The sequence below is a fragment of the Perna viridis genome, chromosome 3 (assembly GCF_037379345.1).
Source record: "Perna viridis isolate PV_CMFRI_1.1 ecotype Kerala chromosome 3, ASM3737934v1, whole genome shotgun sequence".
In the NCBI taxonomy this organism is placed as follows: Eukaryota; Metazoa; Mollusca; class Bivalvia; order Mytilida; family Mytilidae; genus Perna; species Perna viridis.
In genome coordinates, this window is record NC_142447.1 from 50,524,124 (window position 1) to 50,663,883 (window position 139,760).

The 139,760-nt window shown below is 31.9% G+C and overlaps 6 protein-coding genes across 16 annotated transcripts; 3 read left to right on the forward strand and 3 right to left on the reverse strand.

Annotated features, from left to right (window-relative positions):
- Positions 1 to 4,448: 4,448 nt before the first annotated feature.
- LOC148622768 (uncharacterized) lies at positions 4,449 to 8,411 on the forward strand. Of its 3 annotated transcripts, none has more exons than XM_088572946.1 (3): positions 4,449 to 4,497; positions 5,901 to 5,973; positions 7,162 to 8,411. In XM_088572946.1, the coding sequence occupies exons 1-3, from the start codon at positions 4,453 to 4,455 to the stop codon at positions 8,265 to 8,267; spliced, it is 1,224 nt and encodes a 407-aa protein (XP_088429072.1). In that variant the 5' UTR covers positions 4,449 to 4,452; the 3' UTR covers positions 8,268 to 8,411. The 3 variants fall into 3 exon arrangements, with proteins under 3 accessions (XP_088429072.1, XP_088429073.1, XP_088429074.1); XM_088572947.1 differs by lacking the exon at positions 4,449 to 4,497 and adding an exon at positions 5,664 to 5,776; XM_088572948.1 differs by lacking the exons at positions 4,449 to 4,497; positions 5,901 to 5,973 and adding an exon at positions 6,001 to 6,203.
- Positions 8,412 to 9,858: 1,447 nt separating this feature from the next.
- LOC148622769 (transmembrane anterior posterior transformation protein 1 homolog) lies at positions 9,859 to 31,663 on the reverse strand. The gene is made up of 11 exons (XM_088572962.1): positions 31,491 to 31,663; positions 28,087 to 28,217; positions 24,840 to 24,964; positions 23,792 to 23,954; positions 22,917 to 23,052; positions 22,005 to 22,102; positions 16,024 to 16,174; positions 14,663 to 14,772; positions 13,662 to 13,721; positions 13,214 to 13,359; positions 9,859 to 12,434 (listed from the first exon to the last, which is right to left on the reverse strand). Exons 1-11 carry the CDS (start codon positions 31,519 to 31,521, stop codon positions 11,867 to 11,869), a joined length of 1,719 nt encoding a protein of 572 aa, XP_088429088.1. The 5' UTR covers positions 31,522 to 31,663; the 3' UTR covers positions 9,859 to 11,866.
- A 47-nt stretch (positions 31,664 to 31,710) lies between these two features.
- LOC148622770 (triacylglycerol hydrolase DDHD2-like) lies at positions 31,711 to 60,417 on the forward strand. Of its 3 annotated transcripts, XM_088572952.1 has the most exons (22): positions 31,714 to 31,915; positions 37,178 to 37,207; positions 37,771 to 38,043; positions 38,442 to 38,873; positions 39,176 to 39,360; positions 40,035 to 40,178; positions 40,830 to 40,847; positions 41,428 to 41,491; positions 42,126 to 42,215; positions 42,972 to 43,113; positions 44,427 to 44,529; positions 44,710 to 44,815; positions 45,472 to 45,605; positions 46,310 to 46,426; positions 46,631 to 46,726; positions 50,554 to 50,663; positions 51,340 to 51,559; positions 51,879 to 51,890; positions 52,224 to 52,317; positions 53,164 to 53,358; positions 56,091 to 56,229; positions 58,337 to 60,417. In XM_088572952.1, exons 1-22 carry the CDS (start codon positions 31,774 to 31,776, stop codon positions 58,641 to 58,643), a joined length of 3,153 nt encoding a protein of 1,050 aa, XP_088429078.1. In that variant the 5' UTR covers positions 31,714 to 31,773; the 3' UTR covers positions 58,644 to 60,417. The 3 variants fall into 3 exon arrangements, with proteins under 3 accessions (XP_088429077.1, XP_088429075.1, XP_088429078.1); XM_088572949.1 differs by lacking the exons at positions 40,830 to 40,847; positions 52,224 to 52,317; positions 53,164 to 53,358; positions 56,091 to 56,229; positions 58,337 to 60,417 and having other exon boundaries at positions 31,713 to 31,915; positions 51,879 to 52,097; XM_088572951.1 differs by lacking the exons at positions 37,178 to 37,207; positions 40,830 to 40,847; positions 52,224 to 52,317; ... (1 more) ...; positions 56,091 to 56,229; positions 58,337 to 60,417 and having other exon boundaries at positions 31,711 to 31,915; positions 51,879 to 52,097.
- Positions 60,418 to 64,902: 4,485 nt separating this feature from the next.
- On the reverse strand, positions 64,903 to 72,220 carry LOC148622771 (E3 ubiquitin-protein ligase RNF103-like). Its single transcript, XM_088572961.1, has 3 exons — positions 71,752 to 72,220; positions 68,339 to 68,588; positions 64,903 to 66,491 (listed from the first exon to the last, which is right to left on the reverse strand). Exons 1-3 carry the CDS (start codon positions 71,975 to 71,977, stop codon positions 64,922 to 64,924), a joined length of 2,046 nt encoding a protein of 681 aa, XP_088429087.1. The 5' UTR covers positions 71,978 to 72,220; the 3' UTR covers positions 64,903 to 64,921.
- LOC148622772 (uncharacterized) lies at positions 70,692 to 88,815 on the forward strand. 7 transcript variants are annotated; one of them, XM_088572957.1, is made up of 13 exons: positions 70,692 to 70,824; positions 74,390 to 74,527; positions 74,718 to 74,861; positions 76,925 to 77,025; positions 77,918 to 78,115; positions 78,513 to 80,281; positions 80,542 to 80,663; positions 81,168 to 81,258; positions 81,704 to 81,785; positions 82,305 to 82,375; positions 84,005 to 84,100; positions 85,806 to 85,955; positions 86,999 to 88,815. In XM_088572957.1, exons 5-13 carry the CDS (start codon positions 77,943 to 77,945, stop codon positions 87,076 to 87,078), a joined length of 2,634 nt encoding a protein of 877 aa, XP_088429083.1. In that variant the 5' UTR covers positions 70,692 to 70,824; positions 74,390 to 74,527; positions 74,718 to 74,861; positions 76,925 to 77,025; positions 77,918 to 77,942; the 3' UTR covers positions 87,079 to 88,815. The 7 variants fall into 7 exon arrangements, with proteins under 7 accessions (XP_088429083.1, XP_088429084.1, XP_088429079.1 ...); XM_088572953.1 differs by lacking the exon at positions 70,692 to 70,824 and adding an exon at positions 72,235 to 72,383; XM_088572955.1 differs by lacking the exon at positions 70,692 to 70,824 and adding an exon at positions 72,235 to 72,383 and having other exon boundaries at positions 76,925 to 77,003.
- Positions 88,816 to 115,307: 26,492 nt separating this feature from the next.
- On the reverse strand, positions 115,308 to 122,423 carry LOC148622773 (homeobox protein HMX3-B-like). The gene is made up of 2 exons (XM_088574062.1): positions 121,959 to 122,423; positions 115,308 to 116,228 (listed from the first exon to the last, which is right to left on the reverse strand). Exons 1-2 carry the CDS (start codon positions 122,206 to 122,208, stop codon positions 115,576 to 115,578), a joined length of 903 nt encoding a protein of 300 aa, XP_088430188.1. The 5' UTR covers positions 122,209 to 122,423; the 3' UTR covers positions 115,308 to 115,575.
- Between the last annotated feature and the right edge of the window lie 17,337 nt (positions 122,424 to 139,760).

A 139,760-nucleotide genomic window follows, 5' to 3' on the forward strand; every position in this document is an offset into this window, starting at 1 on the left:
TTGCATTAATCCTTTAAGAATATGTATGAGTAGTTGGGTCACAAAAAACTGCCGTCCAACCCTCCCATACATTTATTGATGAAATATCCCTTAGAGAGAACCAACTTGAAGATGGGGAATTTATTATAGAGAAACATTATACCATGAACACTGAAACATGTTGTAACAATTTTTCAATCTCTATTTTATCTACTTTCTGTTTTATGGAACTGAAATTTTCCATTTTATGTCCTTATAAGTTCGTAGCCTTGGCATGCCCATGACATTTTCTCTCGAAGTAATTTGTGTAAATATAAAATCAGTTTTGTGCAGCTGTTTTGGAAAGTCAAAATAGCAAATTAATTTCCCTCTTGTCTTTCTGTTCAGATCTGCTGGTTTTTATTATCGGAGCACCTAACATAGCCATCCATTTAACAGTTTCATAACCAATTCCTATAAAGGAAAGAAATTACATGTATCCATCAATTTTACTGAAGAATGGGCCGCAATGTTTTACAATGATTTTATTTTGCCGTAACTATAATGGTATCTATACTATGATGTGTGCAAGATAAAAATATGTATGGAATACAAAAAAAAAAAAAAAAACACACAAAAAAAAGGTACTATCTTAAAAAAAATTGCAACGCAGTAAAAAAATCTGTTCCTTTCATTTTCTACATTTCATATAAGAAAATAACACATAGCACGCTATTTCAATTCTCTATACGGATTTTTCGAACGTTATCAGTATTTGGTCAATCGGGAAACAGAATTGCGATCAGGTGACTTGCGTTTCCATAGCAGAGCGTCTTTAAGGTCAAAGGGTAAAAAGCAAAACTATACTGGCTGCGTCGGAAAAATAAAAAATGGAATAAAACTTAAAATTTCGAACGTTTTATACGTAACCCGTTTGACTTTTATACTATAGTGCTTACGACTACTTACTAATATATGGTGTACACCGAACTGGAAAATTTATTTTGCTTTTCTGAATTCAACGTCTGTAACAATTCGACAGTACTGTTCAAGGTCTGGATACGTCTGCCTCGTTCCGGCTGACTGGTTTTTGGCGGGATTCCCCAAAGCAGCATCCTATTGGGGCAACCTAAACCCCGGACCACTACAATACGACCGTAAAAAAATATGCAGTCGTCGTCCGTAGACACTTCAGCTTCGTGCAATATCATAAAAAAATGTTGGATATTATTAATAAGAAAAGCTTTTGAAACAATATTACCTACCACAAAAGCAGGGTTGCGATTAATTTTGGGGTTTTTGTCCGAACTGATAGAGAGTTATCAAGGAAACCAAGATAGGAGCGGATATCAAAATAATACATTGCAAGTATAAAGACTTAGTCTAGACAGTGAAAATAGACATACACAACAAATAACATGAAATAACCAAAATACCACGTACAAAGAAACAAAAGTAACTAGCGACCCGCACTCCTCTAAAATCTGTAACTATGGAACAGATGCCGCCGTAGGGTAAGCGCCCTAGGCTTTTCTAGAAACACCCGCCGAGTTGCTCAGAAAATATCAAGTCCGGGGTAGATGAAAGAGGAAAGGAAAACTGAAACGGTGAACAAAATCCGGTCTCACGGTGCAGATGGATACACCATGACGACGTCTGATTTTTGTATTGATAACTTTAACCTTGTATCAACAGAAGCCTAATTGTAAGAAGTCTAGCTTCGTACAGACAGTCCGCGTAGTTAAGGCAACTTTTGGCATAACGTATGATATGAAAACTCCAAACGCAGGAGCTTAAGGGATGTTGACGTAGATGAAAGAGTAAGGAACCAAAACAAATATTTTATGAAAATTTAAGTACATGTATTTATATAATTTCAGTTTATAATGTTGTTTAAGTCAAATTGCTAAGTTATTGTGTTGAGAAACATCACAATTCAAGAACCTGTCCATTTCTACAGGACTCTAACAACAAGTCAGATCAGTTTCAAAAACTGCATATGTCCGAGATTTTCATTGAAAAATCCTTATTTTTTACAATTTACACTGCTTATCAGTGATGAAACGGAATGGGGAAAAGTGAGCAACAAAAGTAATTAAAAACGCATTTTCGTCTGTTTTGCCCCAAATGTATCCATTTCCAAAACAACACAATTTAAAACATTTCCACGTTTTGTGATATATGAAAAAAAACGCACCATTTATAAACATGTGCAAGACGGTTGATAAGGAATGCAACTACAACATATAGGCGACAGACCTTAACTATCTCGTCAAATGAGTCACACAAATACCGACATAAAGCAGGAAGGTAACAAGTTTCCCGGAGTTTTTAATCCTTTTCCTTGCCCAAAATATGTATGCAAATTATAATATAAACACTTCATGAAGATTCTGTTATAAGCTAATATATTTGGGTAGAATATTGGAGTATGATAATGAAGTGAAAAGTATCAACGATTAAGTTAGTATGACATTAAATGTGTTTGTGTTTGCTCAAACGTTAGACCATCTGATCCATAATAGAAAAGTGTTCAAAGTTATCGTCAAGTCGAAGTTCATACAAAATTTTTGTTTCATATGTAACTCTTTGCGACCAGTTTTACGTGTAGTGCCCGTTGCCCAACTGACTTCACAATTTTACAAAGTATCTGTAGTAAGAAAATGTTTTTGTTTAGAGACTTACTTCGGCACATTTTTTGTTTAGTTTTGGGTTGGAATTTTATTATTCAAACGTCCTTTCATATCTTCTATTACCGTTTTCGTCATCATTTCAAAGGACAGATGGTATTTCAAAATTTTATGTTGTGATTATACAATAGTTCAATGGACTGTACAATTGACAGTGATATTGCCTGAAACATTGATGATGCCTTGAGTCGCAGGCGAGGGGAATTATCGATGTTAGAGGCAATATCACTTCCTCAATATATCGAAAGTGCCCTCTAAATATGCAACTACTGTGTTTACTTGAAGAATAAAGCTGGCATACCGTGTGATAATATCCCGGGCGCCATTCTTTTCTAATGTGTAATAACACTTACTTATCCGTAATTAAATGATTTCAAGATTTCTATAGTAGGAAAGTTGGTCTTAGCTCTGTTATATCCGGCTTCAATTTTGTGTCTATAACTGTTCTTGGTCGATTTTGGTGGATTTTTCGCAGTATGAATGTCTCCGATCTGGACAAATGATCATATTAGAAATGATCTATTCCTCCATCATTCAGAAGTCACCCCAATTTGTAAGAAGGATATGGGAAATGTCCCTTAACAATAAAATAATATCGAAGCATTCAAGAAACGTCGGACTTGTCTACATTCAGATCTAATCATCATTGTTAAAACAAACCTTATATTGCTGTTTCCATCTTGTTTTCAGGACATGTCAACACACTTTTTGGAATAGAGAATGGGGTTAATTATACATATTTAAAGTGTTTGTGTAAAGTTCAGCTTAATAATGTTTTGAGATCACGTACCCGTGTTTCCTCCGGTAATAACGACAACCATTTCTTTAATTAGTGGAATCCTCGGGAACGAAACTTTTCCGCCCATGTCTTCCTCAATCCGTTTTGTACGCACATATTTACAGTCAGCTTTATCGAGATATAATATTGTTATCCGGTATCAGTGTTCTTATAGGGTTCATTATACCTTTCATTTTTACTTGAAAGTTGTCATTTTCCTTCGGCAAAATTTTATGCTATTGCTTAAGGTGCACAATCTATTATGGGTTTCGTGTGTTTTATTTTGAACCACTTTAAGCGACCGTGGAACCGCATTGAAGACTGGAAATAATGATAAAGTGTTATCTATGTTAATCTAAATTTCATCGTGGAAAATTTTTCGATAAAAATTTCGATGGGAAAATAGTGACCGGTCTTTTGAGTAATAATCAATTTATCGACTAGTTGTTATAAGCAACATTGTTTATAAATGCCCATTCCCATCTAGACCATTAATTGGAAAATAAAATTGTACTCCTTTCTTCTTCTTCTAGTTTGGTAGACACGCAGTGAGTAGGCACAGCTTCTTCTGGGCTTAATATTCTTTTAAATTTCGCATATGTTCTTGATTTTCACACCCTCCTCCCCTCCCAATTTCAAAGTGGATTATTGAGTATTAATTCTCGAATATTTCACGCCTTTACCAATTGAAAAATTACATCTTAAAATCAGTTTGTGGCCCCCGTATCACATTACTAAAATACAATACCTATAATTATCTTAATCTTGTGTCGTACACAATTTACCACACCTTTTATTCATTTTTTTCAAATAATAAATAGGGGTGACTTCACACGATACTGAGCGAGTCCGGACAAATGACAAAAAGTGGACACTTTCACCACATAATCTGGTAAAGCTTTAATGAAAATATTTATTGAAAGCGTGGTGTGTTTGTTGATGCCATTTATGTAAATTACATGACAAATAATTGAACTTAATATTAGAATAATGCCACAACCCATTCAAATTTAAACGAAACATTACATGTCAAAGGGTAAAGGTGGAGACTGGATTACTATAGCTCACGGGGTAAGTTAGATGGACTTTTCTTATAGAATAAAATTACTAGTTGTTTGGATATAAGACATTTACAACGCTGTAGTATTTGTCATTCTAACGACGACCAAGACATGAGAATGTTTAGTCTTCGTTGAGTACTGCTTTATGTTGATGTATGAAGTAACAAGTATGAGTAATTGCTTCTCCGCAAGTAACCATTTTAGACGTTATCTTGGTTTTAGGAAGGTAGAAACGGGAACACTGGTTGGATATTCAGTGGCAGTAATTGCACCCAATGTTCATTTTGACTTGATCTCTTGACGAATTGCTTTGACGATTATAAAATGTGTGCGTTGTCAAACCCCGTCACGTGTATGAATAAATAATGGACCGAGGCCTTTTAGTCATAACACAACGCAGTTTTATTCCTCTCTTCCGTCAATATTTGTCCTTGGCTACAGGTATCAGCATCAAACTCACCAGACGTCTAAAACGTATATACAAATTTGAATTTCAGAACTCATTTTTTTTAATTTAAAACACTGTTTAAATTACATGTGTATTTACAATTAAAATAACTAACTCCAAGAGTGAGAACTGTCAGTTTTCAACCCGGATAGAGGAGGTGGGAAGCAACTGATTTGTTGAGTTTTTATTAAATATTGTCAGTATAAATTCATATATATATATTATTCTATATTCTTTAAACAGGCATAACGATGGCGATGCCGCTTTTTTTTACAACCAATACGTTGTAATTTATAAATTTGTATTCAGACTTGGATTTTAACCTCGAGTTTTACTGTAGATGACTGGAGATTCCTAAATTTCACCTTAAGAGGCCGGGGCAATAAAATGCACATTTACAGTGGATTTAATTCTGTAAATCATGTATGCCGAAAAGTTTTGTTTTAAAGCATTTTATGAAGTAAAGTATGGTATTAATGACTCATTTTCTTTAGAGTACAAAAAAAAACTATTTAAAGAGTAAAGTTTTCTTTGATAGTACATGGCATTTACATACTAAAGATATATGATCGTATGTTTGCAACCCGAGTTGAGCTCCCTACAGTAAATTATGGCTATAATGCCTACTTTTACTTTAGGTCACCTCGGTGACAACCTATCTAAGGAACAAACAATTTTATTTCAATGATCAAGTAGGGTTTCTTTTATTAACCGCAACGATTCGCACTGTGATTTGCATACAAAATAAATACATTAATAGTTGGTTCCCTCATATTTATAATTTGAGTTGGGACCCCTCAAGTAAAGTTTGTCATGAAGAAGGTGAACGTGACTGGGTGATGTGACTATGCATATTTCTTAAGTATCGATACTTTAGGTATGTAATATGATGATACGTGTATTATGGTGTGACTAGCTTTTGTTAAAATCACATTATTTTTATTTCTCTTTTTATCTTTCTGTAGTATTTAAAAATGAACAAAAGCGGCCGAAACTCGATCTCTACCATGACGGTATTCAGCACAAATGTCCTTTACAGTAAGTAATATGTTGTTATATTTAATATAAATCTGGTTCAAGACCAGATATATGATGCAGTCGATCAGAATTTGATAGTTAAAACCCTAAGACACACAGTTTTATTGTACTTGAATGTTTTATATGTTTATTCGTTAAAAAAAAAACCCAGTGCTTCTTGCTATCTGTAAAGGACTACATACGTGTGCATGTTAAAACTATGGATAAAGGAAATCTCACAGAACATGGAGGTAAGGTATACGAACCGGTATTTTATTGTAACAATGTTTGCCTATAAAAACCAAAAATTTTATCTAGAAAAAAACAAGGAAGTGAAGTCTAAAGATTAAAAAATACACATAGTTTATACCAACAAATGAATATTCAAGAGTCTTGAACACATATGATATCTGCAATAGAAATATGTATATATTGAAACGGACCATACACTGATTGACCTCCTGCATTCTAGTGTTATGACTTTTACTTGCACGCAATGTCATGCGGTTGTTTCGATGGATTTTTGTCTGCAGGATGTAGCCCTCCCCTATGTCATATGTACTTCTATCAAAGATTGACTACCATAACTTGTAATAGGTTGTATTTATTTATAGTCGTTTACTATACGAATTCACAAGAAGCGCTCTTACCGACTATGTTACTAAGAGCCCACCCCTTACTACTGACGTTAATTCCCGTTAGTTATTCTTTATTAACAATGAGTTGTACTCTATATCCTCATTCACCAGGCGCAATGTTAAAGATTCATTGAAGATACATGTTTTTACATTAAGATCCTTTTAACCTGCTATGAAAGTTTGGTCTATCATTACATTTTAAGAATAATATAAACAGGTTTATATAACTAGAAAATAACCTTCCGGTGATTACAAAGGCATATGACCAGGTCATTTGATCTCTGACAGCCGATTAATCTAAACCCCGATTTAACTTGGAATCCTTTGATTTACAGTAGTAATAAAGTTATTTAAATCAATCTAGTTATTTTCAATATTCTGCTTTTTCTTCAATTGAACAAAAAAAAAAAACTTACTAAATTATCAATAATCCTAGCTGCTGAAAATGAACATCTGATTCATCTAATGTACAGAGTGAATTGATATTATATAAAAAAAAATATTAAAGAATTCAACTCGATAGTAATTTGGTTCTCGAATACACCTGTATTTTAAAATGTCGTTTTTGTAGATCCTAAACCAACAGAAACAAAGAAGAGAAAGTCAATTTCTTTCAACTTATTTCCCATTAAATCTAAAGAAAACTTGAAGGAAGCTAGGTCGAGTTCAGCTGAAGAGACTGATTGGATGGACGAAACATGTAACGGAATAAGCGACGACAAAATTATGCTAGAACATGACTTCACGAGTTCAAGCGAAGACGAAGACTGTGCTCGGGGACTAACGAATATTTCATTCGAAAGCGAGGTCAATAGTCACGCAGTTCTCTACAAAACTTTCGGTAGTAATGGGACGCGAGGTGGAAACCTAAAGGATGGACCTGACATCCAAGTGATGGAGAAAGGAAAATGTGTGGTGTCAGATCTTTTGAACGGTCGGCTAATCATGTTCTCTAAGTCCGGTAAAAATACGTTGTCGCTACATAATGAAGAAACAATAGAGCCTTGGGGTGTAGCCGTACACCAAGACATTATTCTGGTAACTTCAAGAAGAAAGAAACTTGTGGTCAAACTCTCACAAACCGGAGATTGTGACGAGTCATCTTTCGGTGAGTCATTTTTCCAAGATCCATGTGGACTAGCTGTAAGTAAGGACCATAGAATCATTGTTTCTGATACGATATCACGGAGAGTTTCTGTGCACGAATGGAATGGAAAGTGGTCGAAGGATTTATCTCTTCCTGATAACAGATCACGTAGTTTTAAAACACCAAGATATGTTACAGTATCACCGTTAGGAGATACAATTGTCTCTGATTCTGGAAATCATTGCATTTATTTGTTCTCAGAAAGTGGACAGTTTAAAAAGACGTTTGGTTCTTACGGCTCGAACGATGGTCAACTGAAATCTCCATATGGCGTAAGCTGTGATCAGTTCGGGAACATTTTTGTTGCTGATCACTATAATGATCGGGTGTCCTTCTTTACAAAGGACGGAGAGTTCATTCGACAAATGATAACGAAATCTGATGGTATATATCATCCACAGGGCATTTCTATATCTTCAGAAATGAAGCTTTATGTTACACATGGATCTCTAAAAGCATGTGAAATCAAAGTTTATTCTCTAATTAGCAATTCGAGTCGGACGGACGGGTCACCAGTATTTCGTGTCTAGTTCCAAAATCAAATCAACTTTAATAAAAACTACAATATTACTTGATAAAGCAATATCTGCAGTGAGTTCAGTTGAAAACAGACAAGCATTGCAAAACAGCCATAATGTAAATCTTATTTTATCAGCAAATAAATTTTACTGGAATACTGATGGTTTTCATTTAAACAGAAGATAGAACATAGAACTCAGATACATGTATATTATTAACAAATTAGGGAAAAAAACGAACAAGGCTCTGTACTAGTCTCCGTTCAAGACCAATATTTACTTACGTTTGTACCTGTTGTATTTAAACGAATGATTTACAGTGACTCTTTGAAAAATACTGACGTTTACTTTATTCATCATAAATTAGAGGGAAACTTCTTTATTGTCTAAAAACATGGAGATAAAGAAGCAGTTTTGTATAAATATAATACTTATATAGTACGTTGAATACAGTGCACGTGGCATTATTCTGCATGTAACTAGTCCTAAGCAGAATATCTCGCACAAAGAAAATTATATTAAAATTATGCCATGCTGAAATCAAGTCGACCAGTTCAATAACTGGAAAATTCTAACTCGATCGCTTTTAAACCGGATAACTTTGTAGATCGGTCAACCCTGTGATCATTAACATACAAAATATCCAGGGGCGTAGCTGCCTATAAGCAAATACGCAGTTGCGTACTTTCGGAAAAAAGTAACAAAAATAAAAACACACATTCTAAAGATGAAATAAAGGTTATTTATCACATATGCATACCATGAATGTAGTATAGGCTGTGAAAAACTGGCTCTAAAATCGTTAAAATTCAGGAGTTTCCCTCAGGGCTTTGCCTTGTCGGAATCACTGGGGGCCTTGAGCGACCCCCCCCTCCCACAAGACCCCTCGCCGTAATTTTACCTACAACTTAAACAAGCCTAGCTACGCCCCTGATATCAATATGTTATTTCTAAGCCACTACTTCTCTTCCGATGAAGGCAAAATTGACCTGTCGATTATTTTTGGGCATGTTATTCCCATTCATTTGATAATTATTTAAGTCATAGGGATACACAAATCCCCCAAAATATAGCACCTTCACGTATTTTTAATAGTTTATTTTCACATTATCACGAAAACTGACACGGATAGAGATGTCTTATGACAACCTCCTTGAACACAGGACGTGAACACGTAAACTGTGGTTATAATCGGACTTTGGTGAGAAAAAAAATGACAATCCCGACCTCCTTGCAAATAATTTATCCAAAATGTGTTAAGAACTTGTAGGACCACAGACACCAATTAAATTACTGGTATACGGTAGGAGAAAGCTACCAAAGTAAGATATGAGTGTTTCAGTACAAGGGTACATATCAGTTATGTGGAAACAACTTTAACTTATTATATTTTATATATATTGGATTTATTGCTTACAAGTTCTTTATATGAGTGTCTCTTTGTGTAAGCCCCTTTCTAGATGATGCTCAGCATTTGATCAAATTTCATAACAATATATTGAGTTGGGCTTAGAATGGAATATGAATGGACATACATTGTGATTCTTTGTTATTGAGAGACAAATGTCCTGCCTGTATACTTCATGATAATATTGACAATAGATCCATATTCACATATTTTATTTTCCAAAGTATAGCAGACAGGCTTTCAGTATAACAGTAAATTCCTCCACAATTTACAAAATGAAAAATACTGGTACTTTAATTAAAAAATTGCATCAATACAGAATTCAAGGGAGACATTAAGATGTAATGCTGTTCTTCTTTTACACAATTCAAAACCGTGTAAAAGAACAGTGTTTCCACAACAAAAAATCACCCTTTCTTTGAGAAACTGAAAAGCATATGAATTGACATTGTATTAGTGAAAGATAACAGGACACTGATTTTAATCTCAAATCAATGTACTGGTAGGTCAGTACTTGATAATATTAAAGTCTGTCATATCATAATACTCAGTGGAATGAGCATAACAATGAAAAAAAAAAGATTTTCTGTAAACATTCATACATTCACAATAACAACACATGTAGCAGAGAAAGTGGAAACAAAATGTTTCAAACCTCATACACTAAAAAGTCAGCCCTGCAATGCATAAAGCTAATTAAATAGGAACATTGTGAAGTTCACATCCCCTCCCACATACAAATTTGACCCTGTGACAGAAGACCTTTAACATTGAAAGGGTTCTACATTTATTTTAAGATTAAGTGTATGTACCAACTTTAAAGGATGTCTAGTCTATAATCTTCACAAGGATCCAAGGACAGAGAAAAGAAAAGATAGAAGCATTAATATATCCTCATTGCATTCTGTAAATCATAAATATGCACCTGCATACCTAAAATAGCCAGGAAAACTGGTCATGACACTAATTTTTTTTTAAGTAAAAAGGGCACACCTCCATCAAAAATCAACACACCAGAACAAAACTAAAACTCAATCTGTAACTGACCAATATACATCTGCATACACAAAACCAGTTCAATATCTCAAGGCGTTTAGAACAAAAATGTCCAGAAAACTGGTTGACACGGAATGACAACTTGATGGACAAGGGTAAAACTATATGACTAGACCATTTTGTGGCTGGGGCATGTAAATACTGTCTAGCCTTCAACACAGAATACTACACTAAACGGTAAGCTCTATCAAAGATTAAACAACTTCATACACAACTTTTTAAAATTTTAAATTTTTGAGAAATGGCACAAATGTGATGAAACCATCTGTAGAATTAGTAGACATAATAATCACAATAATGATTCAGGACTTAACTGGATTTATCAAATTTTATATGGATACTCAAACTTTCCTCTTGTCCAATAAAAAATTTACTCTGCATCATACAAGATCTTGTTACATGCATGAACTCATAAATAACAGCAAGTCACATGGGATTACCAAAGACAAAAATACCAATCACATAATAATTGAAAATTACAGTATGCTGTACAAATGTTCCAAGGAGTAACCTCTCATCAAAGCATTAGAACCAAATACTTAGAAAGTTTAAGATCCAAAAATAAAGTATATACAAGAAGTACTCAAAACAATATCCTCCATCGAAAAAATTTGCAGTATCAAACTTAACAAGCTACAAAATAGATTACTTATAATAAATTCATCCTAATTCATATCAAGAAAGCTTTAAATGGAATGCTTACAATAACAAGACAATTAAATAAAAGAAAAACAACAAATGAACAACAATGGCACGAATAAAGCACTCAAAATTGTAACAAACCATTCACATTTTTCACTCTGATAAACCCCTTAGTTAAAGGCCATTGAGATGATTCACAAATAAGAATGATAAAAAGCAAATGGCTGAGTTTTGCAAAACTTACAACACAAGTATGACTCAGTGAAAAAGGACAAGTGACAGGGATAAATACAAAAGTATTATTTGCCTGGCTGTTCAAAGTTCCACTAAATATTCTCATCTATTCAGAAAAAAATGTGAAAGTGCATTTCATTTTGAATAGTGAAGCATTATGCTTGTCTGTGCTATACAAAGATATTTTTTTCAGTAAAAAACTTCAATGAGACGTATAAACATACAATTAAATTACAAGCTGCACAAGTCACAACATTAAGATTGAAGTGTGCTACAAATTATTGAGATTGTTATCTTCATTTTCAATGGGAGTTTTTCTATGCCTTAATTCCTCTGACTGATGATAACTATTTGAATCCAATTTATCTTGTAGAATGAATGAGCTATGAACATCTCCACTACTGTCTTGTGCAGTACATTGTAACCCTGACTTTTCATTGTCCTGTATCTCTATGAGATTACTCTCTTCATGTTTTATTACAGATTCAGTGTCAGCTGATGCCAAATTGTCAGTATCATATTGTCCAATTACTGATGAAATATCTGAACTTACTGACATCTCTGGCTTTGAACTATTTCCAAAATCAAAGTTTTGCTGTTGTATAGAGCTATTAACGCTACCCTTTGACTGACTGTCAGGCCCTATGGTATCTATAAAGCTAGACTGTTGTAAAACAATATGAGAAGAATCTGGTGTCACATCTGTAGTGTTCATTGTGTCTTCAGCTTTGTCAGTAAACTTGGATGATGAATTATCAGATTCTTTAGGCTTGTTTGCAATAAGACTGTAGGCTTTTCCAAGTACAACAATACTAATCAACACTTTAAATGTCATCAAACTAAAATAAGAGAAAACAAACAGAAAGAAAAAATTTAATTTTCAAAATACTGGTAATATGCAATAGAGGGCATGCAATGGTTGGAAGTAAAATTTAATACATTTAATTTGTTACATTTTACATGAAAAAGTCACTGTAAAATACAGAAAAAAGACATACTTGTACTCTAAAATACAGAAAAAAGACATACTTGTACTCTAAAATCTTTACAATCTAATTAAAGCTAGATCTTCTAATTTGTACACGGCGTTCCCGCATTCAATGATCTAACAAATTACAAGATCAAGTTTTAATTAGATTGAAATCTTTAAATTAAAAAAATAAAAATGATATTTAATTGTTGATAAAATCAAACAGTATTAAAATACTTTGCAGGGCAGAGAATTTAAACTTGAACAGTTGGGTAAAATATGAACATAACACCCAAGCTTGATACACTGCTGAACTTGGATTGTGATTAAAATGTTTGACACAGCATAAGATTCTAACACGGATTAAGGTAGTCAAAGAATCTGAAAAAAATTGTTATTTGACATTTACCTACTATAGCCCAATTTTTAAACTCCCAACATTTCTTCTGATCTTAAGTGACCAAACTAGAAAAAATGTTTGCTTTTTTACCATTAAGATTGAGGCTGTATAATGTGGTATTAAACCTTGTGGTACAGTTTTCTTATTCAATTTATTGTGCAGAAACCAAAGGTTTATGGATGATGACAATGACATTATACAGCCTCAATCTTTTTGTGGTCATATTAAAAAATGAAGTAATTATTTACCAAAAGTACAATACAATCAAGATGCAAAGACCAGTAACGCCAGAAATCTTAAATGATCTGGTACATATCCTGACTAACAGACATGCCAATGGTAGCGGAGTAAACCCCATCCTTCTAGCCAGCAGGTCAGAGTAGTCTATATATGCCTAAAATTAGAAAAGTACATCAAAAGTACTATAAACATATTAAATTTAACCTTTAACTCCTGGACAACAGGTAATTATAGTCAACATTAGGTTTAAGGTGCAAAAAATTGAATGTAGATTTACTTGCCGAAATAGGCTTATGTTATGTTATGTTATTCTTGAGAGCTATGAGTTGTTCTTTGCTTTTTGTACCAAACATCAATTTTGTGTGTCCAGTGTAACCCTTATCTTAGCTTACTGTTAGTTGCTCAAATCAGTTATAAATAATTGATTACATAATTAGATGAACTACCAGTACATACTCTGTTTTGTCTGTTAGCAACAAAATCATCAGCCAACTTGATAGAAAATGAATGATAAACCTAAAACAAAGAAAACAGAAATACAGACAATTCAATTGATAAAATCTTATAATTATTACTAAGCTCAGCCTGCCCAGTGGTGTGAGGATTTCATTGAAGACCCATGGGTGGCTTTGAGCTTACATTTTTCATCCTGTTGGTGTTGTTGTCTCTTTGACATATTCACCATATTTATTCTCCTTATATTCTAGTTAAGATCACCCATGTGATATACATAGAAACAAGTCCTACATTGCACATGAACTGTAAAATGGAGAAATTTTGGAAAGAAGGAAGATACTTCCATAATACTACATTACTTAGAAACTTGGATTTATACCCTTCAAGAGGGAAAAACAAAATTGTATTGTTTAATCATGAAAAAAGACAGAATCTCCTACATATATGTATGTGTAAGAAATCCCAGCTCTTCAATAGTAATACCAGAAATCTTAAATGATAAGAACCTATTAATCTCAAAATAACATGCTCAATTAGAACCATGACACTTTATATTTGACATAAGTTTATAACGATAGAGTCTAAGGTTTTAATCAAAAATAAATTGTTTGATTATGATTTAATGTCAAATTACAGCGAATATTTCATTCATTTCCGGACCGGAATGGTTGGCTAGACCCTGGTTTGTAGTAGTCTGACATGCTGAGCAAGATTTTATTGTGCTAGATCACAGAAGCAACAGCCGGCACGAAGGCATGCTACCCCTATTGGACACAACATTATGACTCCTAACCAACCAGTCATCACTCTATTCCCTTAAATACTGTGTGTTTGGTAGAGAAACAATGACTATCAATTTTAAAGTCTGGTATGATTCGACCGAGATCAAACCCATGACATCATGCAATCAAGGCAAGCATACTACCTTAAAACAACTTAGGTGGTTAGTGGAAGATATGCTACAGAATGAAATATAAATAGACTACTAGTATATCACTTACATCTGCTGGAATTTCATTAAATTTGACAATAAAGGCATGCTTTATCCAATCTACAAATAATTCAGCAACAAGTACTAATACAGCATCAGGAATTATTACCCATATGTGATCTGTAGGAATAAAAATAAGTTTAACAGGCTGAATACACATCAGCTATGGTTTCTAAATATAACAGAAAAATCTTTTTTTAAATAAATACTGCAAAAATAATAAAGAGCTTTGCAATGTGCAGCATGATATGACCACAGCATGATAAACTCTGTTCACTTGGGGCAAGTGTGGACATAATGCTAGTTTTTAACACTTAAGAATAGGGACACAACAACTGGTCAGGACACTACATGTATATAGCACAAAACCAATATATAGAAAAAATTTTGAAATAAGACCCAAAATAAATAGTTGATTTTTTGGAGTGTGTCCACTCTAAACCTTTATAACTTGAAAACCATAAGACATATCTAGAATATGATTGAATCATACTCGCAGGGATTTTCATAAAAATCGTTAACCTAAAATAAAGTTCAAAATCTGAACAAAAATTAAAAAAAAAATTATTTTTTGAGGTATGGTCCAATTTTGTACCTATTTAACTTCAAAACAGTTAAAGATATGCCAACCTGTAAACAATTTCAAAATTTATAACAGAATTTAAAAAAGAACAGATTAACATATGAATCATAAAAATAGGATCAATAATAAAAATTTCCTTTGAATTCTAATGATAACACTCATTTTCTCCCTTTCAGCTCCTTATTTCCAAAAGGGGTGGGCAAAAACTATAGGGCACTCTAAATTGTCCCTAGGAATATTTTTTTCTTAATTTCAAAAAGATGAAATAGGTTTTTGCTTCAGTTATTGTTAATAAAGTAAAGTTAATGGACACCTATGACAATGATGATTACAACAGGCGATACCATTATACGAACCCCCCAAAAAAATGTTTGGGGTTGTATGAAAACTAGAAGAAATGATTCACAATGTGGCTTCCAATACAACTTCAGATGTGATTACAGTTGAGAAGTTGTTGTGTGAAGAGATGAAAGTCAATCACAACCTACCATGCTCAAGTTGTAGCCTGAACTAATTCAAATCAGTCTCATAAAAGGTTCCTCACTTTTAACCTACAAAAGCTTAGTAGTAAAATTCACACTTTAAGGCCAGGGCAATAACAACAAAAAAACGTGGAACTTCAACACTGTTAATTGATTTATAACAATCCAAGTGAGTAAAAAGCTAATCATCGGGTTTTATAATGACACCAACTATTTCTTATAGTAAACTTACTTTCCAAAAGGTTTATAACAAAATACGATGCCTTTACATGATATTCATACAGTACTTTCTAATTAATAATATACCTGGGTTCCATGAGAACTCTGTCATATTTCTGATGAATACAACACTTAACAGAATAACATAATTGAATCTCTCTTTAACATCACTGCATGCTATATGGTATAGAAAACCTTTGTCGATTTTCTTGAACATGTTGGATTTTATCTCTACAAACTAAAAATGAAACATATTCTAGAATAAACACTGACAATAGGACATCCAATGAAGAATTAACATTGCAAAACAATAATAAGGGGTGAAGGCAAAAGGTTGAAAATAGCAAAAATTTATTTTGCACTATACATTACATGATGTATGTACTCATGTACACCCATTATGTATACTTGGCCCTGGATAAAGAAAAAGATTGATTCATAAATAAGTATCAAATAAGAAGTTCACTTCTGTTACATTATTGTTAATATTCATACGCTAGTAAAATAAGTATTCTGCTACTATTGTAATGAATACAGACACTACTGTGGTTTGTTGTGGTTCTTAATGTAAGCAGTAGTATTTAAGTACATGTGGTATTCCTATAAATTTAACTATGATATCTGAGTATAAACTGTTTCAAAACAATAGCTATTACATGTTCACATGTCATAAGCCAAAAGAATTTTATTTTCCATTAAAGCGCCATTATGTGTAACGATCAGCCAATGGGTGGCACATCATTTTTTTAAAATTTGGTAATTTTTTGCATCAAATTTATTCAATACATCTAGAAAACAACTGAAAAACTATCTAGAATTATCCTGCAGTATTTGAAGTAGACATTTTGTGACTACTTTTACAAGGGAAAAGTGCAAAAAATTTTTCCCACCATTTTCCACAGTGCATTTCAACTGACCTATCAATATCTTAGAAAGTCAAATTTGACAAACACTTTGATGGATTATTACTGGAGGTTATCAAGTATAAATACTTGAATATTGTAATAAAATCTCTGTATCTTTTTTTTTATCTATATGCCACACCTTATACACATGTGATTCTTAGACAGGAAAAAATTTAAGTGTTTAAAATTGCTATATGACATTTCTATTGTTTAAAAAAATTTGTGACTAATTTTGTTCATATTTTTGACATGATAATGAATGGGGTGGGGAGGGGGTGGTACTTCCATTATAAATAGTAGTACATACGTGCTACAGAACAGGTTAATTTTTTTTTCACAAATTAACGGTCATCAGGGTTGCAATTTTTACCTTTGTCAATAACAGGATTACTTTTTCATAATTTTATCATTGTGGAATGTATAAATCACTAATATTGACATGCCAGGGTCTGTTATAAATAACGCTCTGTTTTAAATGTCAAAGACAGGGTGTGGTTTTCCAAATTGTCACCAAGTCATTAACTGTGTTACCTTCGAACATTGAATATGATTTTCCAAAATTTCAGGGTCATGAACAGGTTCCAATTTGACCACCATAATGGGCACATATATACCCTCCAGGGGTACCATTATATCATCATATGGACTTATTTGGACTCCTGTTTTTATGACAGATGCATAACAAGCCATTACGAACTGTTTTTAAAATTGTTTACCATAATATGCTTTGGTAAACAACTAGTTGATGCATTGTAACCATAAAAAAATATCAGTTTAATATGCAAAAGTACTTGACTGCTTTGTTTTCATCTGCTAAACACTTAATGGATTTGGATCAAATTCCAACTACATGAAATTAAATTTGAGCCCCTGAAAAACAGACAAGCAGTTTTGTTGCATTTAAAGCAAATTATTTTGAATTATTTTCAAGTATTTTTTTGTGTACAGAACCTTGTCATTGCACAGATCTCCATTTCAGTTTCAATGGTTAAATAAAAGTAATTCACAAATACTAAAGTCCTGTCAATTATATATTTTTGTTAATTTATATTTCAACTTGAGTAGCAATATAATTGTTAACTCTATTAAGGCACCAACCATTTTCATACTGAAAGAGGGGGGCTGGGATTCTAAAATAAATGAAAATATGAAATTATTCCAAATTTGAGCAAAAAGATTTTTTTACTCTCCCATAAACAGAAAAAAAATTATGATTCAATATTTCCCATTACTTCACTATTTCCATTTTCAAATAATTTTCTTTAACTGTGGTTGCTGCTGAAAAAAAAAATTTCCATCTTGAAATCCCAACCCCCCTTCAAGAGAAGAAAATGCCTAACCATCACTTTTTATCATATCAATCCAGTGACAGAGAATAACATGAATGACAATTACAATTGCTTTTATTTTCTACTTAGATACCATGAGTGGACAGAATACAGATACAAAACTAAAAAATGACTAGTTTGTTAAACAATTGAAAGGTTTTTCCCTTGAAAACTTCCTCTTTGTAAAACACGTTAAAATATTTCATTTGATACATAAAATCCTAACCTTCAAAAACTGTTTCTTTTTTGCACTTGGTGACTTGAGGTTTTCATCATGATTTTTGTAATGTACACTTGATGACCTTTTATTTGATATACAATAACCTAACATTTATAATAATTGCAAATTGAAACATGATTATCAACATACACCATTTACATTTCAATATAATTAATTTATGTGTCCACTTGAACTGAAGGAGAGAGGTAGAAACTCTCATTTCTATCTGCCTATTAAATCTGATCTTTTCTTGTACGAGTTATTCACCATTTGATAAAGTATGTAGACAATATCTTTAATTTCATTACTCGTAATAAAGTAATTATCTCAACAGATTTATAATACATTGTATCATTATTTATTTACTTTTATGCAACTTCTTATTTGTAAAACTGGCCCATACCTCTGATCTATGCAAAAATATTAGAGATATCCTATGATCAATTAAAGGAAACATTGTACCAATGTTTTGTTTTTTTGTCAATGACTTTTCTCAATTCAAACATTGCCTTCATCCAATTTTGTTTTATCACTGTTGATAATTAGTATAGAACCGATATAATTTGAAACTAGTGGAAAACAGATTACCTCCCTTTAAACACATCGATTAAAAGAAATTCAATAAAATTCCCCATTACATAACCTTCGGAAGTTCTTGGTAGCAAAAAATCTTTTGATTATTTCTTTTATATCCAGCAAACAAGATTTCTACTATTCAATATTATTTTTCTACAATGTTTGATGAAATATAATGCAAGTTGTAACCTTTCCTTCACAAAACTAGAATATTTATTAATAATCTTAACATTAACTACCTTTCATATAGGGGCAACTATTTATTGAGTAATACTTAAAAAATTTTTAAAGACAGCTTCCACAAAGGAAGTAATAAACACCAAGCAAAATCTACTTGGAAAGAGTAGATAACCAAAACAAGAACACAAATGCCAAAAAACACCAATAATTTAATGGCTGTGAAAAACTTAACCATCACTGTAGGCTCTATGGTATAGAAAATCTCAAAAAGAAAACTGTACTTGTTAATAGGACCAATATTTGATAATGTTTAAGATAACTTGTCAGATAAGAGGGTTAACTTCCTATTACCCCCTTTACTGCCAATTCTGCAGATTTTGGGCTTACTCCCAAAGAAAATTTGCCATACTTAGTATATACTTTTTCAATTGGTAGTATTTCTTGCATGTTATTTAGATATTTTTTTTGGGGGGGGGGGATTTGAATGCAGCTTTTTATTTGAAAAACTGGCCCATACTTATGATCCATACAAAACTATTGGAGATATCATATGGTAAAATAAACACAACAGTGTAATAATGTTCATTTTTTCTTCAAGGGCTTTTCTCAATTTAAACATACCTTTCATTCAAGTTAATGAAAATGTTCCTAATGCAGCAAAAGTTTAATATTCCAAAATATGTATATTTTTGTTTACATTTATTCCATTATTATTATAATAGAACTTTTCCTGTACTTTTCTTCAAATACCCAAATTTTGCTTTATCTGGGTTGATGGACATTTGAAACTGAAGGCAAACCAGATTACCTCCCTTTAAATACATCATTTTAAAGAAATTCAATAAGATTCCCCATTACATAACCTCTGAAAGTTCTTGGTAGCAAAAAATCTTTTGATTATTTCTTTTATATCCATCAAACAAGATTTCTACTATTCAATATCACTTTTCTACAAAGTTTGATGAAATATAATGCAAGATATAACCTTTCCTAAACAAAGCTTACAATGTCTTTATAAAATCTTAACCACTTTTGACAATTATATAGGGGCAACTATTAATTGTGTAATATTTTTTAAAATTTGTGAAGATGACTTCCCCAAAGGAAGTTATTAAAAAACCTTCTAACAGCACTACAACTTTCATACTGAAGATGGAAATAGTGTAAAACCAAAATATCAACACAATTGCCAAAGAACACCAAGGAATGGTTCCTCTGGACATGCACCAGTAGTGTATTAGACTTACATTCTTGGTAGCCAATACACACACACAAATATGTATACAAATGATCACAATTATGTACGTAAGTATATACATGTATATAAATGTTGAATTTTCTTATTGCAAATAACACCAAGGGACTCAAGGAAATGTGGCATATTTAACTCTAGGTAGCCTACATTCTACCTCTTGCCAAGTGAAGAACCATTCTGTGTAAGAATTAGGCAATGGGTGGCACATCATTTTCTTTTGCTTCAAATATATTCAATACATCTTGAAATCAACTGAAAAGCTATCCAAATATATCCTGCAGCATCTGTGATGTATATATTTTTTGACTGTTTAAATAGAAAATAAAGAACTTCGTTGAGATGATAAGCATGATAAGACTGCAGCATGTCAAATACAGAAAATTTGGGGTAAGTGTGGACACAACATTAGTTTTTGACACACTCAAGCATAGGGAAGTATAGTTCATTATTGACACAACAACTGCTTTGGACGCAATAGCACAAACTTTGAAATTCAATTAAAAATTTTCGAAATCTGACTAAGTCTGATTTTTTAGGGGTGTGGCCCCTTTGACCCCTTATAACTCAAAAACCATATGAGATATCAGAAATATGACTGAAAAATGCAGGCAGGGCATAAGGAATTAATTCAATTAAAAAAAAATTGAAATCAGACCAAAACTAAAAACATTGGTTTTTTTGGGGGGGGGCATGGTCCAATTCTGTACCCATTTCACTTCAAAATAATTAACAATAGGCCTGCCTTTAAAAAAATCAAAAGAGAACTTAAAAGAAACAGTTTGAAAATCGGATCACTGGTAAAAAAAAAAAAAAAGATTATCTCCCTTTAGGTACATCAATTTGATGAAAATCAATAAGATTCCCCACTACATAACCTCTGAAAGTTCTTAGTAACAAAGAATCTCTGACAATTTTTTTTATATCCAACAAAGTATCATTTCTGCCATTCAATGTTCACTTTCTATAAAGTTCAATGAATTATAATGCAAGATATAACCTTTCCTAAACAAAACTAGCAAAGTGGATAGAATTAAATTTTAATCTAATTCAGTTGTGCACAACTAACAATTGTGTAAAGTTTGAATAATTTATGAAGAAAACTTCCACTCTGGAGGTTGTTGAAAACATATAATATAGATGACATATGAAGGTTACTGAAAGCATACAAATAAGATGCAACTATCACTAGTGCCGCAATGCTCAATAGGCCAACCAGTTGATAGTTTGTAATTCTAAGAAATCACATCAATAAGAAACAATACATGTTTATCTCTGTCTACTGGATATATAACCATAATGTTGAAATTTGTTAAATATATTTATATCCTCCACATGGAGAGTAAATAAGTAAACAATTGTACATCAAAAAAGGAAATTAAATATAAAATAGAAGTAGAAAAAAGTTCAAAGTTCAAATCTTCATTCATGGAATAATTATAACCAGGTACTAAAATAAATGAATAAATAAATAAGGAAAGGAAGCTAACTGTCATATTCATTGCAAAGTTAGACTTTACGAAATGTAAGGTTTAGAAAGATTTCAGATATATATCATATGACTGAATATGACTACAAACACAATTTGTTAGGCTACATGTACTTACATTATTTGACATCATAATTGTTAACAGTGCCTTGTTGTGGGAATTGAAGGCTACATTTAAAACAGTTGCTTGGAATAAAATCAATAATGTATGAATAACTGTAGACAGTTAAGGGATATTTATTTAAATAACCATTCTCACAAAAAAAAATACAAGTCCTACTTGGAGCCTAAAAAAGTTGATGGATCACTTTAAGATAGAAAAGAGAAATGAAGTAGATTGGTAGTAAAAGTATCATAATAGAATAAGTTGTACTATTTAAGGTGTGAGATGGGGTCCTAATATAAACCTCATAACTTTCAACCTTTTCAGTGATTTCAACTGTAACATATCAAGTGTTTACTTTTGGTTGTAAATGTTAAAATGAAATGAACAGTGTTGTTAAAGCATGTGATATGCCTCCCCTAAATTATATTACTTAAATTTTAGCATATTAAGTTTCATCAGTCTAAAACATGAAAGAAAGCATTCTTCTTATACTACACACAGTATGAGTTTTAAGCTATAGCATGACAAATTTAAAATACCCACAATTTTGGCAGTGGAAGTCCCAAAATTTGAATACATGCACCAATTCTTAAAAAACAAATATTCTACCTTAAAATTTATGACAATTTTGGATTTTTTTGAATTTGCAAAGTAATCTCAATTAAGAAGAACCCTAATTTTACCCAAATATTTATATGAAATTGTAAAAGCATGGAGTAATTACAAGTGTGGACAGATAAATAAATTGATGGACATTGGTTAGAAATTATTTTTACAATGTCATAAAAATATAAAAAACCTGACATTACAAAATATTAAAAAATAAAAAATAGAGCAGTAAAACCTCATTAGAAACCACCTTACTCAAACCTTAGAAAATTAGGTCTGACAATAAATATGTACCATTAGTTGTATAAAGGATACTGACATAAATAATGGCTAACAATAGATGTGGTATAACTCCCACATGTTCTCTTTTCCTTCCCTTTGGTTCGGTAGCTGTCCAAAAAAGAGCATCTAATATATCCTGTCCAAAGCTTGTAAACAGCCTATCTGCCATCTTAAAGAAAAACATTTATATGTATAAACATAACTGAACATAACAATAGTGGACTTCACTGTGAATGTCTTATTGTTGAACAGATCCCTAAAAACATCACCTGTCAAACTTATTTACCTCATTTTTTTATTGGTACATAAATCATTATTCTATGAGAACTGAAAGTTCAGTTTTGTGGAACAAAACAATTAGCAAATGTCCTTTGTTGTCAAAAAGTATTGTTCTTTAAATTAATTTTGAATTATTTGTATTAACTGCTCCTTCAGTCTCTTATCTAAGCTTTTTGTTTGTTCTATATGCACTCAAATTAGTCCAACTTATGATAATTTAACATTTTTATGTCATTTTCCATGTGGACAGAACAATTGTTTCAGACACATATTATTCAAAATTTGAAATGCAATCCCCCTCCCCCCAAAAAAAAATGAAAGTGGGAGGATATCTACAGTGTGTTCAAATTTACTGAGGAAAGTTTAAGACATGCCAGGTCTTCAGCATCTAAATTTCAAAGCAGACCAACTAGGTACTGTTGAATGTGATAGCTGGACACATCAAATTCTAAGCATGCGTTACAATACATCTTACAAAACTGCAGTAAGTTAAATCAACATAGCTCCCGCCCTACACATTTGGTAGTATTGAGGTCATTATATGGAACCACTTTAACATCATAATAATAAACTACATAGTTTTAAGGGAGAACAATCTTATATTCTATCTACTGTTTATCTGTACTCACTTCAAGCATGTTGTAGAATACATAGAGTTTGATGACAGCCTGACCTCGTACAAGATGGTACATCATAGATGTATCTATGTAGTTAACAATAATACAACACAGAATCAGAATCACACCTTTCAGAATATCACAGGCTTGGGCTGGTTCCAATATATTTCTGGTCCTGAAGAGAATCCAATGAATAACAACAAATAAACTCATATGACCATATATTTAATCTTGATATGTTCATTTTTACATATTTGATAATACTGGGTGTAAAAGTAAGTTGTCAGTCCAGGGCAGTAGCTTTGTCAGTCTAGGACAATAAGTGGTTATTAGCCCTGGGATGAAAACATTTTTTTAGTTCCAGTTACATGTATTAAATAAGCATGCACATTATCATACTGTTGTGGATTTGGCAGGTAATTATACAGTAACATGTAAAGAACTTGGTACATTTATCAGTACACATAATGAAATAAAAAAAAAAAACTACAAATAATATTATAAATATAAATGGTTCAAAATGTGTCTTGGATCTAAATTTTCAATTCTGATGATAAAATACAGAACATCTTTTCATATTTACTTGAGCAAAGCTATAATTCTTTCTTCATTTGTTGATATTTATTTCGTTAATTAAGTTGTTGATTATTATGCACTTTTTTTAAACACATAAATTTGGGATAAATACAGGTAAGTTATCACATGGCATTATCCATATTGCCAAGGTACATGGCCTCGACCCATAACAGCCCATAACTACGTCTCAGGCATGATATGGGAGTCACATGGCTTTATGGAAAATGCCATGTAATAACCTAAAATTATCATACACTTTTACTATTGGTTATAAATACATGTATCAACCTACACCATTCATGGTCTGTGTAGAGAAAAAGAAAAAAAAACAAATTGGAGTCAATTGATCTAAAAGCTAGTAGTATTGGTTATAATATATGCAACTAAAGAAATGAATTAAAATCTGAATAAGATGAATAATTAAAACATACTTTAATTTAAATAAATGATTTAAAACATGCAATTAATGATACAATATAATTACCGTGATGTAAGTAAACCACAAGGATGGGTTAATATCTTTAGGAATGCTACAACTATCCTGAGTGGCAAAAAAGTAAATATAAACAGAAATGCATCCATGCAGTGGAAGTATCCATACAGCAAAAACTGAAAATAGAAAAAAAAGATGGGAAAACACAGGTGTCTTAAAATTGTGAATGTAAGTTACCATGATCTGAATATTGTGAAGGTAGAATTAATTAAGATCAACTTCTGTTTATTTCTCTATTGTAAAAAAGTTGTTGTCTGGGAAGGTGTCATTCTCCTAAGCCCATAGACTTATATAAAACAAATCATTGTGGCAAAACCAAAAGTAAACTTATAATCTGTCCTAACACACACCCATACAAAAACTCATACTAATATGCAAATGTATAGGAAAAGTCTGATAGATAGAGTACAAACATACTATTATTAAGAAATAATTCCTGGGGGGGGGGGTAGATTTGTACTCATTTTAACATGGGTATGGCATTTATATTCGACTATTTAACACAGAGTGACAGCAAGGTTCTGAACGAGAATATAAATGCCAAACCCATGTTAATGAGTACAAATCTACTCCCGGAAGGAATTATTTCTTTTCTAATATGACAAATACAGTAATTTTTGTTACAAAAATCTCCCTAGGCGTAGCCAAAATAATGGCTGTTCTGTTTAACCTCCCACGTATGGAAGTTGATTAAATTTGTATATTAATGTCATTGTATGTGTTAAAAGTGTGTATTTATATAATTTATTTCAATTAGATAACCTCTCAGCCGTTAAATCATTGAGTAAACATTTTTAAATGAGAGTTTTGTCTCGTAGTGACAGCGAAAGAAAAGAGACAGTGCACAGGTGCTAAAGGTGGGGTTGTACCGACATACACTGTTTGACAATATGAAGATGTCATATTAAAAAACCTGGTTATATCCACCATTTCCTTTGGAAATACCTGTACCAAGTCAGGACCATTGCATTTGTTTCCAACTTTCTGGTTTTTGCCTTGATACTGTCAGTTCGATAAATTTGTTAATACTCATCATTCCCTTCCACTGCATTTGTAGGGAATTGAAAAACATTTAATATCAAAAACAAACACATACAACAAAATCATACCATGGATCTGGTGGCCAAGTTATTCTTAACATCAACACGTTTGCAATTGAGAATCAGAAAAAAGATTCTTAACAATTTCTACCTCTGCCAAAATGAAATAGTCTTTATTGCAGCTACCATGGTAATTTAACACATAAGAAACAGTAAAATATTCAGCTTCAATGAGGTGAAAAGCAACTCATAGCCATAAGTTTAAGTGCAAAAGTTTGATAGCTCCTGTAAAATTTGCTGAATCAAAATGATGGTGCAATATGATCTACTACAAATGGGGACCTACAATTCTCCATAATTTGAACAAAATCCATCAAGCGGTTTTACAATCCTACAAAATTTGAAAAAAATCTGTCAAGCTGTTTCAGAGGAGTTGTTTCTACAAGTGTGACCAGACAGATGGACACCAGTATTTCGATGTTTCCTTCCGCTTTGTGGCGGGGGGCAAAAAAAAATATTTGTCATTAATATGAAAACTTTTTCAGCTACAAGATTGAAGTCATCACTACAGAAGTTTTATGGTCATCATCATTAACTCATGGATCATTATGGTGTATCCATCTGCACCATGAAAACTGATTTGTTCAATGTGTCATAGTTTTCCTTTCCTCGTTTATCTACCCCGGACTTGACTTTTTATGAGCAACTCGGCAGGTGTTTCTAGAAAAGCAGAGGACGCTTACCCTACCGTGCACCTGGTCCATGCTCCCAGTTTTAAATGGAGTCCGAGTTGCTCATTTGCTTTTGTTACTTTGTATGTATGATTTTATGTTCTTTGTTGTGTATGTCTGTTTTCCATGTCTGGTCTTTGTCACTGGATTACATTCTTTTGATTACCGCTATAAACTTGGTTCCCTTGATTACTCTTAAATACTATTTTTATATATGCGGTTCTTGATATGTATTGAGAACCTACTTTTGAATCCTAATATTTTGTGTTTAATCAGTTTTTAGCTAAGAACACATAATGCCAAAATATATGTGATATAAGCATATCCTATAGTTATTTATTTGAGCTATGAGAAATGAAAAATAAAAATTCCTGAACTATAAAGCAAACTATACTAGTATACTATCAGGAAAGAAGCTCATGGACTGTTATAGTTGTTTAGATATATCGAGTTGTTCCTCTTTTGTAGTAATATTTAATTATCACTCCAAAATCATCACTGTAACTTTATTACAGTTCCCCTACTGATATTCACAATTTCTTGCCTGATTGCTAATAGATTGATAACCTATGACCAGTGACTGATCTGTGGTTTTGTGATGTATATATGGGATGTTGGATTCATGTAAATTTCAAAATTTCATAGGAATGATTGCAATATAATACTAAAATACTGTAAGCAAAGTTCACTTGGTGATCCCCCCACCCCCACTTCCCTCCCAGAAATCATATAGGATACTGATAAGAGATTAAATCGTTAAGATGGGAAAACAAAATAGGATGTGCATAATGGCATCATGGCACCTCCTACTTAGTTTTTCTATCTGAATGACTTCTGTGGTTTCTGATGCACTTTGTGATTTTGTATACCATGAGAAGACCCTCTTCAAATCTGCAAATCCTCTGAAACCGATGAATGGAATTTGATGAAACTTTCACATATTCTTTTTTACATGGTGCCTTATGCACACCTCCTATTTTGTTTTTTTTTCTTTTCCATCTGAATGACATCGGTTTTCCTGATGCCAGATAAGGACTTTGTCATTTTTCAACCAAGGGAACCCTCTTCTAATCTGCAACCCCTCTCAAACCAGTAGCAATTACTGGTTTCACAGATTGGTTTGATGAATTGATGACTGATTCGAAACTGACCAATGAAGATGCACAATTATAGTTGCACAGATCAGCTCAGCTACTGCATTCTTGTTCTACTGTAGTAAAAGATTTATACGCTCAATATCGACCATGTTAAAGAAAAATATTTGGTTTGATAATATAAGGAATGCTCAGTGAAGGATCAAACCACCACCATACCCATACTGCAATTAGCTGTATTTAAAAATAAACTGTGTCCTGTGAGCTACTTCATCTTTCTCAGTAACTCACTTAATATACTTACATGCATGTAGACATAATTTGCCCTTTAAATTTGACATTCTTTTACATCTGTTATCTTTTGACAACTAACCTTTTCCAATTCTCTTGGTGTTTTCATAAATGTATACACCCTTTCTCTTCTTTCTGTGAATTTCTCTTGAGCACCTTCTAACAGGTAACCTCTGGTTAGTTCTGACTTGAAGTATCCAAGAACTGACATTCCTGTAATATAAAAACTTAGTGAGCATGCACTCACATTGAAGGAAGAGCCAGTTTAAGGTTGGAGATTTTCAAATATTGATAATCTTAATTTCACAACAAAAAAGAGTGTTAAAAAAAAATAAAAAAATAACTAAAGTGATATTTGTAAAAATCAAATTTGACCTTCATTTTGTCTCATGAAACAACATCAAAATTTAAAAAGAATCTCTCAGACACTTTTCAGGTTGTCAAACAATGTTTGGCAGCCACCTATCATTCATCCCCAAACTACTTACGGATTTTTTTTTAGGAAAATCAGATTAAACATGATTGTTGCATACAAAATTTTAAATCATTCCCATGAAGGGTTGCTGAGAATACAGGGATTAACAGCAGTCTGCTAGTCCTGTGCCACCCTAATTTTGGAGAGGACTACCTGAAAAATTTTCATGATAGTCCCATAGGCTATCTAAATTTTGCCTTATTTTTCATAAGACCTAAGACCAGAACCGTCATAACCATCTGCAGACTACCTGTTTAACCTCCTGTTGACCACTACATAAATAAAGTTAGTGTCAAACCCTGGTTTATGGGTCAAAAGCCCAAAGAAGCAGCAAATTCTTCTGATACAAAGAAGATGAAAAACCTATCAAGATGAAAATCCATAAATTATGTCAAATCATTAACATGAACAATTTTTTTTGCAACAAAATTTCATTGTTTAAAATTTTATAATTATATACATATACATGTAATAGTCCAGTCAATCTAGCAAAATTTTACCCTTAATATAAACAAATTGCAACAGAAGATATATAAGTTATAATCTATAGCATTAGGACCCAAATAAACACAGAAAAAGGTCTAACAAAACGTTGTGCGCAGAAACCTCAAAATAAGCAGTTCAAATTTCTTATGAACATTGGTAAGGGGAGATAACTCTGTACAAATGGCTGAAAAAAAAACCAATAAAATTTTATACAAATTCATAATAATGTTGTATCTGATAAATAAAGTGTAGCAATAGTGGATATTTTAGCATTAATTAGAATATCATCTACAACTAATGAAGAGGTTTCATATCTTATACCAAACAATGACATAGATTTTGAAACTTAATCATAAACCATATGTCCAATTTTCTAGATAATGTAATGTAAGAATTCCAATTGTGATGAAGTTAATATTCTGCTTATTGTGGTTAAAAGATTCTTTTAACAAAGGCAAAACTGTTGATAAATAGTTTGCAGATGTAAACAATACCAATTTAAACAAAAATCAAAATGATTGAATTTCCAGAAAATATGAATTTTCTGTCATTAAAAATTCTCCAAAAATTTCAATTTACTCATCATAAACAAATGCCTTACATATCATGGGCAGCATATTATATGTGATAGTCACTAAGAAAAAAAGTTCCTCCTACAGTAAGTATCCTACCCTACATGAAATCAAGAAACATAGAACAAAATCAGACCAAAAACGTTATTTTTACAGAGTTATCTCCCCTTTCCATTGTAAATTTCTGAAGGGATTTTGAAATGCTTATTTTGAGTTTGCAGCAACTTAAAATTTTTTGGACTTATTTCTGTGTATATACATGTATAGGGAAATTATGCTATATATTTGAATCAAAATATGTTCTGTTCAAAGCAATTTGTTTAAGTTTAAAATTATCTTGACTGGACTTTAAGTTATCAAATATAAATCTTTAGTTAGTTAAGGAAATAGGTGTATTCAACACAAAAGATCACAGAATTGTGCTAAAATGCTCTGCAGGGTGTAGCTTGATAAGACCACAGAGGTTGAACCCTGCAGAGTTGGGGCAAGTATGAACATACCATTCAACTTGACACAGCTTTGGTTATGATTTGATATTTGACCAGAACCAAAATGGTTATGTTTAGGCTGTTCCTCTTAAATGGCTCAAGCAACAACCCTAAAAAAATCAATCCGCAGTCTTCCTTTTGTGGCAGGCAGTGGCTGCTTGTCCACACATTGGAGGACTGGGAACCTTTGCAGGCTAATAGTCCACACATCCAGTTTGAGTCAATAACACACAGAATGACGGAAATGCTTCATTTACATTAGTGATATAGAAATTGTGAGAAATTCATTTTATACAAATATACACAAAAATGATACAAATACAATAAAAGTAATTGTGTCTGATGTAACAAATATAAATTAAAATCATTCAGAATTAAGACAAAATACACGTTTAACAAACTTGAAAGACTATTTTAAACAAATATAACGAGAATAGGTATGGTGTATAGAGACAACAACCCAACTGGAATGAAAATGTCAGCCCAAGGTTTGCACATCCAGAAATCTTGTTTTGGCACATTCAGTCTAGCACATCTTAAATCATAATGTTGCCATTCCAGACAGCAATCACAATCTAGTGAGTCTTGGTCAATTTCCCCTTACATGTAAAACATGTCCATTCACACTGGTCCTTCCTTGTAGAAACTCAAGTTTTAAGAATATCCCATGCATTAGCACTGTAGCACTTTTTAACATGCACGATATTTACATTTTTGTCCAAGATTTTAGTACAAACTTTTGAAACATCTGGTGAAGACAATGCATTAACTTTGGAACCAGTCATCATAACTTCTTTGACTTGGTTTTGTGTTTGACCAACATAAAATCCATCCATTTTCAAGCACAGGGGCTTGCTCCAGTTCATTATATGTGATCACAGTTCGGGAAGCCATTAATAGTTGTACATTAGCAGATAAGTACGATATTTCCATAACGAATGGGGCTATTTTGTCCCAATTCCATATGTTATTGACACAATCCGATATGTGGACGATTAGCCTGAAGAGGCTCCCTGTCCATGAATGTGTGGACAAAGAGCAACTGCCTTTGTGTTATAGCACCTTGTACTTGTATAATTTATATGAAATCCATTCACTTCTACTCAAGTTATTACACAGACATAAGGAAAATGCTTGTTTCAGGGCCTTTTACCCTTAATGCCTACAAGAATTTTTTGCATGAACTTGTTTCATATGAGAGGATTTAAAATCTGTTGGCAAGAATTACTTGCCAGAGTCAGAGAGAACTACTCTTTGACCAACACTGGCAGTAGACTTTATCACTTCAGTAGTTCTGTCATTATTACCCTTCATTATCGACTACTTTTACAAATTAAACAGATGGAATGGGGACATAAAAAAGACAGTCTTATTATTCATAAGGGCGAATAAGTCAATGGGACGAATGCACTAACATATGCACAGTATTTTTATAAGTTTGGGAAGAAAGTAGATCAAAGATTACTTTGTGTCTGGGGAAGCGGTGAACTTTGCATGTTTGCTGTATGGGTATACAGCAAAATTTTTTTGCAATACTTTTAGGCTATAAGATCATTTTTTGTTTCATTCAGCATTTCCGAAATTTCGTCTGGCTATTACTCTTTGTCAGACCAAAGCTTAATATTCATTTATGTCGGTCCTCAATTCGAAGAGATCAGCTGATCAAGATCAGAAACAGACACGTAATTTTCCTTCAAAACAAAAGATTTCTCAATGACGTGTGCCGATGTTTGACTGATGAAACACTTATGGCAGATAGAGGAAATAAGGATTCAACACCTCCACCACTTCTGCTTATGCCGGCTGGTGGAGGATTAACTTTGAACCCGCCTGATAATCAAAATATGCTAATGCCAGTCATTCAAAGTGAAGCATCTCTTTTAGATTCAGGTAAAACCTGTGACAATGTCTTTTTCTTCCATCTGTACATGAATACTCATTACTGTAATTATATTCTAATCTTGAATTGCTTGCCCAGTTCATTTAGGGAGGAAATAACATATTCTTAATTATTTGATCAAATAATGGATTGTCTTTCAGTCTTCGGACATGCCTGTCACATGGTAGTCTTTCATTAGAGGCTCTAAGTCTAAATATTTAAAAAAGTATGAACCCAAAACACTTATTTCTGCCAATATTTACAGAGTATGCACAAAAAAATAACATGAAAGGGTAAACTACCAATTAGAGTTTGAAATAATATCTCAGTATCAGAAACTGAATTCTTATTCGAAATTGGGAAATCAAGAATTGTTCCCAAATTATACAGCCCTACTGGTCAAAAACTGGAACCAAAATAAGCATATTCAAATAACTAGACTTTTGTCTGAAACATTGATGGCCTTCCGAGATGATCATAATCAACACTAATATTCAATAAGAATTTGAAATAATATCTGTTTCAGAATCTGAATTCTCATTCGAAATTGGGAAATCAAGAATTATTCTCAAATTATACAGCCCTACTGGTCAAAACTGGAACCAAAATAAGCATATTCAAATAACAAGACTTTTGTCTGAAACATTGATGGCCTTCCAAGATGATCAAAATCAACACTAATATTCAATAAGAATTTGAAATAATATCTCAGTCTCAGAATCTAAATTCTCATTCGAAATTGTGAAATCAAGAATTGTTCCCAAATTGTACAGCCCTACTGGTCAAAACTGGAACAAAAAAAAGCATATTCAAATAACAAGACTTCCAAAATGATCATAATCAACACTAATATTCAGTTTGTAGTAAGTGAGAGCATGAAAGGGTGAACTACCAATAAGAGTTTGAAATAATATCTCAGTATCAGAATCTTAATTTTTCTTTGAAATCAGGAAATCAAGAATTGTTCCCAAATTATACAGCCCTACTGGTCAAAAACTGGAACCAAAATAAGCATATTCAAATAACAAGACTTGTCTGAAGCATTGATAGCCTTCCAAAAAGATCATAATCAACACTAATATTCAGTTTGTAGTAATTGAGAGCATTGTTAGGTTAGAGAAATCAATTTTTACAATAATTCCACCAACAGCAGTTTCTGTGTGATTATCTTTCTTGCTCTTCACTGTGTAACCTGACATTTTACCTCAGATTCTCCACCAGAAGTAGAAAAAATCTAAATAATGAATTCTTCATGAATTATGAATATTGTTTTATTATAATTTTTCTGGCTACTTTTACTCAAATAACATTTGACTTGTTGATAATGCACCACTCTGTTGTATTGCTGATGTTTCCACCAACAGAAATATGCAAAAATTCCTGTGACGCATGCTGTGTGTCCGTGTTGAAGTTCAAATAATCACTTCCTATATGCACATGCCATTTTGATTTACGTCCAATGTTGCATCAGTTCTTTGAATTTTTTATTGATTACAACCGCAAAAAAATTGCTGTCATATTGGTATGATGCTATCGTCTGTGTTGTCTGTAGACCATTGGTTTTTGTGTGATAACTTGAATATTAGTTGATTGATAACAAGGTTCCAAACCACTAAAGGAAGGTTGAAATGGTGACTCCATTGTGTTGAGTGGAGACACTGTGACTCCACTCACAAAGTCTCCACTGTGAAGATTGGAGAAATTAAAATTAATGTTAGCAGTAATGTATAATAATATTACAAGGTGCCATACCACAAAAGGAACACTGGGATTGATTTTTTGGTTAGTGACTTGAGCCAAAGTCACAAAGGGGTCAGAAACAAATATTTTTTTGATAATAATTTGAGTAAAAAGGATTGAATCACTTTGAAATTCTACCACAAGTGTCATATCCCCAAAGTTAGGTTTGGATTGACTTTGGAGGTTTTTTCTGGAAGCCTGGAACCAATTAGTAACAAGGAGCCAAAAAGTTACCACTTTGATTTTTGTCAAATTCTTATTCTGTTTCAAATTTCTAACCAGAATCAAAATTCTAAGCTGTATGGAGTTTGAATCTTGCACCAACTGTTCAGGGTTCAAACTCTGCGGTTATACATTGTATCAAGCTGCACCCGGCAAAACATTTTATTAAACAAGCATTAATATGTATAAAAAATACATGTACACAGTTATGGGTGAATTGTGAAAAGTGTTTTTCGGATATACCAGTATTTAATGAAATACTGACTATTGGACAGCATACCATCCATACTTTGTCAATTTTTACTGTTAATTTGGTTGCCCTTTTGGCCATTTTCAGTCCATCTATAATCATCAAGTGGGGGGGCTGAAAAACTGGTTTTCCCTCATTAGCCATAATATTGACTTTGAGCTGATTTTTTTTTTTCAGATAGTCTGGTATTCACCAGTGTATATTAGGAATTGAACCAAAAAACTGTGTTTTATCACCAATTGTTGAGTTTATTAACCAGCAATATCAAGACACTCTCAGAAATATAAGTTCGATAAAATCTGGCTATGGGAGATATTCAGTGAGAAAGTTCCTGATTCCAATCCTTTTTACTACATGTATTAGAACCCTCGGATGAAGGACCAAAATTCAAATTGTACAAAGTGCAATACCCCAGAGGAAGGCTGGGGTTGATTTTGGAGGTTGTACTTGAATTGTTCGAGAATTTTGGACTAAAAGGGGTCAGTTCAATTCTAGTAAAATTTTTATGATTAAATTCTTATTCTTATGTCAAATTTTTAGTTGCAAGCTTAAGTCAGAGCTGTATCAAGCTTATATGGTGTGTCTATCTTGTCCCAACTAATCAATGATAAGTTTTTGTACTTGTATCAAGCTGTACCCTGCAAAGCTTTTTGTTGCGCCACACATTTGTAGCATTGACATTTAATAGGATATCTAAATATGCAATGGAGGTGTCCGAGTGAAAGGATTTATAATTTTATATATAATGTTTACAGCTGTCACTTTTTAGCTCACCTGGCTTGAATTTCCTTAGGGTATTTATGACAATCCTTCATTGGGAATTTTTGATCTGGCAGAAACCTGGCCATCATTACTTAAAGTAGACTATAAGGGTCAAATTGCAGAATTTTTGCAAATTACTGAAAAACAGTTTGGTTTAGTGAAAATCTTGCAGGAACTAAAATTGTTTAGCTTGATAGGATGGACCTATGCCAAAATTTTCAGAAAGATCCGTTGACAAGTGAATGAGTTTTTCCTTATTGGATCTGAAATGGTTTTTTTTCCCCGAATTTTGCATTTCCTACTTTGAAAATCTTCTCTGAAACTAGTAGATAAATTGAAATAAAACATAGTGTGAATATTATGTAGAACATCTCTAACAATCTGTGCATGGGGATATTTGATCTTACAAAAAATATGGCTGCTGTTACTATGAATAGACCATAGGGTTCAAATTGCAGAATTTTGGACATAACTCAAAAACAGTTGGGTTTAGCTGAAATATGGCATGAGTAAAATTGTTCAGCATGATGAGTTGGACCTATGCTGAAATTTTCAGAGTCTCATTGACAGATGAATGAGTTATGGGTTTAGAAAATCTTCTCCTCTGAGACTACTAGTAGGATGGATTGTAACCAAACATGGCATCAGTTTTGATAGGATATCCTTAATAATCTTTGTGTGATGGTTTTTGTTGTTTTGAAAAACATGGCAACCGTTATGATACTAAAAATTGAGGATTTGTGGAAATACTTGAAAACCTAGGAATTTAGCCAAATTTTCAAATTTTAAAATTGATCAGATGGTGAGATGGAACAGCAGAAATTTTCATAAAAATCTGTTGAGAACATTTTTATGATTTTTTATATTTATTCTTACATTTTATGAAAGCTTGTGGTATTGCGAGTCTGATAAGAAACACAATCAAAATCGGACATGAGACTACAAAGAAATAGCTATTTTTATATCATGCCCCTCAGTGATATTTTCCATAAATTACTTAAAATGTCCATTTTAGGTAACTTGTCATACCAATTTGATATCTATGATAATTCTAGAAGTTGTAGTAGTTAATATCATCGATCATAATGAAAAAAGAACAGATTTCAACAATTAATATCATGCTTATTTCATCACTCTGTGATTCTGAGTATATGCTGTATGACCTTTTGAGTGCTTTGAATATCCCAAGCATTGATGTTAGGTTCATTTGTATTACAGGGATAATGTCAGTTTTACTGATAAAAATCTTGTTGCCATGTTTTTTTTACAATATCTCTCACAATGCACCTCTTAAACTATAGCCAAATTACCAATATCACAACACTGATTTTATGGGAAAATGGAAATAATGACCAGGAAAGGCAACTTTCTTCTATTTATGCATTCTCTGAAAGATGCCATAATTTAGTTTTTGGTCTCACTAACCACTTCTAGCCTTTCTGCTACTTTACATGTCAAAAAAGTAATTTTCAAAGTTTCACTGTGAATTCCCAGGACAAATGACATCTTAAAGTTGCATACCATTGTGAAGCTTGGAAAATCAGGCTTTCAAAATTACTATGCTAATGGTATGATGATCTATAAATTCTTCACAAAATTGACTTCAATAAATAATACAGAATATCAACATTTTTACCTTTTCTGCTAACTGACGGCATGGAGGCAATTTGACAATTGCCCCAGAAGTGGTTAGTGAGACCTGATTGATGTGTGAGTTATTGCCCTTGAAGAGTCAAAAGTTGACTATGAGAGATTTATTTTATAATATGAAAACAGACTTGATGTCTGCAATTGTAAGATGCCCTCTGTTGATTAAATAATTCTTGTGACAATAGTACAGTTAGATCAAGAGCTCAGCTTTAGAAAGCTGAAAAGACTATTTTTAAGCAGGTTTTCCAAGTTTAAATGGGAAATCTCCAAATGAAAATTAGCTTGCCCACAATTTAGGCATACTTCCATTCCTAACCAGCCTTTCGAAAATTCAAGTTTTATACTTGCCAAAGAGAATAGCAAACAAAATATGTAACTGTACCTCACTGGAATTGCACTGTCACTGGTGATGGGAAAATGAAATCCGAGAAAACTGCTATTGATAAATATTAGACATTAAAGCATTGATCTGTAACCATTTTAGTAAAGAAAATGCGAGAAGGTCTTCTGGATAAGTGATGAAATCACAAAAAAAACATGGTACTGTCCAAATATTAAAAGGGCTTTTTGTACATATTTTGAAAAGAAACCAAATTGCACCGTTTGCATGTTCCAATTAATTATACGTTTTACTGATTTGACATTTTAGGAATTAAAAATGAAGATGAGTCAAACACAGGTGATTGTGCTTTTTGGAGCTTGAAGTACAGTTGTATCTATACATTTATTATATTCATAATATTGTTTAAAATCCTTTGTATCCACACAAATCTCCTTTGCTTTATGGTGAAAGAAATGAGCATTTCACAGTAAGGTACATGCTAGCAACACAACATTTTTCACAATTCAATATCAGCCCCCGAAGCCTGTAGTAACTACAATACCCTAGTCATGTTTAACTTGAATCAATATTGCTGAAGTGAAAAGTTAATATTGCTAATGTTATTTTTTTATTTATGAATGAGCAGGGTTTTGGTGTAAGGAATTTTTTACCTTTTTTATTTTACTTTGAACATTAATTTTTGTGACTACAATGTACATATATATCTTAAATACATTTGTATGTATTAAGTAAATTTTATTACATCTCTAAGTAATATCAAATTCATGTTGTAATGCTTTTAAGAATTACTTGAGATTTTCCATTTCATGTTTTAATAGATAACACTTTTACTTTAGTTGTATTTTTTTTAATTTCATAGACAGTAACATTTTATTTCTTTTTGTCTATGTGTATTTCAGAAGAGGAAGGAGAAGCTGACAGTTTTGTTGGTCAGGGCCCTGAGCCAACAAATAATCCATTTCAGAATGTCAGTTCTGGCACTGATCCATTTGCTAATGTTGGACATAATCCATTTCCTCCTTCACAAGTGCCTAGTTCTTTGCCTCAAAGATTTAACACTCCTCAGTCAAGATCCAGTCCAGGACCTACAGTTGGAATGGGTCAACCTGGTCATATTCAAGGACCAGGGAACCACGGGCAAATGATAAGACCTGGTATACCACCTCCTTCAGGTAATTCATTATCCAATATTTTGTAATCCTTTATTTAAATTATAATTACTAATACAGCAGATATGATCAGAAATGGTGACTGCACAAGTTACTGTAGTATTGACTGTAACACTGGTAATGATCTAGCTGAAGATGATTGCATTATAGGGGTTGAGGTCAATAACACTATCCAGAGGGTTGTCAACACTTTATGCCAATGATCAAATAATAATGAGTATTTTGTTAATTTAATTTAATCTTTAAATTTAGTTCCATTTCAGGATATAACCAAAGGAAGTAAAGATCTTATAAATCATGATTGTCATTATAAAGTAAAAACATTTGGTGAGGGCTTGAATTTTTCACACCTTAGATATAAAATAAATGACCACATGTTTGCTTTTTTTTCAACATTGTAGGTCCACCTTCAAGCAATGCTTTTCGAAGACAAGATGCCGGTAAAATGAAGTATGCTCTGCCACCAGATACATTAACTCCTGTACCCAATGCTTATCAGTCACCACAGCAGAGATTACCTGGTGTAGGGGCTAATCCATTGCCACCATCACCGTTCACACCTCCTGTGGCACAAGTGGCACCAACAATATCCCAGACCAACTTAAATGGCCAGGGACAGACAGGATACAACAGTCAACCATTGACCAGTTATAACATTGAAGGAGGACAATCAAGTTACTACAGCCCTCCTGAGTCGTATAACACAGGAGAACAGGGAATGTACCATCCTGTTACACCTCACTGGTGTTACTGTAAGAGGGTAGAACTTAAGGAATGTTGGTATACCTTCTCTTTGGTTGATAGTATCAAGTTAGAAGAAGCTTACAATTCAGGTAAGAATTTCTTGGTAAATACATGCTATTCCATGCTACTTGTAAAAATTCAATTATAGTCAAACCTTGATGTATGGAATTCTGAAGAGTCTAAATCTCAGATAACTTGAACTGATTTGACATTCCGAAGCAAGATCCCTCTTACTCAAATACAATTATACCTCTGATGACTTGAGCACGGATGAATCCAAATTTTGGATAATTCAGTCTTCAACCAGTTTGGTATAATAAACTGTATAATGGTAAAAATTTGTAGTGTTTGAAAATTACCTAATTGTGTGTTGTGCATTTTCTTGCTTAAGGCAATGACCACATGGATATTGCTACTGATGGTGGTCGATATGATGTTAATGTTTCACAGAGAGTAAAAAAGTCAGTATATTGGGACGATGACCCTTCACCTGTGAGAAGATGTACATGGTTTTATAAGAGAGAATCTGATAGTAGATATGTACCTTATGAGGAACAGTTTGCTCAACAAATAGAGGTCTGTACAAGATTTTATGAAAAATGAAACCTCTTTTTTTTTCTCAAAACCTGTAAAATAAGAAAATCTTGCCATTTTATGCAATCTTTGTGATAAAAAATTCTTGAATCATCTATAAAAATGAAATCTGTTTGATTAAATGACTTAAATCTCATGTAATAGATAAACTTGTCGATACATTATGTTCATCTACTTATATCAGACATCTGTACCGCTCAACATTACAAACCTCGTCATGATGTAACTGTACACATCTGTTTTGATGTAACGCCAGGTGATGTCCCTACAAATAATGTATGTGATGTGTATTTATTGTATTGTAGTTAACACATTTAAAAAATATAAATCCTTTATTTAAAGATAAGCTAAGCCTGAACCTAATACTGTCACATTTGTTTAAAGATGAGTTAAGCCTGAACCTTATACTGTCACATATGTTTAAAGATGAGCATAGCCTGAACCTTATACTGTCACATTTGTTTAAAGATAAGCTAAGCTCGAACCGAATACATTCACATTTATTTTTGATGCTCACCTCAGTGAACATATCAAGTGAAAAATAATGAGTACCAACATACATTGTACTGTTATCTATACTCAATATAACACTTCCCAATGGAAACCTTTGTTTCAGATAACTGATAATGAAACCATTTACAATTTTCCTCCTTCAGAATGAATACAGGAATGCTGTATTAAACAACACTTGGCATAAAAGACTAGAATTTCCTGGTGGAGAGACAATAGTGATGCATAATGCCAATGTTATTGTCCATTTCACAGCTTCCTCACAACCAGATGAGTGGGGGATGGTACAGGTGTGTATTAAAATTGAAATCAATTGTAAAAAAAATGGATTTACTGCCTCATATGTCTACATTTTCTAAATTTATATTTTCAAATACTAGTACTAATAGTTTTAATATTGTTTTGAATTAAGTGTCATATTTTTCCTGTAAAAAACACAAAAATGTATAGATGAACTTGCTCTATACAATGAATGCAGTTGTAAAAAAATACACCATTATTTGAATGTGGGAGATACATGTATGCATGGTACATCAACATCATAAAAGGACCATTATTTGTTTTGTGTTAAAGTTTATTGTAATGTTGTTGTATTAATATTAGAGCAAAACTGTTTAAAGTCTAATCAAAAACTCGAGAAAAATGGCTGATCAATTGTCAAATTTGGTTCATGAAATTTGCATTGGCTATTTACAAGTAATCACTAGTTATTATTTTTTGTTTTATTGTGCATATTATTCTCATTCCTTCATACTTTGAGCAAGGTTTTTCAAAGAAAATACTGCTTAAGATACATCCATATCCTGATTATATAAATTAAATGAAAACAAATGAAATATGGTGCAATGTTTGATATAGTTTGTGTTTAAGAAAACAAAACAAAAAAGACTATGAAGGTTGAGTTTTGTATATGATGTATCATCCATTTTTCTCTGATTTAGGGCATGTCTCCCATGGTGGTGAGTCACATTTATTTATTATTGTGTGCTTTGTATTGCTGTCTCTCCTCAGTTGCTCCTCACTTTAAAATGCACATACCCATGTTTAAGTAAACAATTTATTGTGATCAGGTTTGTGTTGGAACCTAGCATGATGGAATTATATGTAACAAGAAGATAACTACATTTTTACTAAGAATAACTAAAATTGATTTTATTTTCATCATTTTTTTCAAAGGCTGATTAACCTAGACAAATTTGCATGCAGCAGAATGATTACAAAGAATAAATTCATCTCTGCTTTTGTCATGAAACTTTTTATATGTGTATGAATCTTATTACTAACCAGTATTGTGGTAGATGTAGCTACTTTGATGATGTTGTAATTCAAACTTAATGTGTTTCTGTAACCTTTATTAATGAACAAGTTTATGTCAATGATCACATGATGCCATCTAAAGTATGTTTCTGGATATTCTTTTATTTTAAAGATGTGGTTGTAATTGAAGGTCTGTATATCTTACACACAGTAATCCAAGTAGAAAGTATGAACTAATTTGTGTAATGTTTTTCATTCAATATTTACTGATGTTTTATGTAGGGTGAAGGCATGCGACCAAGAGTTGTTAAGAGAGGTGTAGAAGATTTTGCTACTATTGAAGATGGTATGATTCGTTTAAAATTGGTTAAGACACATCATTGTTTCTGTATCATTTTGGCAATAAGGCTAATGCATATATTCCAGACATTAAAGGTATCTGGACAATATGTATATGGTTGCACACCATATGTATATTTATTAAAAAAAATTCTCTTATGGTTCAGCAGCAGGTCATGACAATCAACCACTTGTGATAATCAGTCTTAAATTCTCATTTCCTACCAACTTAACAAACATTTTTATTATTTTAAGATATTTAGCTATTAAAAAGTATGAAATTGGATGAGTTTTATAAACACAGGATTAAAAATATTGTTCAAGCACATTTTAAAAAGCTTTCCGTGAGCAGTCAGTGTGAGTAAAATACATATTTTGCTGTCAATACTTTCATCATCTGTCTACAAAAATGTTGATATATTGCTTTTGGTCATTGTGTAACTTTTGAAAAAAAGATCTATTGTATATTTTGTGTCAATTCTTAGATTTGATTAGAAATATGCATATGATTCAAATATTAATAACTGTGTGGCCTGGAATATACATGTACTTTAACATTAAACTAGTAGACAAGTCCTTTAGCTTAAGTTTACTTTTCTTTGGACAGATAAAAGTTGGCAGTGTTGTTTGGTATTTTTCAGGTGAGCCTTCTCAGATAGACCATCTTGTATTTGTAGTCCATGGAATAGGATCATTCTGTGATGTTAAATTTAGAAACATTGTTGAATGTGGTAAGTGTTTAAATGATTTTTAATTAGTCCATGAAGAAGGAACTAATTTTTTTGTTGCTTATGTTCATTTAATATGTTTCAATTCATACCTCGTAGTAAACAGTTTTAAAAGATTCTTGGTCTGTTTTTTATGCCCCGTAATATTCAGTTGGGAGCATATGGTTTTACCCCTGTCTGTCCGTATTTCCATCTGTTCCGTTTAGTGTATATAGTTATTTTGCTTAACTCCTCCTACAGTATGTAGGGTACAAAGTTGATACTTTGCAGAATGATATAGATTGAAGATGTGCATAGTATCAGGGTTTTGATTTCTATCAATATTTGAGATCTTCATGGATAGTTGGACTTAGTCATTTTGTCTGATCATGAAATTGTTGCCATTCTAAAGAATTAAAGTTGTAAGTATAAACTGACTTTTATATAGGTCAGAAAATACATGTGGGGCATCAAATGTGTCTCTCAGACACAACAATCTTCTCATAAATGAATTTTGACAATCAAACATTTGCAGTAGCTGTGTTAAAATGGAGTATGGGGCATCCCTTTGTCTAGTTTTCTATTTGATTTGATATGATTTTCTCCTTTCACAGTAGGTTAGGATATTGGTGCATTTCGGACAGCATCTTTATTGACTTATAAGAATTTGTCAAGTAATCTTTACAAGCAAATCAGTCAACGGTGATAAATGTGACAGTTTTAAAATCTCATCTAGGATTGTTAGATTTAACATATAGATATGTATTACAATTGCTTTAGTTGATGACTTTCGATCGATATCTCTGGAGTTACAGAAGTCTCACTTCAGGAAGTATAAAGATGAAAATAGAATGGGAAGAGTTGAATTTTTACCTGTCCATTGGCATTCAGTATTACATGGTGATGCAACAGGTGTTGATCAGTGAGTAACTAAATGTATTTAGGATAGAATTGCTTATAGAGCAGTGAGTAACATTTTTTATTAAGGCAAATTGGTTATCGAGTTATAATGAGTCATTTGTGTGTTTAACATTTAATTCAGAAAATTTTGACATTTTTATCACTTTCATGACAAAACTTTAGTAATATTATCAAGAGTAATGTAATTTCAAAAGCAACATGCACTCTAACTTGATTAAAAATTTTGTCTCATCTCATAGACCAAATTTTGTTTATATGTTGACATCATCAACCTTCCTTATGTTCTACTTATTAAATACTTTGACTAGAATGACTGTTACATTCTTTCAGTTTGTTTGAAATAACCACAATAATGGCTGTGCACACATGAAAAAAAGCCTGTTTTACAGGTTATTTATTGTTCACCATGTGATGGTTATTTTAAGAAACAGAAAAAAATATAACTGTCATTTCTTAACTGTAATACATGCATGCAATACAATTTTTAAAATTTTGATATAATGTCAGCTAAGATTTTCAAGAGTAAAGTGTATCTAACTTTTAAATAATCATTTAAATGTTTACAAACGTGTATTATTACATTACAATGAGCGCATTTACGCTGTTCTTTGAATAGAAGTATTATTGTATTTTGCCTGTCTATTTCTCCATCCCCATGTTATATGATAACTCATTAATGCCTTTTGGACAGATCTTAATAATTAAAATAATTTCATTTTTATCTTACCTGGCCAAAGGCCATGTGAGCTATTGCCATCACTTTGCATCTATTGTTGTTGAATGTTCCTTGGGGTATCCTGCATAGAACTGATGTGAGGATTTTTTATCCGTCCATAAACAGAAAGTAGTTTATCACGTGTATTTCCAAAATAGTTAGTTAGTCAAATTCTTTCAATATCTGAAATGATCCTTATTATTAGGACTACAAAAGTCTTCAGGCATAAAAGTTGTCAGACGACTCCTTATAAGAGTTATTGTTCTTGAAAGGGGGAAAATGACGTTTTTTTAAAGAGTTTTCTGCCAATATCTTGAAAACTATAATAGATAGAAAGAAACTTTCAGTTGCTGAAATGATCCTTATGGTAAGTCCTACCAAAGTCTTCCTGAGTCAAAATTGTTGGACAACTACTTGTTGAATTTATTGCCCTTGAAAGGCAAAGTTCAACCAGGTGAGTGATTCAGGCTCCTGGGAGACTCTTGTTCACTATTTTTCCATTGTTCATTTTTAAGTTTTAGGAGAAGAATATGCTATGCATTACAACAGTTGTACAAGAAAAAAATAATAAATTCATTTTTTTCATTCTTAATTTTCAGACGACTTAAGGCTATCACCTTACCTAGTACAGGAAAGTTACGACACTTTGTAAATGATACCCTAATGGATATATTGTTCTACTCCAGTCCTGTTTATGCTCAGGTATATCTCTAAAGAATGCATTTTATATCGTTTATTTTTAAATGCTTATAAGATTTTACGAATAGATAAATTTAAGATTTAAAGACTGCTCATTTGAGTAAAATTTTAACCTGCATGTTTTATAAGAAACAAATGAGAAATTGATAACAAGCAACTATTTGCTTTTTTGTGTATTTACAGTGTATAGCAGATACAGTTGGGTCAGAAATGAACAGACTATACCAGTTGTTTTGTTCAAGGAATCCAAGTTTCATGGGGCAAGTTTCTGTTGCAGGACATAGTCTAGGTAAACATTTTTTTTTTAATGAGCCTTGAGAGATTGTTTTTACTTGTGCCACCAATGGTGAAGTGAGGTCTAGCACCATTCAACTCAGTCAAAGTTTCTTTATTACACTAATGGGGTACCTTCGTGTAAAATGTAACTCAAAAAGTATTTAACCAATATTACTTAAACTTTACACAGTGTTTATACATATCTATTGAAGATGTACACCTCCATTGTGGAGAAATTTTGTTAATTTTGTCCTATATCTTTACCATGTAGAACAGCCATTTTTTTTTTTGCTATCATCAGTACGTTACTTGTAGTTTAATAACTTGCTTAGTGTTTCTATACAAATTGGAGGTACTCATGTACTGACAAAAATATGATGTTAATGCAGGTCTTGTTTAGATTACTGTGAAAGTACTGTAATTCATGGATACCAATTTTCGTGGATTAGGGAGGATACACAAGTTTGAGGATTGTTGAATTCATGGTTTTGAGGTTTTTAGTATACTCATCAATGGAAATCTCCTTTTCGAACCAAATTTCTTGGTCTGACAAACCCTCAAAAAGCACAAAAATTGTTACTCAACGAACAATAGTGCTCTCACAGTATAGTATTTATTTTTTCACACTAGATGTATCAGTAATGAAGGTGTTCTGTTCCTTACTTGCAGGTTGTTGTATATTGTTTGATTTACTTCTTCACCAGAAAGAACAGGGATTAGAGGAAGAGACTCCCACACAAGAACAAGTGGATCCACCTTTTCAGCCGGACTCTGTACCATCAACAGAAACATTAAATGGAAAGGTACATTATTATAGTATACTAGTACATATGAGATGTGAAAAAAGTCTAGTAAGCAGTTTTATCTGCAACTTTTTCAGTTTTCCATTTATCCTACTGCGTAATAATTACTTTCTCTAATTTTTAAATCAAATTTCACAGTTCTTGGCTGGTATGAGAAAAATATTTCATGTCTCTCGAGAGATTTGAGTTCTCAAGCACTGATTGGTAGAAATAGAAAGTAGTAATAGGTTGTGGTATTATTGTGTGGCATTGTCTATAAAATCTCATAGACAGATGAAAGCCAGAATTTCCACACAGATGACTAATGATGCTTAAGTTTTGTTTTGAAAGAATCTAAAACTTCGGTTGAAGATTATGAATTTCTCTTGGTGTGAGAAATTTCCATTATCAAATCGCTATCGTTATAGATTCTATACAGCTCAGGCAACTGCCATGATACTAAAAGTTGTTGCCAATTTCCATTGACAATGTTATGAAGCATCGACTGTGATTTTGATCAACAGAATAACATCAGTACTGAACAGCTCGACAGAATATCACATATTGGCCTATCAGGCTCAATGTGATATTTTCTGTCTCGACTTATAAATTGTCGTTATTCTGTATTTATTAGTTGTTGCTAGTTGTCTAGCCACATTTGTCTTTGAGAAAAATAATATCATTGTTAACCTGTTTGATTATTCACCATTTCTGTCTGATTTCAGGATGAAGAAGATGTGGAAGAAGTGGCAGAATTAACATTAGAACAATTACTGGCTAAAGTAGGACTACAAGAGAAAGTCAAGGTGTTTCAAGATGAACAGATTGACATGGAGTCTCTGGTTAATATTATATTCAATTTTTGACTATGGGTTATTGTCATGTTTAACTTTTGATGCAGTACTTGTTAAAGTAAATTTGCAGGTAATTCAGATATATTGCATATTAAATATATATAATAAATCAAGAATTGCAAAACAAATAGAGGTGTTTTCTCCATGAAATACTACTTCTATCTTGCCTCATATTGTTTTATCTGTTTACAGTCAATGTGTAGTGAGAGTGATTTGAAGGATCTAGGATTACCAATGGGTCCAAGGAAGAAATTACAAGGTCTCCTGAAAGATGAACAACAGAAAAAGGTATAGTGATACTGTTTGACTTCCACTCTAATGCGACCTCATAAAATTTGTGATTACATGATTTCCACATCGACCATAGACACTTGGTTTTTAAACATCGATTTGAATATTTGTTGGTAGATATTGATAAGGTTTTAGGAAAAGATTCTTCACCATAAAAAAGGAAGGCTGGTATTGGTTTTGGGGCTTATGGCCCCAGCTAATTTGGTGGAATGGAGGGCTCAAATAGGGCTGAACATATGCATTTAATAAAATTAACAGTAGAACTCAAGTATAAGCTTATGGATCTTTATTCTGTATGATATAGTATTGTACATCTGTATTCTGTATTGCAGAATTCAGACTGGGATTGAAAACAGGGATTATTTAGGTATTAGAGGCTGTAAAAGGCCAAAAAAAGCATTTTTCTTGTCTCCAAACAATAGCCTATCAGGTGGAAGTATGTGAGGTCATTTTAGATTGTACTGAAAGGTTCAATACTATGAATAGGAGGTATTGATTGATATTTGGGTATAACCCTTATTGTTTATGAATAGGGTTGTAAAGAGTCCAGATGCAAACATCTTCAAAGTGAGTAATGTAAAGGTATCAATTTTCATGATGGGCAGATAAGCACAAAATATAGTTCCAATAAAATTAACAAAGAAATGCTTATCATTTTTTTAAACTGTGAAAATTAATACCTGGGAGTACGTTCACTTCACAAGATAGTGAAAACTAATCTTATCACATTGTATTACAACTAGTTGAAAAAAACGGTCTTTTAATTTTGAACAGCTGTCAATTGTGATTGCCTTCACCTTTAAATTTGCCATTATAATTGACAGCTATTCAAAACAGTTTCCCAAAGATCACACAGGTGTTCTGTGGTAGTTAATTAGGACACATTGCTATATTGTGGGGAAGATTTCTACCAAGAGAGCAATGTGAATTACTCACTAGCCTAGCTGGATTTGTATTGAAATTGGAACTGGTCAATTTCAACTATCTGTTAATGTATTTGTTTGGATTTTCATGGCATTGTATTATAAGGTTCCACAGTACCAAAGTCAGAATAGGATTGATTTTAGGGGTGCATAAAATCAGGTTTAAAAATATCAAATTTCCAGCAAAATATCTTGATTGATTTTAGGGGTAATTTCCTTATCCTGGAAGGAATGAGGGACCAACAACAAACTTTTTTCTCTAGATTTTGGGCAAAACGACGATATATTGATCTCTATAGCTTTTATAGGTTAATGACCATCATTTAATCAGAACCCATATTCAGAGCTGTATCAAGTTTGAATGTTTGTGTTCATTCTTGTTCCAGCTGTTCAGGGTTCAGCCTCTGATCCCAGCAAAGCCTTTATTGCCGTTATTACCACTCCAGTAGTGGTATCAAGCCATGTCTTGCAAATATTTATTAAACATATTACACTGAATTGAATCACCATGAAATGTTTGGACCATTTTTAAAACAAATATGTAGGAAAGACTACCAATTATGACAAATAGATATCTGAATATGACATTAATGCAGAATAAAAAACTTAAATATTTACTTGTGCTTTCTAAAATATAAAAAAAAAAAGAATTTATTGTTGCAGACGACCAAATTAATGTAGTTTTAGGCCAACATTTTTTTTATAATCTGTTTTACGGGACCGCCGACCCTATTTTAGCCAAAAATAAAATGAAAATAAAAGTATGTGAATATTGTTTTATTTTTGTTAATTCCACCGACTGCTGGAATATTTGCGAGAAAATCCCATGCTAAAAATAAAAGAAAACAGATCGCAAGTTTTCATTGGATGAGTAAAAAAAGAAGCGACAAATCAGCGATCGTTTTATTATAGTAAGCTATCGGAAGCTGTCAGCATTTATCATTAGTTAATGAAAAACACTGAAAGTCAATGGCCAACCACAACAACAATGCCAGCACTCCACAGTATTGTAGAACTGCCTAATTTTGGTTTTGTAATCTGATGCTTTGTAACATTTATTACTTTAAAAAATTGTCAAGCATCTGTAAATCTGTATATCTAGAGATAGCTCAAACCAAGGCCTTCAGGGTGCAGTAAAAATTTTTTGGAAAAAAATTACCCACAGCAAATAGGGTTCCCATAGAAACCATGCAAAAAAATGCGAAAATTTGCAAAAAAGTTCATAAAATCAGGTTTAAAAATATCAAATTTCCAGCAAAATATCTTAAATTTTTATTTCATGCCCTGAAACTGTCCAAACTTTTTCCTTCGAAAACCCCTTCTTCATATGGGCATTACCGGTTAGATTTTGAGCTATTTCACTTTGTAATCCACTTATTAAATTTAGCATGGTAAAAAACTGACTTACTTTCACTTTCACAATAGATTCTTCATTTTTAATCACTATAGCAACCTCCGGCTTCCATTAATGTAATTTTTCATCCTTATCCAAAAGTGTAAAACTAAACTAAACTGTGGAGTGCTGGCAATGCGATCGAGGGTCGGCCTACAATTATTTCTAACTCGTTATTTTTGGGGAATACAGAAAGGTGAATCTTTCTCTATCCGTCAATGAAATAATTGATGAGATTGTCGATGAGAAAGCTGCGGTTGTCATATCAAAGGTGTCCTGCCTTGGTCCCACGGACTTTTTTATTATACAAGGATTAATTTTATTTTAACTCCATGATTATGAAATAAATGCTTATTAACCAAACAACATTTTCGCGCACTGCCCAACACACCAGTGGGCATTATGAGCCTAAAAGTTATGTCTGAATCTCAACGTATCTTGTAACACAATGAAAACGTTCTGCACATAAATTATTTACATTTTTCAAAGCATTAGTCGTCCCACATTACACCTCTGCAATTGATACTGATATAACCAACTATTTCAATACCAATTGCAAATTCAAAGTAATCATCTTATCTAGAAAACGCTCCTATCTAACAACCAAGAGATAAAGATTATCCTTTATGGATAAATTAATGGAATCACATTTATATACTGTACTGGGTTAACATCTTGCCTATAAATTACCATTTTATCTGGCTTGGACAGCTGATGATTACTGGTTATTATAATAAATGTACATGTCATTATTGTAAACAACACAGACCTTTTTAAATTTAACTATCAAATTACATAAACCAAAGATTGGTGGACAACACTGCACATCTCAGCTGCAGCTTTTGAACAAGATCATTTCACCTACCAATAAAACCATTATCAAAACACATTATATCAATAAGATGCTGACATCCAGTCATACCTAGGATATAATACAAATGTGATTCTCCAAATAATAACTATAACTGATTAGTTACAATAAGATCAAATGTGGTGTGGGTTCTGATGTATTTACCTAGACAAAAATATATTGTCAGAAAGGTCAAAATGTTCACAAATGACTGGAAATACACATTCAAAACACTTTGGAAATGTAGCCGAAAACTTGGAAAGGGGTACAAATGTATCTACACATCGAAAGTATTTTTATACATCTTCTTTTCAAAAGTTAAAATTTGTGTGTATTCTCTGTTTCATTGTGAAAACAGTATCAATCAGTCCTAATAATTAAAGAAGTGAAATGTGGATCAAAATTGGGTATCAAAAGCTTTTACTTTTCAGACATTTAGAATATAGCAAAAAAAAAATAAAAATGAAAAACAATTACTTTTATTTTTATTTTTTCCATTGACTCGCCAAGATTTTGACTTTTATTTTTATTTTTATTTGCTCCCCTCAACCTAATTTAAAAAAAAAAAAATCCTGTGAAACAGATTATAAAAAAAAAGTTAGCCTTATGTTACCTTAAATAACGGTAGTGTACATTTAGCAGCAATTTTATAATTCAGGCAAATAGGAAGAATGCTATTGAGAAAAAGAAAAAAGCAGAAGAAGAGAGAAGAATTAGACAACAGATTGAAGAAGAAATGAGGCAACAGAAAGAATCTAGTCAACCAAAGTATGCCTATTAAATAAGACAAACCAGACAGTAAGACTTCAGGGTTTGTCATCTGATAAGAACTGATGAATGTATTATTATGTATATACCTTAGAAACAGTTTACATTTTTCCCATATATTATTACAGTTACTTCAATCCAAATATTTAAAGAACAACTTAATATGCCATGTATTGAGGCTTTTTCCTTAATATTGTAAGAAATTTGATATGAAATAATTAGGTATGTTCACCTCTTCACTTTGGTGGTAAGACATGTTGTTGTTCTGACCACCTGTCTGTCACACTTTTGTAGCCCAACTCCTAGAAAAACACTTCACCAAATTCTTGAACTGTAGGTAGTTAGGACATGATATGTAGTTATTACCAGGAATTATGACCCATTGAATTTTGTGGGCGGTATACCCTTTGAAGCAATTGAGAGAGACTTTACATTCTTGATTGCAAAAACAAACTTCAATTTTTTTCCTTTTTCTACAATACTTTTGTAGAAATGTTTGTGCCTCTGACATAAAAGGTCCTCTTCAAATGCATTTTTTAATTTTTTTTTTTTTTAAATTTAAATAAGACAGGGTGAAGTTCTAATTTTGAACTTGGTTGTTGTCTTGTAAACATGACATTAAATTTTTGTATGCTGTTGATATTTCTGCTAACATTGGTATCCTTTATACTTACAGTGAACCCCAGAAGTCCTCTAGTATGACTGTTGACTATTTATTGGGTACATCTGGGACAGGACAACCATCAGTGAAGTACCCAGTACTGAACTTTCAACCAAATGCGTTGTTTGCGCTTGGTTCACCTATAGGTATATTTTTGTCAGCTAGGGGTGTACAGAATATTGGGGAAGAATTCAAACTGCCAACATGTGCAAGAGTCTTCAACATATTTCATCCAGTAAGTAGAAGATTTTACTCCAACTTTACTGTTGTTCTGTGATTATTTAGTAGAGCTTTCACCTTTAAGGATGTATAAATAGTGAAATGCTAAATAAAGTTCCATGTACATGTATGTCCTGTATAATTAATGGATATCTGTTGTTATTATTGTATCCTCTAGGTTATGTTTAATTGCAGTTGTTAGGTACATTAGGTACATAAACTATTTTCTTACTTAAACATAATATTTTTTTTAGTTATTTAGTTATTTGAGGAATAAAAAATTTAAAAAGCATATCAAAACATCTGTCTAATACCTGTAATATGTATATTTACAGTTTGATCCTGTGGTAAGTTTGTTTGTAAACGATAGATTCAATGTGATTTATACTGTACTAATACTTAGAATGATAGTCACACATTTTTTAACAAAGCTTCAGATATTTTTAACTTCTATCGAAATGTACAGATATGTTTTTCTTAGTAAATTTGGAATTTCTGCTTTACTTTTTTTCATGAAACAGTTTATGATTTTGAAATGACTGCACAAAAATCAACATAGAAACTTTACACGAATTAAAAAAAGTGTTAAGTAAACCTGATTGATCTTTATTCTAAATGTGGCATAGAAGAAGGCTGTTGTAATACCTTGTTAAAATCATACAATTTATTTTATATATCAGGCCTATAGATTGGAACCTCTAGTCAACTTGTATACATCTAGTATGAAACCAGTATTGATACCACATCATAAAGGCAGAAAAAGACTTCATTTAGGTATGGATATTTAGAAGGAATTACAATGTCTCCCTATTATGGCTTCATTCATTAATTATATCAGTTCCTTCAACTGGGTCATTGAAGTTATGTTATCCAGGTAGCTGTTCATATACTGAAAGATATATTGACAGATAACATCTGTCTGAATGGTTTAAGGTAGATGCCAGGTAGCAATAATGTACTAAGTATTTAAGTAGTAGTATTTGTAAGAATCATGCACAATTTGAAAAATGTGATACACACCAAAAACAGGCTACATATTTTTATTTTTGTAATTAAGTTGTTTTATGGGTGTATATTATGAAATGTGTAATTATTCATTCCAATCTGTCTGCTCTTAGAAGATGATCAACATTGAAAATCCAATTGATTCTATTTACAGAGTTATTTCCCTTAGTGTTGAACTCTACAGTGCATTTTATATAATTTTAATCTCCCAAGAACATGGGTTATATGAAAAACCCAATTTTAATTTCTGTTTACTATGGCAATTCAAACAAAATATCAAAAATAAAAATATGTAGGCTTTTCACCCATGAATCACATACTGCATGATTCTTAGCTGGAGTGCTACTTAAAACCTCAAAGCTTTATTTATATTGTCCTAGTTTGTATTATAAATTTTGTGGGAAAGATAATTTCCAATATAACTAGCATAGCTCTTTGGAAGCAGTTATTTAAATTTAACCACCTGTAACCAAGTGGTTTCAAAATAAAAAAGCTGTTGGCATTCCCATTTCTGGTATATAACTAACTCAAAGTAACTATGTTAGTCATTTGAGAAAATACATTTGTCCTGGAGTTTGTCATTAGAGTTTACATAGAATGAATTCCATCTTACAGAATTAAAGGAAAGCTTGACTAGAGTTGGTGCTGATATAAAGCATAAAATCATGGAGTCACTAAAAAGTACATGGAACTCAATAAATGAATTTGCCAAAGCTCACAGAAGTAACCCCCTGTCATTGGAGGAACAAGTTGATTCACAGATGTCCTCTGTCATGCATGACCTTGATGATGATAGATCTGATACTGCTTGTAAGTGTTGATATCTGTTAATTTAGGTGATTAGTACACATATTCTTGATCTCAACATTTACTAAAAGTTATATTTAACTGTTGTTTGGTTTTTCAGATTACATAAAAATTTGTGAAGAATTCACATTTTACCCCTAAAAAATGAGGATCATAGGAGTGTGGATTTTTTCCCAATATACATTTTAAGGAAATTTAAGAAAAAAGATTGCTTGTGTGGATGTTTTAAGAATGCATGTTAAACAAAATTATGGACTAGAGTTCTTTCCTTGTAGCATTTGCTACTTGGCCATTGCTATGCTTATTTCCTGTTTTACATGAGTTTTTATACAAATGCAAAAAACAAATTATGGTAATGCATTGATATGGCGCTATTATTGTCTGTAGTCACTTGGTTTTATTGCAACAATTTGAGTATCAGTTGGTAGATCTCTATAAAACTTAATATAACAAGGTTCCAAACCATGAAAGAAAGGTTGGTATTGATATTTTTGGGTTATGGCCCCAACAGTTCTATAATTAGGGCCAAAAAGGGGCCTAAAACAAGCATTTCGTAGACTTTTACTATGTAACTTCAGTAAAAGCATAGGAATTTCTATTATATTGATCCATATTTTATATCACAATGGTCAGACTTGGATTGAATTTGGGTGTATTGACTTGAACTTTTCAGAAATTAGGGACCAAAAAGGAGAGCCAGAAACATGCCTTTTCCTGATGTCTAGACATTCACTTGACTATTAGTGAATGATTCTTTTTCAAAATTGTATTACAAGGTGCCATATCACCAAAGGAAGACCGGGTTCATTTTGTGGGTTTAGATTTGATCCTAGTAGTAATTAGGGGCCCAAAGGGAAACTGAAACAAGCATTTTATGTTCATAAAACAACTGGAGTAAAAGTGAATGGATCTCGTACAAATTTTGCAACAAGGTGACATATTACATAAGGAAGACTGAGATTGATTTTTGGGGTTATGATTTGAATCAGGTAAGAAAATGGGCCAGAAACAGGTATTATCTGATTTCTGGATAATAATTTGAGTGAAAGGAAATGGATCACTTCGGTGCCATATCCCTACAGGAAGTTTGGAATTGATCTTGCAGGCTTTGACTTGAACCATTTAGGTGTTACCACTTGGATTCTGGTCAATTTTCTATTCTGTGTCAAATGTCTAATTGTAATCAAATTTCAAAGTTGTGTCAAGTTTGAATGTGTGTCCATATTTGCCCCAACTGTTCAGGGTTGGCTCTTTGTAGTTGTATCAAGATTTTATTACATTTTATGCGGTAAATTTGATTTCTATAAGTGCTCCAAATTACTCCACTTTAGAAACAGAAAACATTAAACAACACCCCCCCCCCCAAAAAAAAAAAAAAAACAAAAACAACAAAAAAAAACAAAAACAAAATAAAGCGAACAATCTTTCTAAACAATTGAAGATAAAACTACCTAGAATACTATAAACATAAAGGATATTATTACTTAGATTTTCTGGTACACAATGAAAACTTGGTGGTATGCTGATAATGACTTAGAAATGAATGCTAAATGATTAATTATCAATTGTTTTAACTTAAACATCTTGAAGTGTCATTAGAGAATTTTGTGTGGTGTATACTCCTTCTGCCATCTTATCTAAGGAGAAATTGGTGTGTGGTGTATACTCCTTCTGTCATCTTATCTAAGGAGAAATTGGTGTGTGGTGTATACTCCTTCTGCCATCTTATCTAAAGAGAAATTGGTGTGTGGTGTATTCTCCTTCTGTCATCTTATCTAAGGTGAAATTGGTGTGTGGTGTATACTCCTTCTGCCATCTTATCTAAGGAGAAATTGGTGTGTGGTGTATACTCCTTCTGCCATCTTATCTAAGGAGAAATTGGTGTGTGGTGTATACTCCTTCTGCCATCTTATCTAAGGAGAAATTGGAGAATTTGGTGTGTGGTGTATACTCCTTCTGCCATCTTATCTAAGGAGAAATTGGTGTGTGGTGTATACTCCTGCCATCTTATCTAAGGAGAAATTGGTGTGTGGTGTATACTCCTTCTGCCATCTTATCTAAGGAGAAATTGGTGTGTGGTGTATACTCCTTCTGTCATCTTATCTAAGGAGAAATTGGAGAATTTGGTGTGTGGTGTATACTCCTTCTGCCATCTTATCTAAGGAGAAATTGGAGAATTTGGTGTGTGGTGTATACTCCTTCTGCCATCTTATCTAAGGAGAAATTGGAGAATTTGGTGTGTGGTGTATAGCCCCTCTGCTAGTTTACTCTGAAAAGAAATTATGATGTATTTAATATAGAATTAGAACTGTTTTTATGGTTGAGAGAGAAATAGACAAGAAGCATCCCAGGCAACCCAAGCTGGGGAGGTGTAATAACTGTTTAATCATAATTAGTCAAGAGCTTTGAAAATGATGTTTTTATCAATTTGTCACTAACAATTGCTCAGTATTGTTCATTATCACAGCAATAACCACATATTTAACAATTTTATGCACCAACCATTTTCAGCTAGAGGAGGGGGGCTTGGGATTTTATGCAGAGTTAGAAATTCATGCAAGTGCAATTTTTATTTAGCAGCATCCGGAGTTGAAATTTTTATTTGAAAATCTACGCTGGGAGAAATATTTTATTTTTTTCTGTCAATTTTTTTTCTCTAAAATTTGAAATAGTTTTAGTGGTTGGTACCTTATGAGAACATAGAACATATGTTGAAGTTTTTACTTTGTTTGCAGCCCAAGTATCAAATTATGAAGATGATATTGTAATAGGACAACTAAATGAAGGTCGGAGGATAGACTATGTACTACAGGAAAGACCAATAGAAAGCTTTAATGATTATATATTTGCTCTAACTAGTCATGGATGTTACTGGTAAGTCGTTATACACTCTCTTATCTTGTAGTTAAAACTTTTTTTTCTGATTTTTTAAATAATTTACATAAAATATATGACAATTAAGTTCTGTCTTCATCCTCTTGTTACTCAAACAATAAAGCTATCACTATTACAGTCATCAAAGCTTATATTACTTTAGAGAGCCAAGGGTGATTTTTTTCAATAAATATTAAAGGAATTTTCAACTTAATCACTTTTGGTTTGGTTGGTTTATTCAATAACTATGGTGGTTGGCTGAAAATATTTACGAGATAGTTAATACAAGAGTATGAATATCTCTTAAGGGCTGAATAAGTGCACTGCATAACTGGCACACTGAACTATGTTTTTATCAATATTGTACCACATAGCCTGCATGACTGGCACACTAATTGTATTTTATTTTTATCAATATTGTACCGCATGTCTCTGGTTAAGTGTCAAATGTACACAAATATTGATACTGGTTTGTCAGAAAATACCTTCAAAATAGTAACTGTTAAATGTGTTACATCCTTCTAAAGATTGAACAAATGCACACACAAAAACTGATATAAAATTCGTTAAATAAAATTCATAGTGCTCTCAAATTATATCCATGTGGTGACTAACAATTTTACAAAATTGACTGTGAAAGGTATATTTAAGTGCAGAAACAAACCAGTCTGTCACATTGTGGTAAAACTGAGTTATTGAACGTACTTGTGTACATAACACGGACTATAAACAATATAGGGTCGATTTGACTGAATTAATGAGTAAAATATCAAATGTGTTCTCTGTTTCAATGTCTTTATATCAAATTTATGAAAAAAATTGTATCCAATATGGGACTTAGGTAAAAATAGTGCTATATTAACTGATGGTCATGGGATGTATATAAAATATAACAGAAAAAATTAGAATAATAATCCCATGCCAAATCCAGTAAATATAAATATTTTTAATATGACTGCAAAAAAATTGCTGTTCTAAAATGGTATGGTGCTTTTGTGGTCTGTGTTGTTTTGTGTAATTCACATTGTCTGTGTCATCTTTATCATCCATAGACACTTAAATTTCTTTCCATAAGACGAATATTAGTTGGTTGATCCTTAATGAATCTACTACGAAGATTATTTACCATAGGAGGGACATTTATATTAATTTGTTGGTTATGGGCCATGAGAGGGCCCAAAATAAACATTTCATAGAATTTAACAACATAACTCTATTAAAAGCAAATGAATCATGGATATGTGGATGTCAACTATATTGTTTGTCAATATTCTTTATCTCAAAGGTCAGACTGGGATTTATTTTGGGGAAAATAAGACTTGACCAGTTAAGGAATAAGAGCCAAAAAGGAGTGACTTAGATTCTGGTCTCATTCTTACACTGTGTCAATTGTCTAACCACAATAAAATTTCAAAGCTGTATCAAGTTAGAATGGTGTGCCTATACTTGCCCCAGCTGTTAAAGGTATGATCTCTGTGGTAGTATCAAGCTGAGCCCTGTGAAACATTCTATTGCTTGATGTTTTGATTTAAAACAAACAAGTAGAAATCTTAATTGCCTAATATTTTCTGTTAGTTCTGAATGTTATTGGTAAGAGATTTTGTCAGTTAAACTCCTGGTCCCACGTGTTGTATAGTCTCTCCTTTGAGATACTGGTATTTTTATAGGGTTTGGGTTGGAAGCAATTATTGTAATTATGTAACGTGTCATGTGGTAAAACCTTTCAGTTGGAAAAGGCTTATGGTTGATAGATAGCTTGGATTTTACAGAGCTTCTTATAGTAATATATATAGCATTTATTTTTCATCATTTCCAATCCCTTGGTTTTCTTTCTAGTTCGTAGTTTGTTTCGTTGGAAATATTGTGCTTTGACAAATGCAAAACAAACACGAAATACTGTATATACCAAACTACTTAGATAAAACTTTCTGTCTTCAGGTTGTAGATAAACTTTTTATTGACCCCTTTCTAGTTCTTTATTGTTGCCTAGTCAGATTCTTAACATGTTAGAAGCTAGTTCTATACAAATTGTATATATGTGTACTTGTGTGTGGTGTATGTACTTTTTTTATAGTGACAATACTGAATGGAATCATTTTTATTTCAGGGAATCAGAAGATACAGTGTTATTAGTATTGAAAGAACTCTATGGTCCACAAGGGCTAATGCCACACATGCCAGGACCTGAATCATCCAAGAAGGCTCCCTCTGGACCCCCTCCTTTACCACTGTATAACAAGCCACAGGGTGCTATACATCCTTCACAGTTTTCTGTACCACCCATGGGTCAACCAACTAGTGTCCCTCTAATTCCCCCAGGACCACCTCAGTCTCATGTAAGACCTATGTCTGGACCTACTCCCCCAAGTCAGAATGTAGGACCTCCTCCTATGCATGGATTTGTTAAAAAATGACATTTGTTTCTGGAGTCATTTGAAATGTATACAGTAATTGGTATAAGGAGGGAGTTCATCATTCATATGTTAACATCAATGTAGAACTTAATTCCTTGACCTTATGTGAAAAGAAAATGAACATTGATTAAATAAATGTGAGAGATTTAAAGTAAACAAATTTCCTTCAGTGATAAAACAGAATTTTTTTAACGCATAATATTATTAGCAAGTAATCTATTGCCAAAAAAGTAAGTTAGTACACTTCAAAGACCCCGATCACCATATCACCCTGCTTTGCAAGAGGGAAAATTAATTTAAATTGAAAATTAATTTTTTTGAAAAACAGGACATATTATGGTAAATGGTTGTTCTTAACTTTGCCAAATTAGTAAATAAATTAAAAAAGGTACCAAACTTTTTAATGAAACTTGAGTAACCTGTTTATATCTTTTGACAAGTGCTCTTTTTCAATTAAAAAATCAATCCCAATGCTTTTTTTTTTTTTTTTTTTTTTTTTTTTTTTTTTATAGAGTTTTGGACTTCATTAATCAGAAAAAAAGAAATGAGATTTTTTCCTTTTTCTCCCAATATCTCTAAAAGTATTTAAAACCATTTTCATGAAACTTTGGTGATTAATGTGAGCTCACTTTCCATATTAATAAAAACTTCTAATTTTCAGGGTTATAGGACTAAGTAACATGTAACCATAAAAAAAAATGGGTACAGTTTTTGGATGATAACAATTTGATGGATTTTAATTATTTGTACTAGTTTTTTTATAAGTCACTTTAAACAGAAAAAAGGACAGGCATAATAGCAAAGCTGATGATACAGTAGATTCTAGGTACATTGTAATACCATCTGACAAGATTTGTTTGAACCAATGTCAATCTTTTATTTTAAGAGGAGTCATACACAAGAGATCACAAACTCGTGTTTTCTAAGAAATAAATGTTGGTTTAATATTAAATACAATTGTAAGAATTGAATAAATAACAGATATCACTTAAAATTTTTAAATAAAGGGAAATAACTCTTTGATCTGTTCTTAATTTAGCTGATTTATTAGGGAACTTTGTACATAAATTTTAAGTTATCAACTTATGGTACAGACAAAAAAATGTTATCTCTGATCATAATGAGTTTAACATTACACAGGAACAAAAAAAATGTTCAATGAATTTTACTCCGTGTCATCCATATCATAGGATCTGCCTGGTTTCTACATAGACATCCTCTTGTAGTCATGTCAATACTTTCTTTTTACATTAATATAAATATGTTATATATTTTTTTGTGAAATCATGCCATTTATTTTTATGTGGTGCAATATTTTTATTTCTGCTTTTATATTGTGATGATTTCTTTATATTAATTTTTTTCAGCATTAGCTACCAGTTAGACATTTCACTTTTGTTTATATTTTAAATAAGTGCTCCTTTTGTCTTGCTTTTGTTTCCAGATTCAATATTAACCAACATGAAATGTTTTATCAATGCTTTAGGTTGTTGAAGTAAGGAAGAAACTTCAGTGACCAGTTTACCTTTTCTTTGTTCCTGATCAATGTTTTTGTTTCACTTTTAAGTCAATCACCTACATGCACGTGAAATATATCCTCTATCTTCTTAAATACATAAAACATAAAACAGTACTAAAGTTTTGAAGACTTTCTACATTTACAACACTGTTTAGGTTGAGTGTACAACATCAATGAAATTGTACATTATTTCTGTGTTGTAATATAAAGTTGTACATATGATATAAATTATTAAAGTATTTTAATGGTGCTGTATTTATCTTGTAATTATGCTGCTTAAAGCAAGGAACTTAACATGATTAATTTCATTGAGATACCACATCTGTAAAAAAAAATGAACATCTGTAATACTACAGTTCAGTAGTTAAAAGTTCAAGACAACTCTTACAAGTAGATTCAGTTCACTAGTTCTCCAAGAGTATGCTACATTTTACATATGGTAAATAGTAAAATTAAGAATATATTTTGAACAATTCAGAAAGGTGGAAGTTTGTTTCTTCCTACTACAACAGTTCAAATGTCTCAAGTAACCTCTAGAATGACTGGAGAAAAGTAGCAACTATCTACAAGAAAATGCAATTCTTTCTCTGAATAAAAAAAAGGAGACCAACACTTAGCAGAGCTATGTCCTGATCCATACTAAAAACAATAAATTATTTGTCACTATATTTTACCAAAAGCTAACAAGGAATGTTTTATTAACTCCAAATCCCAACACAGGAACAAGATGGTTTCTCTAACACTTGTTGATATATAGGTACATAAATATATATTGAGAAAAAAAAATGCTCCTGTTGTGTTAGATTGCAACCTTGTACATTTCTTGGCAGGTAAGATATAAAGATCTCAAGTTTTCATTTAATCAGATGATGATTCACGGTTATTTTGAACACAAGTAAAACAAGAGTACACCACTAGATAATGTATGAAAATATATGTATATACTGGAATATATCCTGTAATAATATGGGTACATTAGTTTCCTTCAAAAGGAACAGTTACAACCCTTGTCAGTATCAGTGGGTACAGTTTCCACTCACGTCGGTATCATTGGATACAGTAACCACCAATTTCATAATAAGTAAGCTTTCCACCCATGTCAATATCAAAGTGTCAGTTGCCACCCATGTCTATCAATGGGCACAGTTGCCACCTATAACCGATGTCAATATCAGCAAGTTCAGTTACCACCCATGTGAGTATCAGAGGGTTAGTTGGCACCCATACAAAATCAACTGGCACAATTGCCACCTATAACTGATGTCAATATCAGTGGGTTCATTTAGTAAAAATTCCTTCACTTGGCCAACTTGCCTATCTGTATATTCAGACATCAAAATGGAAACATTACTTACTTAATAAAAAAAAAGAAATCTGTGAGCAATGGCTCATATTGGTGATACCCCTGCTTTTAATCATGATATAAGGAAAAGTCCTTGGTAAACAGGAAACTGTTGTCAATTTTTTTCCTAAAAAATCCCACCATATGGCATACCTACGGAAAGACTGTTAAAATATCAAGCCACTGTGATGAGTAGTTGCCTAGACAACTGTGATGGAAAAGAAGTGTTACAGAAACACTCACAAGGGTAAAACAGTGTATCCCTCTCCTTCAGAACGGATACAAAACAAAGAGCTCTGTTGCTCTCATTAACAAAATAAAATAGGGTTCTTTTATTTATTATTTTAAGTAACAAGACTTCTTTATATCGCTCCCAATAGTTAACAAGACCAATGCATGTCTGGATCTGCATCCCTGTCATATATTTTTCAGCACATCAGTGTCTTCTACATGTACGTAACTATTAGCAAGTTAAAAATCTACAGTGGGGGTTACAAATATGAATATTATATGTCCTAATGATAGCATATACTGCTGAAAAACAGCGAAGTTTGACTTGCTATAAATGTAGGCAAAATTTATCAAACTTCACCATACTAGGAGGTGTCCATCTTCAATGTGTATTTAATCAGTGTGTCAAGATTGAATAATACTGCTTCAATATTTTTGAGTTACATATTATATTAATAATGAAGTCAATCTAGTAAAATTTTGCCCTTAATCTAAAGAAATTGCAATAGATTTAGAAGCTAAGTAGTAAACCATGTGTCCATTTTTCAAGATAATGAAATTCAAGAATTCCAATTTTGATAAAAATGAAGAAGCAAATATTCTACATTTGGTGGTTAAAAGATTCTTTCTACGAAGGTAAAACTGTTGATAAATAGCTTGCAGAAGCAAACACTACAATTTTTTTTTTATTAATGCCTGAAAATAAGCATTTTCTGTAATTAAAAATTTCACCAAAATTTAAATACATGTATACCCATCCTAATTCAAATTTTTACATATTATGTGCAGCATATTTTGGGAGAGAGTCAATAAGGTAAAAATCCATCTTAGTATCATACTTTACATGAAACTGGTAAAAATAAAAAAGCAAACATTATTTTTACAGAGTTATCTCACCTTTGTACTGTTATATTTGTCCTGCATATTTTGAAGTTTCCTCATGTTAAATTTTGTTAGAGTTTTTTCTGTGTTTATTTGGGTCATAATGCCACATATTTCAATCAAAGATTTGCTGTTGCAATTTGTTTAAGTTTAAAATCTATTTTAAGTAGGTACTGTTCACAACATTAAGTGACAAAAAGGGCAAAGTTCAATATGCTAAAAATGTGGAAAACAATGGATCAAATTTCTCCATAATAGAAGGTGCGCATCTTCATTATGTATTTAATCAATGTGCAAAGTTTTAACTTTACAGATTACACAAAGTAGGTACCCCTAAGTGTGACAGACAAACATATAAACTGACAAGAGTTGATTTTCTGATGTGAAGCCTGGGATTTTTTAGAGAACATTTCCTGGCCATAATTATACCCCACACAACGAAGTAGCGAAGGGTATAATGTTTTTGACCAGTCCGTCAGTCCATTTTCAGTTTTCCAGACTTTTTTTCGAAACGCTTGCAGATACTGACATGATTTTCGGTATGTAAATTCACCATAATAAATTACAGGTCAAATTAAACTTTCGATGATTTTTACAGAAATTACAGGCCTTGAACTTAGCAAAATTAATTTTTGTTAAAAATAATAATTACCTGAACACCAGCATTTGGAGTGAAAAAATAAATTTTCTTGTATTAAAATTAAGGAGAAAATAATTTATTCTACATAAAAATACCAAGCCTCTGAAAATGCTTAGTATTTTTGGTTATATGTGTTACTATATGTACGTTACAAAAATATACTTTTTGTATGCATGTATATCATTTTTGATTGACCTAACAAACTTGTTTTTTTTTTATGTCTACCATTAAAATAAAGAGAATGGATATGGTGAGTATGTCAAAAAGACAAGAAGCCCACTGGGATGAAAATTCTCAGCTTAAGACCATTAAGACTATTAGTTTATGTGTAAAAGTTTTGTAGGCTTTTTTTTAAAACTGTGTCCTTCCCCATATAAAAACCAGTTGAACTTACAAAAATAAAATACCAAATTCCCCTTAAATAGCATGCAAATGAAGAAACTGTGGTATTTTTTCTACCTTTTAACTGAAGATGTCCACTACATTCTCTTTTAAAATAAAAAGGAAAATAAGATTAATATGTGTTTTAGAAATTTTACTAAATTTCATTTGTTTCCATGATGTTTTTAAGAAAGGAAAAAAAAAGAAAATTTGTGCCAATATTTACTGTATAAATAAAAACATGGGAAAATAAAAGCTCTATAGAATCTGTGTACTAACTTTGATATTATTGAAACATAAACAAAATGTACATAACAAAAACGTTACATGCACTATAACTACCAGTACTTAAAATCAGCAAACCAAAAAAAAGCAAAAAACCCAAGACAACATTTACTGGTACATAAACAAAAAAAAAACCAAAAAAAAATCAGATAACAAAAGTATAATTGTAAACATTGTCCACAATAAACTAACCCACAGTATGGTGGTCATATAAATAAAATAGAATCATTTCTACAATAGAAATGTTAATCATTTTCTTATTTCAAAATGTTAAGCCAATGTTTAAATCCACTATTAAATAAACAGAAGGCAATCAGCTTAGTTCAAATATCCTGCTATAATGTTAATTGTTTCTATAGGATTTCATTAATATAAATTACACAGTGCTCTATCCTGGTATTGACCTGGCATATGCCCCAAAAAATTGGGGGGGAGAGATTTTTTTGCACGAATTCTTGATGTTTTTAAAATTCAACCCGAAAAATTTGTTCTACACTTTGCTCCAATTTACACCTGAAATCCGAAATCCTGAATTTGCCAGATGTTGATGGTTTAAATTTGTTAAAACTGCTGCTCTATGCAATAATGACATGACAGATTTTTAGTAAACAAGTAAAAAATCAATCATTTTTCTATAAAAAATGATTACCAGTAGTTTACTGGTTGTTTAAAAGGTATCTGTACAACCCTGCAAAAATGGGTTACTGGCTACCCCATCTCTAAATCCAATACTAATATATAACAAGAAAATACACACAAAAAATGACTCAGGAAGTTTTTTTTATGAGTAATAAAGTAATACTTAAGATGTTAATAAAGTTAGTATTAACTATTTTATCCTGTACAACTTAATTTAGTATCACAGAGAAAACAAATAACTACTGTACCTAATCTAAATAATAAGAAATAGTGAGATATTTTGTTAATTTGACCCTCCATTGGTGTATCTCATTTACAAAATATTGAGAAAGATAAAAAATCATTTGACTTGAATTTATTCATTCTGAATGTAAGTGTAAGGAGGATAGCTTTGGTGTATACGATGACCATCTACAGACTGGACAATAATGATTATCTCTAGATAACCAAGTGTTTATACAGGTCTGATGGAAGCTATGTCCACATGGTAAACCAGATAACCACACTCCAATGCAATAATCCTCTAGACATATAACACATTGACTGTTCTCTAAGTGTACATGGTCATCATCTATTGAGTGGTCATCGTCTACACCATCCTTTTCCTGGTCTGTATCTGATTGGTCAGTGCAGAAAGAGTCTGTATTTATAGTTCTGTTCAAATGATAAGACTGTTTTTCACAAATTCCAGTCAACCTTTTACTTCCCAATTGTTCTCTTTTACATTCTTGACAATTTTGGCATGGTCCAGTCTTTTCATCTTTTGAAAGAAAATCAGTTGTGCATTCACTATAACGATTTTTTCCATCATCATCATTAACATTAGAAAGGTTTTCTGCTTGGCACTTTTTAATCTTATCAAATTTAAACTGCCATTTGGGTAACTTATTAATATAATCATCTGGTACTTTACAGATCTGCTGGAGGGTTGGTATATCTCTAATACGAACACGTTCAGGGTCAATAGCCGGAATTCCTGCAGTTCTAAACAGACCTGCTGTGGGACTGAATAAGTGCTCCAAAGTTCTAAACTGTGTAAAATTCCATTCATCAACTTCAATATCAAGCTCCTCCTCTTCTGGTCCTACAAACCTGTTATAAATATAAGCCAAGAAAACCAAATATATAGAGAACAAAATTTCTGTTGTGACAATATGTCTGGAATAAAAACAATAATCTTTGTAAAAATAGTTACCCAAAGTAGAAAGGCGACTTACTCTTAAAAGCTTTAGAGACATTGATGTCAAATTGTGCATAAATGGTAATTGTAATAATGTTAACAATGAAATCCATATTAACAACAGACACATGTTAAATTTGACAATGCACCATATAAACCTCATTAATCTTTTGATAAAAGTACCATGAGTTAGACTCAACTCAAAAACTGTTAAACAATTACAAACAATTAAACTTAAGACAAAAATATCATTTACACATGGATATAAACTCTTTAAAAACATTTCCATGGACTTATAATTCAAGTCTTCCCCAAAACTCTTTCCATATATCACAATATACTCATGTGTTATAACAGTATAAGTTGTCGTTTTAACTGTGTTTTCACTCAACAAAATGTCTTTTCCATTTCTGCTTTTCATATTAATGAATCCAAATTTGACACGACCAGGAAACTTGACACTAACTGAGGAATAAAATAAAGGAATGGATGACTGCTCAGAAAACATGACAACTCTAAGTTCAGATTGATCCATCCCAGTAGTGTATGTTTTCCATCTGTCTTTGTAAGTTATCATACTGTCTATGGTGGTAACTTTATTGCTGATACTGTCCTTAATCCAGGAGTGAATGCTACTAACTTTAAATGGACCAGTATATTTGTATAAAGTCACTTTAGATTTTGAACGGAAATCTTCTGGAAGACCAAGTATAAAGCAAGAATAATGCCAATCTCTTCTTGCACAATACCTGTAAAATATATTTATGAATCATTAATAACATTAAAACTAGTAATTAGGATAAGTATTTGTTATATGTAACTCTATTATAAATTAATTTAAACCAATATGAAGTACATGTAGTTGCTTCCTCAAACAGATAGATTTAAATACTGAGCTCCATTAGTTATCCTATATGGCAAGCTGTTTTCATATTTATTCAACGTTTAAGATACCTCATATAAAATATCAGATATCTTTTATACAAAAATATAATGTATAAATATATCTTTTCTTCAAAATATACAAGGTATCTTATATACTACATGTATATCAAATATATTATATAATATGTAAGATGTTTGATATACCGGTATTGTATAAGATATTCATATTTAATTAATGTATTTGACATTTAGGATATTTTATAGGAAATATCAGATATCTTATATACATTTTATAGGATATCTTGGGTACACTTTAAAGAAATTTCTCATATGTAATATACTAAATAAGATGTCTTATACAATATACATGAATAAGATATTTAATATAAGTGAATTTATATATTATGTATATCTATTAAGGTATCTTAGATAATATATAAGATATTGGATATATTATATGAGATATCTTAAATGTTGAACAAATATAAAAATGGCATGTCATAGTCTTAGTAGTGTGTTCCTTTAGATAGGTCATCACACATAGTCTTAGTAGTGTGCTCCTTTAGATAGGTCATCACACATAGGCTTATAGTGCCAGGGTACCCACATTCCATTCATGGCCTGTACTGTTAACAATTTTGTCTAATGCATTGGTTTCTATTGTTATAAATACATCCTTTTTTGAATTTACATGTACTAACATTTTTTTAAGTATGTAACGATACAATATCTGTAAATCGCTTACTTACATGTATGTCATGTATAGTGTTAAGCTAACAGATAGATCAGAACTGTCATGTCAATTCATTTGACTCTTATTATTTGGCATTTGTTAGCCTTAAATCCCAACCAAAATTCCAACTTTTCAATCTTTTCTATTTTTTACTTCAGATACATTTTGATTTATTTTTGCTATCAGAAACATTAAATAAGGGATTTTGACCAAGTTATGCAATATAATCAACTGACTTTAAAGGCAGTTAATACTTAATAAACAGTGAAGTTTATGTGAATTATAAGTACACTAAGCCCCTTCCTCATACAATGTACTTCTTTAAACTGACCATTTAAAAGCTTTTGTGGACAGATATATATATATTCTGGTAAGCTATCTTGATGGAGTTATAGTGGTTTAATATCCCATTCACTAGTACAATAGTGTTATAGTTATTGCTGTAAGTCCATCACAATTTTTGGATGATAACTTCAAGAATTTCTCAACCAAATTCTTGCCAACTTCTACACTATGCTCTGGACCATTCAATACAGGTCAAATTCCACTATAGCATAAATGGCATAATACTGTTCAGGAGTTATGTGCCTTTTCATTTCAAAACAAATTTGTTTGCTTTAAATAAAGTAATGTGGGCCATAAAGTACAGTCTGTGGTCTTTATATTACTCCTCTAGAGTTTTAGCTAACTCTAAACTTTTAAATGCAGTGATGTAAATAATCATTAGATCAACTACTTCTTATTTATATCTTTTTCCTTTAAAAAAAATTAGTCAGTATTTTTTTCGCAATAATCTTGTCACATACTACATGTCCTAATATATGTGTACTACCAGTGATTTTATTCCTTATTTTAAAAGCAGTCCCAACCCTTTATTTTTGGCAAATTTTTGCCATATTTTCAACGCATTGGGAAAATATGGTACGGGGCACAGAAACGTGTCATATGTAATACATGCACTGTACAACCCATACTTACACTGGGTCTAAACTGCAATCAAAAACTCCAGTGTTCACACCAAATTTGGACATCTTTTGTTTGATAATATTCCAACTTGTGTCAGCTAAGTAGTTTAAATGGCTGTGATCTGGTATAATATATACCAACCAGACACTATCCTTGGCATCCTCTACATGTTCATCAAACAAGGAACCAGTAGTAAAGTTAGTCACTGTTCCTGAAGTTGTTTCATCATCAACACTGGTTTCTGCATCTTCAGCCACTGAACCTAAAAATAAACAGGTTTTTGTGTCAATTATTTAACTAACCTAAAGTTATGTTACTAATTAACTTAAACATGAGTCTAATGAAACAAGTATTACTAGACAGTAAGTCCAACAGATCGTTTACAATATCCCTACATATACATGTATACTTCATGATGCACAATGTTTGATATGGTGCAGTAAAACAAAACAAAAATGCAATCATTTAAATATCCAATAAAGCATGTGACTAATGAAATATAAAACTTCATTATTTCTATGCAACAGAAAAGAAAATTACAAGGAATGTATGGACTTTTATGGAGTTCCTTTGAAAGCTTTGTGCCATGCAACAAGATGGCTTTTGTGTAAACCCACTCTTTATCAGGATTCTACATCATATGATTTTCCTAGGCTACCTCATAAGTGACAATGATGTGGAGAGTGAAAGAGTATAAGTCAAAAAGCTCATGCCATGTTGCATTCCAAATGAGTTTTCTTAAAAAAATGTCAAATCTTTGGTTGTAATGTAATGAGCCAAAATTAAGTTTACAAATAAAATGAATTAGTATGAGTTCCAATTTTTAATGTGAAGTCTTGATTTACAAAATGTAAAACTATTTATGGGCCCTCCTGAGATTGTAGATTCAGACAAATTGTTCTTTTGTTACATCCCAAATGAGTTTTCTTAAAAAAATGTCAAATCTTTGGTTGTAATGTAATGAGCCAAAATTAAATTTACAAATAAAATGAATTAGAATGTGTTCCAATTTTTAATGTGAAGTCTTGATTTACAAAATATAAAACTATTTATGGGACCTCTCGAGATTGTAGATTTAGACAAATTGTTTTTTTGGTGTACAACAATCAAGGAGAATGAGTGCAGTCTTTGGGAGGTATCATATGCCTTTTTATTCCATTTAATGACATTAGGAACAGATGTAGCCATTCAATATTATCAAGATTTTAAAACATGGACCATATAATATTGATATTGCATGTATTCCAATGCTGGAAGTTCTACAGTTTCTTAGCAATGCAAATGTACATACAAATGTATGAATAAATTGTTATGACAGAGATATGTCGTGCTTTTCACACATGGGCATTGTTATTCAAAACTAGATTGATGGTGACAGTGTTACTAATTTTATATACATGTATTATGAACAATTTATACACTGTAATATCCATACAACCATTTGACATCACCAATGTAGACAGGTTGCCCAGGCATAAATCATTTTTGCATAATGGAATTATGAAGTGATGTTTCAATTACATAAAATTTTTAAGTCAATAGACTGTGACTGTGGGAGCATATGCATGAAGGAGAAATGTAACTGTGAAGCAGGATTCTCCCCCAGATTTTCAGATAGCACTGTATTTAGGGCGCGGACACGACATTAATATGTCTCGTGTCAAAACGTGCCACTTTGTATTTAATGTATTACAGTATATAAAGATTGATCAGCGTATTAAAAATGTCATTGCTGTTTATATTTACATGAATTATTTGAAGGTAAATATTTTACCTTTTTTCTCCTTTTGCAGTAATTTTAATACCATTTTTTTGTTTTTAAATTAACAGAAAATTTAAAGATATTCTATCAAATAATGATAAGTAATTCTTCATAAATATTTCTTCTAATTCATACACACCCAGTGTTCTTGAAATTTTTCTGACTGCAGATCCTTGGAAATTACAATTTTTCATTTGTTTTGGGCCTCAATGGCTCATTTGAATGTGATATTCATTTGATTAAGAGCAATCTCTATTAAACTCTTTTTCTAGTCTTAGTAACTTCAATATATCTATATATTCAGAATATTGTATAACCAGGTACATGTAAAAGACTACTCTGGTCTTAATATTCATGTCTCCAAAAATTTTCAGGAAGTAGTGTGGAGTTGACCTAGTTATACCAGAAAAAAACATAAATCTTATTCTTGTTATTTAAAGTTGGCACACTAGTTGTTTTGTTTTGTTTTTAAATATTATGTTTATATGTAGTTTATTCATGACAAAAACCCCATATCATGATTTACAACCCCCGCCCACCTGTTGTACTATTTTTAGACTTGGGGGATTTTACGATCTATTTCTTAACTAATTTTCCCACCAAAAAACATGTGCACTTGATACACAACATCATGGCAATGTAAACAAAAGACGACCATTTCCTTTTTCTTTTCAGTGTTTTGGAAGTATCTGATGGAATAAATATTGTTTGGGAATTTAATATGTTCTTTTATAAGGTAAATTAGCTTCTTAATTGTGAAAACATCATGTGATGGTGCAATTATACAACTTTGGGTCTATAAATAGCCACATGCTTTTGGCCAGGATTGAGTGAATTTTTACCAGTCAGTTTTGATTGGTTCAGTTTCAGATATTATTATGATTGACACCTTCATTAAAATTAATTTGTGGCCAGGTGGGGTGACTGATAAAGAATCTCGTCGGCAATGTCATAACTTTTACTGGCTTCAGACACCTGTGCAGTCACGTAGTGATCAACTAAGCATAGGGTGTTTACTGCTAATTACCTTGAAGGATGCTGTAAATGACCTTGGGGCACACACGTTTCCTGTCGTAATTGATTTTTACTCTTCAAATTTAAGTTTATAGCACAGCTCTGGTAGCAAGATACAATATAGCTGTAAAGTGCAGCACTTTAAAGGCCTGGGGAGAACACAGGTGAAGTAGTGATGCTCATGCAACTACATACCAAATACATTTTATTTAGTACAAGTGATAAGTGGTTCATATTAATTTCAACTGATATAATCACAAAACTTTACATAAATGTCAACATAAACACCAACCCTGATGCTAGAATAGTTATATCCTAAGTCTTGCCTTCCTCAACATTCATCAAAGGAGATAAAAATGAACATGTACAATTTTGATAATACACAAAGCCTATAGACCCTTAATGAATTCTGCAAGATGGTGGGTAACCATTTTACTGCACTATAAATTTCTCTTACTTTGCCAAAGAACAGGCACTGCAGAAGCGGAAGACTGCAAGGACAATTTTTGTCATCAACAGACTTTTACAATATTTTACTGTTTCAGACGAAGGAGTTCAAGGCAAGTCCCACCAGTTGCTGAATTTGTTTTTGTTTCATTGGAAGCATTTCAGGTAGCACCTGATACTACTATGAAAGACTAATCTTTACCTGATGACTCAACCAAATCAACTAGTTCTTGTTTCTCTATAGCTCCTTCATAGCTTATGCCTCTTTGGTCCAATAGAGCTTTCAGTTTCATCACAGACATGGTCATTGGGTCAAGTAATTTTCGAGATAAGTTTCCCATTTCTATCCATGTAAGTGTCTCGAGAATTCGTGTAAGTAAAAAAAGTATGAATAAATACGCAACCAGCAAAACCAACTTCAAGAACATGATGAAATATGGCGGGAACTAATGTCAAAATTCCAGTGACACGTCTACGTTTTAATTGTTCGAAAAGGGGCCAAAAGAATATCGCAAGTTGACAAAAAAATTGAACTGACAGCACGTGGGTTCAGTAGACTTTACCATGCCTGACACATATTCTAACATTATGGAGTCATTTAGTCTCAAAAATGTTCATTTTTGATGAACAAGTAGTTGGCTGCCAAGTTGCAAATTATACCGGAAGTAAACAAAGGTCAGGTTGTATGTAAAAATAAAAACTGAGACGGACCAAATGGAAAAACTTCCGGTCTTTATTTGCCTAACTAATCACAAATAAGGCTCTATTTATCAAATTTGACAGTGAAAGAAGCTCTACTATCGCTATAGAAACGAATTAGGTGAAATAAACCACGTAAGTACTTGTTCGGTATCAAAGTCTACTGCAGATAAGTAACTTATATTAATATCGTTGAAGGTTTCTGTTACTGTTAGAATTAGATCAGAGATTTGCCCCTGCCTCTAAACGATAAACACTTGCAAGTCTATGTTCAGGTGTACAGTACTTCCAAGAAAGGCCTGCCAGGTATTTGCCCCAGTACCCCCTCCCCCTCCCCCCCAAAAAAAATGGAAAAAGAATATTTTTTGTATGTTATCTTGATTTTTCACAAATTCTACAAAAATGCTTTTGCCTCTTTGGTCTTTGCTTGTGTTGTTGATCAGCATCTGAAGTCAATCACAAAAAAAAAGAACATGCATGTACAGTACATGCTGAATTACCTACCCTTTTTATGTGTGTTTGAAAACACTGTAATGCAACAGAGTTACTTTATGTCCATATCAGACATAATTTTTGAAATTAAACAGGTAAAGTGCTTGTTTTTATTCTCCCCAAGTGTTTTAACCACAATTTTCTTAATACTTCATTCCTTTCTAGTTGTAACATTGTGATCGCAAAACTCATGTCTTAATGCTCTGAACTTTTCCACTCAGTTTGTCTGCAAACCTACTTTGGTAACTGTGTGACCAGTGAACTTTTCTTTTTTCAACTTGGATATAAAGTTACTTTCTACTGTATTTAAACTTCCTTTATCCTCATCTCAGTTCCTAAAAAATCTTAATTTGGAACAGTCAGAGAAAAATCTATATACATGTAGTATAAACGATATATCAGTGATATCTTCATATTACATACATTTTGTACATGTCAATCAAATTGCCTGCAAGTTCATTGCAATTTCAGCTGAATTCATGCAACTGTGATAAAATTAAGAAATAAATCACGAAAACTCAATTTATCATTGTTTTACCACAGGCTGGCCATTTATGTTGCATTGTTTTACCCTAAGAGATTGCGAGGGGTCAAATAATGACAAATCCCCAGCCTGTGGTAAAACAATGATAAAATGGAGTTTCTGTGCTTTATTTCGATTCTAATAGGACTAGTTTCTTGATATTTAAATGGAAACAGCCCATGTGTTACACGAAATGTTGGTCATGTGATTATCACTTTTTTGCCATGGTTGTGGTCTAAAGAACTTTGAAGTACATCATATTAGAATGTACACTTTAAAATAAAACATTTCGACAATTTGTCTTATACAGTAATGAACATTTGAAAAAATAGTTTTTTGCAGTTCTTACCCCAATATCTTGGAAATAATTCAAGATAGAAAGAAACTTTCTTGTACAACATTATCCTTATGATCAGCCCTACATGATATTAAATAGAGTCATGTTCAGAAAAAGCTCCTTATATGAGAAACTGCCCTTGAATGATAAAAATGTCATTTTTGCAGTTTTGAGCGAACATACATTTGTACCTGTTACTTGGAAACAGTTCATGTAAAAGCAAATTTTTGATGTAAAAAACTCTAATATATACCTGTAGTATTTTTCACAGAAAATATAATAATTTTAACCAAAAACTTCTTACAAATCCTACATTTTTAAGTGGGATATTCAAAATTTTTGTTTGACTGCAAACAAATTTTTGGGTGGTATAATGGTATCACCCTGTCATTGTCGTTGTTGTTGGTGTCTGTTAACTTAAATTTAATTATGACAACTTGAGTTAAACATATCCTATCTTTTTGAATTTTTAAAACATTGTCCCTTGAGGAAAAAATTGGCTTCCTTATGAAAATCCCTGTGGGTATGATTTCAGATATCTCTTATGGTTTTCAAGTTACCATAGCCAAAGGAGAAGTTTGTTGTTGATTCTGGTCTAAACTGTTAGGGAAAATGAGCCAAAAGTGAGCAAATTTATACACTGTTGACCCCTTGTATAAAACTAATTTTCTAATATTGTGCTATTAGAAGCATATTGTCGAATTTGTGTTGATTGGAAAAGGGAATATTGTAAAATCCATTCAATCTACAGTTTAACTCATTGTCATGGTCATTTGTTCTTTTATTTAGGTTTCAAAAACTGTGGATATATTCCAGAGGTACACTGGCTTCATACCTTGATAGATATCTAAGTCCTGAGCAAGAAATTTTTACAGAAGATATACACACAGACTTGAAACACTTTATCACTCAGGGAACAGACAAGTGGTATAATTATAAGAACATTAGAATGTGTATATTGTATATTTATGTTTGTTGAAAAAGAACTACAATTTGTGGTACCAATAAGACTGATTTGAATTTATATATAAATATTATATATACATGAATCTTGAAAAATCTTCAAAAACTTCAAATTATTCTTATGATAGTAATGGTAAATATATTTTTATTTCAGTGTGCTGATCTTTCCCCCTTTTAACAGTTACTACAGATTTCTAGCCCACAAATGTACTGAGGAATACACAGAGCTGAAGAGTTTTTCTATTGGTCAAAGTGGTAGTAGGAGACTTGTAGTTTGTAATCAGTCAGATTATATTAGGTACACATGTATGATAATGATATTGATTTTTAGTCTTCTTTGTATTTTATTTCTTGAACACCTACACATGTAACTCCCTTGTTAAAAAATCAGTCTCTGATAAATTTCCATAATGAAAAAAAATTAAATAAAATGTAGGGCTATTTTCTTGGATTGGTGAGTTATTTTAATATGACAAAATAAAACCCAGAATCTACCTCAAAGCACAGGCTATTTCTCCTAAATTCCCTTATTTTACTATTTACCCCAGATTTCTTATACAACTGCAATTTTTGCAGTTTATTATGTTATGATTCTGTGGTTGTTGTTGTCCTGGTTGTTGTTAATTTTTTTGTTATAATGCAATAACTTTGGTTGCTGTTTACCATGAAAGTATGATATATTGCTAGAGGATCTATCTGTGTTAAAATTTTGGTGAAAATCTGTTGACCCATGTTGGAGTTAATGCCCCTTTTGGACGTTTTTTGCTGTTTTTGATGTTATTACTTTAAAAAATCTCTTCCTCAGAAACTACTTTACAGAATTCAACGAAAGTTGGTATTTTTGTTTTTTAGGTATCCTTAACAAAATGACTGTTTGGATTTTTGATTGGTTAAAAAGCATTGCTGCCTTTACTAAAAATAGAACATAGGTGTCATACAGTAGTTTTTTGCATATATCTCCAAAACCTTTAGGTTTGGCCAATATCTTTCAGTTGCTGAAATATCCTTATTATAAGGCCTACAAAAGTCTCCAATGGATCAAAGTTGTCAGACAACTCCATGTAAGGGTTATTCCCCTTGAGAGGTGAAAAATGACTTTTTTCTTTAGTTTACAGCCTATATCTTGAAAACTATGATAGAGAAATTGAAACTTTCAATTGCTGAAATGATTCTTATTATAAGGCCTACAAAAGTCTTCAGGGATCAAAATTGTCTGACGACTCCATATAAGAGTTATTGCCCTTGAAAGACAAAAAATTACGTTTTTTGCAGTTTTCAGTCAATATCTTGAGAACCATATTAAATAGATTGAAACTTTCAATTGATGAAATGATCCTCATGACAAGCCCTACCAAAGTCTTCATGGAGTCAAAAATTGTTGGACAAGGTCTCACTAACCACTTCTAACGTTTCCATTACTTTACATGTTAAACTAGTAATTTTCACTGTGAATTCCCAGGACAAATGACAGCTTAAAGTTGCATACCATTACAAAGCTTGGAAAATAAGGCTTTCGAAATCATTACTCTAATGGTATGTTGTCTGTAGAAATTCTTCACAAAATTTAATTTAATAAAAAATACTGAAAATCAACATTTTTACCTTTTTTGCTAACTGACAGCATGGAGGCAAATTACTCACATGTGTAAACAGTATTCATACACTTTTAAAATACATCTATGATTTTAAAGTACCTTGGGTCTCACTAACCACTTCCAGGTGAAATGGCCACCCCCTATGTAGTGCCAAAAACACACTTAACCTAGACCTATGCATTGTAAGTGCATTATTTGTGTGTATTATGATTAAAAGTAGTCAAAATAAAGCTGAGAATGTGTACTTTAAAATCATATATGTAATTAACTACAAAAGTGTATGAATATTGTTTACATGTGTGAGTAATATGCCTCCATGCTGTCAGTTAGCAGAACAGGTAAAAATGTGGATTTTCAGTATTATTTATTCAAGTAAATTTTGTGAAGAATTATCGTACCATTAGCATAATGATTTTGGAAGCCTTATTTTCCAAGCTTTGCAACGGTATGCAGCTTTATGATGTCATTTGTCCTGGGAATTCACAGTGAGACTTTGAAAATTACTTTTTTAACATATAAAGTAATGGAAACGTTAGAAGTGGTTTGTGAGACCCAACTTCTTGTTAGAGTTATTGCCCTTGAAAGGCAAAAATTTAACCAGGTGAGCGATGCAGGCTCCTTGGAGCCTTTTGCTTTTCCTTTTTTGCTGATTTTACCTTTTTTGGCAGTTTTTGCATATTATTTAGAAAACAAAAGCAAATTGATGATTAGTGTAAATTGATAAAATGTTCAGTGTTTGAATATCTATTTTTGGTGCCAATTTCAGAAAAATCTGTTGACACCTATTGGAGTTATGGCCACAGAAAGTGTCATTTTGACAAAACAGTAGCAGATAGATGATGAATGTAAATTGTAAATAAATATCATGTATGTAAAGATCTATGATTGGTGCAAATTTGGGAAAAATCTGTTGATTGCATATTTTGATGATTTTTTTTTTCACTTTTAGCTTGTTATTCAGTCAAAATAAGTAGAATGATGCATAACATTTATGTTCAGTTTCATGACAAATATCATCTGTGCCAATTTGGTCAAAGATGTTTGGCTGTTTTTAGTTTTTGCACGTATTCAACTTTTTAAAGCTATGAAATCAGGTGAGCATTCTGGCTCTTAAGAGCCTATTGTTGATTCTTACCCTACTGGTGCACCTGGTCCATGCTCCCAGTTTTTAGTGGAGTCCGAGTTGCTCATTTGCTTTTGTTGCTTTGTGTGTATGATTTTGGTTACTTATATTCTTTGTATGTCTGTTTTCCATGTCTGGTCTTTGTCCCTGGATTGCATTCTTTTGATTACTGCTATAACCTTGGTTCCCTTGATTACTCTTACTTTCCAATGTATACAGGTGGAGATAATTTTGACCTCATGATCTACCTTATTCACTTTTTCAAGGAAAAGTTGTCTAGGTCATAACTTTTTTCTTTTAACTTAGGTTTAGATCTTTGGCAGTTGGATGGATCATTACGAGGGTGGTATGTCATGTACCATAATGATTTTTATGTAACTTTGGTCTCTGTTATAAAGGTCAAATTTATGTTTATACTGTTTTTTTTATTATTATTTAAAGTAATTATTTTGCTGCTGTTGACTTATGTGGTACTTATGTATAAAAGAAGTGATCAAACTCTACTAGTTTATCACAAGCATGATGAAATACTAACAATCAAGCAGTAAACCCAAAATTCACATATTTAAAAAAAAGTTAAAATAATTTCATCACTGTATGCTTTTATTTTCTCTACTTTGAGAGTTGTTTTTTTAGTAAACCAACTGATTCCTTTGGCTGTATGTCCAATCCAAGACCCCCTTTAGGTAGGGGCAGAGCTAGGGGCAGAACAAGACAAGATGGGTCTAGTCCTGGAGTATCTCCAGTTGGTTTAAGGGAAGATCTTTATGTACCCATACCAGATGGAAAATCAGGACAAACCGGTGGGGATGTTAAACTGTCGAAAAGGACGCAGTATGTAGTGTAGATGATAGCTCACAATAATATTATATGACTAGAATATAATTCATTTTGGGTGGTGTAAATTAGCAGTTTAAATAAAAAATAAATAAACAGTATTACTGTAATACCTTGAACTAAAAAAGCTAGGGATCACATATTGAAGTAATTGAACTTTCAAAATTAAATAAATTTTTTCTTTCTAAAACTCATTAGTGTTCTCAACAGCATTACAATGACAATCAAGAGTCATTATGTTTTTCTGTGATTTCATAAATTTCAGTTCTTTTAAAACATTACAGGAATAGAAGCAAAAGAAACAACCAACAAATCTGCTGGTTTTTCTTATATTACAGATTAATTCCTGTATTTATATGGTTAGGGTGCTTCATTATATTATCATTTGATTTAGAACAAGAACCAGGAAACCAGAGGTTCAACTGTATGTTCCCAGGGGGAGAAGGCTTCAGGGACCAAAAGATGAAGATCAGATACAAATGGACTATACCAGTGAAACTACACAGAGTGATTCAAATACAGATCAAGTTGATTCTGTCAGTGAAGCTACACTCACTTCTGTTGAACATGATTTGTGTGCATCAGATGATTATAGGAAACTGTCATATAAGCCTATTGAGTATTTGAATGAAAAGTCATCCTCAAATAGAACCAAAAGGAGTAAGCAATCACAGGTATATATACCACCTGGTAGGAGGAAAGAGGTGGAACAAACTGAGTGTAAACAACAGACACAGAGAGACTTGACAGAATGTAAGTCTAACAGTCATGAAGTTAATTTTCCTAGTCAGGCGGAAAATATTCAAACCCACAAGAAAAATACATCTGAATGTGATCCAAGAAGTCCAAGTTTAAGTTCTGAAGATGTAAGTAACTTCAGTCCAGAAGAAAGTTTGGTATTCTTTCCTGCACTGGTGGACAATTCCCTATCATCAAAAGGCATTCAAGATCAAAGTGAAGAACCTCATCTTATCCCAGGAACAGATCATGACCAATCTATTGTACAGTGTGAAATATCAGGTCAGTCAGTTGATAATAATCAGTTTTCCTCTCTGTGCTCTGGTGTACATATTGAAAAAAAAGATTTGAATCAATTGTCTGATATCGAAAAAGAAATAAGTGCTAATCTTTTATCAGTAACCTCAGGTGATTGCAAAGAAAAAGATCAGGAAATGGACATTGATTCACCTTCACATACTGAAAGGGAACAAAATCTTAATGAGGAGATTGAATCAGTTATATGTACTGGTGAAAGTATAGAAAAACAGACTAATGTAGAATCCATTGATCTCAATGAGGAAACAGATATCAGTACTAACTCTGTGATAGACTCAGCGGACCAACATTCATCTAAGCATTCTGGACAGGAATATGTTGATAAACTAGCATTCCCTTTAGAAGAAAACAATGGTAAAATAGACTTGGCTGATTCCAATGGTAAACAGGATCATATGTTAAAACATAGAGTACATGACAGTAATATTGTAAATGCTTCATCACCACTCTTAAAACGTGACAAAGATTCAAGTGATTACACTGTGAACAATTCACTACAATGCCTGTCAGACACTATTAAACAAAAGGATGCAATAGTGTGTGTCTCTGATTCAAATGAACGAAAGAATGCAGTAGTGTGTGTCTCTGATACGAATGAACAAAAGGATGCAGTAGTGTATGACTCTGACTCTCAGAAGAATTCAGTGGAGTGTCTCTCAGGATCTATTGAATTAAAAGATTCAGTATTGTGTGTCCCAGATTCTAAAGAACAGCAAAATTCTTCTAAAGATATTGAACAAACTAATGAGAACAGCAAAAGGAATATAAAAGTTGCTAGATATGATGAGGTGACAACTGATTCCCAGAAGGTTGGTAAAGATGTGTCATCGACAAAAGAAAATTCTGTGAAGAAAACAGGAAAAAGTAGCAAGAAAACAAAGAACAATGCAAAGCCAAGGAGTTGTAATGATGAGGCTGCTATGGAGATTATTTCTGTTGTCAAAATAAAAGACACTGACTTGCATCACAGCTCTAAAACAGAGGTTGACAACACTGATGAAAAAGGCAAGAAAAAAGGAGTTAAGAAAAAACTTGTCAAAGTAAAAAAAACTAAGAAATCTGAAACAACTGTAACTGAAAAACAGGATGACACAGTAAACACCACAGGTATTACCTCTAATTCTGGTAGTAAAGTTTAAATGGACCAGAACAGAATTTAATAGTTTCCTCATCTTAAATGTACTCCTTGATCTTCATTTGTATATAGTGCAGCTAAATTGTTCCATTCCCATCATTTAATTACATTTTAAAAATTTCTTATTTCATCTGCTTTTTTTTGCAAAAAAAAAATATAAGTAATTTCACATACTTTGAAGGAGGGGCTCATTGGCATGATTATAATGTTTTATATTCATGTACTATTATAGATGCCCATGTTATAACAAAGGATAACAATGGAAAGACAAGTGACCATTCAGAAGAGGAAGATTCCTGGGACAAGATGTTTGACGATGATGGCGAGTGTTTAGATCCAAATGCAATGGAAGAGGTAAATTTCACAAGTGACATTCAGGCAGCTAATGTGCATGAAGTTGTTCTTACATGTCATAAATTATATTGAGAAATTTATAGAAAAAATACTTGACAAATCACAATACTCTTGCTAAAACTGTTCAACAAGTTGTTATATTGTTTTCCAGCAGAACTGAGATACATGTACTGTTAAACCTGTATCAGCAGTATCTTTTACCTTACCGCTGGTTTTTGAGATGATTTTTTTTTGGTAGTATTACTATATTTAACAGCCTGTCTGTGTTCCCTATTTTCATAGACAACCAGAACTTTTTGTTGCATAAAGACAGCCATTTGGTGTAAGTATCATAAAATAGGTAATCACATGATTAACCATACTTATCATGCGATTGGAACTAGTTTTATTTCTAGATAGGTGATTTGTATTGTAGTATACAATGATTATTTATAGAACGACAAATGAAAACTTTCTGTGCAATTAAAATGTTAGTAGTTTACCTATGACTTTTGATTATTTTAGCTGACAGAAGCTGTTGGTAAAGTAAAGATAAAAAAGCCAGTAATTAACTACCTCGACTACCAACCTAAGGAACCAGAAATGGATTATGAAGGTAACGGTTAACAGTTGTTAACTACCAACATTCCCTGTTAATTGGCTTTATGTTGGTATACAAAGTGTTAATCTAACATTAAATAACCATCAGTATAAACCTGTTATATATAGATGAACCACCTTTTTATCAGTCTTATTTAGGTAAGTTTCCTTTAATTTTTAAATGGTATTTTTCAAATATAGTATGAACATTTATTTACCACCGGTGTATCCTGTAACCTGTTTTATTTTATTTACCGTAGGTATTTTATTTACAGTAGGTATTTTATTTACCATAGGTATTTTATTTACAGAAGGTATTTTTTTTAATTGTGTTACTGTTTACTTCTACATTTATTTTTTTTTGAAATATGATATGAAGACAATTCAAACATTGTATTTAAGTAATATGGAAACAGAATCAAAGTAGTTTGCATTTTGTTTTTGTTTTTTTTTGGTTCTAGGCATGAATCATGTGATTGAGATTTATGACTTCTCACCAGAACTCAAGACAGAGGATCTTCTCTCAGCATTTAGTCAGTTCAAGTCAGTATCATATCTTCTACTGAGTGTATTCTTTCAAAGGTGTTATCGTAAGATTGTAAAATAAATAAAAAATATTTTATTATACCGAGCATTGCATGTGAGGCTAACAATAGATATTCAAACTGGAATAGGTATCAGACAGGCCCACAGAAATAAGTCAGAGAAGTGAGTGCAAAGCGAAAGTAGCCTTTTAATTGATTTTCAAAAACAAAGAAAAAATAAAAAAAGAATTTGCTGAATTATTTTTTTTTTTAAATGAACAACATATACTTATCTCACACCTTCCAGCTATCATCCTGTTTTTTTTTCAATGAGTTTACAAATGTTAGAATAATGTACAAGTGTGATGCTCAGTTATAGGCTGTTGTCTAACTCATATTAAAATGAGTAACTTAAAAAATATATCTAGAATGTCACAGCAAAATATTTACAGAGAAAGAAATTTCTTGTCGAATTAAAGAAAATGAACAAAGCAATGGATAATTTAACTTGAATTTTTTTTTTTTTTTTGAATTTCAGATCAAAAGGATTTGATATCAAATGGGTGGATGACACACATGCTCTTGGAGTCTTCTCCAGTGAAATTGCAGGTATTTAAAGATGAAATTCAATGTCACATTTTTATTGTTGTTGAAATACTGTTTACCAGAAAAAAATAGAATAGTGTTCACGTTGTATTGTAGAAAATAAAAATTGACCAATATTTTTTGTACTGACTCGTGTTAATTGGCATTCTTAAAAATGAATATATTTTAATGTGGATTTAATATACACCTACTTGTCTAATGATGGACATATTTGGTTATCTGTTCTCCTTTCTTCCATCTGTCTATACTTCATATGATAACTTAAAATGTCAATATTGTGCATACTGACCTCCTGAAATATCATCATCATCCAGGCAGTCATGTGTACAAAAATGTACTTTGGCCTAAATAAACCATTGATTTAGGGATTTAGATATAATGTCAGGAATTTTTAATTTGATGGCTTACGGGTCTTCCAACAAGACTTTTTCAGTAAGGAGAAGAAAAAAAAATGGAATTTCAGTTTTCCTTTTATAAATTTAATTGCCACCTACAACAATAAATTAGCAAAATTGGTACTTCCCATTTTGGGGTTTTTGATCCTTAAGAATCAAAATACTGTATGTCACAGGTTTATCTGATGAACTTCCCTACTGTTTCTGAACACTACACAACAATATTATTTAATATAATATAAATATTCTGTTAAAATAGTTTATGAATGTAATTGCAAATTCATTTCTGGGCAGTTTTGAAAATTTGTGAATAAGTTGAAATGATTTTTTTCTTATGAATTTGTGTGAAGTTACATACTGTTTTTAAAATTATTGATCTACTGATCATATCTTTGAAATCAGTATTTAAAATAAATATTCAATTTAAACAAAAAAAGAGCAATTTAAATTTATATATCAAAAATGCCAATTTATTATTACAGTTTTATTTTTCATCATATAATCTTTGAAATTGCATCTATTTTCACAAGGATCAAAAACCTTTAGCAGTAACAACACTTTGATTACATTTGTTTAAGACCTTTTGGTGATCTCTGAAAGTATTTACAATTTTGTTTATTTAGGTATTATGCTGGTGCATTTTTTTAGTTTCACCATATCCGTTCTTATTTTTTCCATTGCATACTTAATTTTCTTTCCCAATTTTTTGATCATTCGTCTTTAAAAAAATCTTTTTTAATTCCACTGAACTTTTTACTTACCTTTGATTTACAGTATAATATAGTTTGATAAAAAAGGTAGTAGTAAAATAGTAGTAATCAAAATTCAGAGCCGAATCAAGCTAGAGTGTTGTGTCCATACTTGCCCAATCAGGGGTCTGGTAACCTCAGTAGTAACGTTTTTAAGTAGTTTTATAGCTAAGCTTTAGAATTAAAATATGTGACATGTCAGACCATTGACTGGAATTAAAATATGTGACAAGTCAGACCATTGACTGGAATTAAAATATGTGACAAGTCAGACCACTGACTGGTCATACTAAACACAAGTCCCAACTATTTTCTTCCAGAGCAGGTAGAACTTGTCTCATATTTAATTGTACAATATTTGTATTCATGGTAGGCAGCTCATTACATTTTTTATTTATTTGTTATGAGTGAAGGGACCTCTAACACTTTAATATGGGTATTGGCATGTTATCGCGGTTTATAATTTATGGGGAGTAATATTTTTGTAGCTACTGATGCATTACAGTCCACTCATCCATTGCTTAAAGTAGGGCCATTGTCACAGGCGTGTCGGCAGTCAAAGTTAAAGGCTAAGAGAGCTGTTGGTAAGTGACAACTTTTTTCATGGTGGACATAGGAGCCCAAAAAATAGTACCTACCAAAGTGATTTTTAACTCAATATAATGCTTATCATTTTTTGAAATTATGGAAATCAGTATCCACAAATATGTTCACTTGAAAGAATCCACAAATATTAGCAACCACAAAAAATTAATATATTTACAGAATATGAATCAAAACTTTTGAGGTCAAATTAAATGTTATACACTAATAGCATAAAGAAACTGTTCTTACAATCTACTTATCCCCTATTTTGCAGGTTGACAATTGTATGAACAAAAGTATTGCTATTTAAACTGTTTACATACAAAGACAAATCTCATAAAAAATATTGAGGATTTGATACCTGCAAAGCTATCCATTTGATAATATTAGCAATACTTATGAAACTGCATTTGTATTACAAACAACTAATACAGATTACACATTTTTATGGCAAAAATAGCTTAATGAAAACCTGATGTTTATCATAGGTTAATAACCATAACTTGTTTTTATAGGAACAATAATAGTAGACTTAAATCTTCTATTTAATAAACATAAAACTCCTATGTATTAAATCAACAGGGCAGATTAATCTGGCATTTAATTGTTGATACGATTATTATATAAAGTAGGTAAACTTTATTTATCGTAATCTTTGGACTTATCACATGTGCATCCACATGAACTCAAATTTACTTTCTGTTTTTAATGGTAGTCATTGGAGGCAGTAAAATTAATTGTCAAGTTATACAACTTTGATAAATGTTTAAATTGCGATGTTTTTTTTTATAAGAGACAATAAATAAAATTGAGTTAAACACCAATTTCACCTGTAATACTTAAAAGGCAGGGTCCAAAAGATCACACAGGTGTTCTGAAATAGTTAACTAGGACACATTTGTATAATGCAGGGCAGATGTCTCAGTACTCAGTACCCTACCTAAATTAGTATTGAAACTGAAACTGGTCTTTTTCAATTTGCTGTAAGGTAATGAAACTTTATTGAAGAATGCTGGAGAAAAAAGTAAAAAAAAATCTATTTCTGTGAATCTTTCAATATTATGTTTAAAACTTCTTAATTTTAAAATAATACATGTACATGACTTTTCTACCTCTATCATTCCTAGTCCACAGTACAGGATCCTTTATGTCAATAAACACATAATGAACTGGCCTAGGTTTAATAAAAAAATCTCATATTTATTATTTCCTCAAATCTTCATGCATTTTGATTAGGTGAAATCTGGAGTTGAGGAATTGTTTATTAAACTGGGCACTGATCTGGAAATTATTTTGAACTTTTTAAAGTGTATGAGATTAAGTGGTCCATAACAAATAAGATTTTTTTAAGATGATTCTCTTTACATTTTGACTGAGTTATAAATGTTCTTACATCTGATCACACCTACTAGTATACATGTATAACATAATGGTTCAGTTATAAGCTGTGTTAAACAGTATTGTTGCATGAGTCTGATCTCATGGTTTTATAATCTGATTAATTATTGTAGAACAATCATTTTCAACAATCCTTTACATTATCTGTACAGGTAAAGATAAATTATGGTATCATTCCTCCTAATGATAAGGTAGAGCAGGGTAACCCTAAGCCAGATTTGCTCACAGTTTTTCTAGTTCATCCTACCTTTTGTTTCTTACTTTTAGTATTTTTTGTATTCAAATTATATATATGTTTGTCCATAGAATTCCTTCAACCCTATAAACGTCGACCAGAAACAACTGCTGTTGTGGCTAGGAGGATGTTGACTGGAGCACTTGGCTTAAAAACTAAAGCATCCAAAGAACAAAGAGAAAAAGAAATAGAAGAAAAACAGAAACTTAAACAAGCTAAAGGTGGGTAATACTAATTTAAGGATGATTGTTCTATGTTATGAAGTTATGGTCTGTATTTATATGACTATCTTTTATCTGCCATATTATTGTAGATAGCAGTCCATTTCTTATAACCAAAATTGCTTGGAAATATATTTGGTTGATGAGTTCAACATTACAACACCATTACAATAACAATTTGTCATAAACTCATGAATGTGTTTGTTTTTTGTTTGTTGTTGTTACTTTATATGCTTTTAAGACAAACCCTCTTCAGTAAAACATAAAATCAATGATGTAGTTGTCATCACTTTTATTATGCCCAGTATTTTCCCTTTTTTTAGTTTTCCTAGTATTTGCTCTGTAAACCTTTATGGGAGTGATTTAAATTTTGGTATTCAAAACAACTTCCAGTCAGTTCCACATCATCTTCATTTTTGCTATAATTATTTTGTTGCTTTTATAGGGTTTCACTAAATTTTTGTATCATTTAAATTAGTTACTCTTTCTGGGAAGATTTGAAATTAGGTATGCAACCTAAGCGTAATAGGTTATATTGTGAGTAAGCATTCTGGTTAACATGCATCAAATTCCTTTTTGTTGCTTTTTATGGATTTCGTTTTTGTTAGTATGCTTTTCAGTTGTGCATCAACTGTCTTAAAGTTTCATTTTTGTTGCTTTTTTGTTCAACAAAACTTTGGAAATCCTTCTCGAGTCCAATTTGAAACTTGCTATGAAGCTTACTAATAGTTTGTAGCTTTTTTCAGGGTTTAAGTTTTTTTGTATCAAGTTGTTTCAACCCTTCTGGGAATAATTTGAAACTTGGTATATAACTCTTTTCAATGGGTTAGACTGCTTGTAAATTAGAGGGCCCAGTAATATATCTTCCTGTTTGCCGTATTTTTTTTGCCAGAAATCTTAACAACCCTTTTTGGAAGTGATTTAAAGTTTGAAATAAAAATTCATTGGAAAGTTGACAGATTTGTTCTGAGCTCTTTAGAATATTGCAAGGGAGCTCAGTGCAACATCTAACTGATGCAAAATTATCTAATTTATCTATACAGAAAAGAAGAAAAAAGAGAAACAGTTGAAGGAGGATATATGGGAAGGTAACTATTCCTCTAATGTCCAGTCAGATACATGATATTGTGTGGGTATTCTTAGGAACTTACAATAATTTTGTTCATAGAACTTGTGATAATTGTTGCTGACAGATGATACCAGCGTTTGCTGAATGGGTAGTGAATGAAGATGATAAAAATGGATCTTTCTTGGTACATTTGTTTAGCATGTGGTCTATACTATTGAGTTGAGAATGAAAGACCAATGTGTGAGAACATCATGTTGTTGAGACCAGAAGATTTCAAACCGCTTAAAATAGGTATAGGTTGTTTGTGATGTTGCAGATATTATTTGTGTGGTATTATGGGAGATGTGTGGTATTATGGGAGATCACCAAGAATATCTTTGAAAAAGTTTCACAGAAACTTTGTTATGTGCTCCAGAGTTAATGTAATGTGCTGATGAAATTACTCTCATAGTCATTTTTATACCCTCTGCTTGAAAAGCGGGAGGTTTATAGAGATCATGCTGTCGGTCCATCCCTTTGTTCATGTATTGGTCTGTCCCTAAACTACTCTTAAACTACTGAATTGAATTTAAGGAAACTTTCACATATTCTTTATCACAGAATGCCATTGTGCACTTGCTATTTTGTTTTCCATCTGGATGACTTTTGGGTTTCGTGGTTCTAGGGAGGGGAGTGGTATTATGAAATAAATATACCCCCTGCTTGAGAAGGGGTAGGTATATACATAGTAGTGATCATGCTGTACATCCTACGTCTGGTTCTAATCCTCTCATACTGCGCTGAATGAAACTTAATTTGATATATAATGACAATGTTCTATTTTGTTTTTGCATGTAAAAGATTTTTGCGGTTTCCTGATGCAAAACTTGTAACTTGTCATTGGTCAACCAAGGAGGAACCATCTTCTAATCTGCAACTCACTTAAAACATCTACAAGGAGTTTCCTAAAATTTTCACATATTCTTTATCACATGATGACATCGTACACCTTCTGTTTTGTTTCTCCATTTGAATCGTTTGTGGGGTTTCCTGATGCAAGACTTGTAACTTGTTTTTAGGCAACCATGGGGGACAATCTTCTAATCTGCAACCCCTCAAAAAAATGCCAAATGGAGTTTAATGAAGCCTTCACAAATTCTTTATCACATGATGCTTTTGTGCACATCTTGTTTTGTTTTTCCATCTGAATGAATTCTAAAGTTTACTGGTGCAAACCATGGACATTGATTGCCATTAACCATGCAGGGACCATAATCTATTCTAAAACTCCTCTAAAGTGGCCAAATGGAATTTTTTGAAACTTTCATGCATTTTTTATCACATGATGCCATTATGCACATCTGATTTGTTTTTCCATCTAAAATACTTTTGGGTTTCCTTTACAGTTGCTAGGGAGAGATGTGGGGGTTTCAACAAGTGAGCTTGAGAACAGAATTTTTAGTATTGTTGAGAATTTAAGTAAATATTTATTATTAAAAAAATGATTTCTGTCATTATTACATACAGTGTTTATAATTACAACTTTTTTGTAAATACTATCTTATTTAAATATTGAATTGAATGAAATTAAGCAGAGTTTTGAAAGAATAAAAAATTATAATTTTTAACATGCTATGAATTTCACTATTCAATTTTAAAAGTTTTCTTACTCTCCAATACATATTTATATTTATCTGCTTTTTAATATACATGTAGCTTGCAATAGACATTAAGGATTTGGTATTTATGATTAAATTATAATGTCATAGTTGTAATACTTGTTTTGAAAATAAAAGATTTATTTGTCTATTATCTAGGTGTAATTTTTTTATTGGCGAGGTTCTTCGCATTATCTTGGTATGATTTGAATTTTATTTGTGAGGTTGGTCACATTATTCAGATATAAATTGTAATTTTATTATCAGCAAAGTTCTTACCATGATCTGGATATGATTTGTAGTTTAATTTTCGGGTTTTTCACATGTTTTCCATTTGTTGTCCACCTTAAATTATTAAATAAAAAGATTCTCCACACCATACAAGGACAGATGATAATAGTAGACAAGGTTATACCTTTCTAACATCACACTATAAGATGACAAACTTTTTTAAAAGAAAATCTAACATAATAACATAAAAATGTTTCACTGAAAAGGTTGGTTTGATGAGTGCAAAACGAAAGTGAAAGTAGAGAAAATGGCTATTTATAGTTCAAGACTATTTATCTGTCTGATCTTCGTATTTTCTTTGTGGGAAATTATTTTTTCACATGTCCTTAGAAATGCTACATAAGTGAAAGTTTCATTGAATTAATTTACACATTTTTAAAAAAAATCCTAAAAATATGCACTTTACTATAGAAGTCTATGAGAAAATTAATACAATACTGAGACCTTATGAACCAGGTATGATTTGTAGTTTTAATGGCAAAGCTCTTCTGTGATCCAGGTATGATTTTTAGTTTTTATTTTTTTATAGCATTATTGGCAGGGTTCTTTTTATTTTTTTTCATTTGTTGTACACCTCACTTTCTTGAATTAACGGGCTATATGTTTTTTTTTTGCAAAGTACTTAGGCAGACAATAATAGGATAGTTGACAAGGTTATATTCTACTCGTATTTATTTGATGCAAGTATCACATCGCATATACCCCAAAGAACTTGAGATAAAGGATATTACAGACACTGTGAAGTCGGCCTCATATCTTGACCCCCACTTAGAAATCAATGGTAAAGGAAAACTATTGACCAAACTTTACGACAAACGTGATGACTTTTCATTTAAAATTGTCAACTTTCCTTTCATCTGTGGCAACATCCCTTCATCACCTGCATATGGAGTGTTCATATCACAACTCATATGTTATGCCAGGGCTTGCTGAGATGACGCAGACTTTTTGTATTGTGCTAGAATTCTAACGAATAGGCTTCTGGAGCAGGGTTATGTCGCTACAAGATTGAAGTCATCACTACAAAAGTTTTATGGTCATCATCATGAATTCGTGGATCGTTGTGGTGTATCCATCTGCGCCATGAAAACTGATTTGTTCAACATGTCATAGTTTTCCTTTCTTCTTTTGTCTACCCTGGACTTGACTTTTTATGAGCAACTCGGCAGGTGTTTCTAGAAAAGCAGAGGATGCTTACCCTACCTGTGCACCTGGTCCATGCTCCCAGTTTTTAGTGGAGTCCGAGTTGCTCATTTGCTTTTGTTACTTTGTATGTATGTTTTTAGTTACTTTATGTTCTTTGTTGTGTATGTCTGTTTTCCATGTCTGGTCTTTGTCCCTGGATTGCGTTCTTTTGATTACCACTATAGCCTTGGTTCCCTTGATTACTCTATCATAAGTTTGTCCCTTGCTCTTAACCTTATGGTGAGGTTCTTCATATTACCTTGGTATGATATGAATTTTATTGGTGAGGGTCTTCACATTGTTATGGTATAAATTGTAGTTTTATAAGTTAGTTTCCACTCATTATCTTGATAAAAAATTGTAGTTTTATTGGCAAAGTCTTCACATTATCTTGGTATGATTTGAATTTTATTGGAGAGGGTCTTTACATTGTCTTTATACAAATACTTTATTGGCACACACTCGTGTAGGGAAAATGGTTATGACCCAGTTATAAGACATATGTAATATAAATAACATGATATAACATGTTACAAATGTTATACATGTTAACATAATGATGTACTACATAAAATCAAATCAAATTGTTTCTTAATTCGAAACATCATATATAGATATAAAGAAGTCAGACAATGTACTGACTTATTTTTTTATATGATTTTTACAGTTAAGTTGAAATTATTGCTTTTGGATATTTTAAAGTTGTTATTTTTTTCCAAATAGAGTTAAGCCTCTTGATTGATATTGTTTACAGTGTATTAAAAATGTTCTACATCTTCAATTACTCCTTCTTTGCATTTTTGGCACTTTGTCTACTTTTTCTATATATAAAGATGTCTGCCCTTTTCTATCATCAAATTATATGGACGAATAGGACAATTCGTAGCACTTTAAAGATTTAAGGGTATCAACACAAAGTGGCCTGTAACTATCAATATGAATGGTTCTGAAAAAGTCTCATTTTGAAGAGATATTTATTTTTGCATTTTGGCTTTGAATGCATTTGATCTTTAATTAATAATATCAATTGTTTTTAATAAAGTTTTATTTCATACACATTTTGAATGAGAATGGGAAATCCTAGAATTTGTAAAATTTCTTTAATATTAGAAACCCAAAGGTTTGTTGTACATATACTTTGAAATATATCCTACCAAGGATCCTCCTAAGCTTTGGAATATATCCTTCCAAGGATCCTCCTAAGATTTGGAATATATCCTACCAAGGATCCTCCTAAGCTTACTGTATGGTCCAAACATTTAATACAAGAAATTAAAATTCTATCTTTCATTGGAATTCATCCCAGTTTTGCACTGCAAGCATTATTTCATGTTTTGCAATGTACACCAAAAATTTCTTTAATAAATTTGATGTGTAGTTTTTCAAAAGTTTCTGAATCTTTAAAACTAGGAAATATACACTAAATTTCACTACAGTAAGTGATTATAGGCCTATTTAAAGTATCAAGTAATTTTTCAAGTAGTTTGCATTAGTTATTTAGCTGAAATGTTTTCTTTATTTTGAAATAAGCTTTTCTGGCTTTTTCCATCAAGGTTTTTATGGGTACATTAAAACTGCCATTACTCTTCACAACAGCACAAAGATACCAGTAGTGTGACACTGTTTCAAGATTTTATTTATCATACTTGAATTATTTTGGAAAAGTTATACCTTTAGAATTAAGCACAATTATTTTAGATTTATCATCATTAACCTGTAGATTCCACAATGTACAATAATCATACAAGGTATCGAGGCAGTTTTGAAAACCTTCCTTATTTTCAGATATTAAAACTATGTCATCAGCATACGACAGAATACTAATTGTAGTATTGCCAAGGACTTCTGGATCATGTTTCTTATCCCTAAGTTTTTGAATTACGTCGTCAATAAAATAATTAAAGAGAAGATTGCTTAAAACATTCCCTTTCTTCATTCCACTGATAGAAAGGGGCCAATTATTAAAGTCGATTCTACAAGTTGTGTCGTTATACATAGAAAATATTACATAATAAATTTTGCTAGGTACATTTTGTTTTAAATGTTTATAAAACAATCCAATAGGCCACACTGTATCTAATGCTTGTCTTAAGTCTATAAAAGCAATACTCATTTTATGTTTCTTTTATTTGTATTCATGATATATATCATAGTAAATATATGATCGGACGTCCGACTCTTTAAAACCAATTTGGTTTTTACTTATATTAAAAGTTATTAAGATTCATAAATTTCAGTAATCTATTATATATAACTATGGTAATTAGTTTACCTAAATGATTTGTAGTTTCATTCTTGAGGTTCTTTACATTATGTCAGTATGATTTGAAATTATATTTGTTACGTTTTTCACATTATCTTGGAAAAATTTTGTTGTGTTATTTGCAAAGTTCTTCACATTATCTTGGTATGATCTGAAATTAATTGGCAATGGTATTCATAATGTCGACGTTTGATTTGTTATTTTATTGGCAAAGGTATATATATATTATCGTGGTATGATTTGTAGGTAAGTTGGCAAAGTTCTTGTCTTGAAATGATTTGTACATTTCTTCATATATGTGTGTGTAGCCCACCACGCATTGTTAAACTAAAAGGTATGATTCTTTATAGAATAAAAGTACAGATGGTAATATGACAGTAGGCAAGGTTATATCATATTGATTATATATCTTTGGTTTTTATGTCATTAGTTTGCTCTTCTTTTGAAATTTACCCCGCATGGCCGGTCACACAGATTCACAAGTAGCACATCGAGATGATTTTCATGGACCCTGTAGGGGCAGTGTATAAAGCTATATTTTTATAGCCTAGCTGGACGAGTGGTCTAGGGCGCTGGACGTTGTGCAGACAGTGTTGCCGTATATATCACAGTGGTACGAGTTCGATTCCCGAGGAGGGAACGACCACAAATATCGCTACCCTGCTCCATCGGATCAACTTCATACAGGGAAGAAAATGTAAACGTATAGAAAGGTCTGAAAAATTCCCAACGATGTTAGAACTGTCAAATTTGCGATGTAAATTTTTTGTCATTCCCTCCGCGGGACTGGAACTCGTAAAAAAACAGGATTCGAGTGGAAACAAAAGAATATATTCCAAGGATAAAGATAGACAGGGAAAACACACACACAGCAAAGAACTTAAACTAACCAAAATAACACATACAAAGAAACAAAAGTAAATAACCACCCGGACTTCAATAATAAAAATAACATGGGAGCATAAACCAGGTGCACCGGTAGGGTAAGTGTCATATGCTTTTCTAGAAACCCGAGTTTGTTATGATACGAAAGCTCAACACGAAGGAGCAGAAGGAATGTTGCCACAGATAAAAGAGTTGACATCGATCTCTGAGTGTTGGTGAAATTATGATGCTGACTTCATAGTGTCTATAGTGTCCTTTTCTCAAGTTATTGGGGTAGATGCGATTTAAAAAAAAAAACCGAAATTAGGATTATTTTAAAGACAATATGTCATCCATATAGCGGAAACTGAGATCAAAGGATCTGGCTATATGATGTTTTTAATTTTGGATCAGATTAGTTATGTATATTAAGATAACTACCCCTTTACAATGAATGGGAGAATCATCGACCTGGGGAATCGATAAGTGCATCTAATATAAAAGAGTAATTAAGGGTACCAAGATTCTAGCGGAAATTTAAAGAATGTAAACCAGGAACAAAGACTAGACATGGAATACAGACAATCACAACAAACAACATAACGTAACTAAAATAATACATACAAAGTAACAAAAGTAAATGAGCAAATCGGACTCCACTAAAACTGGGAGCACGGACCAGGTGCACCGACAGGGCAAGCGTCCTCTGCCTTTCTAAAAACAATCAAAAGTAGCATATAAAGTAACGTATATCATATTATATTTATATGCTTGCCTTGTAATAAAAAATGCTGTTTAAATGATATCACACTGATGCTAATATAATCACAAACGAATATTAAACTATGTATACCTAAAACAATTTATAAGTTATCATACATAAGACATAAAAAGTTCACTCCTCATCTTCAAAAACGTTGACAACATAGTTTTATCTATGCAGTCAAAATACACCTGCTTTATAGCCGAGGATATATCCATAGTCCCCTATTAAAAACTAACTTAAATACAAATAATAAATTGGTTAAGTCTCGTTGGTGGTCATACGCTGACCATTCCAGTAAAAAGTGCTGAGTGTTTTCATCAGCATCTAGATCAAACAACGCGCATTTTGCTGATTCTTTGAGATTCATACGCTTTATCGCATTGTTCAATGGCAAATGATTGGCCCTTGTTAATAATTTAAGTCATTTAACATAAATATATTACGTTCTCAATATGATTGTCTTACTGTAAATAATACCAACGGATCGTGCTCAAGGAAAGGTAACATATGTTCTACTTCGTTACCGAAAAATAAATAGCGACAAAAAGCATATCTGTAGGGAAATGTAAAAAAAATAGGGAGGACAATTCTGTCTAAAAGGGCTCCAGACAAAGGCTACACTGGTGTAAGAAATTAAAACACAGACATGCATAATGTCTCCTCCATTAAAAGGCTCAACCACAATTTACGGCCTTTGGAAAATGAGATAAACGCACACATAGGTAGAAATCAAGAGAAGACATACATATACCTGAATGAAAATGTGTATCATTGCCATTGTCAAAATTTAGGAGCACAGGCAGATATGATAAGCGTTGTAAACTGTTCCAGAAATCCAAACTGAGTTGTTCAAGTCACACCATGACGTCTAAAAATATTCGAAATCAAACTGATTTTTTTGTATGTCAGAAAAATTGGTACAATACATAGACAAATAATTTCGTGACAGCTGTACTTCTAATTTGTTTAATAAAGAGGTAATAAAACCTATCTGAAGCGTTTCTGGGATAATTTTTTAGAGAAAAAAATCTGTGCATTCAACGTTGACATTACACATGAAATTGGCGTGGAGTGAGTTTAATTAACGTGGGAAAAACTGCCTGGTGTAGAAACAGTTTTAACCCTATTTCTCCCACTTTCAATTACTCCAACCAAAACTAAAGAGAACTAAGAGCACTGGCCATGCGATTTTAATGATCATTTCTTATATGCTGCGATTTTTTATTAACTATGAAACAAAGTACTTTCTATTTCAATCTATTCAAGTTTGCAATAGAGTACTGCTATTTCTTGCTATTGGTTTATCTTTATTAGATAAAATTTTCTCGGGCAATTTATCACACCCTGAAAATATGCTGATATAAACAATACATATTCAATCAGGGAGTTGAACATAAATAATGATTACTACCTAAATGTTTTGATTAAAGTACTTGTTTATTCTTCATTGGATGGTCAACAACATTTTATGAAATTTGAAAGGAATATTATTCATTATCTGTTGATATGAAGAAAGAAAAAATAATCATCGTTTTTTGTCGGCAAGGGGAGATAATCCAACTTTAGGGTTTTATATACTTTAAAACCTTGTTAGCACAAGTCCTCCGTAACTGCTCAGTGGAATTTTTTGGAATTCTTAGGAAGTTGAGCATCGATGGCCAGGAAGGAACATACTAAGTGTAAATGTACTGATAAAACCATTTTAAAATCATGAATACCAATACTTTCAGTTGTCATAAACGAAATCATTTACTATGAAACTTTGTACAATTCTAGAAACTTTCCTAAATTTAGGTAAAAATTGGAAAAAAAAACTAAAAAAATATGATAATGCTTGATACAAATAACAGAATTAAGATATTTGAATGTAAACTCTACATTCCTCATTTACATCAAAGCTTAAAAATCAGAATTAAAAATATTAAGACGTCGTAGTTTCTATAAGAAGAAACGCAAACATGAATAAGTGACTGACAGAAGCCCTAATTAGTTCGAGAGGTATGACTTGAAGTCACTAGTGTCACTATCAAATCAAAAGAGGGTAGTGTTCAAATGCTTGAATCGACAACATAACACTGAGGACGTGTTTTTTCTTAAACAATCGGCATTGGAGTTATACAACTGACAAACCTATTTCTCCACTCTTATCAGATAGAATCGTTTGTTGGACATTGCCCAAACGAAAGGCCGACGTTTAGTATTGGTATTAATTCAACGTGGATCCTGAAAAATTCAAAAGATCTTTTGGAGACAATCAGTTCAAGACTATTATCTGAATATTATAGCATTAAAACCTATGATTTTTCAACACTGTATACTTCTATTCCCCATACTCAGTTAAAATCCCGACTTAAAAACATTATACATCGTTGTTTTTCCAAAAAAGATAGTACACCTAGATACAAATATATAGTTCTTGGTAGAGATTCCTCATACTTTGTAAGAAATAATTCCAAATCATCTTCCAAATATACAGAGGAAGATGTTTACAAAATGCTGGAATTTTTAATCGACAACATATTTGTCCAGAGTGGTGGACGTGTTTTTTCAAAAAACGGTCGGCATTCCAATGGGAACAAATTGTGCTCCTTTACTTGCTGACCTATTCCTTCACTCTTATGAGGCTGACTTTATAGCTGATCTGATCAGAAAGAAAGAATATTGTTTGGCTAGATCCTTCAATCTCAGTTTCCGCTATATAGATGACGTGTTATCTTTAAACAATCCTAATTTCGGGGATTTGATACATCGCATCTACCCAAAAGAACTTGAGATGAAAGATACTACAGACACTGTGAAGTCAGCCTCATACTTGACCTACACTTAGAAATCGATGGTTAAGGAAAACTATTGACCAAACTTTACGACAAACGTGATGACTTTTCATTCAGAATTGTCAACTTTCCTTTCATCTGTGGCAACATCCCTTCGGCTCCTGCGTATGGAGTGTTCATATCACAACTCATAGGTTATGCCAGAGCTTGCCGAAACTACGCAGACTTTTTGTATCGCGCTAGAACTCTAACAAATAGGCTTCTGGAACAGGGTTATGTTGCTACAAGATTGAAGTCATCACTACAGAAGTTTTATGGTCGTCATCATGAACTCGTGGATCGTTATGGTGTATCCATCAGCACCATGAAAACTGATTTATTCAACGGGTCCTAGTTTTCCTTTCCTCGTTTGTCTACCCCGGACTTGACTTTTTATGAGCAACTCGGCAGGTGTTTCTAGAAAAGCAGAGGACGCTTACCCTACCGGTGCACCTGGTCCATGCTCCCAGTTTTTAGTGAAGTCCGAGTTGCTCATTTACTTTTGTTACTTTGTATGTATGATTTTAGTTACTTTATGTTCTTTGTTGTGTATGTCTGTTTTCCATGTCGGGTCTTTGTCCCTGGATTACATTCTTTTAATTATCGCTATAACCTTGGTTCCCTTGACTACTCTTTAGCCACGTCCCATCTACGTGTAGATTGTTTTAGAAATGGATCTGCGAGGACAAACAAAATATCAAAATCTACTACAAAATCGATGATTTTTCTTTCTGTTACTTTCATTTATTTGTTGTAATATACCCGTATCATAATTATACTTCTGTGCATGATTTATTCTTCAATCTACACATAATTCTAGAGCTGACCAAATTTTACACAGTAATTTGTACCAAATTATTATTTTTACTTATTTGTCAGGGTTTAAAAAAAAGGAGGCGCTTACCCTATCGATGCACCTGATCATGTTTCCAGGTTTGCCGCGGTAATCATTTGTATTCAGTTGTATCATAGGTTATTTTTTCTTCTTCTGGGGATAATTATCATTCGAGTTCACCAATTATGGTTACCCCTGATTTCAATACAATAAAAATTATTACTTTTGAAATCACTATTGTGATCTTTTTAAAAATATATTTATGTTACACTTTCCCGATTTCATCTTATCTTAGTTTTTCTTGTCGCTAAATGTTTTTGTTTACTAAATTACAGCATTGTTACATGCCACTGGAAGTAGATGTTGCCTAATGAACGAATTAAATTATAGTACAAAGTCCTTGATATTGTTCGTCTTCTTACTAAGGAAGCAACATATTTTTATTATATTGTTTATTTTTTGTGTTTGTCTGTAAAGAAGTACACGTATTTCATATTAAATCCTATCTTATAATCAGATTCATATCAAAGTTGTCAAAGACATGTCCTTAATACTCACACAGTTTCATATGCCAGAGGTTGTGTTTTCATAATTAGAGAATGTTTTTGAAATATAGAATAATTTGTTATAAAAACCGTATCGGTAAACTTCTCTTAAATTACATCAATCATTTCAATTATTATAAATTGCACTAGTTGTGAACAGTTTGGCGGAAGATAACAAGCTCTAATATTTGCTTTGAAGCAAAATATTGTTTCCATCTCGAGTCGTTATTAAAGCCGGTGTACGGGAGGCAGTGTCGGTTGTTTTCCGGCCTCTAGTAATGACATAGCGGTTAGAATAAGATGTTACCAAAGGCTTAAGGATCCAAGTAACGGTAGGAAAAAATATTAATCACCGCTCGGATGCAATTACATACAGACATAAAAGAGATTTCTATAAAACAGCTATATTAACGTCGTATTCTGTTGGTAATAACATCCAACTGATATCTTAAGGGTTAACGTTTAATAATCCGTTTTCTGAGATCTATTATTGACAATTTAAAGTAAATCAGAAGTATTTGTCTTGTTATTTCTATACTGATTATTATATTTAATGACCGACAACTCTTCATTAAACGTCCGCAGTTATTTGTCATACGACACGTAATTGACGAAATCATTATGTAGTCGAAAGGACTCGGGGAGCACCTTTAGAAAATTGAGAAATTCATCGTGGTAGAAATAATCAAACCAGAAGTTAATAATGAAAGACAATAACGGGGTATAGTCAGATTTCAAAAATAATCCGGTCATCTATCAAATTGCTATCTTAGTTCGCCTCGTTGATTTCGCAAATAAGTAAGAAAATTGAATGGCAAATCTCATTTCACTCGAAACATTGATAAAATCGTTAGGTAGCAATGATTAATGAAACGGTCATGACAAAGAGGCAGGTAAAAAGTATACATAATATGACACAATTTACTTATTTTATTTCCCTTTTTAACCATCCCAAGGGTCGCCTACCAATAAAAAAAAACCATTAACATTCCGACAACCCCGATTTTCAAAAAATGACTTTTTTCCAAATTTTGATACGATGATATTTTTATTCACATGATTTATGTCTACGTTTTATCAAGTTCAAATGATGTTCCGGCGTTTTTGCATACATAGTTGATATTGCATATTGTTTCATTGTGATCTTTGATTTTGATCTTGATTTTCGTATTTTAATTTTGTCTATTTTGGATAATTTTTCCATATTTCCGCATTATTTACGTTATTCACGTCATTATATAGTGTTGAATTGAATGATATCACCAAAATGCGAATTGTTTTTTTCTTATGGGACTCGTATCGATCGGGGGACTGCATATTGTTGCCAGACTACTTGCAATATGACGGGTGCCGCTTAGCGGCGGAACAGGACATGCTTATCATTATTGAGCACTTGATGTCACTTCCGCTTTTATGCTAGGGCTATATTTTTTTTATTGTGTAACGTATTGTATTCCTTATCTCCAGTTTTATACATAATCTATTTTATTCAGTTCGATACATTGTGTATGTAGGTCGTCTTTGTTTCCTGTTTTCACGTTGTGGTCATTTATTATTTTTTTATTTTGACGTACTTGAATTGTCCCTTTGTTCACGCTCCAGTATCTCTTGCCAATATTATCTATTGCTTTCTTAAATTTTACTTACAACTATACATAGCCAACGCTACACAAGACTTCCTTCTCCTTTATTACTTTGTCTTTAAATCTAGTTCTGACCAGATCACCGGGATTACGAATGAGCGTTTTCATGCTTGCAATGAATTGTTAGTCCGTAAATTGAGTCATTCTTGCATTCTCTTTAAGGTGTTCTAACTTACTATGTATTAACTGTTAATAGAAGGCAAACAAATTCATCATAATCATAATCTTTATTTCCTCTTTACAGAGATTTACATTCAAGAAACTTGGTTTAAGTATACAACAAATATATATTCAAAACATTATGATCATACACACACAAAAATTCATTTTGAAAAGATGAGTCAGTGACAAGTTTCAACTCGCATAATTATTTATGTACATGCACCATTCATGCAAATGTCCATGACGACTGTAAGGTTATGAAGGGAATAGCCGTGAAAGTATATAATTATGTAATGTTCATTGGAAAATACTGTCCATGAAGACCTTTTAGGATTGAAAAGACTTTAAGTCATTTATAATGAGATATGAATACTGTTCGTAAAGACCAATATTCGTTATGGAAACATTTGCAATAAAAGATATATACACTCAGCTAGGTTAAGCACGCACATTTGTACACACACACATACAAGTATGCACATACATAATCAAGACATTTACAAACATTCTACATAAACACTCACGCGATTGTACACACATAATCACAGTTACTCATATATACACAGGCTTTTAACACGAATACACACAACCTCAAACACGCATGTATACGCACACACACACACACCTGCACAGAGTCATCATATGGATCATCATATATAATGTGAGACCATGGTGACATTTTTTTTTTATGTTAATAGTATAAGTTTGCCGATTTTCTTCAACGTCAACTCATAGACTATTACAGAAATGATAACATGATTAAGCATCCCACGTTATTCTTCTTCAGTTTCTTAAAATTAGTCTGAGTGTGTAGTTTCAAGTTTATGTATTTTTTTTTCATTTAAAAACAATTTAAAAAAAACGCCCTGCGTTATAAGTTCAAACAATTACTTCCAAATTACACCGTGGCCGACAAAACAATTGAGTCATTCAAGTTTCAAACCGCTTGCATATGTAAACATGTTCCTTATTCCACTATTTAGTTCAGAAATGTTCACGAAAAACATTAATTCCCTATCACTACATTTATAGTAATCAGTGAAAAGCAATTGTACATTTTAAAAGTGCGATTCGTGTCAAGCTCTTGTGCGACTGTTTGTGTAGCCTTGTGTCTGTCGAATGGAAAGTACATTGATATGTCTTGGTAAAATATTTACATTTTTTTATGTGCACGATTAAAAAAAATTATCGGATTGACAACCCATCATACATTACGCTCAATAGGTTGTACTCTCTTGCAGGTGTCACTAGCTGGGCTGGGCATGCTTAACTGTCCGGACACCGATGTAACACAACTATTATTTAATTCGAAAGAAGAAAATTATTAAATAATCTGGCAAAATGCATCAAAATGAAATTTCATTAAAGATCGCACTTCTTATTTAAAATTACATAGTTATATTCTTGTAATGCACATAAAATACTTTCATTCATTTTTTTTTCTCTTTACACATTGATATTGCAAATAAAGTATTCAGTGTTCAAGATTCTGAAAGACAGAAAAAAAACTTTATTAAAGTCTCACCTCTTTACACATACATGTATTTAAAATAACATATCTGTTTACATAGAAAATAAATCAAAGTGCTGAGGCACTGAGTCAAGGAAGACCTCAAAGTAATCAAAAATATTCATGTAACCAAATTGTAAGCTAAATAAATAGATCAAAACTCAGTCCTTTTAAAGAATAACAATTTGTTTTAACGCAGTGTATACAATACAGTCCGTTTATCAATATATATTTTTGGATCTTCTTTTGTAGTATTGCTTTTGGTATTCCTGGCTGTACACTTACGTTGATGTCCTCAAATTTCCTAACACTTTAATCAGCATTTCCTACAAAATATGAAATCCACTGAGAATCACTGACTACCAATATTCGATGAATTTTCAAAGTAAGAATGGACCCACACCTTGAAATTACGGTTTGGAGATGCGTGAAGTAGAAATAAATCCTGCAGACTGGAGGAAGTTGAACAAAGGCCTAATCTCAACGGAGAAATGAGCAAAAAACATTTCCTTGCTCGCGCTCACTTTGATGTAGAATTTTTTTGTAATAAATTAAAACTAAAATTTGTCCTTGCCATTGTTGTCTAGACTATTCTATTGGTAGGTAAAATAAATGATTACCTTTCTCTAGGAATTGTTCAGTTCAAACAAGGATAAAAACTCTTGTTGTAAAAATAACCATGCAGTTTAAAGATCATTAAACTGAAAACAACTTTGTAGCCCATAGATTTGAGCAATTTAAGATTCCACTTAAGTTGGAAAGTCAGTGGTATAGAGATGTGGTGAATACGTGAAATATGATGTCTTATTTTCACATCCACTTTGAGTATAAATCCATTTTTTAGCTCACCTGACCGAAGGCCATGTGAGCTATTGCCATTACTTGGCGTCCGTCGTCGTCGTTAACAATTTTTCAAAACTCTTCTCCTCTGAAACTACTAGACCAATTGGAACCAAACTTGGTGTGAATGTTTCTTGGGGTATCCTGCATAGAACTGAAGTGGGGTTGTTTGATCCGTCGAAAAACATGGCCGCTGTTATTAAAAATAGAACATAGGGGTCAGACAGTAGTTTTTTTGCATATATCTCTAAAACCGTTAGGTTAAGCCAAATTCTGACTGGATAAAAGTGTTCAGCATGATAGGACCTAACTGCTGTCAAATTTTCATTTTTGGAGTTATTGTCCTTTTTCAAAGTTTTTTTGCTTTTTTTAATTTTATTTCTTTCAAAAATCTTCTCCTCTGACACTACTTGACCAATTGGAACCAAACTTGGTGTGAATGTTTCTTGGGGTATCCTGCATAGAACTGAAGTGCGGTTGTTTGATCCGTCGAAAAACATGGCCGCTGTTATTAAAAATAGAACATAGGGGTCAGACAGTAGTTTTTTTGCATATATCTCTAAAACCGTTAAGTTAAGCCAAATTCTGACTGGATAAAAGTGTTCAGCATGATAAGATCTAACTGCTGTCAAATTTTCATTTTTGGAGTTATTGTCCTTTTTCAACGTTTTTTTTGCTTTTTTAATTTTATTTCTTTCAAAAATCTTCTCCTCTGACACTACTTGACCAATTGGAACCAAACTTGGTATGAATGTTCCTTGAGGTATCATGCATGGAACTGATGTGGGGATTTTTGATCCGTTGAAAAACATGGCCGCCATTACTAAAAATGGAACAAAGGGGCCAGACAGTAGTTTTTCGCATATATCTCCAAAACCGTTGGGTTAGCCAAATTCTGACATGGGTAAAAGTGTTCAGCATGAAGAGATCTATCTGCCGTCAAATTTTCATTTTAATCTATTTAGCCATGTTGGAGTCATTGCCCTTATTCAGCGTTTTTTGCTATTTTTAATGTTATTTCTTTCAAAAATCTTCTCCTCTGAAACTATTTTATCAATTGAAGCAAAACTCAGTATGAGTGTTCCTTGGGGTATCCTGCATAGATATGAAGTGGGTTTTTTGATCCGTCTAAAAACATGGTTGCTGTTATTAAAAATAGAACAGAGTGGTCAGACAGTAGTTTTTCGTATATATCTCCAAAACCGTTAGGTTTAGCCAAATTCTTTCAATAGCTGAAACGATCTCTATTTTTATGACTACAAAAGTCTTCAGGCATAAAAGTTGTCAGACGCCTTCTTATAAGAGTTATTGCCCTTGACAGGGGAAATGACAGTTTTTTTACAGTTTTCAGCCAATGTCTTTACAACTATGATAGATATAAACTTTCATGTGCTGAAATGATAAGTCCTATCAAAGTTTTCTTGAGTCAAAATTGTTGGACAACTTCTTGTTCAATTTATTGCCCTTGAAACGCAAAATTCAACCAGGTGAGCAGCTCAGGATCCTGGGAGCCTCTCCAAAACAAAACAGTTACTAATGAACACATACCCCATGAGTACCACTTTTTTATGATGAATCACTATTTGCTGAGTGTTTTATACCTGTCTGCCTTCAATAATGTATGTGCAATTGTTTCACTTTGCGTGAATGCTGTATAAGATTACAATACAGGTAACTCTAATATTTTACAAATATATACGTGCTAAGAAATCAGGCTTCATGTTTCTGTAGTTTTTTATTAAGAGACATTTACAGCTGCTTCTTGCTACACATACAGGTACCAGCACTTGAGAAGCATGAACTTTGTTTCATGCTTAAATAGTGTCCCAGATCAGAAATGGTCTGTTTTACTTTTGCTTTCTTCTCACTTCATCTGGTGAAACTTCTAATAACCACTGAAAAGAAATCAAGGAAAAATGATATTAAACAGTGTCTGTTATATGCAAAATGTTACAATGTAAATTCATGAAAATATACGTGTATTTTAACCATATGATATGGAGAAACATCCTATTGTTGGGAAATATTGTTACATGTACATATAATTTCGTGCAAATCAGGCAAAAGTAAAGGTTGGGTGGTTATAAAAGTACCAGGGTTTTACGGGTGTTTAAACCACCTGGTCAATATTCCCTCAGTGATCAATACTGGTCGATTGAAAAATTGCAAACAATATTTCTGTCATTATTCATAGTTTTTGTCCTACATTAAAAATGCTAATATAATATATATCTACAATATTTCAGTGTTTTTAGGTTTTATTCTTTTAATATCTCTATCAGCTGTATTAATTAAAAAAAATTGAACATTTCTATCTCTAAAATAATTCAAATTTATCTGAAACAACATAACAAACTTGACAAAAATGTACAGTGTATTTCATGAGCACATCTTTGTTTCAATAACTATTAATAACAGGTAACATACATGTAAGTAAGAGTAGAACAGGTTACTTGTCTCCAGTAATTGTTAAAACAACATCCCCTCATAACCAGGTAGATCATAAAAAGTGGTTTGAAGTGATGAGTTTAAAACAATAAGTTCAAGTCATTTCATTTACCAGACAAATACTTTCTAAATACAGAAAATGGAAAGCTTGCTAAGGATATTGCTTTTGGACTTCTTCCATGTATGATTTTAGCTACCTGCTGATTTGTAATGATGTTTGGACCCCCATTTCAAAATCTCTGGGTTAACCCCTGAATGTTGATTTATCTATGAGCAATAAATGTCACATTGTAAAGTAGAAAACAAATTAGATACATGTATTACTATATTACAAATATCATAATTTCATGTATGAAATCTTTAATTGATACTGTACTGCCAGTAACCACAATTAGAGTGCACGCACATGTATTTTTGTAGTTTTTAGTTTAAATTTCTTGTTCACAGACATACAAATGGAAACTGCAAATCAAATTTGCTTAGAAATATGACACTGTTCTACACTAGCAATAAAAACAGTATACCTATCACCAGTTTTGAAAATTTTAAATAACCGTGTACACGCAAAGTATATGAATAAATAATATATACTTTCAACACTTAACTGGTACATTGTACATGTAAGAACGTCCATGAAAATCAGCTCTTAGAAAAGGTCTACTTTTGGTAGCCTTGATATCACACACATTTTCAATGCCCTTTCATGGACACAGAATTTCTAACATAACTGTGTCTTTCTTGTGTCATGAAAATCTTATTTCTTTCTTTATGATCTGCATTCTTTGTAACTGGTATATCTTGACAATGTACTAAAAAAGAACCATATTGATAATCAGTTATGACTTACATGGATATAATACACATGTACATTGTATCATGATTTCTTTAAATTCCATACTAAATAGAACATGCCAAAATATGTATCACATGCAGTATCAACAGGAGACTCCTACATCAACTCAAGGGCCACTGGCCCACAGGGTGATATAGGTCGAGGGTTGATACTGCATATCAAACAGATTTTTGCATGTCATGTTCATTCTTTGTTATATTTTATCTATACAAAATGTACTTCAATTGAATTCTGTGCAAGGTGTGATATATGGTATGCAATATATGTCTGTGGTTGTGTTATAGAGTATGCCATATGGGTCTATGGTGTAATTTAGAGAAAGCGATATAGGTCCATGGGTGTGATATACAGTATGTGATATAGGTCTAGGCGTTCGATATAAGATGTGCAATATATGTCTATGGGTGTGATATTTAGGGTACTTGAAATGGGTTTAGGGGTGTGATATATAGTGTGCGATTTAGGCTTGGGGTGTGCAATATAAGTCTAGGGGTGCATATACAGAAGGCAACAAAGGTCTAGGGTGTGATATCGAATGCAATATAGATCAAGGGGTGTGATATACAGTATGCAATATAGGTCTAGGGGTGTGATATACAGTATGAGATATGTTTAGGGGTGTGATATACGGAATGTGATACAGGTCTAGGGGTGTGATATAGGGTATAATAATTATAATGATAATTATAATAGGGTATGGAATAAAGGTCTATGGTCAGTGTGGAAGTTTGGATTTTAGGAACATGTACATGTACAAGTGTATATGTAATGTCATGGCTCATGTGTCCACTTGCGTCCCAAGAGCATTACTTTACATGTATTTCACTGGATACCCCTCCTTTTTGATAGTTCATTACCGACTGCATGTGATGAATATGCCACATGACCTCCTGTCAACCTTACCGTTGAAATGGAGACATTGTTTATGTTTCTGCTTTGAAATAATAATTCAACAATTCTGTTTATTTATTATTTTAAATACGTTATTGCTTGCTACATGTATGCACATGGTGTTTACAATTTTATTTTATTTATGTACATGTAGTAATTAACATATATACACACAGTGCTTGAATTTGATTTTTGTTGTTATATGTTGAAATGTCTACCCTGGTTTCGTAATTTGGTTGCCGACGTTCTCTAAGACAATTTCAGTCTATAAATAGACTTCCTTGACAAAAAAAATAGAGTCACACATGAAGAGTATGCTTAAAGAAGTAATAAAAGAAGTTACATACAATATACTGTAAATTTATAGGCAGTTCTAATACTCAATATGCTAGGTATTAACAATGCAATAGTCATTACATCATGAGTATAAAATTCACCACCGTGATTTTGAAATTTCGATCATAGATGTGTGCAGTAAAACAAGACTAATGTTTACTTTTGTCTAAATTATGTAGCAAATTTATAAAGTTCAGTGCAAATTTGTATGTAAAGGACAGTGCAATATCACATGTCTTTAACTTCATGTTCTATGAATGTCTTACAGTTGAAACAAACTCTTCTATCAGCAGGAAGGTTCTCATAATTTTCAGTTTCAATTTTAGTGGTGCAAAACCATATCGAAATTTAGCAAAAACGTCTTTGTATAAAGTAGGCATATATATCATAATATCATTTTCAAGATTAAAATTTACGACAACAGACATTTGTGAAAAAGATGCAATATAAATTATATGACCCATGGAACTTTCTAAAGAGATGCTTGAAAAGGAGTAGGCCATTTTAATATAAAATTGAAATTGTTAAACTAACTAATAGTAAATCATAATCTGTGATTTTTAACGAATTCATAAACATTAACAGTTAGTGACGAGTATTTTCCCTTGCGAATCAACATCTACATATAAGGGTCTCCAATTTTTTCCCCTAATCCAACTGTTTAAGCGGACCACGGTGATAGTGACAAAATTAGAAAGAAAGCCAAAACTATACAAATTCATATCTTTTTTATTACATTTGCTGAATATACATGTTCATTACAACTGATTGTATATGCAATGCCAAACTTGAATGTAAAAGCAATGCCAAACTTGAATATAATGCATAAAATTGGTTCTATCCAATATGCATTTTTACTTAAAAAACAATTAAACTATCAACTTTTTGATACAAAAATCCCGAGGCACACGAAGTGAAATTATTTTATATTGAAAATCCGCAGTCTCACGAAGTATGTTAGATATCAATGGTGAATTACTTTGAAGTTGATTGACTGATATTAAGGCTATGATAGTTTTCCGTGACGCACATTGGAGTTGTCAGAATTTATCTGTTTTGAAGAGATATAACCGGCGATTGATATAATGAATATCGTGATCAGTAATAGCCGGCAAATCGCATTCTGATTTGTAATATGGATCCGTCCACCTGTTTTAAATCTTTTCAAAGGGTATTTAAGAAATACAAATTTAGTTTTAGGTCGAACTTTATTTTTTTTAAAGCTAGTGCTTGGCTTCAAATAGAATACAATTATGGTAGTTTATGTTTTATTTATTTAGTTCAGTAAGTAATACAATATTCCAAATCTCGGAATATATAAATGTTACCCTAAAAGTTCCCCAGTTGTGAGTGGTTCTTCCATTTCCGATAGGGAAACAGTTTTGAATAGCTATGTTCAGTGAAGGAACGATGTAACTAAATACCTCCCAACGCTTAGTTATTGTTCTGCCAATATCCATAAGCAGCTTAAAGAACTCGCGTAGAAGATCAATTGCATCGTAGTTCTTTGAAAGAAAAGAAAATAAAATAGTCGCCCTGGGCTACCCAGGTTATAATTACTTCAGACTTAAACATATCGTGAAAATAAGCTTATAATTGAAATGATAACCGTTCCATCATTAATAATCGTGTAATGAACGATACATGGTCACGAAAATATTGCCTGCTAGTTAATGTGTATGAAGAAAATGAATTTCATCGTCGTTTAAATGCTCTCATTTGATTCAATCTTATTAATTAAATCTTAACTATTATCTTCTTACTGTTAATAGCATTTCTTTGGCTTACATAATTCATCTTGGTAATAATTTATAGTATTTCAGGGAGTAATTGGTCCACTAATATTATTGCTTAGCACAAAACAAAATTGGAAGCATAAAAGGATTTAAGCATGACACCTTTTAGTAAAAAAAAGTAAAATTCCATTTGATTTAAATGACTAGAGGACATATTTGAGATAGTTGGGTAAAGTACATCTATACTAATTTTGTAAATATACTATTCACGTCGTTTTTAGCCATCACACGAAATGTGTCTTGAAACGTTTCGACTTTGAAACCTTTTTTTAAACTCCAAAAGACCAACAGAACATATTTATTTGAGGAGAAACTGTTATATTTTTAAAGTGTGTGCCACAGGCATTGATGTTGTTCCAAATAGATAGAAAAATAGAATAGCTATTTTTTATCATTTAATTTTACTATCAAAACTTAACGATTAAATCATCAAAAAAGATGTCGCCACAGTCACATTACAAAATTTGTCTATGAGATGACGAACAAAATATTTTATCCAATCAGAAAGCCTGTTACTTTTGAAATTAAATTATTTAATATAAACACACTTAGAATGCTAACAGGAGCATTTTTTTAAAGTGTCGATGTACCAAGACGCCAACGAACTTTAGAAAGAATAAAGGGGTCCTTCATTGATATATGTATTTTTCTTCTATAAATTATAGAAATTCTCGAACATAACGAATAACAAATTTGAGTATAAGAATGAATTTTTAAAATTATTTCAAAAGAATAACCCTTGAAGTGTGTTTCGGAGTTTTTTTTTATATGAGAATATATGTGTATAATGCGTTGTATTAACTTAAATTCATTTTTTTCTTAATTTGTGGCTATAGTAGCAGGAGCATATTCTAAAAAGTTAAAAAATAGAAGTTCTGAAATAAAGTGTTATCTTCTTTCTCGGTAATATTTCTTCTTCATTTTGTATACACACTACCAAAACCTTTAACCAGATCTCTACGTTATTTACTGCTTTGAACATTGATAGTTAATATCATGAATGTTACTACAACAAAATCAATTTCAATATAAGTTGTGGGAATTATATATCCCTTGATGTCTTCTCGATTTATTTGTCTAATAAAAGAGTTTCTGGTCCTTTATTTATATTTTTAAATAGTGATGGACAAAATACTTTAACCAACATTTAACGTCAACTTTTAATGGTGGATATAAAAACTTAAATCTTTAAAATAAGGCAGTAATTTTATTTTCGCGATATATAAGACCGGAATCGCGAATATAAAAAAAAGTAGAATGATCGCCAATTTAAAATTGCGTGAAAGTATTGATCAGAAAAAAAGACGGCGCAAAACGTTCTAGGTTAACAGTACTTCATGTTGGTTGACAAATTTACACATGCGGACAAATTCCATTTAATTTCTACCAGCTCTAGAAACAAGTTAAAGTAAAAATGAAGACTTCATTTTTCAAATACGGAATGTAATAAGACTACACAATAAGTAGAAAATGTTATATGACATAAAGAGTTATTTCGTCCATTTCTAATAGGGGAGCACCAAGATGTAGCAGTGTATTTGATATCATTTACATCGAGTTCTTTGGGAGTTAACCACCAGATCAAAAATTGATCATCTATAAAGTAAGACATAAGAGCCTCATTAAGTGTTGTTCTTCTTCTGAGCAAGCTCTGTTCGGTCGAATCGGCTGAGAAATCAGTTCATCAAATATTGGGGTCAAATTTGCTCTCCTTGGGACACCATTGCCGGTTGAAAACACTATATTGAATCATGCGATTTCTTGATTTACCACACGAAAATTTATTCAAATTAAAAGAATGCTGCATTATATATTAGATAGCAAACCTTTTTGAAATAAGGCAACCTTTTCATAATATTAAATTGTTATGATTACAACAGGATTACATTTTCATACTTTGAATGGACAAAGAAGGTGTAAAACCTAACTGCTTTGAAGTATGGTTGAGGCTTTAACTTTTTATCTCTAAAAACCAAGCATCAATTTATATGACTAAAACTTAATAAAGTTTCAATTAAATCTGACCATATTTCATCCTTTTGTTCTAATTGAGAACACACCACAAATGTGTTTTTTTTATTTAAATTGAAGAGACGAAATGTACATTATTTGATTGAAAGAAAACTAAGAAGGAAGAAAGCTATGATGGCAAGTTCTTTTGATCCTGCCTTCCATTAAATCTTGGTCTTCAGTTGTTCTGACAATATACCACCTGAGATTAGGAGGCCTCTTACCGACCAACAATAATGACTGTAATTGTCAATTGATAGCTGATATCCCCGGAAAAACTCATTTCCATTTACTTTCATCAAGATCCAACTATGTTTCATCTTAGAAATTTAAGTAATAGACAAGCCGTTTTGTCTTTGCCATTACTCCGCATTAGCATCATTACGGATTAAGCGCCGCCAGCTTCCACAAGCAATTTTGTATGATCACCCATTACAGCTAAATGATGATCGTTCATGTATTGGGAGATTTAATGCTCTGACAATTAAAAGATGTAAGGAAGACACACGTCTTTTTCATATGACAAGGTATTGTCATGATCTTAAGATTGAATTATGTTTTGCCATTAGTTTTAACCAATTTTCTTCTTTTTTCTATTAGACCCCTCAGCGAGCGACATGTGTGTCTAGTGTTTTAAACACTGTAAGCGGATATGGAATTTGTAATAGATTTACAGGAGTTTAAAGCTAATGGATCGACAAAACTAATTATAATCTTCAATCTGTTTTAATTATCTATATTGATTTGCTGACGATTTTCTAGAACCATCTTTCGATTGAAGATAAGTGAATATAAAACATTTTAAGTAACATTAAGGAATGGATAAGGTTTTTAGTGGAAAAATTAGAATAAAATTATGGACCACCTGGTATCTGTTTTTGTTGTTCTGCACTGGAGCCAAGTAAAATTTTTCACTACAAATAACAATTTGTTTTTTTATGGAACCTGTATATAGTAAATAAATAGCGGGAAAAAGAAAAAGGTGTTTGTCAATACTGCATTAACAATTACATATATTTTAATCAGTAGAGATAAAAAATGAAGGGGGGAAATAATTTGCTATATTTGGTATCAAATATAATCCAAAGTGTTTTACATATGCATGTAACCCAATGAATATACAAAATAGCTATAAACTGTTTCTGGCGCCCAATAAAAGTTTTTAAATGACTTTTAGCACATTGCATGAGAACAATTAGTGAAATGTTAAATAATTCAAAACTGTTGATTTAGAGAAAAAGGCACATTTAATTAGGTAAAAAATTATGAAAACAGCTAATTGATTGAAACGAAACTCCAAGAAAAAAATGAAGGTTCTAGTTGTAAATTCGCTAAAACACAAATATTGACAGAATTTATCAGCTGATATACTTACAAATTTCTATTTGCTGACGCAGACGACACGATAGGCCTAGCTTTGTTGCTTGATACTACTACATTCTATCCTTCATTCATTTTGAATAAACTAAATCCTTTTATTTTTACTGACAAGGAATTTAAAATTAAAAAAAAACAAAAACATATTGTTTGATAATATTTGTTCATACATTGGGTGTTCTTAATACAAAATCTAATTCATGCTAATTGTATTTTTAATTTGTAAGTAAAAACTAGACGAACACACGACATATCCTAATCACTTTTCAACAACGCCTGCAATACAAACGACTTGATAAAAGCAAAAGCTATTGACCGAGGAGAAAGGAAACAAAATATCGGTAAAAAATTACAGAAGCGTCAGCACTGGGATGATTCAAATATGTCAAAATCATAAACATGGCCTAAACGTAACACATGAAATAAAGACGATGAGACAGTTTGCTGTTGATAGCTGAAAAGAAAAAGAAATATATTTCTAAAGAAGTTTAAAAGAGTAATCAAGGGAACGAAGGTAATAGCGGTAATCAAAAGAATGTAATCCAGTGACAAAGACCAGACATGGAAAACAGACATACACAACAAAGAACATAAAATCATACATACAAAGTAACAAAAGCAAATGAGCAACTCGGACTCCACTTAAAACTGGGAGCATGGATAAAAAGGATATCTACTTCTTTATATACAGAAAGTGTCTCTCAACTAAGAAAGGGGTGGAGCTTCTTAAAAAAAGACATTCCTGCAATCCACATTGTTATTTTTTTCATGTCCTTTGAAATAGAAAAGATGAAGACGCATACCTTTGCCTCAATTACCAAATACCTAAATATACGTCAGCTTTTATACGACATACATAGATGTTGTAAAAATCTTGCCAATATAATGCTTATATATAAGAATGAAAATATGATTATGAAAGATGACAGAATGTTTTAGAGTGTCAAAAAGAGAGTTACTTTTATCATCTATAAAGTTGTTTTTTAATATTCATTTTTAATAGATTTCAGGCTTATTATGAGAAGAGTTACATAAAGGGTTGAAACCGGTTGAGCGGTTGAGATTTACACTTTACTATTTAACTTAAATTATTTTCGAACTTCAGAGTGAATTTAAGCATGATGATCTGTGAAGGAAGACTCCTATGAAAATAAATATTGGTGAAGTGGCTCTCCACCCCATAATATTCATTAAAGTTTCGGGTTTTTTTTTGCAGTAAGAATGTGTTTAGAGGACACTAACGCTATCGAAGCAAATGTTCCTTACTCAAAGTTTTCGAATTTGTTTTATATTTTTGTACTTCTTTCTGTGTGTCTGTTTATATGTCATTATCCTTTTTATATATTCTCCAACAAATTAAGAATTAACATTTCAAACTTGACCAGAATGTACCGGAATTAGGTAAAAAGTTTTATCATAATTCAAGGCTTCGTATTGGGTATTATAATTCTTCATTTTTTTGCCACCTACTTTTTTCAATTCAGGATTGCGAAGAAAATATCTTGAATGATTGGCGATATAAAGTTTAGAAAATTCCATAATTTTATATTCTTTACCTTATTCCAAGAGGTGTCCGTTGATCAGGAAGTATATAAATAGTTCTTGTAGAATACTGTATAACTGATTATTGTTTTATTGTTATAACTGTCAGTGTTTCTATTATTTAAGGTACGAAAGCTGTTTCAATTGAAAATGTCCGCTCTAATTGAAGGACGAAATTGTTATAACCAAAGTAAAGTCGAATCTCCAGAATACATGTATGTTAACATGATTTATCTCCGACTCTCATACATTTAGTGTATAGTTAGAAATGTAATTATTCCAGTCATAAAATTATACTATAAAAGATAAATGTTTTTTTTAATTATTTTTTATGCTTTGATTTTATAGTCTTTAAATAAAATCCTTCTCCATCATTTGATTGGCTATATACTGAATATTACATGTCAAAATCTGTATCACATGCTGTATTAACCCGAGACTCCTATATCGGGTCGATACAGCATGTCAGATTTTAACATGTCATGTTCATTATATCGTATATTTTAACCATAATTCAAAAACAGTATGTGAAGGAGTGCATATGAGGTATGCGATATAGGTCTAGGGGTATGATATAGAATATGCGATATAGGGTAGACAATATAGGATTTAAACAAACGCTTATAATTCATATACAAAACAAAGTTATATTCTAATGGTACTATATGATATAATTTTATATCATACAACTTTAAATACATCGCCCTTACCAATACAAATTTAATATAAGATTAACCATACGTATATTATTTACTTTATTTAAATTTAAATAAGAAGTGTTTTCCGACCGCCCTGCTTTTTATTTAAATGATTTTTTTTCTTTTTTCGCGGGAAATAAAGCAATACTCGGTATATGAAATTCTTCCCTCTATGCCTCTAGGAAACGTTAAAACCATAAAAACAAAGAGAAGTAACTCGAGCACGAACAGATGAGTTAAGAAAAAGTCAACTAGTCCGAGTGAAAAAAAAATATGATTTTTGAATTTGATCGGATGCAAATATCGGACCAGACTATTCTGGTTAATATGCGCAGCAAGAATGACTGAGAAATTCTGATTGCGATACGAAATGTTTACAGCAACATTCATATGTGAAATAAGTAACAACCAATTTATAGCACTGTTATAACGTATACAAGATACGGTAGTCCATTAAATGGAAAGGCATGTTAAGTTCCGTAACACATATAGGTTTTACATAAGGAAGTTTGTGAAGCTGAAGTTTGATTTCCATATAATACAATGAAAGCATGATTTGTTATGTAATATATTGTTATAAGAATGTTATATGGTATTAATATGAGCAAATTGCACCATCCAAGAATTTTCTTCATTTTTATTTTCATTTTTGGGGAGAGAGGGGCTGGTTTTGTTGGTTCTTTTTGCAATTATTTTTTGGGAGGAGGTTTTTTTTCTTTTTTTTGTGTGTTATTTTTATATTCTGTCTTTTGATTTTATTGTAATATTTATTTTACTGCTAAATACATATTGAAACGTTTAGCATTTCATAGTGAAAGTGACATCAAATTGGAGAAGCCAAATTTTTTACGGACCGGTTTTGTCATTAAGATAACACCATTTTTTGTCTTAGTCAGACACCTCTAATAAACATATTCCGCTGCTGATAAACGAGAAGTAACAGTAAACAAATTTAATAAATAAAAATAAATTGCACAACATGATCAGTTTAGCCAGAAATACACATGATTTGTTTGCCTACAATGCGTAATCAATTTTAGAGAAGTCAATTTATATTAACAAATGACAATTAGAAATAATTCTGTACTAGTATGGATTAATAACAACTATAAAATCCAATATGTACATTAAAACCCTTTAATATTTGATATTGCAAGATACAGTGTTGGTCATTAAGAAATATAAGTATTCTTTGATACAACACTGAAAACATAGACAGCACTTAAAACGTTAAAGATTATACAGTTTATACAATACCAGCCATTGAGGATCTGACTGATGGATTCAGTTGTGAGAAGCCTGCAGAGAGATACAAAGGTTCACAATAATTAACGGGTGGTAACGAAGAGCTTAAATGAGATCTGTTTGCTTCTGAAACTTGTGTAGAGTCCTGAGTTTCATGATAGAGTACGGGAACACGAATGAACCTATGAGAGTTTGCGACGTGTGACATGTTGGCAGCTTCCAGCTCGGCCGAAATTTGTCGCTTCCATTTATTACGACGATTCTGAAACCAAATCTTGACTTGTGTTTCCGTCAGTTGTAGTGACGAAGCTAAACCCGCCCGTTCTGAACTAGATAAATATCTTTTCATGTCGAATGTAGACTCGAGTTGAAAAACTTGACTCCTTGAAAAAACGGTTCTAGTCTTTTTCTTTCGTCGGTTTTTTCTTTCGTCATCTGTCAAGTCGCCCGATATCGAATCACCACGCTTGTTTTCATCGTCTGATTGGTCACAGCAAACATCGTCTTCTTGGTCAGAAGAAAGTGCTAAAGAGTCTTCTTCTTTAATGTCTTTATCATGTTTCACATCAAAATGAGGACTGCGTGAGCGTTTCAACGATAACGAGATCGCTTCTTTTTCATGTTGGCCAGGTTTCATACCAAGTCCAAATGGACCTAAAAATATAAATATTAAGGAACAAATTAACAAAAAACTTTAACAAAAATAATATTTCAAAGATAAAAAATGACTGTATACTTCTTAAAAAAACACTATAAAATTATAATGTAAATAAAATAAAAAGCACCAACATCATATCGGTATTTTCATTTGTGAAGAACTTAAAAAGTAAAACTTTTCTGTACATTTTTAAAGCAAGAGAACATTTCCGAGAGTTAGTTGTTTTAGTTACAGCTTACTTGACATTGGAAGTAGACAAAATACTTCCCCGTTTGTATGAAACGTTTATTGTTTATGATTTAAAAAAGTCGTTTTCCTTTTAGACTATGACCTTTTTAACTCAAATGCAAGAAGTTGTATTAATATTTATCAACATCAATGATAAAGTAACAAACGCATGAAAAGTGAAGTTAAATACTGCAGTTTGTAGACAGAAATATTTGGTTTCAAATTTTTGCGTTACCCAAAATAAGGTTTTTTTTAAGACGAAGGTTCATTTTTTCTTCACTTCTACCGAACTATGTAACTTTAGTTTGCATTGTTGAATTGATTTGAAACATTCAGGAAGATAATTACAATTTTGATTAAAAGAATAACCAGCAATTGATTCAGGTTTTTAACAATAAAAACAGATGAAATAACATTATAATTTAAAATCTGAGCCGGTAGAATATTCATAAATGGAAATAATATCAAGAAAGGCAATTGCTTCCTTGGCTGAGTATTTCCGATTTCGGTATCATTTTCAAATTAAAGAAAAACGACAAAAGAATTTATTACAAAGTTTCCACTTGTAACAATAGTTAAACCAACTCTAGTCCAATTTTCTCTGTTTTCTATCAACCCATTTTGCTTTTGTTTGGATTTCTCAATCATTATGATTATCTTTTAAATAAAATCATCTGGCGAGTAATGAGATGTTAAGAGGCTGTCGATTTCACGGCAGTTTATTCCCAGTCGCATGCCGACCCGGTATTGAAGTCCCTGATCCGTGATTAATTCAACATATTCATCAAAAATAAGAGGATTGTACATAAAACGCACAAAAGATCTGAAGTGGCTTTTGAGTGAATTATGAGAGTGTAATAGTCATTTCGGCTTCATATCCCACTTGACAGTTTGAAGCATATTTTAAGAGCTATTTATTGAGTGGAGTGCTTGCTTCGCTATGTGTGGCATTATAACAGTCTAAGAGCAAAATTACTCAAATGCATAACTATCAAATGCGATTTGTAGTTTTAATGAAAACACTCAATTTCTAGCAGTATGTCGCTAATCCCTTTGACACACGCATTACGTTTTACATTTATTTCAAGAACAATTTTGTTCTTATCATATAAATGCTTTATATTCTTTTTAGATGTTTATTGTGCACCCGTGACTATTTAATAACATAGCAGGATGATATAGTGCCAGCTTATCTATTTGTATCTTGTGTATTTTGACGTATAGTCGTAAAAAGTGGCTTTTTATTTGAATTTTAAACGATTATTTTTCAGCATTTTATCCTCATAATTTACAAATGCCTTTTTTTTATACATAAAAAACAAAGCAGTTGCGAATTATTCAGATAATTCATAGCCCAATAGATTTAACAAGGATTTTTACTAAAAGTGTTTGCACATCAAGTTTTATTTCAGTTATAATTGAAATAAATACATGTACTTCACTACATGTACGAACTGGTAACTTTTTAAGATTAATCGCTGTACTAACTGGAAAAGAGATGGGATTAACAATGAAAAGTTTTGTAATACTAATGACTTATTAAATGATAGAGACAAAATTGAAATCAAAGAAGTTCCAGTTATTTTTAATTATTGTATGATAGTGGAAGTAATATAGTTAAGGCATTAGAAAAAAAGGTGATAAAAATCCGTCGATATAACACAAGATTTCATTAATACATGCATTTATTAATATAACAATCATTTCTTGTTTGATGACAAGAAGCTTTTTAAGTATTGTGATGATACAAGCATAGATCATTACAAAAATGACTTAAAATACCATATTTACTTAACAGGAAGTGAGTTGATAAAATATTAAAGAAGTACGATTCGATTAATTTTAACTATTAATCACACATCCGATAAGTGATTATAAATGAAGATGATTTATTCATTTCTCAAATCAAAATTCTACTAAAACACACGTAAATATAAACATTCTACGAATAAATCATATACAGAAATATCAGTTTGACATTCTTTGACTGAAAATACAAAGGTGGTTCTTTTCTTGAAGAAATTATCTATATAATGAAATTGTTTCTGAACATTATTACATTAATTACCATGTAACACATAAAAACTGTCTTTAATTAAACACATTGCGTACTATCTCAATTGCCCAGTCCGTGAATACCAACGACAAAAAACTTTCTTGCCACATTTATTTCAGTGTGAATAATATAGTTTGATAAATCTATTTTTATTTAATATGTCTCATTTTCAACCATTTGTGTTCACATGGAAACTATCAAAATACAGAACATATGTTTGCTTCAACGTTAGATTTGTTTATTCATAATTTGTTATTAAGTTTTGACAAAAAATACCGAACCATTAGCAGTGGGATGATTCAGATACGTCAAAATAATTTAAAAAAATAAAAACCAAAAAAAAAAAACTGAAACTGAGACGATCTACATACACAATGTAGCGAAAGGAATAAAATAGATTACAATTTATATTAAAAATGAAACATTCATTCATTCATTCATTCATAATTTGTGATCATGACCCTTTCTATCAAACCGACCGGTTGTATTACGCCTAGACGTTATATGTGCCACATATCTTTTTTAATTAATTACTTTAAGATTCAACAATTTAAAATCAAATGTTCGTATTTAAAACAACCAAGTTACGGTTGTGGTTCTTAAGAGATGTCGTTTGAAGAGCAAGTGACATTTCGGCGTTTTTTTCCTACTGCTATACCCAAGGACCTAAATGCATTTTTTTAAATTGGGAATTGTAAGTATTACTTTTTAAAATAAATAGTACATTAAGTAAATGCCACAATACAACTCAATAAGGTATGAATCAGTACTTATGAACCAGGATAATAGTTTATTCCAATATGACGTCCTTTAAACGTCTAACAATATCAACCCATGTGCGATTAAGATGGGAAAATAGTCTTTTTGTTGTAATAGAATAAATATAATTTATGTTAGGTATGGTGTTGTACTCTTTTTGTATACACAGTTTGACCTCTATTTTCGTATTTGGTATTATTGTATATTTTTTTGTAACGCGTGTAAAAGACTACAACGCCATACCCAAATGGATATTTCTAATAAACAGTAAAGTCACTTGGAAAATAGATTTTTTTTGCTTTAGAAAAAGGATAGCACAGTCTGCAAGGTTTCGAGGAAAGCTTCAACAAAATGGACAAAACATTAAATATAACATATAAACTTTTATTGTACAAAGGATTATTGTGTAAAATTATTGTTCTCGAAATGTCTTTGCTTTGTGTTAGGTTATTTGTGTTTCCCGATGTTTTGTTTTGTTTTGTTGTTTTTCAGTTTTAGTTTTAGTATAGATTTTTTTTTTTGCTTTTTTTTCTGTAAATTTTGTGTGCTTGCTTTTTACATACAATTATAAGTTATAAACGTTTGAGCTAGAATATTTCATAGACAAGAATCTAGAATAAAAGTGAAATAATAACAAATCTTAAGAAATTCATTTTTATGAATATTTTATTTTGTAATTCGTCATAAAATTGATTAATTTAATAAGTTTACATTTTTATATTTTCCATTAGTTCGAAAACAATTTAATAAATCATAAATAATAGACCTACCGGTACAAAAATGAAACTTAATAAATAACAAGATACGGCCAGAATTGTATAGACTTGAAAATTGTTGGTTGTATAAGTTAAACTCTGCAGGGTACTATGTATAAGCCTATTACATGTAACTAATTATTAACGCACATGTATTTTAAATGTTTTGTCTCTGTACCTTTGAACCTGGATTATGCGAAATAAAGGTATAAGCTTTCTGCTAAAGGTGCTGCTTCCCTTAGTAAATATTGTTAATTGTCTATTAAGTTTTAAATTCCATAACTTATATAATGTTAGTAACAGTTGCTCAAAAAACATTGAATTTGTATTTAATAAATCGATAAATCTAACAAATTAGATGATTTTTAATAAAGTTATTGACAATATTAGATGGTTCAATATTCAATATTCAAAAGCTAATATTGAGAAATGACAATTAACATATTAACATATTATTAACATCAAAACCATTTATATTCCATCCACATACGTTTACTTTATAATTTGAAATACTATCAGTGGTTCATTACGTCATTCAGATGTAACATAAATTATTCACGCAACCTCACATTTATAAAAAAAATAAACAAAAGTTGAGATAAAATTAGAAAATTTCATACAAAGATGTGATCTATGCGTTTCGATTTCGACTGTCCACAAGTTAGTGAACGGTTTAAAGTATCAAACTTCTCACATAAAATAATTTGTAACGTGAATGAAAATTTTTAACGCAAGATCTCTAAAATGAAAATCATAGAATAAAACATACATTTCATTTGGAAAAGCTGATTCAATAAGGCTTTTGTGAATTTGGTTTAAAAATAAATATGTGTTGCAATTATTAAAGTCGTGTTTCAGTATATGAATATCGTGGGTCCCTATTAAGAAACAAGTGTGCGAATTAAATTAATACCTGATTGATTTGTGAGCTTTTTTAAAAGTTTTGACAACCTTCTTCATTGTGGGGTTTTTCTACGAAATCTAAGCTTATCATTATTTAACCATTTTAAGTTTGTGATTTATTTTATTTTATTTTATTTTAAAAAAGGAAATTAAGGAAAATAATTGTTTTGTAAATCTATTACAAACAATATTGAAAATTTTGGTGTGCTGTACATGTGAGTGTCAGCATAAAAACGAAATACATAGAAAGATTCATTTGAATTAATCAGCATCTTCTAGATGTACTATTATAGGATTACTGTATGTAAACTGTGGAATATAACCCGAGTAGAATTTTATATTGCACGCATTTACAAGTGCAATATACATTCTACGAGGGATAATATTCCCCAGTATCAATGCAATAACCCTTTTATTGTATGGCAATATAATTCAGTGCAATATGGAAATTTATTGCACGCTAACGTTGCATTGCTTTCTATGGGAAAATTATAATGCTATACAATAATTATTATTTGTTATTTTCAATTGTTATTCAGCTTGGAAATGTGTAGGGTCCGTAAGAAACTTACTCTTTCAATTGGAACATTTTATTTGTTATAGAATAATTGGAAATAAAATTAGTTAAGAACAATATTCAAATCTCGATTGTCAAAAAAAAACAAAAACAAAACAAAAACATAAGTTACAACACGGAAAACACAAACCATTGCAGCATATAATAATTATTCCAGAAAACTAAAGTTATCAGAACTTTTTCAAGGGAGCACAAAGTCATAATACCATGCATAATCTGTCATCTTAAATGTGCAATAACAATTAAAGATGACTTCAATTAAAAAAAAATAAGGACAACCTTTTTAAACATCAGTTGTTTAATACAAATCCAAATTGCAATCACCTTAATTCAAGATTAAATATATGATCAGATGAAATGGATTGAAAGAAAAAAACTTAACTAAACTAAAATCAAACAAAATAAACGTAAATAAGCAAATAAACAAACAACATGTAAGACTACTTACTTTGAAAATTTTCCTGTTGAAATTGTTGGAGCATATGGTGACCCGCTGCATACCACTGATACCATGTTGATAACGGATTAAGAAAACAATGTTGAGGGCTCAATAAGTTCTTATTATCTGGAAATTCTAACTTGGATACAATGGCTGGAGTATTTGTACTATCTTTTTTGTCACTGTTATCGCTATTGTCCAAAATACTGCTAATGCTGAAGGATTTTCCTGTCTCTCTTGGTTTATCTGTTCCAGACATTTTCCCTCTTTCCTTTAAACTTTTAACTATTTAAGTCTTGTCTACTTTAGAAGATATCTTATATAAATGATTAAACGGAGATGCAAGTGTTTCCAAAACCTAATAAATAAGAAAACATTGGAACGATGGTGATTGCGGGAAAACAACTTAAAATTCTTGACAGACGTGCAATTAGCAAAAATTACAGAAATTTTAAATTCACTCTAAGCGATAACTGATAACATCTTGTTTTAACAATGCAGAAGCTCATATTCGTTAACTTTATAATCATTCCTAAAGCGTGTCTAAAGCGATTCTAATAACTTAGCTCCGCCTATCCCATTCATAATTACAGACTCAGAATCGTATCTCCCAGGCCATTGGAGGAAACAAGATACGATAATTATGGTTTTTATCCAGTGCTGAAAATTTCTTCTTTGTCGGTAGTATGCTTCATGAGATTTTTATTGCCCAGAAAATCATTTCTAGATGGGTGAAATGTTGAAAGTTAAAATTAACGAACGTTGTTCCAAATAAACTGAAAAGCTCTCCAGCTGATTTAAAATTTGTTTAGATTGAATCATTATAATCGTCTCTGTCCAGTTAATTATCTAGTTGATAAATGTTAGCAGAAAGGTGGAAACATATCCTTTATTGCTAAAACTTTAAACGATGAATGCTCCAGTCCACCTGCTAAATAAGAAGTGATGAATTAAACGATTTGCATGAAATTATCTGATGTAACCCCAGGACACAACATTTTCTCCTTTCGTGGATAGATTAATCGTTCAGTGATGTGTCGATTTTTTCTATTTAGGAACACAATATCGCACATAACATCTTTATTAATTGTAACAAATTTAAGAGCCGTGTCCAGGTCAGACGACTGCTGGACACGTTTTACTTTAATGAGACTTCCTTGTAACAAAAAAGTCAGCATGACATAAATACATCGTTTATTTCTGGTTTTCTGTGTTTGATCTAATTGGGATGAAAACCGTGGACAAAAACAAACAAAAAAATAGATAATTCTATGTTAAAAATTCACTTTTTACAGGATTAAAATAATTTACCGACTAGATTTTTACATAAAACGAGTCAAACATATTGTATTTAAATATTGAAATTAAGAACTTGCAATTTAAATCAAATCATTAAAGATAATTTTTAATGTTCTGGAATCTTTTTTTTAATTGACAGTATATCAATTTCACATATTAAACTATAATTAGTATCTAGCATTGATATCCTTCATGAAACACAATTCTCGTTTAGATATTTTCCGTTTTTCATAATTAAAATTGCTAGGACATTCATAAAGAATAAATGTTTATGGATAACTGAAATCGTTTTGATCCATTCTAGAGTATAATATTCTTCGGTGTCTGGTCGTTGAAATACTTCACAATTTCACTTGAAAATACCAAAGTATCATTTGAAATCATAAAGTAAAAAAAAAACAAATACACAATCAAAATGTTTAAGACGGAGGACTCTATTTCTATTTTGTAATTTGAATACAGTCAATACAGAAACAGTTTGTCTTTTGACATTCTTGTTATACAATCAGTTTTAATAATGATTAATTCTCTGTCAAAAACGTTTGGTTTGTAAAATGTTTTACATAGCATTTTAATGTAGATTGCATCATGTGTAACGCGACCAAGGAAGAGGGTTTCATTTTGAAAATTTCTTTACACTTGTATTTATTATTATTATTTTATTTTATACAATTCAATATTGATCAATTATTATTTCAGCTTTTGGAAGAAAAAAAGTTAAACTCAATATTTTCTGTAGAGAGATTACAATTTTTCACGGTTTTTGACATACCCTCTCTTCTTTAAGTTGCTTTCAAAATAAAACGTGTATTGCAAGACTAACCCTGCCATGAAAATTAAGGCTGTCAAACTGGTCAATCTTAAAACCGATAGGATATCAGGTTACTTGAACAGAAGTTCAATTGAAAATAATATACTTATTGAAGGTAAATTAAATCCATCGCACGTGAAGGGTCCCGTTAAAATATTACTTTTAAGTTTGATTAAAGTATTATTGAATGCGTTTCAGTGAGTTGACCCAAATAACACATTAAAAATTTGGATTATATATATATGTGTGTGTGTGTGTGTGTGTATGTGTGAGAGAGAGAAATTCATGTTCATGATTGAACTTGTAAAAAAGTAAATCAAAAAGTTAAATCTGAATTGAGTTAAAATAAACATGGAAACAATCTCATTCCGAGTACTATGGTAGTGGTACTAGCATCCAATAATCTTACCAAGTAAGCGCTGAAATGGGTACTCGTTTCGATAATCTGACCTAGTAGGCGGTGAAACGAGTACTAGTATCCGACAATCTGACCATGTAAGCGGTTAAATGGTTATACTCGTTCCGATAATATGACCGAGTAAGCTGTTATTTGGGTACTCGTTCCGATAACCTGATCGCGTAAGCGGTTAAATGGATACTCGATCGTTACTATCCCTGATAAGATTAACTTCTTGATATAAAGCAAATCTCAGTCATCAACAAAAAATTAAAAGCCTACTATCAATGTCGTCGAACAAAATAATGTTTACATATATAGTTAACTTTCCGCTTTGCTGCGTTCTTCTTTTCGCTATTTCTCTCTTATCGTTTTGTGGTCGTCATTATAAACTCGTGGATCGTCTTCGCCACTTTTACTTGAAAATACCAAAATATTATTTCAAATCAAAAATTAAAAACAAATATTCGATCAAAATGCTTAAGACGAAGGACTACTTTCAATTTGTAATTTGATTACAGTGGATATATAAACAGTTTGTCTTTTGGCATTCATGTGATGCAATTATCATAATAATGATAAATCCCCAGTCAATGGTATACCATTTGTTTACCGTTTCATACCTTGGATGAGACATTATATGAGCAACTCGGCGGGTGTTTCTAGAAAAGCAGAGGAAACTTACCCTACCGGAGCACCTACTCCGTGCTCTCAGTTTTACTGGGGTCTAGGTTATTTGTTTACTTCAGTTTCTTTCTATGCGCGTGTTATTTTTGTTATTTTATGTTCTTTTTTTTTGTCGTTATTCCTGGATTTCGTTCTTTCCAAATACCAATGGAAGCTTGTTTTCCTTGCTTTCTCTTTAATCATTAGATGGATAGATGGATAGATAGATAGATAGATAGATAGATAGATAGATAGATTGTATGTTAACATCTGAGATTATCATACAATCAAAGAATATTTATACCATTTTTTAAAAGTATTTCTAACCATTTTATCAAGTCTGTTCACACGAATCAACTATCGCTTAACAGTTTATCATTCACAAGTTGAATGAAAATCGATTAATTAGCTCTATTAATTGAACACATGTCGATCAATTTTTTTTTAATTTGATCGATAATTATAATTAGAAATTTCATTCAAAATTTGACCGATGAGTTATTGGCTTGAAATAAATCTTTCAAATAAATTAAATTTGTTGAATTAATTGCATTCAAATGGACAAAAAGTTTATTTTTCAGACCTTTTGAATAAGTAAAAAAGAAATCGCTAATCAATTCAAATCTTACTTATTTACCTATCAAAATCTTCGATCAAAATCTCAGCCTTGTTTAATCGAATACGGGAACTATTCAACCGATTATCATTCGAATCATTACCAATAAGTCACCGATCATCAGTTTGATACATTGGTAATGTCTGATTGTTTCTATGTAACATTTTAAACAATAGAAGGAAACAGTTTTATCTAAGTGAAAATGATATCGACTGTAAGCTAACGATTTAGTGATGATCTCAATCACTGTATTATTAGTCCTCGATAGTAAATTATTTGTCATTTTCTGTTGTAATGTTAAAATTCGGCATAGTGACGTTGCTACTGTCTATTGTTCATCTCGTCAAACCGTGCTGGTAACATGTATGTTGGCTATTCCCCATCTAATATACGAAACATGCTCTTGGAAAATTATTGTTAAACAATCAGGTATAATCGTGATAAAATCTGATTAAAAGTGACAAAACAGAAGAAGATGTACTGTTAACGGATTAATATCGACCATATAATACCTATTTAGTATAAACGAAGAAAATCAAAGGATATAATGTGCCAAATGACGGCAATAATTAACCGATACAATAGAAATTTATCTGTTTGCTATTACCAATTGAACACATAAAGGTGTAGCAATTTGTCTACCTGTATTCTCTATCAAATGAAAGCAGCTGTAGTTTACCTGATCATGTCGATTTATGGTGTAAATAATTAGCGTAGCCATATGCATTTAGCACCTAATTTGGTGTTAGAAGAATTTAATTCACCTGTTCTCATTATATTCATGATAGAAAGGAAGAAAATAAATTGTGAGTAATGAGAAAGAGATTGTGTTACATTAGTACAAATTACAAATTAAATTTGATACTTTTCTATAATAATTGCCAACAAGAGATAGTTAACAAGTGATAAACGGTTAATAGACATGAAACCGACAACTCGTGCAGCAAACACTCGGATCAATTACATAAACTAAGATTTAAAAACTTCACTCTGATACATAAACAAAATGTCAAACATTTGTTTATGATAAAATAATGATTCGTTCCAAAAACTGTAGAATTGAAAATCATATTGTAAGAGAAAACAGTATTACTTAAACACGCAATTATCATAATAAGTGAATTCTAACCATAAAATAATAGCAAACAAATTGGTTCAATGCATTTCAATTAATGATCATTCAAAATCATAAAAGGAATATAGAAAATTTGGTTTATATTTTCATCAATGTGTGTGATGATTGTTTTATATTTTTTTAGAACAAATCTTTTTTGTGAATTTTCATTTTAAATTTCCCGTTTTTTATACCACAACTAATATTGCACTTCAGCCTCGTTCGTCAAAACGACTAATTGAAGTTAGTTGATGTAAGACAACAAAATGTTTGGTTTCAAAGTATCATCGAATAAGGCCATCCTTCAGTTGACTCAATCACGGTATAAAAAAATCTACATAAAAAGATATGTCCTTTTTTCAAATCGAAAAAAAACTGAACTTTAAAAGAATGATAGTACTAGTAGTTTTAATACAGATATATGAACATATTTTATCAAACTAATATTTTCATTATTATTAGTAGTAGTATTTTTATTGCAAGCATCACAGTGCAATTTTTAACCATTTTTATCATTGTATAAGTATACATGTGATAGATATTTTTTTTAATATTTTTTACCTTTCATTGCTATAAGTGTCTTACGTGGTTACGGTCTGAGTTTTTATTTTGTCTTCTTTTTGTTTTGTTTCATTTCAGTCTTTTTTCAATGCTTCACTTGTTTGACAAGTATTTTCGATATGTATTTTGTATTTCTGGTTGACATATTGCTTTATTACGTCAACTATGGTCGCTTTCATACAGAAATCTAACGACCAAAATAGATGGAGATGACAAAACAAAATACACACTCAAAGTTAAACGTATACACTCAATCTGGACCGTGACTGGTAACGATTAATAGGAACAATTGTAAGATAAAACCACTGTTTTGTTTTAAACCATCTTAGGGGCTGATAGATCAATGCCCAGTGGTAAGCCGAAGGTGTTTGGGATTTAGAATTGAACAACGATGCGATATACATGTATATTGTTTGCGCCTGTATCACGTTTCTACTTTTTTCTCCTTTTTAATGTTACTAAACAAGATACTTTGCTGTAAATAAGGTATCTCGCATAACGAAATTACTACCAAAAAAATACAAATACAAATAGAATTGTACATGTCAGCATGCACTAACTGGCTGTATTCCTTTTCAAGAACCTATCTACTTACCTTTTATACTTGCAAATACTATAGACTGATACGAATGAGTTTCCTATTCTGGCGCAGTTAAAGTAATTTTAAAATGTATGGGCACAAATAATACCTCTAAAAATATGTAATTGGCGCGAAATGATTCTTCCCTGTAAGAATATCTGTCAATTTGCTTATGTCATGTTTAATATTTAGAAAGAAATAATGACAAATGAAATAACTTTTTCTCAATTATATACGTGTATATTGACAAAGCAATGATGGCAACAACTTTGCGTGCTGTCTATAAAACTTGAATTTTGACACCTTATTCAAAAACGAAACCCCTGATACTCACACGTATCTCAAAAAAAAGTTTAGATATTGCCAATTCGGTATATTCTTGAACAACGTATCAGATGCGATACAAAAAGACTGAAGCCCATGGATGCAGACTGATTGTTGAGGGTAAGTTCCACCAAGCTTAAAAATAATAAGCTGTTGCAATAAAGCCTTTTGATAGATATTTTACAGAGAGAATTTGAAAGTTTCTTTTTCCATGTTTCTTGTACCGTAGAGATTTTGAATGACAAATGGACATTTTCAGAATTGGAATTTCATTTTTTTCTGTTATTTAATTTTATTTGAAAGTGTAGAGAACTTTTGGGAAAATCACGAAATTTAAATATTTTCACAATTACAAATGTATGATATAAGAAACTTGAAACGAACTTATTATTTATGTCAGGTATTGTGCTTTTTTATGATCCAAGGATATTATTTTGTTATATACTGTTTGTTTATTTAAAAAAGAAAACGCATATTCTAAAGAACTCGTGATTTCCGAAGAAAATCCAGCTAAGAAAACAAGCAGTTACTTCTATGCTTTTACCTGCATAGTGCATAGATATAAAACATGTTCTGCTTTGATCAACTCAAATACGAAATGTTTAATCATAGAAAATAATATTGCATTTATCAGTTTGCACAAATAAAGTAAAAAAAAGGCAACAGCAAGTGCTTCAGTCTTTTTGTGCTTTATTTATTTATTTATTTATTTATTATTTATTTATTTATTTATTTTTGTTAAAATTAAATGTAAAATCAAAGTTAACAACATATAAAGGTCATATGTCTAAATGTCAAAATTCAAAATACAAAGGCACAAGTGAAGATAACGGGAAAAAGTGAAAATTACAGGAAGTTAAAATCTAATGAGCAATTCAAACTCGTCCAATAGCTGGGAGTATGACAGCGATGATTGGATGACTTATGTTTAAAGAAACACTGCATCTGATTGGTCATGTCATGTACAGAATACTATTACTAAAGAATAAATCTGTCAACCTGTTTAGATACATAAAAAAATAACAAAAAATTCTAACTCAGCACACAAAGTATATGTTACCCCGTAACAAAAAATATGTGTGCTACTCAGTTACTCCTGTAAGCTTTGAACGAAATATAAGTCGTGAATAACATACTCAGAATTGTATCAACAAATAATTGAAATATCGATGTTACTGATGGAAGAACCGTTGCAGTTGTCGTATATTCTTGGTATCCGTGTAAAAAGATTTCATTGAGTAACTCCAAAACATTCATGAGTTAAATGAATAAATAAAATATTCATTTTGACTTATTTAAGTGATAGAGCACAAGTAATGGCATATATGTATTCCAATCTGTCAAGATATGAATTTAAAAATACGAGTTTCATACACAAGTACATACATTCATAGCTTTTTGCTTCCTTTTTTCCCTGGCGAAACAACTATTAAAACGGTCATAATGACGTGTTAATTAGATAATAACTCAGATGATTAGGACCGATTAAGTGAGGCTGGAAATGTGCTCGTTTTAATAAAAGGTATTTCACATTTGAACTGCAATGTATTATATGACCATCATAATATTTGATGAATTTTATTAGTCAAAATCTTATTATTGAACGTTCCTAGATTTTAACTTTTTTCAAGATGATGACATCTTTGAGATTTTCCTAATTAGTTATGGAATTTTTACACTTCAACTTTAATGCGAAGGACATTTACTACCGTTTCAATGTTTTTTGGGAAAAAAATGTTTAAAGAAGAAACGATTCTTTCAAAGGACGACTATTAACATCTATTTTCCGTATCGGTGGTATCAAATTTTAATCAAGGAGATCTCTTAAGAGTATCGTTTGTCCCTCAATAACTTATCCTTAACCAGCTTATATGTTCTCTACAACAACATCAATAAACGTCTTAAAATAATCCCTTTCTCTTCTGTACAACATTTAATATTAACTTTGGTCTCCAGGGGCTAGAAAAATACACTAAGTGCACAATTTTTCTTCGTTCCAAAATACATCAAATCCAGTAAAGTGGAAATTGGGAAAAGCGTGCAGAATTAAAATCCCTTCTGTCGATTTATGTTAAGAGAAAGGGATTGTTCTCGTGAAAAGCAAATTAAATTGGCATCCCATTAAGTCTTCTGACAGTTCACTGATGTCCAATTGTAGGTTTTCTCTTGTAATCTCCTTTTAACATAAAGTACGATTCAATTTCGGTTGATAAACCTCTTGGACGTCTTTAATGCGTCATTTGGTACTATTAATTTTCATGTTACATGTTTATAGAAACGAATTTTTGAATTTTCACGACGAAATGGCTTAATCTTAATAGAGTTTAATAACTTTAACATTTCCTGTTCTATCAAGTTAAGATAATTGTGAGACATTCAGGAAAAAAGAGAACAATTACTTTGAAACCGGTTTAATGATTGTTTTTATTTTAATCAAAATAATAAAAGCCGCTGTATTCATTTCGTGCCTTGTAAATTGATTCCTATACCAAATGACGATTTTTCGAGAATTAATTGAATCATTACTTAAATGGTATGAAAACCCACAAAAACCAGACAAGAGATAATAACCTATTTAGTAGCCGATGAGTTGATCTAATTTTTCACTACATTGGATAATTTTCCGGTGTCAAAGAGATTACAATCGTGACAAGTGTCAATTTGGAGCCAGAGAAGCCATGTTTGTGCAATTTTCAAGCCGAAATATTTGTCACTTCCGATTTCCTGATCTTGAATTATCTAAAATCATTAATGACGTGTTTAAGAAGATTGTCTTTAAGTTATTCGATCATGAAGAAAAAGAAATTGCTCAAGGGCTAGAATGTCGCTTATTTTACCAGCAGACGACATCCCTATTAGCAGACGATAAGAAATCTGTTACTTGATGCAATTATACCATTTTATCAATTGTCAGAAAAAGGTTTGACGGTAATTAAAGCTGATTTAGTGCTAATCTCCCCGCTGGAACATTTTTGGGGATTCAATTATTCGAGAAATATTTAGAAGTGAGCGAAATATGAAGTTTTTTTTTCCATTTCATTTTTTTATCAATTATATTGTTATTCCTGAAATATATTTCATTTAATGTTTATGACTAGATACAAATATTGATAATGTATTTTAATGAACGGGTATCATATACAAATATGCAGAAATCTTCTTAATGCCATCGACGCGACGATTTCGCTATTTGTTCAGAAATGTGATCACATCTGAACTTGCAGTTCAATAAAATAACCTTAGTAAGTAATTATTGTTTTACTTTAAACCATCTACTCTTGCAGGCAGAGGTAACTATAAGGATTATTGCACTACGTGGTCCATAATACCAGTTTAAACTGGAGCTGAAGTTTCTCATTTACCTTTGTTTCTTTGTATGTATTATTTTGGTTATTTTATGTCCTTTGTTGTGTGTGTTTTTCTTATCTGGTCTTTGTCCCTTGAATACGTTCTTTTGACTTCCGTTAGAATCTTGGTTCTTTGTTTACTCCTTCATAAAATGAACATTCGTTTCTTTCCATGATTGTTTTCAAGATCTGAAGGATCCGCCATTTACTTTTTATTGCGTGGGTTAGGATGAAATTTGAAATAAATAAAACCCTTGAACAATTGGAACCTTCTGCTAAAGCTGAAAACAATTAATACTTTCCGCCCAGTCAGATGATGGAATTACTGCTGAGTTAAACATCAGAAATGCACCAATTATAAACCTAGATGGCGGTCTACGCTGTCTAGTAGGAGGGCAAAGTTCAGGAACCGTCTCCAGGTTATCCGATGTATATGGTCGTAAAGCTGATGTATAAATGTATACACGATTGACGATGACGATTTACATTATTGAAAAATAAAGAACTTGACGTATACGCTAATTTGTGTGGTCCCAACAAATGTTTTCAGCCGTCCAGTGCCATTTTCCTTTTCTTACTGGTATGTCATCATTCGGATATTTGACAACAGCATACGGGTCATGTTCAATTAGCCATCTATTGCCCTCGAATGCAACAACTTTGACCAAAACTCTTTCCTCTTCCTGTACTGTTCCTCCTCGTACATTGGTGTCATAAGCTTCCTTCAGTTTTACTCGCCGTATCTGCAACAAACTTTGCTAAGGCATGGGCTTCAGTAATTCGAGTAAGAAGCCCTGTAATATAAAATTTACGTTGTGCTCAAATTTCCCCCCACTCTGTCTCATTTAAAGCAGCATTCACAACCGACCCAGGATTCCTCCCAAAACAAAAGCACGTATGGTGTTTGGCCTGTGTTCTCAAGTCTTGTGCAGTTATAGCAATGTACAAATAGACCAACAAATGCCTTCCACTTAGATTTTTTTCAGGCTCCAGTGAGCTTAATATTTCCAGTAAGCGTTTGAATCGTTCAACAATTCCAATACCCATGACATGATAGTTTGTTATCCATGACTATTTCATTCCCATGATTGCACACAATTCTTTGATAATGTTACTTTTAAGATTAGAACCTTTATCTGAGTATATCATTTCTGCCATAGTGCAATTTAAAATGAATGTAGAATACCTCAGGTGTTGTCTTTACAGGCTGGTTTCGTGTTGGTACGGCAGTGCATATTTGGTAAAGTGGACTACAATCACTAACATTTTGGATTTTTTCTAGAGTTACAAAATCCATACTTCAAGGCTAAACCACCTGACTGTTCTTGCAAAAACTCTCCATTCAAATATGGTTCTTCTGGTCACGTCGTTACGGGAGATTTTACCATCATCGAAAACGAATCTCTGCGTAATATCCTTTCTAAATGTCCCAAGTACCGTGAACCACGCTTCATAAATTGGAATTATAACTTTGAAGTTATTTTGGATGCCGTCGAGGACTATGCAAGAAAATGGATAAAACGAGAACAAGAAGACATTGATTCTCTTTCAGAGTGGTTAAAGGCCGTGAGGTCTTTAATTTGGAAACGAATGAAAGTTTTAAATAGGTCGATGAGTGCCAAGGCTACATAGGTTTTCAAAGACCCCGATGTAGCAAAAACATTGTCTACTATACATGAAAAGTATGTTGTCGTACCAGCAGACAAAGCATAAAACAACATTGTTTTTATCTGCAAAATGTTTTACATCCAATGTTTATTATCTGAGGTAAACGTAGAAAATAATAGCACTGATAAGACCTATACTGCTACCACACTCTCCAAAGAAGAGATTGTGGAAAACCATAAATCTGTGCTATCCTATTTTGGTCTCTCTACCGAGGACGATGATTGTGATTTACCGTCTATATACTGGATTCCTAAACTCCACAAGAATCCATACAAACAATGTTTCATAGCTGGATCTGCAAAATGTACCAACAAACCTCTTTCAAAACTTTTAACTTCTATACTCACAACTGTCAAAGAGGGTCTGCAGTCCTACCACAACACTTGTTACTCCCGTAGTGGTATTAATTCAATGTTGATCCTGAAAAATTCGAAAGATCTTTTGGAGACAATCAGTCAGACTATTATCTGAATATAGTAGCATTAAAACCTATGATTTTTCAACACTGTATACTTCTATTCCCCATACTTGTTAAAATCCCGACTTAAAAACATTATACATTGTTGTTTTTCCAAAAAAAGATGGTACACCTAGATACAAATATATAGTCCTTGGTAGCGATTCCTCATACTTTGTAAGAATTAATTCCAAATCATCTTCCAAATATACAGAGGAAGATGTTTAAAAAATGCTGGAATTTTTAATCGACAACATATTTGTCCAGAGTGGTGGACGTGTTTTTCAAAAAACGGTCGGCATTCCAATGGGAACAAATTGTGCTCCTTTACTTGCAGACCTATTCCTTCACTCTTATGAGGCTGACTTTATAGCTGATCTGATCAGAAAGAAAGAATATCGTTTGGCTAGATCCTTTAATCTCAGTTTCTGCTATATAGATGACGTATTATCTTTAAACAATCCTAATTTCGGAGATTTGATACATTGCATCTACCCACAAAGAACTTGAGATAAAGGATACTACAGACACTGTGAAGTCAGCCTCATATCTTGACCTACACTTAGAAATCGATGGTAAAGGAAAACTATTGACCAAACTTTACAACAAACGTGATGACTTTTCATTCAAAATTGTCAACTTTCCTTTCATCTTTGGCAACATCCCTTCGGCTCCTGCGTATTGGAGTGTTCATATTACAACTGATACGTTATGCCAGAGCTTGCCGAAACTACGCAGACTTTTTGTATCGCGCTAGAACTCTAACAAATAGGCTTCTGGAACAGGATTATGCTGCTACAATATTGAAGTCATCACTACAGAAGTTTTATGGTTGTCATCATGAACTCGTGGATCGTTATGGTGTATTCATGTGCACAATGAAAGCTGATTTATTAAGCGGGTCATAGTTTTCCTTTCCTCGTTTGTCTACCCCGGACGACTTTTTATGAGCAACTCGGCGGGTGTTTCTAAAAAAGCAGAGGACGCTTGCCCTACCGGTGCACCTGGTCCATGCTCCCAGTTTTTAGTGGAGTCCGAGTTGCTCATTTGCTTTTGTTACTTTGTATGAATGATTTTAGTTACTTTATGTTCTTTGTTGTGTATGTCTGTTTTCCATGTCTTGTCTTTGTCCCTGGATTGCATTCTTTTGATTACCGCTATAACCTTTGTTTCATTGATTATTCTTACTAATTCCAGAGGGGACATAGTAGTGATGTTGACTAATGGTGCTCTCTGGTTCGTAAAGGACTTCCTCCTTACACATCTGTCACATTCTTGTATCGATGTCTCAACGTTTTTATGTATTCTTGGTCAATAAAATCTAAAGATATTGTTCTGTCCTTGCCAGGGTGTCCCATATCTGTAGCACTGTCTTTACATTCAAGGTAATACAAGCTAGTATTTATCGTCATCATCAGTCTTTGTTCTATATTCTTCTGTCTGTATCCCTCAACTGTATTTTTGCCCAATCAATAATGTTACAAACATCAAAACATCTCGGTTTTCTTTTTGATGGTAAGTCTGTTCAATGTTTGCTGATCCTGCTGTATGATTCAATAAATCTACGGTAATAACCGACAAACAAACAAAATTTCAAACTGATGGTACCCACTCTTCATATCAACTACTGAGAAGAACTTGCTCCTTGAACAACAGTCAAGTAACTCCTCAATTAAGGGTAAAGCGTTGTCGGCACAGTCTGTAGGTTAAGCTGACGTAAATCATCGCAAATTTTCAACGATCCATTCTTGTTCTTGACCAATACTAAGTTGGATAAGAAAGGAGAAAAGGAAGACGAATTACTCTGATGTCCAAAAGTTGCGTAAGTGAGTCCTGACCTCATCATACACGGATGGCAGTATCCTCCGGTACGTCTGTTTACATGATGAGGGAACAGTCAAGTCAATCTGATGTTTAACTTGGTTAATATGGCATATATCATGACCTCCTTTACTAAATATATCATCATAGTTTACTATTAGGGCTGTTCCTATTTTCAGTTGAGCCTCTCTTAAATCATGTTTTGTGTAATATCAACCTGTTCAAGAAGCTTTGTTGCTGCTTCAGTTTGTACCTGTGGTGACTGCTCGATAATAACTGGTTGTAACACATACACTTGCTTTGCGTAGTATTACAAGTGTACGGTTGGTGGCATACTTTAAAGTTGCTGTTGGATTGTCCTTGTATCTATAGGTTGTAGGTGTACCCTTTAAATCTGACAGTATAGAGAACTGTAACAAAGAATAGCAATGTTGATTGAGGATCTTCCTGTCATAATAACATTCAATGTCAGTAGAAGTATTTGTGACACGTTGCTGAGCTCGTGTGTCATGTTTCTTTCAAAGGTTGTTTTGATACTACAAAATGACTTTGAGCTACATACGACTCAACAACTTATCGAAAAACTTCAATATCTCCATTTGAATTGAGTTCCATGGCATGGAAAGTCTTAAACAAAGTCTTGCATTGTTGTTCCAGGGCTGTTGGACTCTTTTGCTCTCCGTAGTTAACCTCAATTAAAAAAAATATTTTAACAAGCTGTAACCTTATTGCCCAGTTTAAGTACGAAATGAAACTGCTTGAAGAGCTCTACACAAGATCACACTGGGTCGAAGTTGTTAGACAACTCCTTATTGAATTTATTGCTCTAGAACAAAACGTCCTTTTTCAGTTTCAAGCTTTTACAAAATGAAATTACCCATATTGATAAAAAATCAATCGATGAAGTTATTCTTTTAAGGCCAACATTGGTCTCACTTTGCTCAAAGTTGTGGGATAACTCCTTGTTAAAGTTAATATACTTGAAAGGAAAAGCACGACATTTTTGTTTGCCTTTTTAGCAACTATCATGCTGACCATAATCAATAGAAACTTTTAATTCATGTAATGATCATCACTACAAGGCAAACATGGGTAAAACGACTGATTCCAAGGTATATTTAATAAAATGCTTCGCATGGTCAGCTTGATACGACTGCAGAAGTCAAACCCTTAAGAACTACGGCAAGTATGGACACACCATTCAAGCTTCATGTTCAAATCACAATCCCTAAAACCAATCCAAGCCTTCCTTCGATGAAATGGTACCTTGGGTTACAATTCCAAAGAGATCATTTTACTTATAGTCAAGTTATAATCCCGACATCAAGAAAATGCTTGCCTGTGTCCCTTTTTTTCGATTCCCCATTCCTTAGTTATAGTCTTGACCCCAAATCCAGTCTGACATTTGCAGTATAGAATAAAGGAAAATAATATTATAAACCATCGTTTGCTTTCATTGAGTTATTTAGTTAAATTCTATGAAATGCTTGATATTGGCCCCTAATTCCAAAACAGTTAGGGCCATAATCCAAAAAATTAATACCATTCTTTGAAACCTTGTAAAAATTTATAAAGATCAATCAACTAATATTCAAGTTATCACACAAATACCAAGTCTTCGGGACAACGATGACACAGATGTCAGTGCCGTACTATTATGAGTACAAACTTTTTGCAGTTGTATAACATATAATAAAAGCTTCACCGAGCGCAGCATGATACGACCGCAACCCGTTAAAATTCGGTGGCTGGAGGCAAGTGTGGACTTTTGAAACACTAAACACAAGGGCTTACAGTTCATTATGGACACAATATTTCACAAAATTTTAAATTCAATTTAAGTATAAAGGTCTGCTTACAGTGCATTCATTGATCACTTTGTACCTCACCTCAAAAACAGTAAATGATAGGTTTAATTTGGTATATGCATACTTCTCAAAGCTCTTGTATTTAGGGTGGGATTTTCGTATAAAATCCAGTTAAATAATATTTAAAAACCGAACCAAAAACAAAAAAATCCGTTTTGGGGGTGGTCCCCGTTAGACCCTTACAACTAAAAACCATAAAATTTATCTAAAATCTTATTAAAAAACATAGGCAAGGATTTTCAAAATTAGACCAGAAATAAACAAGCTATCGTCAAGAAATAAGAAAAAATTCTTGCTTCTGGTCCCTATTATTCTTACTTGGCTCATATCACAATCTCAAAAATCAATCCCAGTCTCCCCTTTGTGGTATGGCACCTTGTAATACATTCACTGAGAGTAAACTTATTGTCTGGAAAATGCATGTTGCTTGCCCCCATTTGTAGCCCATAATTTCTGAAAAGTTCAAGTCTCTTCCCCAAAAATCAATCAAAATCTGACCATAATGTGGTAAAGAATATTGTTGAACAATATCAGACATTCTTATGCTTTTATTGGAGTAATATAGAAAATTCCATAAAATGCTTAAGATCCCTTTTTCATCCCAATTCTGAAAACAGACGGGGCAATAACCCCAAAAAGCATTACCAACCTTTCTTTTGTGGTTTGAAACCTTGTTATAAAATTTTATAAAGATCAACCAACTAATACTCAAGTAATTGCATGAAAAACGAATGTCTACGGACGACAGTACCATACCAATATACGACTGCAATTTATTTTGCAGTGGTATAAAAAGAAAAAGGAAGATCATATTCCTTAGATGGAAAATGATTTTTCATAAGTTTTAAGCCTACTACATGTTTTTAGAAACCATAATAAATTTCAAATAATAAAATGATTCTTACCGGCTCTACAAGAGGACGAACTGTGGATGTGAGACACCTAATATATATATAGTATTAGAAATAACTGCCCTTGTGAAGTCAAAAGTATCCTATGCAAATTAAAATTAAGTGCTATTAGCACTGGAGGTTATGGTTTCTTGTAAAAATTGTAGCATTAACAAAAATATAAATATTACATGATGTAAAATAAAACTCAGATCATACATTGGCATTTTTCATATTATTTAGAACTGTTTTTAATAATATGAAATGGATTCCCGAAGTATAAAATGGAATCATTAGTTAAACAATATTGAACTTCACACACATTAACAAATTTTATTCCATTTCACCTTTTTCCCAAATTTTTAAACATATCCAAAAGTTAATTTGCTTTCACATCAAAAGAACTATAATAATAAGAGTATTTATCCTACATTGTAATTATTCCCAAATTAAACCAATTTCAGCTTCAAAATTATATCCTAGATGAACATAAGATTTTCATAAACTAAACCTTTCGATCAATTTCATTTTTCCCACCAATGTTACTTGGTTAAAATCAGTGCTCTTCACTTCTTATATGTGAGGTAAATGGAACATGCTCAACACATTTAATGCTTCTAGACACATTACTGCAAGAAACAAATTCCCTAAATGTAAATTTATTACTAAATATCTTTCAAGGCAAAACAGAAGTCCCTCAAATCTTCAGTTGATTTGAAGATATGATCTTAATTTTATTTGTAGAAATAATAGAATATCAATGAACTGAATAATTGCCAGAAACATATTTACTGGTTATAAAAGAGGTATTGAATGATATAAAAGGAATTACATTTGGACTATGTTTTTGTGCAGTGTTCAGGAACAGTCGGGAAGTTCCTGTGATGAACCCGCAACACAAGGTAACTTGATCTTGAAGAATCAAAAACTACCAAGCCCTTTGCTAATGAAATAGTAGGTGTCTAAGCACACGTTATAATCCTTGAAACTAAGTGTGAGATATCTGCAGTTTAGACAGTAGAGGCAGAGGTTTTTCTGCTACAAAACATCAAGACTGTTTTTTTTATAAGGACATATACCTTTTTAAATTATTTTATTGCCTGAATTTCTAATCAACTATTGGAGTGTGTTGTAAACTTATGCTAAATGATGCAACACATTTAAATGATCATTTTAATTTATCATTTTTATAAATATTGAAAATATGACTAATATACCTTCCAAAACCTGTAGCAATACTTTATCAGGAAGAAATAGTCTTATATAGTTTTACATGTTAATTTTAAAGAAATAAAAATTTTAAAGAATAAATATGATCATGAGTCCCAAAGAAAGCCTAGATCTATCTTATGATTGTAATATATATAGTTTGTACCGGGGGTATACAGAATA

Coding starts and splice junctions, on each gene's coding strand:
- LOC148622768 (XM_088572946.1), top strand. CDS start 4,453: ATGTCAAAGGGTAAAGGTGGAGACTGGATTACTATAGCTCACGGG. Junction 4,498..5,900: donor GGATTACTATAGCTCACGGG/GTAAGTTAGATG, acceptor ATCTTTCTGTAG/TATTTAAAAATGAACAAAAG. Junction 5,974..7,161: donor CAGCACAAATGTCCTTTACA/GTAAGTAATATG, acceptor TCGTTTTTGTAG/ATCCTAAACCAACAGAAACA.
- LOC148622769 (XM_088572962.1), bottom strand. CDS start 31,521: ATGCAAAGTTCACCGCTTCCCCAGACACAAA. Junction 23,955..24,839: donor TGTGGTTTACTTACATCACG/GTAATTATATTG, acceptor GATTCTCTTCAG/GACCAGAAATATATTGGAAC. Junction 16,175..22,004: donor CAATTATGATGTCAAATAAT/GTAAGTACATGT, acceptor TTTCATTTTTAG/TTTGTAGAGATAAAATCCAA.
- LOC148622770 (XM_088572952.1), top strand. CDS start 31,774: ATGGCAGATAGAGGAAATAAGGATTCAACACCTCCACCACTTCTGCTT. Junction 42,216..42,971: donor TAGAAACATTGTTGAATGTG/GTAAGTGTTTAA, acceptor CAATTGCTTTAG/TTGATGACTTTCGATCGATA. Junction 44,816..45,471: donor TGTTGCAGGACATAGTCTAG/GTAAACATTTTT, acceptor CCTTACTTGCAG/GTTGTTGTATATTGTTTGAT.
- LOC148622771 (XM_088572961.1), bottom strand. CDS start 71,977: ATGTTCTTGAAGTTGGTTTTGCTGGTTGCGTATTTATTCATACTTTTT. Junction 68,589..71,751: donor TGATTTGGTTGAGTCATCAG/GTAAAGATTAGT, acceptor GTTTATTTTTAG/GTTCAGTGGCTGAAGATGCA. Junction 66,492..68,338: donor GATTGCAGTTTAGACCCAGT/GTAAGTATGGGT, acceptor TATATTTTACAG/GTATTGTGCAAGAAGAGATT.
- LOC148622772 (XM_088572957.1), top strand. CDS start 77,943: ATGTCCAATCCAAGACCCCCTTTAGGTAGGGGCAGAGCTAGGGGCAGA. Junction 82,376..84,004: donor CTTCTCCAGTGAAATTGCAG/GTATTTAAAGAT, acceptor ATATTTTTGTAG/CTACTGATGCATTACAGTCC. Junction 85,956..86,998: donor GAAACTTAAACAAGCTAAAG/GTGGGTAATACT, acceptor TTATCTATACAG/AAAAGAAGAAAAAAGAGAAA.
- LOC148622773 (XM_088574062.1), bottom strand. CDS start 122,208: ATGTCTGGAACAGATAAACCAAGAGAGACAGGAAAATCCTTCAGCATT. Junction 116,229..121,958: donor TCAACAGGAAAATTTTCAAA/GTAAGTAGTCTT, acceptor TTATATTTTTAG/GTCCATTTGGACTTGGTATG.